Consider the following 144179-nt stretch of genomic DNA (forward strand, 5'->3'; position numbering starts at 1 on the left):
TCACTGCTGGTAAACAGAGGCGTGTGGAGTAAGGAAACTTGCCCAACATTTTGCCATTCCCGGAAATCAAATCCAGGTCCTCTGGCTTGCGAGACGAGTTCTCTAACCACTACAGGATTCCACAACAACAATTTACATTTATACACGCAGGGTAGCGTTTCGGAGCGCTGTACAGAGGTGGATCCTGAACCCAACAACAACAACAACAAACAGATTACATTTATATAGCGCCTTTCACGTCGAGAGGACGTCCCAAGGCACTGGACAGTGTACAGAATTTCAAACATGAGCTGGGTTCAGGGGGGAGAAGGGAGGGGAGGGGAAGGGGGGTGGCCGATGACATGCTCGAAGAGGAGGGTTTTGAGGGGGGACTTGAAGGAGGCTAAGGAGGGGGTGAGGCGGAGTGATTGGGGGATGGAATTCCAGAGTTTGGGGGCAGAGTGGCTGAAGGCTCTCCCGCCAATGGTGGGGCGGGTGGGTCGGGGGATGTGGAGCAGCCAGAGCCGGCTGAGCAGAGGGAGCGGGCAGGTTGGTAGGAGGTTAGGAGGTTACAGACGTAGGGTGGGGTGAGGCCGTGGAGGACTTTATAGATGAGGACCAGGATTTTGAACTGGATCCTCTGAAGGATAGAGAGCCAATGGAGTCGGGCGAGAGTGGGGGAGATGGGGTCACGGAGTTTGGTGCGGGAGAGGACACGGGCTGCAGAGTTCTGGATTATCTGCAGTCTGTGGAGGGGGGAGTTGGGAAGGTCGACACGCAGGGAGTTTGCATAGTCGAGCCTGGAGGTGATGAAAGCACGAACAAGTGTTTCAGCGCCTGAGGGGTGAGGTAGTGGTGGAGTCGGGCGATGTTACGGAGGTGAGGGAAGGCAGAGCGGGTCATGGCTTGAATGTGGGGGAGAAAAGACAGTTGAGGGTTGAACATGACACCCGGGTTCCTGACTGGCGGTGAGTTGAAGTGTGCAACCATGGAGGGTGATGGTGCCGGAGCCTGAGGTGCTGAGGGCCGATCAGGAGGGCCTCAGTCTTGTTCACATTCAACTGTAGGAAATTTGCCCTCATCCAGGACTTAATGTCCGACAGACAGTCTGTCAGTCAGCAGTGGTCCTGGAGTTGAGGGTGGGGGCAGAAAGATAGAGTTGGGTGTCATCCGCATACATGTGGAAGTTGACCCCATGTCTGCGGATGATGTCACCGAGGGGGAGAATGTAGATATTAAAGAGGAGACAAGGACAGAGCCCTGGGGGACGCCAGATGTGACAGTGCGGGGGCTGGAGGAGAAACCATTAGAGGCTACAAAGTTGAGACAGTGAGAGAAATAAGATTCGAACCAGGCAAGGGCAGATCCATGACTATTAAGTAAGGCGGATAGGCGATGTATGAAGATGGAATGGTCAACAGTGTCGAAGACGGCAGAGAGGTCGAGGAGGACAAGGAGGCAGAGGGAGCCCTGATCACAGATGTTCAGAATGTCATTAGTGACTGTGACCAGGGCTGTTTCCGTGCTGTGGGCTTCGCGGAAGCCCGATTGGAGGGGTTCAAAGAGGGAATGGCGAGAGAGAAAGGAGCGGAGCTGGGACACGATGACTCATTCCAGGACCCTGGAGAGGAATAGGAGGTTAGAGATGGGCCGGCAGCTGGAGAGGAGGGATGGATCCAAGGAAGGTTTTTTCAGGATGGGCATGATGACGGCTGTTTTTAGGGGGGTGGGAACTGTACCGGTGGACAAGGAGAGGTCGATGAAGTAGGACAGGAGAGAGACCAGAAGGTGGAGCTGGGAGATGAGGAGAGAGATGGGGATGGAATCAAGGGAGCAGGTGGTGGGTTTGAGTTTGCGAACAATGGTGGGGAGGGAGAGATAGGGTCGAAGGAGTATAGGGGGTGGATGGGTGGGGGATGGGTCATGAGGGAGAGGTGATGTGGGGGTGGTGATGGACGGGGACGGGGAAGAGGTGGCTGAACATATCCCCTCGATTTTGGATTCAAGGAAGTCCAGCATCTCCTCACAGTTGGACCGCAAGCCGAGGATATAGAGGAGGTGACCATAAATAAGCACGGTCGAAGAGGAAGGTCTCGGGTGCCATCCGAAGACAGGCAAGGCGGAGGGATTGAGGAAGAGTGTTCCAAAGTCACGTGGCATAGTGGTTGAAAGCACGGCCATCGATGATGGAACGCAGGTCACGAGGGACAAACAGGAGGCTGGATCCAGCTGTGCGGAGGCAGCGGGTAGTGGGTTGGGAGAGTAAGCAGGTCAGAGAGTTCGGGGAGTGCCAGGGCATGAGAGACTTGTGCGCAAGACTGAGAATTCGGTGACAAGCCTGTGGAGCCTGGCGAGACTGGGTGATGGGAAATGAACTGGTTGAGCTGTTACAACAATTTGGTGACGATATGGCCATTTTTCTGGCTCCAGTTCAAACGACCAACCTTTCAAATCCATTCCTTACAAAGCCGCAATGCAGAGTCAATTGGTCAACACGTCAACGCTGTGTTAGTGTGTGTGTGCCGCCTGGTGGCAGTCACAGAATCCACACCAACAACAATAATCCTTGCGCTTCAAAGTGCTTCACTGGATTTGCTGTAAAGTACAGCGACTGTGTATTTTGTGGTCAATTGCGGCAGCCAATGTGTGAATAGTATTTCTTACAGATGTTGCGTTTGATCCACAAAATACACAGTCAATTCACTTTCCAGTATATTCCGTGGAGCACTTTGAGATGTCTCAAAGACGTGATAAGGCGCTATGTCAAATGCAAGGATTATTATCAGTATTATTATAAATAGCTGTGAAAAAAATTACCAATTTTATGATATATTGAATTATGTCATATTATGTATCATCACATTATATATCCGTTCTTCAGAAGAGATGTTAAACCGAGGTCCATCTACCTGTTCAGGTGGATGTCAAAGATCCCATAGCACTATTTCAAAAGAGAAGGGAATTTCTCTCTCTGTTTCCTGACCAAATAAAATCAGTTGTTCACTCCATGGTCACAAATACATAGTGCTTTGAGTCATCCTTCCAACGTGATAAGGCGCTACACGAAATGCAATTATTTTTATTATATTAATAATATAGTGAATAGGGTGGTACGCCACATTGGATAGATGTCACTCACCTCACTCCTCCCGCCATCTGGGGACGATGTATCTCACTCACCTCACTCACACCAACAGGGGGCATTGTGATCCACTCACTCACACCATGTTTCTGGTCAGCCGGGTGTTTGACACATGCTGAAACCTCACCAAACCAAACCGAGAATGCCATGCTTCACACCTACCTGTTAGGCTGTGGCTTGCAGGGTTAACAGGAGCTGAGTGGAAAGATTCCCTAGTCCCAGGGACTGGTCTGCCTTTCCAAGTGGAGTCCTGTAGCTCAGTGGTTAGAGCACTCGCTTTGCAAGTGAGAGACCTGAGTTCAATTCCAGGCAGAGGGCGAAACCTTGGGCAAGTTTCCTTACTCCACACAGAGCCTAATAATAATCCTCCAAAACAAAACAATAATAAATTGGTCATTTTCAATCTACGACTGTTTGTGGGACATTGCTGTGCGCAATTGGCTGCCGCGTTCGCCCACAAATATACAGTCAATTCACTTTACAGTGTATTCTGTGAATCACTTTGGGACGTCCTCACAACGTGAAAAGCGCTATATCAAATGCAAGGATTATTATTATTATAAGACCTGCCAATGAATCAGGCTGCCCGGGCCCTGGAGGACTGGGCAACACAGCTCAGCATGAAACGTGTGAGACCTTTGCCAGCATGTGGCAGAGCTTAGGCACACATCCCTTCTAATTGAGCAATGGTTCCCCAGTTGGAGGTGCAGAGTTTAAGTAGAAGCTACTTGCCTCTCTGCAGCAAGGTGGATTCCTGGTGTTGGACATACAAATGTGTGTTCATGAACTTGGACTCCAGGTAATGCCTTCCAGCACCTGTCATCTGAAGCCACAGGTTTCCTCATCAGCTATCTGAGGGACATCTACCTTCAGGACAGGTTGTGACGTGCCAGCCACCTTGATGTTCTTGAGGTCCAAGTCCAATGTCGCGTACCAGGCTCACTCAGCCCCAGCTGCTTAATCCAGATCCTCACACGAGGGGCCTTGGCAAGTAGACGTGCCTCCAGGGAGCTTGGCGTCAGATCAGTGTAGGCCAGAGCCTTCCTCCCTGTAGCCACTTCCCGTGTTTACCACAAAGCTACCGCACTGCTTGATTCTAGTCTCTCCACATGGGTCGGAGGAAACCTCTCCACTGCATTCCCGGGAGCTCAGATCCACAAAGGAGGATTGTTTGGACATGGGTCTCGTATGTCACAAACTTGACCTGTACTTGGACCTTGTTCTTGAAGAGAGACGTGAATGACCAGAGTGCCCTTCGCCCCTTCGATGTGCCGTCCCTCAGGACAGTGAGCACTCTGTCTCCATCACTCATTCCCACCATCAGGAGGTGCTGTGTCTCCATCAACAACTTGCATTTACAAAGCGCCCCTTTGCAGGGTAGTGTCCCAGAGCTTGACATGCGGGCTGGTGGGGGGGGTGTGGGCTGGTGGGGGGCGGTGCGGGCTGGTGGGGGGGGGTGCGGGCTGGTGGGGGGGGTTGAGGGCTGGTGGGGGGGGGGGTGCGGGCTGGTGGGGGGGGGGTGCGGGCTGGTGGGGGGGGGTGCGGGCTGGTGGGGGGGGGGGTGCGGGCTGGTGGGGGGGGTGCGGGCTGGTGGGGGGGGTGCGGGCTGGTGGGGGGGGTGCGGGCTGGTGGGGGGCGGTGCGGGCTGGTGGGGGGGGGTGCGGGCTGGTGGGGGGGTGGGGGGGGGGGGTGCGGGCTGGTGGGGGGGGTGCGGGCTGGTGGGGGGGGGTGCGGGCTGGTGGGGGGGTGCGGGCTGGTGGGGGGGCGGTGCGGGCTGGTGGGGGGCGGTGCGGGCTGGTGGGGGGGGTGCGGGCTGGTGGGGGGGGGTGCGGGCTGGGGGTGGGGGGGGGGTGCGGTGGTGGGGGGTGCGGGCTGGTGGGGGGGGTGCGGGCTGGTGGGGGGGGGTGCGGGCTGGTGGGGGGGGGGTGCGGGCTGGTGGGGGGGGGGGTGCGGGCTGGGGGGGGGGGGTGGGGCTGGGGGGGGGGTGCGGGCTGGTGGGGGGGGGGTGCGGGCTGGTGGGGGGGGGGTGCGGGCTGGTGGGGGGGGGGTGCGGGCTGGTGGGGGGGGTGGGTGCGGGGTGGTGGGGGGTGGGTGCGGGGCTGGGGGGGTGGGTGCGGGCTGGTGGGGGGGGGGGTGCGGGCTGGTGGGGGGGGGTGCGGGCTGGTGGGGGGGGTGCGGGCTGGTGGGGGGGTGCGGGCGGGGGGGGGGTGCGGGCTGGTGGGGGGGGTGCGGGCTGGGTGGGGGGGGGTGCGGGTGGGGGGGGGTGCGGGCGGGTGGGGAGGGGGTGTGAGTGCTGTTCTGAGTTACATTATCATTAATATTTTTTAATGTCTATTTAAACCTGACTACACCGTCACGGGGGGGGGGGGGGTGGCGACCATTTGGAGGACCGGTGAGGACCATTGGAGGACCAGTGAGGATCATTGGAGGACCGGTGAGGACCATTGGAGGACCGGTGAGGACCATTGGAGGACCGGTGAGGATCATTGGAGGACCGGTGAGGACCATTGGAGGACCCGACAGCGCCAGGAGGACCCGTGGAGAGGATGTGCCCGGGAAAGAGAGGTCGCCTCTTGGCCGCGACGGCGCCTCATTGTCGCCGGTGGGGGGGGGGTGGGGGGTCGCTATTCCCGGCCATTGTTGACCGGCTTCCGGTCGGGTCGGGCGGCGCTTCCGGCGGGCGGTTGGTTGAGGGGATTTGAAGATAAACACGGGCCCAGCCATGGACGGCAAACCCGCCGCTTTCGACCGGGCTCCGGGAGCGGGCCGGGGGCGGGGCCGAGGGCTGGCCACGGGCTCGCCCGGCCTCAGGGCCCAGGGACACGGCGACAGCGCGCAGGAGAGCGGCCTGTCCGGCCCTGGAGGGGGGGGAGGAGGAGGAGTTGGAGGAGGCCCGGGCCCCGGGGCCGGCTCGGGAACAGGCTCCGGCTCGGGCGCCGCTTTCCCGGGTAATGGTGTTCATGTCAAGGGCGGAATCCAGCAGCAGGAGCCGCTCCGGCAGCCGAGGAGCAGCCCCCCACTGGCAGAGTATCAGGGTAACCTCATCATATATAGCTAAACACTGGGGTGTACCCCCCACACACACACACACACAGAGTATCAGGGTAACCGCATCATATATAGCTAAACACTGGGGTGTACCCCCCCCCCCCACACACACACAGAGTATCAGGGTAACCGCATCATATATAGCTAAACACTGGGGTGTACCCCCCCCCCCCCCACACACACACAGAGTATCAGGGTAACCTCATCATATATAGCTAAACACTGGGGTACCCCCCCCCCCCACACACACACACACAGAGTATCAGGGTAACAATATATAGCTAAACAGTGAGGTGTACCCCCCCCCCACACACACACACACACAGAGTATCAGGGTAACAATATGTAGCTGAACAGTGGGGTGTACCCCCCCCCACACAGAGTATCAGGGTAACTAATATATAGCTAAACAGTGGGGTGTACCCCCCCCCACACACACACACACACACACACACACACACACAGAGTATCAGGGCAACATCATCATATATAGCTGAACAGTGGGGTGTACCCCCCCCCCACACACACACAGAGTATCAGGGTAACAATATATAGCTAAACAGTGGGGTGTACCCCCCCCCACACACACACAGAGTATCAGGGTAACAATAATATATAGCTAAACAGTGGGGTGTAATAATAATATCATCATTAATGTTGTTAATATAATATGACTAAACAGTGAGGAGCAGCCCCCCCGCCCCCGCCCTGCCACTGGCAGAGTATTCTGGTAGCTCATCACAATCAAATATATTAATATAACCGTTAATAACATTAATATTAATTGCTCTGCACAATCGGCTGCAGTGTTTCGCCCACAAAATATACAGTCACCACACATTACGGTATATTCTGTGAAGCGCTTTTGAGACGTTGCGAAGACGTGATGAAGCATATCAAATGCACGGATTATTATTATTATACAATGTCATCAATAAAATGCAACTAGACCGTGAGGAGCAGAGTATCCTGGTAACCTCATTACAATATAATAACTAATGTATGATGTAACTAAATGTTGAGGAGCAGCCCCGCCTCTGACAGAGTATCCTGGTAACTCACAAATATATAATTAATATAATAATTAATATCATTAATATAACATCATTAATATAATAACTCCACAAATGAAGAGCAGTACAGGGGTAACTCATATGGTTAATAGCATTATGAATGTCATCATTATAATACAATAACTAAACACTGAGGAGGAGTCCGCTGCTGGCATAGTATCCGAGTAATAATATTGTTATAACTAATCTATCGTAATTAATATAACTAATCACAGGCTGAGTGTCAGTGTAACTCATATAGTTATTAATATAATAGCTAATAACATAATTAATTTCATTAATATAATGTAACTGAACCCTGAGGAACAGTCCGCCACTGGTAGATTATCTGGGTAACAATATCAAAATAATCCTTGCAATTGATAAAGCGTCTTATGTCTTCGCAATGTCTCAAGGCGCTTCGCAGAGTATACTGTGAAGCGAATTCACTATAGTTTGTGAACAAATCGTGACAGCAATTGTGCACTGCAGTGTCCCACAGATAGTCGTGGATTGAGTGGCCCATTATTATTTATTTAATTATTTGACGAAGGGAATTTTACCCTCGGAAAATGATCCACCAATCGACTAACAATCAGGTTCCCACTTACTGCTAGGTAAACAGAGGCTATGGAATAAGGAAATTTCCCTAATAATAAATAAATAGTAAAATTCCCTGCCCAGGAATCAAACCAGGTTCTCTTGCTTGCAAGGCGATTGCTCTAACCACTGAGCTACAGGACTATAACATAATTAATATAATTGCGGAGCAGCCCATCACTGGCAGAGTACCATAATTATTAATAATTTATAAGATAAAAGTATCAGCAATGTAACATCATTTCTATAATAATTCAACATTGAGGAGCAGCCCGCAACTGGCAGAGTACCAGGGTAACTCATATCATTAATGTAATAACTAATATATAATGTGTATAATATCAGGAATATAATAATTCAACACTGAGGTGCAGCCTGCCAGTGCCAGAGTTTTTGGATGATAATAATATAATTAATATAATAATTAATATAATATACAGGTAATTAGTATAATAACTCAACACTGAGGATCAGACCCCACTGGCAAAATACCCAGGTAACACCTTTATTATAATAATATCATTAATATGGTTACCAATAAACACAGTAATCAGTTTATTTATAAAATCACCCCCAAAATATAGTCGCGCCAGTTTACACATATTCTGGGAAGCATTTTGAGACATCTTGACAAGGTGATAAGGCGCAATATAAAATGCAAGGATTATTATTATATTGTTAGTGATTCGGATGAGGTGTTAAAATTAAGTCCCACCATTCTGGTTGGGCAAGCGTTAAAGATCCTGCGGTGCTATTGGTAAAGCCAAGGGAATTTCTCTCTCCCAATATCCTGGCCAATAATCCCCCTGATATAATTGGACACTCACTTCATGGCTGTGTGTCTGTGAGAGTGCAGTGCCCAGATTGGCTGCTGCGTTTGCCTATAAATACACAGTGACTACAGTAAAATCCAGAAGGACACCGTCAACATCCCAGTTTACAGTCAATGTTAAACAATTAATAATAAACCTCATGTTTGATACAACATCTGTTGTATTGAAGTGACTCAAAATGCTTGAGGCAGTTGCTGACAAGTGTAGTGACTGCAAAATCACTGCATTTGCTCACAAATAAGTCACTGCATTTGGTGAACACTCTTTCCCCCCCCCACCCCTCCTCTCTGTTTCTCTTCTCTCTCTGCCTGGTGATTTCTTTTGTCTCTGTAAAATGCTTTGTGTAAGCTGTTGTGAAGCTGCTAGACTTTCACTGCGAGAAACACTGTGTAAGAGTGAGCTGTGAGTTTTTTTTGGTCAGCCTGCCCTCAGCCCCTCTTGATCCCAACACCGAGCCGGGTCCAAATCTCTGATTATCCAGGGCCATGGGACATCCTCTTGATGTGAAAGCTGCAGTGAAAATGTAATTTATTGTTTGTTGTTACATAAGAAATGCTAGACGAAAAAAGACCAAGATCCATCCACGTAGGGTTCTGACGAAATGTTGAACCACTTTCCTTTCTCCATAGATGTTGCCTGACCTGCTGAGTGCCCAGCGATCACTGTTTTTGTTTCAGATTTCCAGCATCTGCAGTATTTTGTGTTTTATCCAAGGTCCATCTAATTCACCTTCCACACTCCTGGCAGTCGCATGCACATATAATAATAATAATAATCCTTGCATTTGATGTAGCGCTTTTCACGTCTTCTTGACGTCTCAAAGCACTTCACAGAATATACTGTAAAGTGAATTGACTGTATATTTGTGGGCGAACGCGGCAGCCAATTGCGCACAGCAATGTCCCACAAACAGTCGTAGATTGAAAATGACCAATTTATTATTGTTTTGTTTTGGAGGATTATTATTAGGCTCTGTGTGGAGTAAGGAAACTTGTCCAAGGTTTCGCCCTCTGCCTGGAATCGAACTCAGGTGTCATATACACACACACACACACACAGCCCGAACTACCTACATCCTAAATTCCATAATGTTATTTCCTAAAAGAAAACTTGTTAATCTGTTTGAAAGAATCAACATGTCCTGCTTCAGCCGTCTCCCTCGGGAGTCTGTTCCTCAGGTTCCCTATTCGCTCATTGAAATAGTGTTTGCATAGATTTGTTCTGAATTCCCCCTTCAATCGCAGGCCGTGGCCTCTGGTATTACTATTCTGGACAAGTTGAAACAGACAGTCATGATCCAGATCGTTTGGCCCCTTTAGAATCTTAGACAGCAATCATGTCGCCTCTCAATCTGCTCTTTCCCAGTGTGAACACACCCAACTTACTGAGTCGCTCCTCATAGTCCAGTCCCTCCATTCCCTCAATCATTTGGTTGCCCTCCTCTGTATCTTCTCGATTTCTCCCATATCCTTTTGTACTGCGGTGACCAGAACTGCATACAGTATCTAAGTACAATCTCACCAATGATCTATACGGTGGCAGGATTACCCCACTATTTTGGCTGCTATTGATCTTTTGATACATCCCAACATCTGGTTTGCTTTACTCACTGCCACAGAGCATTGTTGGGAGAGGTTCAATTTATTATCAATCAGGTCCTTTTCATTTTCCATACACATTATTTTCCTTCAATTCAAATAATAGTCCCTTCCAGGATTTTTTGTCCTCATGTGAAGTACTTTACATTTCTCCACATTGAATTTCATCTGCCACCAATGCGCCCAACTCAAATATGTTCAAATCCTCCTGTAACCTCTCTTGTTCAGTTGCGCAATCTACCACCTGCGTTAGCTTGGTGTCATCTGCCAACTTAGCCACTGTGCTTGTGACTCCCAGTTCCAGATCATTTATAAAAATGTTAAACAAAAGTGGTCCCAAAACAGACCCTTGTGGAACTCCACTGGTAACATTTTCCCAGTCTGATGACATTCCCTGTACCACCATCCTCCGGGTTCTTACGGTCAACCAGTTGCGTATCCATTGTAATATACCTCCACTGATTCCCGCTTTCTTGATTTTCAGTACCAGCCTCTCAAGAAGAACTGTATCAAAGGCCTTACTGAGATCCAGATATAAAGCATTCACAGCCTTACCCTTATCAAGCTCCCTTGTCACACTGTCAAAGAAAAACAGTAAATTATATTGGCAAGACCTTCCCTTCATATTGGCTATCATTTAGGATTTTTGTCCAGACGCTCCATGATTTTATCCTCAATAAGAGTCTCCTTAATTTTACTCACAATGGTCGTCAAACTTACTGGTCTATTTTCCTGGGTCACTTTTGTTACCCAAAATAGGAGTAATATCTGCCTTTCTCCAGTCCCCCAGCTCCTCTCCAGTATTCAGTGATTTCTGAAAGATTTGTGCCAGAGTTTCTGCGACTTCCTCCCTTAATTCGTTAAGGATCCTTGGATGCAATTCATCCAGCCCCTGAGATTTATTTACCTTAAGTTTGCACGTTGTTTGGTAGCCATGCTGGTAGTGAAAATGAATAGTGTTGCAACTGTCTTCTGCAACATCCATGAATTCTCTTTCCAGATCAAGTAGGTTACCCGTCTCCTCCTTGGTAAAGACTGATGCAAAAAACTTAGTTAGCACTACTGCAGCCTGTGCAGCATTATTTGTCATGTTCTCTTGCCACTTTCAGTGGCTCTATCCCGTGAAAGGTGCTTTACAAATGTAATTTTGTTGTTTTTCTTTTACTCTTAATGTAACTAACAACAAACTTTGTTATTATCATTCACATCTCTTGCCATGTTCAATTCAAAACTTTTCTTTGCCATTCTTATGCATTTTTTTTTGCAGTCCTGGCATGCCTGTTGAAGAGCACTAGGGATGCCTTCTCCATTAGCCGACCACAACTTCTGGTCCCTTTTCCAACAGAGACCCAATCACTTTCTCTAGATCCCAGGACCCCTCTCCTACTCTGCCCCCTAGCAAGGTCTCCTCTAATACATCATTTATAAAGACTTCTCTCTCCCTAATACTTTGGTGCATGGCCAGTCGCTCGCTAAGGCTGACCACTTCAGCCTTGAGTGAATCTACCAGCTCGCGGTTATCGCAGATGAATCCCTTCAAAACATGAGCCTGGAAGGCAAACATCTCACAACTTCTGTAATGCACAAAGTATTCCATTGTTATTTACAGTATTCGAGGGGGAAAAAAACTTCAGCACGAGTGAGGTTTCTCACCTGCTTCTTCTCCCTCTACACTGAATTCCCACTTTCACCAAATTCCTTAATGAAAGTCTCTCTGCTCCAGTGAGACTCTCACAAATCTCCCCTTTATGTTGTCCTCTGACACAAACAGTTTCAACTGGTCAGCAAATAATTAACTAATCCCTTATACCTGGTCTGTGACTAATTGTCCATTTGACTTCTTTGCTTGAAAAGTTCTCTCTTGCTCAAAGAATTCCCACTCTTTTGCTTAAAGAAAGAGTTCTGTCTTGCTCTCTAGTTCTCTCTTGCTCAAGTTGTGTGTGTGTGTGTGTCTCTCTCTCTCTGCGTCTCTGTGATTCCCAAGAGACTACCCTCCATGAAGGGTGCTCTATAAGTGCACATTGTTGTCTCTATGTGTCTGTCCATTCCGAAGACCTGCTACTGTTATTTACCTCATGAACGGAGGACACTCCGCCACATGCATCAAGGTCTACAGTGTGTTTAATTCTCCCCCCTGTTTCAAGCTACGGCCCATCTCCAACCTCCCCTTTCTCTCCAAGGTCTTGGAAAGAGTTGTCGCCTCCCAACTGCGCTCTTTCCTCTCCACCCATTCTCTTTTGAACCCCTTCAGTCAGGTTTCCGTGCTGCTCATAGCACAGAAACTGCCCTGGTCAAGGTCACCAATGATATCCTGACCATCTGTGACCAGGGCTCCCTCTGTCTCCTCGTCCTCCTCGACCTATCGGCAGCATTCGATACGGTCGACCACGCTATCCTACTCCACCGCTTGTCCTCCCACCTCAACCTTCAAGGCACTGTCCTTGAATGGTTTAGCTCTTACCTTTCCCACCGTCTTCACTTCGTCTCAACGAATGGCTTCTCCTCCACCCCCCGTACTGTCTCATGTGGTGTCCCTCAGGGCTCTGTCCTCGGTCCCCTCCTCTTCACCCTCTATATGCTCCCCCTGGTGACATCATCCGCAACATGGGTTAACTTCCACATGTATGCGGATGACACCCAACTCTACCTTTCCTCCTCTACTCTCAACTCCACGACCACCGATGTCCTGACAGCCTGCCTGTCCGACATCGAGTCCTGGACGAGAGACAACTTTCTTCAGCTCAACGTGCGAAAAACCGAGGCCCTCCTGATTGGCTCACGTCAGCGCCTCCGCACCTCAGGCGCTGACACCATCAGCATCCAAGGCTGCACTCTCCACCTCTCAAAGCCAGTCAGGAACCTCGGCGTTTTGTTCGACCCTGAGCTGTCCTTTCTCCCTCACATCCGCACCACAACTGGCACCGCCTTCCATCACCTCCGGAATATCGCCAGACTACGGCACTACCTCACCCCTCACGCTGCTGAAACCCTGGTTCACGCCTTTGTCACCTCAAGGCTGGACTATGGGAACTCTCTCCTCGCCGGCCTTCCCGCACCTCCCTCCACAAGCTGCAGGTCATTCAGAACTCTGCAGCTCGTGTACTGTCCCGCACCAGGCTTCGGGACCACATCACTCCCACCCTCGCTCGCCTCCACTGGCTCCCCATCCCCCAGAGGATTGATTTCAAGATCCTCATCCTCACCTACAAGGCCATTCACGGCCTTGCTCCCTCCTACCTCTCCAACCTACTATCCCCCTACCTACCTGCCCGTACCCTCCGTTCCTCTGGCTCCGGTCTGCTCCACGTCCCCCGCCCCAACCGCCCTACTATCGGTGGTCGGGCCTTCAGCCTCTCAGCCCCGAGGCTCTGGAACTCCATCCCCCAGTGCCTTCGCCTTGCTTCCTCCCTTTCCTCCTTCAAGGCCGGTCTCAAAACCTTTCTCTTTGACCGAGCCTTCAGCTCCCCTCTCGACTCTCTTCCTCCTCCTCGCTCCCTCCCTTCCCTCCCCTCACCCTGACCATTTCCCCCTCCTCTCTCCCTCCCTTCCCTCCCCTCACCCTGACCATTTCCCCCCTCCTCGCTCCCTCCCTTCCCTCCCCTCCCCCTGACCATTTCCCCCCTGCTCGGGTCATGACCCAACTGTGCAGCGCCTTGGGACGTCCTCCTGACGTGAAAGGCGCTCTATAAATGGAATCTTGTTGTTGTTGTTGTTGTTGAACCCAGCTCATGTTTGAAATTCTGTACACTGTCCAGTGCCTTGGGACGTCCTCTCGACGTGAAAGGCGCTATATAAATGTAATCTGTTTGTTGTTGTTGTTGTTGGGTTCAGGATCCACCTCTGTACAGCGCTCCGAAACGCTACCCTGCGTGTATAAATGTAAATTGTTGTTGTGGAATCCTGTAGTGGTTAGAGAACTCGTCTCGCAAGCCAGAGGACCTGGATTTGATTTCCGGGAATGGCAAAATGTTGGGTAAGTTTCCTTACTCCACACGCCTCTGTTTACCAGCAGTGGGTAGGAACCCGATTGTTAATCGCTTGGCGGATCGCTTTTCCAGGGATAATAATCCCTTCCAAAGAAATAAATTTGGTCACTTCAATCCATGACTGTTTGTGGGATGTCGCTGTGCACAATTGGCTGCCACGTTTGGCCCACAAAATATAGTCAATTCACTTTACAGTATATTCTATGAAGTGCTTTGACGTCTCGAAGACGTGTTAAGGAGCTATATCAAATGCAAGGATTATTATTATTATTATTATGTCCTTCAGGGAAGGAATCCTGCCAGTTTGACCTACATGTGACTCAGCCACACACTCCGTGGTTTCCTCTTGAAACCTTCAAGCAAGACTCTTATCACATAACCCCCGTAACTTCGCATCAGCACAAGTTATGGACCAGGAGGTTGTTTCACATTCTTACATTTGCCATTTGGATGTCAGTGTTGTGCACTCGCTCACACTCTCACCCCATGAGTTAAAACATTGTGCGTCAGCAAGGATTATTATTAAACAGCTGGGGGGGGGTTCATGTTGACAATTTAAGCTTCCCGGGATTTTATTGACACCCACTATTTTTCGACTGTTTTTGAAGAAAATTCCATTGTTGTATAAATCATCACACTGCCCCGCACACTCCTCCGCAAAAACAAAATCCAGCCTGTTCTTTCCTGATCAAACCTCAAGCGCATGCCAAAACTCACTCCCCAAAGCACCACCTCAGGCAATCAGTGAGATCTCTCGCTGGTTCTCAGTCTCACCAGGGTCAACCTTCTTGTGGATAGAACAACAACAAATTACATTTACACAGCATCTGCCTTTCACGTCGGGAGGACGGCCAAAGGCGCTGGACAGTCAGGGATTTGAACCGAGCAGGGGGTTGGGATCAGGAGGGGTGGAGGGCAGTGAGGGTGGGGGTAGGAGGGTGACCATAGGCTCAGTCGAAGAGTAGGGTCTTGAGACAGGCCTTGGAGGATGTGAGGGAGGGAGTGAGATGAAGGGATTGTGGGATTGAGTTCCAAAGGGTAGGGGCAGAGAGGCTGAAGGAACGATCGCCGCTGGAGCTTCCTGAGTGGAGGGAGCGGACAGGTCGATATGGAAACAGCCATTGCACTCTGGAACACTGCCGTGGTGTGTGCCTCAGACAGAGTCCTGTCGAGCAGAACCAGGAGGGCATCTCCAAAATGAGTTGGCGGTTCCTGGTTCTGATAATATTATTAATAATTAATAATAATATTAATCCTTGCATTTTATATAGCACTTTTCATGTCTTCGAAACATCTTAAAGCGCTTCACAGAAAAGACTGTACTGTAAAGTGAATTGACCGTATATTTGTGGGCGGCAGCCAATTGCACACAGTACTATTGCCTGGCACGAGTGATTGATATTCTGTGATTACTGCTCAAATTGAATGGTATAACTATATAAAAATGGCATGATTGGAAAACCAAATCTTTTTTAGTGGGTCTTTCGACATCGAGAATGTGCGGAGCCTTGGCAATATGGAACTGTACAGCTCTTATTTCTCCTGGAGACTCGTACAACCTGTACACCAGTCTGATCTGCAAGCGACAGCATTTGGATTAAATCTTAATCAAAATCTAATACGTTGAAGTGACCAATTTATTATTGTGTTTTTTTTAAGGATTATTACCCCCGGAAAAGTGAACCGCCTATCGACTAACAATAGGGTTCCTACTAGCTGCCTTTGCAGCATTCAAGCTTATCGCACCCTCGATCCCTCTAATCTCCCACACTACCATCCCATCTCCAACCTACCCTTCCTTGCCAAAGTCCTAGAACGCATTGTTGCAGGTCAACTTGGATCACATCTCTCCCTCCACTCCCTCCTCGAGCCCCTGCAGTCTGGTTTTTGCCCTGATACCCACAGCACAGACAGCACTTGTCAAGGTCAAAACAACGTCCTCTTTATCTGTGACCAGGGCTCCATCTGCCTCCTCGTCCTCCTGGACCTCTCTGCCGCTTTCGACACTGTCGACCATGCCATCCTCCTCCATTGGCCTCTCTTCCCTCAGCCACCTTAGTGGGACCGCACTCGCATAGTTCAAGTCCTACTTAACCAGCCACCTCCATTTCATCACAGCAAGTGGTTTCTCCTCCCGCCCCATAACAATAATAAATAATATAATAATCCTTGCATTTGATATAGTGTTTTTTATGTCTTCTGGATGTCTCAAAGCGCTTCACAGAATATGCTGCAAAGTGAATTGACCGTATATTTGTGGACGGAACACGGCAGCCAATTACGCACAGCAGTGTCTCACAAACAGTCGTGGATTGAAAATGACCAATTTATTATTATTTTGTTTGGAGGGATTATTATCAGGTGTGTGGAGTAAGGAAACTTGCCTAAGGTTTCGCCCTCTGCCTGGAATTGAACCCAGGTGTCTCGCTTGCAAGGCGAGTGCTCTAACCTCTAACCATCACTTGTGGGATACCCCAGGGACCCCATCCTTGACCCTCTTCTTTTCCTTATCTATAGGTTCCCTCTGGGGGAAACTTCCAAATGTAAGCGAATAACACACAAATCTACTTTGCCTCCTCCAGCACCAACTCCAGGTCCCTGATGTTCTATCGGCTTGTCTGGCAGACATCATTATTATTGGCAGACATCATTGGCAGACATTATTATTAGTATCAGGGCCTGCAGCTGAATATGGACAAAACAGAAGCTATACTCCTTGGCTCCCATCAAAGTCTTCACTCCTCAACCTCCCTGGGCTCTCCCTCAGACTCACTGAACCAGTGCACAACCTAGTCATTCAGAACTCTGCAGCTCGTGTACTGTCCCGCACCAGGCTTCGGGACCACATCACTCCCACCCTCGCTCGCCTCCACTGGCTCCCCATCCCCCAGAGATTGATTTCAAGATCCTCATCCTCACCTACAAGGCCATTCACGGCCTCGCTCCCTCTACCTCTCAACCTACTATCCCCCTACCTACCTGCCCGTACCCTCCGTTCCTCTGGCTCCGGTCTGCTCCACGTCCCCGCCCCAACCGCCCCTACCCATCGGTGGTCGGGCCTTCAGCCTCTCAGCCCCCAGGCTCTGGAACTCCATCCCCCCAGGCCTTCGCCGCTTCCTCCCTTTCCTCCTTCAAGGCCGGTCTCAAAACCTTTCTCTTTGACCGGCCTTCAGCTCCCCTCTCGACTCTCTTCCCCCCCTCCTCCCTCCCTTCCCTCACCCTGACCATTTCCCCCCTGCTCGGGTCATGACCCAACTGTGCAGCGCCTTGGGACGTCCTCCTGACGTGAAAGGCGCTTTATAAATGGAATCTTGTTGTTGTTGTTGTAGGCGTCCGGTTTGACCCCCAGCTGTCCTTCCTCCCCCACATTGGTCCCTGACCAGGACCGCCTTCTTCCATCTCCACCACATTGCCTGCCTCCAACCGTACCTTACCCCAGAGTCTGGCTCCGCCACTGTTAAGCGCTCTGAAATGCTACCCTGCGTGGAGGGCACTGTATAAAAGCAAGTTGTTGTTGTTGCTGCTGCTCAAGGTTTCTCTTAAAGAGAGAGAGAGCACTCACTTCGCAAACCCACACAGGATAGCGTCTCAGACATAGAGAATAAGTACAAGTGAGAAGAGACGTAAAAGAGAGATATATAAGATATATACTGTATATAATAATAATCCTCACATTGATACAGCGCCTTATCAAGTCTTTGAGACGTCTCAAAGCACTTCATAGGATATACTGTAAGTGAAGTGAATTGAATATACTGTTTGTGGGTGAAATGTGGACGAAATATACACATATAGAGAGATATAAGATATATACAGTGTATATACATATATAGAGAGAAGAGCGAGAAAGAGACAGACAGATCCCCTCAGAGTACAAGGTTGTAACTTGACATCCAAACTAAACAGACAAGCATTGACTTTTGCACTTTCACATTCAATAAATAAACACACGAGGGACCAGAGGAAAACCCATCTAGTTGCATTTATCCAGAAACGTTCACAAACAGAGGACAAGCGCAATGATTGGTTCGCAGGAAGAAGAACTTTAACCCATTAACCACATCTTCCCATTATCCCCACTGAACCTCTTCCATCACAGCACTGGACTCTTTTGGGAAATGAGTCCAATGTCCTGATGTCAACCAGTTCCAGTCAGTAAATTCCCGCTGGTTAGAGAGATGTCAAGTCTGGCTCCCGTCTGCCTGTCCAGATGGATGTTTAAAAGATCTCAGCGGCGTCATTGGAAAAGAGAAGGGAATTTCTCTTTGTTCGGCAGTATTAACACCTCTATTCCCCTGCTTTGTTGCAATCCCCCTTTGTTTTGCATCATTAACACCTCTTTAACCCATCATCCCCCGTCCTCTACCCCATTTTCTCCTCTGTCTTCCTTGCCCTGACTCCCCCCTCTCTGTTAGCTCTTAAAAGCCTCTCCCCCACAGCGTGCCCCAGTTCGGACGAAGGGTCATGGACCCGAAACGTTGACTCACTTTCCTCTCTCCATAGATGCCGCCTGACCTGCTGAGGGCTCCCAGCGACTTGGCTTTTTGAGAACATAAGAAATGCTGGACGAAAAAAGACCAAGGTCCATCTAGTTCACCTTCCACCTTCCTGGTGGTTGCATGCACATATGTCCTGAACTATCTAGGTACTAAATCCCATAATGTTATTTCTGAAAAGAATACTGTCTAATCTGTATTTGTGGGAATCAACATTTCCTGATCTCGCATTCCAAGCACAGCTATTCTGGGGGAGATAATCTCTCTCCACATCTGTTCAGCGGCTGTTGTCTCTTGGGGCAGAGAGGGGTGGCAGGGGGAGGGAATGGGGGAAAGGGGAAAGAGAGCTGGATGACTATTCGATAGACTTCGATAGATGGACAGAAACACTACTGGACTGAACTGACTGCCGGTCATGGATACTCAGTGACCTTTAGCACCAAGGTCTTGCAACATTTCCCTTGAATTGTGTTGGAATGATTTCTGAGAATCCTCAGACTCGGTTACCAATCTACAGTTACTCACAAAATCCCTTGGCCTCACTCCCTTCCCTCCCCAACCCTCCCTCCTTCCCGGAGCCTCCTGACAAACCGTCATCCCCTTCCTCCCATGCCGACCCTCTTTGCCTCCTCTCACCTTACTCTCTCAATACTCTCTCATCCACAAGATACACAAAATATAATTAAATACAGTCAATCCACTTTCCGGTATATCCTGTGAATCACTTTGAGACGCCTCAACGATGTGATAAGGCGCTATATCAAATGCAAGGATTATTATTGTTAAAAATAATAATTTGCTCACTTATTCCACGACTGTTTGTGGGACGCTGCTGTGCGCAATTGGCTGCCACGGTTCGCGCACAAAATACACAGTCAATCCACTTTACAGTATACTCTGTGAAGCGCTTTGAGACGTCTTGAAGATGTAATAAGGTTCTATATCAAATGCAAGGATTATTATTATTTATATAGCGCCTTATCACATCTCAAAGCGCCTCACAGAATATACTGAAAAGCGAATTGATTGTGTAATTTGTGCGCGAAACGCAGCAGTCAATTGTGACACAGCAGTGTCCCACAAAACGTCGTGGATTTAGTGACCTAATTATTATTTTTTTTTCTTTTTGAAGGGATTACTACTGGAAAATCGATCTGCCAATCAACTGACAACCATTTTCCTCCTAAACAGAGGCTTGTGTATAGAGTAAGGAAACTTGCTTAATGTTTTGCCCTACCCAGGAATCAAACCCAGGTCCTCTCAGTTGCGAGGCGAGCGATCTAACCAATATGCTACAAGACTTAATGACATGGTCGAGACTTCTGTGACCAGGCTCTCCGTCCGCATCTGAAACCACGCTGCAATCCCACACTGAAGGCTGCACAGTCACTCTCCTCATTGAGTTTTTCCCTTTGCTTGCCTGCTGTGAGCTGGAGTTCATCAGCCTTGAGAAACATTGTGTGACGTTCCAACGGGGCAAAGCTCGTCAACGCAGAGCTGGGGTTCGAACCAAGCTTATTCCTCTGGGAACAGACCTTTATACTTGGATATACTTTGCAAAAGGGAAGTGTTTAACTAATCTAATGTTTTGAAGATGTATCTGCAGGTTAGATGGGGGGAACCAGTAGATGTAGTATATTTAGATTTCAAAAAGGCATTTGACAAAGTGCCACAGAAAAGGCTATTGCATAAGGTTCAGGCCCACGGGATTAATGGGAACATATTATTGGATTGAATTGGATTGAATGGATTGAATTGGATTGAATGGATTGAAGAGTGGCCAACGGGTAGAAAACAGAGAGTAGAGATAAATGGGTCATTCTCGAATTGGCCAGAGGTGACTAGTGGAGTGCCACAGGATCAGTGTTTGGGCCTCAGCTATTTACAATTTACATCAATGATCCGGACGAGGACATTGAATGTAACGTATCTAAATTCGCAGATGACACTAAACTCGGTGGGAGAGTGAGCTCTGAGGATGATGCAAAAAGATTGCAGCGGGACATAGATAGGCTCGGGGAGTGGGCGAGGAGGTGGCAGATGGAATTTAATGTGGGGAAGTGTGAGGTTATTCACCCGGGTAGAAAAAATAGAAAAACAGATTATTTTTTGGAAGGGGAGAGATTAGATAGTGTTAGTGTTCAGAGGGATTTGGGTGTCCGTGTACACCGGTCTCAAAAAGTTAGTTTGCAGTGCAGCAGCAACTAAGAAGGCGAACGGCAGTTAGCGTTCATTGCAAAAGGTTTAGAATATAAGAGTAGGGAAGTCTGACTGCAACTGTATAGGGCTTTGGTGAGACCGCACCGAGAGTATTGTGTCAAGTTTTGGTCCTTATTTAAAAAAGGACATACTTGCCCTCGAGGGGGTGCAGCGTAGATTCACTCGGTTAGTTCCTGGGATGAGGGGACTGACCTATGAGGAGAGGCTGAATAAACTGGGGCTGTATTCTCTAGAGTACAGAAGAATTAGGGGAGATCTTATTGAAACATATAAGATTCTTAAAGGGCTGATAAAGTAGACACAGAGGGTCTGTTTCCCCGGGAGGAGAATCTATAACCCGGGGTCACAGTCTGAAAATTAAGGGTCAGCCTTTTAGAACAGAGTTGAGGAAACATTTCTTCACTCAGAAGGCAGTGACTTTATGGAATTCACTCCCCCAGAAGGCTGTAGATGTCAGTCCTTGAACATCTTCAAGGCTGAGACTGATAGATTCTTGAAAAACAGAGGGATTAGGGGATATGGGGAGAGGGCGGGTAATCAGAGTTAGGTCGTATGTTTTTGTGTTTCACTTTAGGGTACATCCTGTGAAGAGCTTTGAGACTATGTAGGTACTAAGGGAATAAATGTGTCGGAGACTTGAGCTCACAGCCCAGGCTGATGCTCCAGTGCAGTGCTTTGGGGAGAGAGAGAGAGTGCCACATTGTCGGAGACATCGTCCTTCCGTTCCGTTTGTGGAGTCCTGTAGCTCAGTGGTTAGAGCACTCGCTTTGCAAGTGAGAGACCTGAGTTCAATTCCAGGCAGAGGGCGAAACCTCGGGCAAGTTTCCTTACTCCACACAGAGCCTAATAATAATCCCTCCAAAACCCCAAAACAATAATAAATTGGTCATTTTCAATCCGCGACTGTTTGTGGGACATTGCTGTGCGCAATTGGCTGCCGCGTTCGCCCACAAATATACAGTCAATTCACTTTACAGTGTGTTCTGTGAAGCGCTTTGGGACGTCCTCCCGACGTGAAAAGCGCTATATCAAATGCAAGGATTATTTTATTATTATTCAGATGTTGAACCAAGGTTTTGTCTGTGCCTGTTTGGGTGGACGTTAAAGAAGAGAAGGGAGTTTCTCTTTCTTTCCCGGTGTCCAGGCCAACAATTCCCCAGATAAAATCACTCATCTCATGGCTGTTTGCAGGACGTTCCTGTGAGGAAATTTGCTGCCACATTCAGCTCGGACTCCTGTAGCTCAGTGGTTAGAGCACTCGCCTCGTAAGAAAGATGACCTGGGTTTGATTCCCGGCCAGGGGAAAACTGTGGAAAAATTCTTCACTCCACATGCCTCTGATTACCCAGCAATAAATAGAAACCCACTTGTTAGTTGATTGGCAGATTGCTTTCTGGGGATAATAGTACCTTAAAAAAAGAGGTGGTCACTCAATCCACGACTGTTTGTGGGACGCTGCTGTGCGCAATTGGCTGCTGCGTTTCGCCCACAAATATACAGTAAATTCACTTCACATTATGTTCTGTGAAGCGCTTTGAGACGTCTCAAAACTATATCAGATGCAAGGATTTTGTGGAGTCCTGTAGCTCAGTGGTTAGAGCACTCGCCTTGCAAGCGACACACCTGGGGTTCAATTCTAGGCAGGTCAGGGCGAAACCTTGGGCAAGTTTCCTTACTCCACACAGTCAATTCACTTTACAGTCTATTCTGTGAAGCGCTTTGAGACGTCGAGAAGACGTGAAAAACGCTATATTAAATGCAAAGATTATTATTATTATTACAAGGATTATTAAAACGCGGTAGCCAATTGCACACAGCAGTGTCCACAAACAGTCGTGGATTATTAGAACATAAGAAATGTTAGACGAAAAAAGACCAAGGTCATTCTAGTTTGCCTTCCACCTTCCCGGTGGTCGCTGCACATATGTCCTGAGCTCCCTATGTACTATATCCCATCATGTTATTTCCTAAAAGAAAACCATCTTTGTTTGTGTTTGAAAGAATCAACATTTGCTGCTTCAGCCGTCTCCCTCGGGAGCCTGTTCCACAGGTTCACTAATCGCTCATTGAAATAGTGTTTGCATAGATTTGTTCTGAATTTCTCCCTCTGGTTTTACTATTCTGGACAAGTTGAAACAGACAGTCATGATCCAGATTGTTTGGCCCCTTTAGAATCTTAGACAGCAATCGTGTCGCCTCTCAATCTGCTCTTTCCCAGTGTGAACACACCCAACTTACTGAGTCGCTCCTCATAGTCCAGTCCCTCCATTCCCTCAATCATTTGGTTGCCCTCCTCTGTATCTTCTCGATTTCTCCTGTAATCTTTATTGTACAGCAATGAAACGCTGCTTTGACAAAAAAGTCATAGCGACTGAATATGATGTGGGAGACTTGGTTATGGTTATGGACTTCGGGAAGAAAAGTCATCCTTTTGAAGCCCGATATAGAGGCCGCTTTCCCATAGTAGATAAAGCCAGCCCCTCTGTATATTTACTACAATACAATATAAAAAGGAGGAAGCACACGAGATGGCATCACATTAATCAGCTGAAACTGTATAAGTAACACATAATCTGCTTGATCCTTTATAGAAGCAGAACCAAGGATGAGAACGTGGTACTCATTAGCAATCTGGATCATCGTGACACCTGCTGCATCAACACCCCTTCATGCACTTGATGTCACAAGTGTTCACGATTGTCCAAATGATAGTGATGGTAGTGCTGATCGGGTCAGTGTGGTGGGCCCGCCGACCAGTTCATGAGCTACAACAATGAGCAACCCAGGCGGACCTAATATATTTAATTCGGAGGTGAGGGGTCAAGGTTTAAGCCTTTCCCCCTCAAGGTGGGGACTGTAAATAATGATTAGCTATGGATGATTATGTTATGTATGATCATGACTATAAGCGTTGATTCATATAATTATGGGTAATGTATTCCCTGTTGTTTCATAACAGATATTACAAGAGGACTATTCTAATTTGCCCAAAGCAGATATTCTTGCCCTGAGTGTGACCATCACCCTGGCTGCAGGAGTGGAAAGACTGCCTCACAATGACATGGCCTGGTATTACATCTGAAAAGGCAACCTTCCCGCAATACCTTTGCAGTTGTCACATGAATTTTATGGTCTACTGAAGTTGATGGTTCATCCAAATCCAATTGAGAGGCCTTCAGCAGCTGCCCGGACCAAACACCCCACACTTCGCAGAACAATGGGAAAATCAGCAACACAGCTCCGCAAGGAGCTCAACGTAGAATGCTTCAGGTCTGCCATGTTGGAAAGGGAACAGATGAAAGCTCGGCTGTTGCAGGCCTTCCCTCGGACAGACCTCACAGAAGTCCTCCACCCTTGGAAGAAGGACCTCCTGCCAGGGAAGAAGAACCAATGGTTGGTGGGAGGCAGAAGCAATCGGTCAGTGAGCTTCAACTGTGGTGGCTACTGAAGCCATCTCTGTGCAATGCTCTCAAGAAAGATTCGAATCTGATGAACCAGCTTACTCCAATCCCTCCAAAACAAAAAACAATAATAAATTGGTCATTTTCAATCCATGACTGTTTGTGGGACACTACTGTGTGCAATTGGCTGCTGCGTTTCGCCCACAAATATACAGTCAATTCACTTTACAGTCTATTCTGTGAAGCGCTTTGAGATGTTGAGAAGACGTGAAAAGCACTATATCAAATGCAAGGATTATTATTATTATTAATAAGGAGAATAGGCAATTGAATGACCTATAAAACCCCTGGTCAGCAGTAAATGGAACCTAGTGGCCAGCAGGCCGGTACACACTGGTTTAGAGCTATCAGAGACGTTAGACCAAGTTATATTTTCCAGAACAAAGAAACATGTCAGCAAACAGTTTCAAGGCCAGGACAGGGAGACTGGGAGGAGGAGATTAGGAGTCAGGAGAAGACTCACGAGGGGCAAAGGAATGTGGAAGAACTCATCACTGAGGGGTACCAATACAATAAAGACCATGTGTGTTGGGACTGCTGACTAGTTCGTGAGCAGATCTGAAGGAAGGTAACGGTCAAAAGGTGATGGATGTGACTGTAAGAGTCAGTACTTATAGAAACTGAGTGAAGTTGTCACTGATTGGGGAGAGAACAGAGGAGGAGGCTCTGTGGTCACCCTTGCGAAGGGCTGACCTCTCCAACCAAAACCACAGAAACTCAAGATTGAGAACGACTCCTCGGAGGACGAGCTGGAGGGCTGAAGGAGCGAGAACCACACAGACTCTGAGTCAAAACTCAGGGACCAGCAAACCGGCAGCTCTTCCAGTCGATCACGCTGATCACTGGAGAACTCCGGACTGCAGACTTCAGGGGAAAGATCGGCTAAGGCAGAATAGCACAGACACACCAGAGGGAGACGGGGCAGCCAAGCGAGAGAGTGAGAGAAAGAGAAAAGGAAGCCTTGTCACAGACTCCAGAGACCAGTCAAATTTGACCGCTGACCCAGCCTCCTTTCCCAGCAAGCGTCTTCTACCAACCGTGGTGATTGACTGCTGGTTACCAGTAGGATATTTTCGCACATCCACACATCCATGCATAACGCGCCCTCTTTCCCTTAAAACCTTTGATATTATGTGATCCAAACTTATGATTTATCGAGCCGTATTCGGGATTAGTACGCGACCATATGTGATCTGGGACTGTATGTGATCTATTTAGTTTAAAGTCTAATGTTCATTTAACCCTTAAGGTATAAACCAATCACTAACCCAGTGTTAGAAAATAAAATCTTCTTTTCGAGTTCCAATCAAACACAACCACTGTTTGCAACCAGAGTAGTGTTTATTAAACTCCAGGATCCGTCCAAGTTCCCGATGGGCGTGGGCAAGTGAGCACAATCAATAGATTCACTAACAGAACGATACTACCGCGTAATCCCTCCTCGTGGTCATCTACTTCTGCCTTCTAGCTCTCAGTCTTCCACCCACGGTAGGTACTGTCCTGGGCGCGCGATCTTGGTCTGGCACGGTGTCTTAAGCTTGTGTCCATCCAATTATGGTGGAGACATTAGGTCACCTGGCCAAAATCATGCTGGGTTCACGTGAACATCTCATGGGGTGTACGTGCCTCACACACACAAACACACTGTCCTTGAGACAGTCCGTTATCTTGTGTAAGTGCAGGGAGTTTCAGTCCAGCTGCCCACAACACACTTAACTTAAAAGTTAACCCGTTCGCAACATCTATTATGATTCTAACATTATACAAAAAGTGTAAATTCTAACACCAGTTATTTTGATTGAACTTATACTACCAAAACGGTGTTGAGATCTGTGTGTGTATCAATTCAGCCGTTGCCGCTACAGTTTACACAATCCCCCAATAAAGATGGTCACTCACTCCATGGCTATTTCTGGCATTTTGCTGAGTAGAAGATGGCTGACTCGTTCACCCACAAACTGAACACAGTCACTGCACTTTACAATATATTTTGTGAAGCGCTTTGAGATGTCTCGAGGCGCCATATCAAGTGCAAGGATTATTATTATTATAAATTGTTCAAGGCTTCTAAATGATGTGATAAGTCACCGGATGTCCTCCGGACATGAAAGGCGCTATACAAATGTAATCTTGTTGTTGTTGTATCTCAACAAGGTTATGATTGTGGTATTATGTGGGATTATGATATTATTACTATTAAAGTCCGGGATCCCAGAGCCACAAAGCCATCGTCACTTGTGTTCCTGAAAGTGGCGTCTTGCCAATAATCTGTGCTCAACCCAGGACCAAATAAGGCAGCGATGGTGATGCATGGATGAATTGAAGGATATTACACTGCGGTACACTACTGAAATCTGACAGCCAAGCCAAGGCCAATTTCCTGAAGTGATTGACACAAAAAAGTCCCTGGAGGATAGCCTGACGGTCAGGGAGAGGGGGAAGAACAGTTAGTGAGAGTACACGGTACCCCAATTACCCTAGTCCTCGCCAGGCTCCACTGGCTCCCTATCACACACACTAAACTCCGTACCCCATCACCCCAGCCCTCGAGGGTCAGTGAGGGACGTCTCGATGACGTGATGAGGCGCTATAACAAATGCAAGGATTATGATTATTATAAGTCGTTTGAGGCCTCCAAATGATGTGATAAGTTGCCGTATCCCAACAAGATTATGATTGTGATATTATGAATTATTATATATCATAATAATAATCACTCCGCCTCGCCCCCTCCTTAGCCTCCTTCAAGTCCCACCTCAAGACCCTCCTCTTCGACCATGCCATCGGCCACCCCCTTCCCCTCCCTTCTCCCCTGACCTCAGCTCGGCTATACAAAAGTAATCTTGTTGTATTATTATTATTAAAGTCCGGACAATGAGGGTCAATAAGAAGGTAAGTGAGGAGGTCAGTGAGGAGATCAATGAGGAGGTCAATGAGAAGGACAGTGAGGAGGTCAGTGAGGGACAGAGAGGAGGTCAGTGAGTGATAGTGAGGGTCAGTGAAGAGGTCAGTGAGGAGGTCAATGAGGACAGTGTGGAGGTCAGTGAGGGACAGTAAACAGATCCGTGGGGGACAGTGAGGGATAGTGAGGGGCAGTGAGAGTCTGTGAGGAGGTTAGTGAGGACGTTAGTGAGGGACAGTGAGTTCAGTGAGGGACACTGGGTCAGTGAGGAGGACAGTGAGGGTCAATAAGGGACAGTGAGGAGGACAGTGAGTGTCAGTAAGGGACAGTGAGGAGGACAGTGAGTGTGTTCTGTGAAGCGCTTTGGGATGTCCTCCTGACAGTGAGGAGGACAGTGAGGGTCAGTGAGGGACAGTGAGTGTCAGTGAAGGACAGTGAGGAGGACAGTGAGGGACAGTGAGGACAGTAAGGGTCAGTGAGTTGGTCAGTGAGGGACAGTGACGGTCTGAGGAGGACAGTGAGGGTCAGTGAGGGTCTGAGGGGGTCAGTGAGGAGGTCAGTGAAGGACAGTGAGGAGGTTAGTGAGGGACAGTGAGTGCCAGTGAGGAGGACAATGAGGGCCAGTGAGGACAGTGAGTGGGACAGTGAGGAGGACAGTGAGGGTCAGGAGGGGGACAGTGAGGGTCAGTGAGGAGGACAATGAGGGCCAGTGAGGGGGACAGTGAGGACAGTGAGTGGGACAGTGAGGGTCAGGAGGGGGACAGTGAGGGTCAGTGAGGGAGACAGTGAGGGTCAGTGAGGAGACAGTGAGGGTCAGTGAGGGAGACAGTGAGGGTCAGTGAGGGAGACAGTGAGGGTCAGTGAGGGAGACAGTGAGGGTCAGTGAGGGAGACAGTGAGGGTCAGTGAGGGAGACAGTGAGGGTCAGTGAGGGAGACAGTGAGGGGGACAGTGAGGGTCAGTGAGGGGCACAGTGAGGGTCAGTGAGGGGTGAGTGAGGGAGACAGTGGGAGACAGTGAGGGTCAGTGAGGGAGACAGTGAGGGGGACAGTGAGGGTCAGTGAGGGGCACAGTGAGGGTCAGTGAGGGGTCAGTGAGGGAGACAGTGGGAGACAGTGAGGGAGACAGTGGGAGACAGTGAGGGTCAGTGAGGGAGACAGTGAGGGTGAGTGAGGGAGACAGTGAGGGTCAGTGAGGGTCAGTGAGGGAGACAGTGAGGGTCAGTGAGGGGGACAGTGAGGGTCAGTGAGGGGGACAGTGAGGGGGACAGTGAGGGGGACAGTGAGGGGGACAGTGAGGGGGACAGTGAGGGTCAGTGAGGGGGACAGTGAGGGTCAGTGAGGGAGACAGTGAGGGTCAGTGAGCGGGGACAGTGAGGGTCAGTGAGGGACAGTGAGGGGGACAGTGAGGGGGACAGTGAGGAGGGGACAGTGAGGGGACAGTGAGGGTCAGTGAGGGGGACAGTGAGGGTCAGTGAGGGAGACAGTGAGGTGACAGTGGCAGTGAGGGGACAGTGGGGGGGACAGTGAGGGGACAGTGAGGGAGACAGTGGGGTCAGTGAGGGACAGTGAGGGGACAGTGAGGGAGGACAGTGAGGGAGACAGTGAGGGTCAGTGAGGGGGACAGTGAGGGTCAGTGAGGGAGACAGTGAGGGTCAGTGAGGGGAACAGTGAGGGGGACAGTGAGGGGACAGTGAGGGAGACAGTGAGGGTCAGTGAGGGGGACAGTGAGGGTCAGTGAGGGAGACAGTGAGGGTCAGTGAGGGGAACAGTGAGGGGGACAGTGAGGGGACAGTGAGGGAGACAGTGAGGGTCAGTGAGGGGACAGTGAGGGAGACAGTAGGAGACAGTGAGGGTCAGTGAGGGGGACAGTGAGGGTCAGTGAGGGTCAGTGACGCTGTTTGCGTGATGACGTAGGAGGGGATGACGTGGCCGCGCGCAGTGGTTTCCCTTCGATGGAAGAATCCAGAAAAAATATCGGGACAGAGAGAGTGAGAGTGAGAATAGAGAGAGAGAGTGAGAATAGAGAGAGAGAGTGAGAGTGAGAATAGAGAGAGAGAGAGACTGTGAGAATAGAGAGAGAGAGAGGATAGAGAGAGTGTGTGAATAGAGAGAGAGGAGAGAGTGAGTGTGAATAGAGAGAGAGAGAGAGTGAGTGTGAGAATAGAGAGAGAGTGAGTGTGAGAATAGAGAGAGAGAGAGAGTGAGTGTGAGAATAGAGAGAGAAGAGAGAGTGTGTGAATAGAGAGAGAGAGAGGGGAGAGTGAGTGTGAGAATAGAGAGCGATAGAGGATAGAGAGAGTGAGTGTGAGAATAGAGAGAGAGGAGAGAGAGTGTGTGAATAGAGAGAGAGAGAGGAGAGAGTGAGTGTGAGAATAGAGAGCGAGAGAGGATAGAGAGAGTGTGTGAAAAGAGAGAGAGAGGAAAGAGTGAGTGTGAGAATAGACAGAGAGGAGAGAGAGTGTGTGAATAGAGAGAGAGAGGAGAGAGTGAGTGTGAGAATAGAGAGCGAGAGAGGATAGAGAGAGTGTGTGAAAAGAGAGAGAGAGGAGAGAGTGAGTGTGAGAATAGATAGAGAGGGGGAGGATAGAGAGAGTGTGAATAGAGAGAGGAGTGGAGTGCAGTGATTTGGCGGCGGAGAGAGCGAAAGTGTGAGAATAGATATGCAGACAGAAAGAGAGAGAGAATGTGAGAATAGAGAGAAAAAGAGCGAGAGATAGAGTGAGAATTGAGAGAGATAAGTGTGAGAATAGAGTGTGGGAATAGAGAGATAGAGAAAGATAGTGTGGGAATAGAGAGAGAGAGAGAGAGAGAGAAAGGTAGAGTGTGAGAATAGAGAGAGAGTGTGAGAACAGAGAGATAGAGTGTGAGAATAGAGTGTGGGAATAGAGAGATAGAGAAAGATAGTGTGGGAATAGAGAGAGAGAGAGAGAGAGAGAGAGAAAGGTAGAGTGTGAGAATAGAGAGAGAGTGTGAGAACAGAGATATAGAGTGTGAGAAAATAGAGAGAGAGAAAGATAGAGTGTGAGAATAGAGAGAGAGAGAGAGTGTGAGAATATAGAGAAAGAGAGAGAGAGTGTGAGAATAGAGAGAGAGAGATAGAGTGTGAGAATATAGAGAAAGAGAGAGAGTGTGAGAATAGAGAGAGAGAGAGTGAGAATAGAGAGAGAGATGGTGTGAAAATAAAGAGTGAGAATATAGTGAAAGAGAGAGAGAGTGTGAGATTAGAGAAAAAAGAAGGAGAGAGTGTGAGAATAGACAGAGAGAGAGGAGTGGAGCCGCAGTGATTTGTCGGCGGAGAGGAAGAGGAAGAGGAGGAAGAGGAGGCTGTGTCCTGAGCTGCAATGTGAGTCACGCTTTACCTTCATTTATTGTGAGCTTCAGGCTCCGGGCACCGAGAGAGAGAGTGTGAGACAGAGAGAGAGAGAGGGGGGGAGTGTGACAGAGAGAGAGGGGGGGTGGAGGAGTGTGACAGAGAGAGAGAGGGGGAGTGTGACAGAGAGAGAGGGGGAGTGTGACAGAGAGAGGGAGGGGGGGGAGTGTGACAGAGAGAGAGAGAGAGGGGGGGGGGAGTGTGACAGAGAGGAGAGGGGGGGGGAGTGTGACAGAGAGAGGGGGGGGAGTGTGACAGAGAGAGAGAGGGGAGGGGGGGAGTGTGACAGAGAGAGAGAGAGAGGGGGGGGAGTGTGACAGAGAGAGGGGGGGGGAGTGTGACAGAGAGAGAGAGAGGGGGGAGTGTGACAGAGAGAGAGAGGGAGTGTGACAGAGAGAGAGAGAGGGGGGAGTGTGACAGAGAGAGAGAGAGAGGGGGAGTGTGACAGAGAGAGAGAGAGAGAGGGGGGGGGGTGACAGAGAGAGAGGGGGGGGAGTGTGACAGAGAGAGAGGGGTGGGGGGGTGTGACAGAGAGAGAGGGGGTGGGGGGGAGTGTGACAGAGAGAAAGAGAGACAGTGAGAGAGAGAGAGTGAGACAGTGAGAGAGAGTGTGAGACAGAGAGAGAGGGGGAGTGTGACAGAGAGAGTGTGAGACAGAGAGAGAGAGTGTGAGACAGAGAGAGAGTGAGAGAAAGTGTGAGACAGAGAGAGAGAGTGTGAGACAGAGAGAGAGAGAGAGTGTGACAGAGAGTGTGTGAGACAGAGAGAGAGAGTGTGAGACAGAGAGAGAGGGGGAGTGTGACAGAGAGTGTGTGAGACAGAGAGAGAGAGTGTGAGACAGAGAGAGAGGGGGAGTGTGACAGAGAGAGAGTGTGAGACAGAGAGAGGGGGAGTGTGACAGAGAGAGAGAGGGAATGTGACAGAGAGAGAGTGTGAGACTGAGAGAGAGAGTGTGAGACAGAGAGAGAGGGGGAGTGTGACAGAGAGTGTGTGAGACAGAGAAAAGAGAGTGTGAGACAGAGAGAGAGGGGGAGTGTGACAGAGAGAGTGTGAGACAGAGAGAGAGGGAGTGTGACAGAGAGATAGTGTGAGACAGTGAGAGAGAGAGTATGACAGAGAGAGAGAGGGAGTGTGACAGAGAGAGAGTGTGAGACAGACAGAGAGAATGTGAGACAGAGAGAGACTGACAGAGAGGGAGTGTGACAGAGAGAGACTGACAGAGAGGGAGTGTGACAGAGAGAGAGACTGTGACAGAGAGAGAGTGTGAGACAGAGAGAGAGAGAGTGTGACAGAGAGTGTGACAGAGAGAGAGACTGTGACAGAGAGAGGGAGTGTGACAGAGAGAGAGTGTGTGAGATAGAGAGAGAGAGAGTGTGTGAGACAGAGAGAGTGTGACAGAGAGAGTGTGTGTGAGAGAGAGAAAGTTGATAGAAGAAGACAGAGAGAGAGAGAGGGAGTGTGAGACAGAGTGTGTGAGACAGTGGGAGTGGGGGTGGCAGTGGGGAGTGGCGGTTTGGGGGTTGGTTCGTGTGGGGATGTGAACGGGTGAGGGTGGGTGACAGCGGGAGAGTGACGGTGCAGTGAGAGGGTGATGGTGAGGGGGTGACTGAGAGGGTGAGAGAGTGACAGTGTTGATGAGAGGGTGACGGTGAGAGAGTGATAGTGAGAGAGTCACAGTGAGAGAGTGACAGAGAGGGCAACAGAGTGACAGAGTTGGTGAGAGGGTGAAGGTGAGGGTGAAGGTTGAGAGAGTGACAGTGAGAGAGTGACAGTGAGAGAGTGAGAGAGTGACAGTGTTGGTGAGAGGGTGATGGTGAGAGAATGACAGTGAGAGAGTGACAGAGAGGGTGACAGAGTGACAGACTTGGTGAGAGGGTGACGGTGAGAGAGTGATAGTGAGAGAGTCACAGTGAGAGAGTGACAGAGAGGGCAACAGAGTGACAGAGTTGGTGAGAGGGTGAAGGTGAGAGGGTGAAGGTGAGAGGGTGACAGTGAGAGAGTGACAGTGAGAGAGTGAGAGAGTGACAGTGTTGGTGAGAGGGTGATGGTGAGAGAATGACAGTGAGAGAGTGACAGAGTGACAGACTTGGTGAGAGGGTGACGGTGAGAGAGTGATAGTGAGAGAGTCACAGTGAGAGAGTGACAGAGAGGGCAACAGAGTGACAGAGTTGGTGAGAGGGTGAAGGTGAGAGGGTGACAGTGAGAGAGTGACGGCGGCAGGGGAGTGAGGGTGACGGCGGCGGGGGAGTGATGGTGATGGCGGTGGGTGAGGGCGAAAGAGTGAGGGCGGGAGAGTGTGAGGGCGAGAGTGTGAAGGCGGGAGAGTGAGGGCGAGAGAGTGAGGGCGAGAGTAACAGTGTAGTGAGAGGATGACAGAGAGAGAGTGACGATGAGAGCGTGAGAAAGTGACAGTGAGAGAGTTACGGGGAGAGAGTGAGAGTGACGGTGAGAGAGTGACTGTGAGAGAGTGACAATGAGAGAGTGACGGTGAGAGAGTGACGGTGAGAGAGTGACAATGAGAGAGTGACAGTGAGAGCGTGAGAGAGTGACAGTGAGAGAGTGACAGTGAGAGTGACAGTGAGAGAGTGACAGTGTGACAGTAACAGTGATGGTGAGAGAATGACGGTGAGAGGGTAACAATGAGAGGGTGATGGTGTGACAGTGAGAGGGTGACAGTGTGAGAGAGTGAGAGTGACAATGAGAGAGTGAGAGAGCAACAGTGACAACGAGAGAGTGACAGTGGCAGAGAGAGAGTGAGAGTTTTGGAGACAGCAATGGCACATAGTCAAATAGCTTTAACCTCATCATTTTAGTAATGAAACTGAGTGATGTTGTGGTCGGCCGAGTGTCTGTCGGGCTTCATCGATACAAGTTGTTGTTGCTGTAGTTTGGTTTGGAGACTCTCAGGACCTGGTGATGGGTTTGCGCTCGTGTCAGGCAATAGGACATCCAGAGAAACGTTCAAAGGACGGTGTCGCTGACAATAATAATAATAATAATAATAATAATCCTTGCATTTGATATAGCGCTGTTCACGTCGGGAGGACGTTCCAAAGCGCTTCACAGAACACACTGTAAAGGGAAGTGACTGTATATTTGTGGGTGAACGCGGCGGCCAATGGCGCACAGCAATGCCCCACAAACAGTCGCGGATTGAAAATGACCAATTTATTATTGTTTTTGGTTTTGGAGGGATTATTATTAGGCTCTGTGTGGAGTAAGGAAACTTGCCCGAGGTTTGGCCCTGACCCCCCCGGGGATTGAACTCAGGTCTCTCGCTTGCAAAGCGAGTGCTCTAACCACTGAGCTACAGGAACTCCATGCCTGCAGTTTAGCTCGGAATCAGATTGCTGTGGGTTCAAGCCCCATGTCAGGACTTTGAGCTGATAGCCAAGTTGGCTGCTCAGCACAGAAGGACTGGGTGGGGGCAGCAGAGAGTTTGTCCGGTACAGAGGATCACTCTTTGAAAGCAAAATTGCTTCTTGCAAAACACTTCTTGGAAAAAATAATTAAACTAATTGAGTCAGTCTGGTCTATAATTACAGTGTGGTCTGCACTGGAGGGGGTGCAGAGCAGATTCACCAGAATGATACCGGGGTTTAAAGGGTTAAATTATGAGGACAGGTTGTATTAACTCGGTCTGTATTCCCTGAGGTTAGAAGGTTGAGGGCTGATCTGATTGAGGTGTTGTACCATGATAAAGGGATTCGATAGGCAGCGACAGAGAAACTATTGCCTCTGGTGAGGAATCCAGAACAAGGCATCATCTTAAAATTAGAGCCGGACATTTAGCAGTGAAATCAGAGGCCGGTTTTCACCCAAAGGCCAATGGGAATCTGGAACTCTCTCTCTCTCTCTCTCCCCCAAAAGGCTTTGGATTATAACTGGATCCTTTCACATTGTCCAGCCTGAGGTGGAGAGATGTTTGTTAGGTCGGGGATCCAGGGATATGGGGCAAAGGCGGGTAATTGGAGTCCTGTAGCTCAGTGGTTAGAGCACTCGCTTTGCAAGTGAGAGACCTGAGTTCAATTCCAGGCAGAGGGCGAAACCTCGGCAAGTTTCCTTACTCCACACAGAGCCTAATAATAATCCTCCAAAACAAAACGATAATAAATTGGTCATTTTCTGTCTACGACTGTTCGTGGGACATTGCTGTGCGCAATTGGCTGCCGCGTTCACCCACAAATATACAGTCAATTCACTTTACAGTGTGTTCTGTGAAGCCCTTTGGGACGTCCTCCCGACGTGAAAAGCGCTATATCAAATGCAAGGATTATTATTATTATTATTACCAATTGGAGTTGAGGTACAGATCGGCCATGGTCTTATGCAATGGTGGAACAGGCTGGAGGGGCTGAATGGTTTACATCTGTTCGTATGTTTCTAAGTAACACGCTACATTCTAAAGCAAATTTGGTTATGACACGGTTGCCTGCTTCTCATGATAGCTTTTAGCCGACATATGGTCATTGGATGTTGTCAATATTATGCTCTACTTTGCTAAATGTGCAGAGCAGGAGATGATGGTGAACATATTGTAATAATATTATTCCTGGCAGTTCATAGGGTGCCTTATCACATGGTCAAAATGTCTCTAAGCACTTCACAGCATTTTTACTGTGAAGTGTTAGTGACTGTGTATTTTGTAGGTGAGCGCCCTAACCAATTTGTGCACAGCAACGTCCTGCAAACAGCCATAAAGTGAATGACCAATTTGACCAATCCCTGTGTTACAATTTATGTAGCATGAGTGAGTAATAATCATAATGATCCTTGCATCTGATATAACACCTTAGCACAACTTTGAGATGTCTCAAAGCATTTTGTAATGAATAATGCATAATTTGTAAGCTCCAGGACTTCAATAAAGTGTGCAAAAATCTGCTGTTGGATAGAAATAATAATGATCCTTGCATTTGATATGGCCTCCGTTCCACCATTGGTGGCAGTACTTTCAGCCCAAACTCTGGGACACTCCTCCTCTACCCCCCTATCCCTCTGCTTTGCCTTTTCAAATCGCGCCTGAAGACCTTCCTCTTTGACCGGGCCTATGGTCACTTCAATCCTACCCCCGGCTCGGTGTCGTGCTCCGCCACTGTTCAGTGTTCTGGGACTACGGTACCCTGTGTGAAGAGCGCTATATAAATGCAAGTTGTTGAAACGATAAAACTGAGGTACAGAGAAGGAGCCATACAACAACAACAACAAAATTACATTTGTATAGCGCCTTTCATGTCGGGAGGGCTTCCCAAGGCGCTGGGCAGTGCACAGCATTTCAGACCCGAGCTGGGGTCAGGGTGCGAGAAGGGAGGGGAGTGGAGGGGCAGGGGGGTGGCCGATGGTATGGTTGAAGAGGAGGGTCTTGAGGCGGGGCTTGAAGGAGGCTAAGGAGGGTATGAGGCGGAGTGTTTCGGGGATGGAATTCCAGAGGTTGGGGCAGAGTGGCTGAAGGCTCTCCCACCAATGGTGGGGCGGGTGGGTCGGGGGACATAGAGCAGGCCAGAGCCGGCTGAGCGGAGGGAACGGGCGGGTTGGTAGGGGGTTAGGAGGTCGCAGTGGGGCGAGGCCATGGAGGGCTTTGTAGGTGAGGACCAGGATCTTGAACTGGATCCTCTGAAGGATAGAGAGCCAATGGCGTCGGGCGAGAGTGGGGGAGATGGGGTCACAGAGTTTGTTGCGGGAGAGGACACGGGCTGCAGAGTTCTGGCTTATCTGCAGCCTGTGGAGGGAGGTGTTGGGAAGGCCGACACGCAGGGCATTATAACTGCATTATAACCGGGCTGCATGGGATACTCTTTATTGCTTGCTCCAGTCAGCAGCATCTCACAGGTTAATCATATTCTTCCTTTGATTTGATGAGTTTATTCCATTTCTGTACGACTGCTAAGCACCCATTGTAACTGTACCTAATCCTATGGGATGATGGATTGAATACGTTTTCGTCCACAAGATCCCGAGCCCCTTTCCTGTTAAGTGAAATACTGCAGACACATTTCAGCTGGTAATCTAATAATGATAATCCTTGCATTTAATATAGCGCCTAATCGGGTCTTTGAGACGTCTCAAAGCGCTTCACAGAACATACTGTAAAGTGAATTGACAATATTTTTTGGGCGGCAGCCTATTGCACACAGCAGTGTCCCTCAAACAAATTTTAAAATAATTGAAGGAATTATTACCCCAGTAAAATGATTCGCCAATTGACTAACAACCGGGTCCGACTTACTGGTAGATAAACAGGCATGTGGAGTAAGGAACCTTGCTTAATCTTTCTTCTTAGCTGGGAATTGAACCCAGGTCCTCTCGCTTGCGAGATGAGTGCTCTAACCACTGAGCTGCAGGACCCCATGTCCTGAAGAATACTTTTCCACCACAAGCTCCCAAGCCACTTTCCTGTTAAGTGAAATACTGTAGTCGCATTTAAACTGCTAATATAACCCATAATTGCTAAATTAAAGTGGGTTAGACATGTCATGCAATCTTTCAAATCAGATTAAAGCCTTTTGTTCTCTTCTTACCCTCAATTTTGTTCTTTGTCATAATTTGTGCTGTGATCTCAATAAAAATAAATTGTGGCTATCATTGTACTGAAAGTGGATTATTCCTACAGACATAGTTATACGAGAGTTGAATTAGCAAATTAGCTTTTTTGTCTGAAGAACAATTGAAGGGAATTATACAATTTCAGTGGACCTTGATTTTGTAAAAAAAATCTGTTGGAAGGAAATGTTATTAGTCTTTCTATTGTAATAAAATAGTACTTCCTTCAGAGTATTGTGTTTAAATATTAGCCATTCATCTAAATAAAATAAAGTACGTCTCGGACTTAATTGTTAGTAATGGAGCAAGCGAGAGGACCTGGGTTTGATTCCCGGGCAGGAGGCGAAACGTTGGGCAAGTTTCCTTACTCCACACGCTTCTGTTTACCAACAGTGAGTAGGAACTCAGTTGTTAGTCAATTGGCAGATCGCTTTTCCAGGGATCATAATTCCTTCAACTTTTTTTTGTTCAATAAATAATAATTTGGTCACTCAATCCACGACTGTTTGTGGGACACTGCTGTGCATAATTGGCTGTCACGTTTCATCCACAAAACATACAGTTAATTCACTTTACAGTGTATCCTGTGAAGCGCTTTGAGACATCTTGAAGACGTGATAAGGCGCTATGTGAAATGCAAGGATTATTATTATTATTAATGTTTCATGTGTTGCTTAGACTGTTGCTAAGTCCTTAGCTTGCCTAAGATAATGGATATGTACTGTAGTGTGGAACTTTTACTAAAGCCCCTAAGGCTGAAATCCTCCATTGCAATTGTAATCCAAACCTTTCTGTTTGTGGCTCAAATAACTAACATACTCAGTGTGTTGGAATGTAGACTTGGTGCCTGGGGTGCTTTAAAGTAAGCCTAGGTCTTCCCTTGTGGGGATATTGATTAGAATCTATTCTCTTTCAATAGTCTATTGTGGAGTCCTGTAGCTCAGTGGTTAGAGCACTCGCCTCACAAGCGAGAGGACCCGGGTTTGATTCCAGGGCAGGACAAAACATTGGGCAAGTTTCATTATTCCACACTCTGTTTAGCAGCAGTAAGTAGGAACCCAGTTGTTAGTCGATTGGTGGATCACTTTCCCTGGTTAGTCCACAATTATTTTGGGACATTGCTGTGTGCAATCAGCTGCCGCATTTCGCCCACTAAAGAAACAGTCAATTCACTTTACAGGCTATCCTGTGAAGCACTTTGAAACGTCTCAAAGACGTGATAAGGTGCTGTACAATTGCAGACAGTGTTCCAGGTGCAGCCTGACCAGACAGTTATATAGCTTAGACATGTCTTGATGTAGCCCAGAATCCTGTTGACTTTTGTTTGGACATGGTGAGCGATGCGTCGCCTATCTCCTCTTGGCAAAGCATCATCTTAAAATTAGAGCTAGGCCATTTAGCAGTGAAATCAGGAGGAGGTTTTTCACCCAAAGGGTAGTGGAAATTGGAACTCTCTCCCCCAAAAGGCTGTGGATGCTGGATCCATACACATTTTCAAGACTGAGTTGGATAGATGTTTGTTAGGTCAGGATATCAAGGGATATGGGGCAAAGGCAGGTAATTGGAATTGAGCTACAGATCAGCCATGATCTTATAGAATGATAGAACAGACTGTAGGGGCTGAATGGCTTCCTCCTGTTTCTATGATCTATTTTTCTTTGTAAATTTTGAAATCATGGTGTTTAGGTTAAGGGAGTCCTGTAGCTCAATTCTTAGAGCACTCGCTTTGCAAGCGAGAGACCTGAGTTCAGTTCCAGACAGAGGGCGAAACCTTGGGCAAGTTTCCTTACTCCTCACAGAGCCTAATAATAATCCCTCCAAAACCAAAAACAATAATAAATTGGTCATTTTCAATCCACGACTGTTTGTGGGAAAAGGGCAGGAGTAAACATGTCAAGGCTTATGTGTGTGTTATGGCTAGATATTACAGCTGAACATCGCCGAGATGACTGGATCCCATTAGAAGAAAGAAGGTGTTATTTGCCTTCAGGAGAAGGAAATGGTGAACCTGCTTTCATTTCTACCTCCTTTCGTTTTGACTCACCTCTGAGTCAGAAGGTTATGAGTTCAGGCTTTGTGTTGAGACTTGAGCATAACCTTGGCTGACATTCTAGTACAGTACTGGGGCCAGCCCTGCACTGTTGGAGGTTGCGTCCTTCTGGTTAGATTTTAAATCGAGGTCCTGTCTGCCTGTTCAGGAGGATGTTAAAAATGCCATAACACTATTCGAAAAAGAGAAGGGAGTTTTTTTCCTGTGCTAGCCAACAACCATTCCTTCAGATTAATTGAGCATTCACCTAATGGCAGTCGTGGAACCTGGCTGTGTACAAAATTGCTTCAGTTCACTTGACGCAATTAGTGAAAAGTGCTTTGAGATGGTTTGTTATGATAAGGTGCTATAAAAACACAAGTTCTTTTAATTCCACACTCCTGCATCAACTCATTCTCAACTTGGCAGAAATGTGGCCTTGCTCCTAACTACTTCCATGACCTTCTAACCCCCACCAACCTGCCCGCTCCCTCCGCTCAGCGGACTCCGGCCTGCTTCATGTTCCCCGCCATGCTCGCCCCATCATTGGTGGGCAGTCCTTCTGCCACTCTGCCCCTACCCTCTGGAACTCCATCCAGTCCCTCCGCCTTGCCCCTCCCTTGCCTCCTTCAAGACCCATCTCAAGACTCTCCTCTTCGACGGTGCCTTCAGTCACTCCCTCCTTCGCCTCCCTGCTCTGACCCTCCACGATCCTGGACCCCCAGTTCAGGTCCGAAACACTAAATGTCCAGCGCCTTGGGACGTCCTCCCGATGTGAAAGTATCCAAAAGTAATTTTGTTGTTGTTGGGAGGATTTCCTATTATGTATACAACAAGAACACTAAATTGCATATGTACATTTCACCTGGGAGAACATCTCACAGAACTTTATGTGGATTGGATGGTGTTGTGGGACACAGCAAATGAGGGAAAAAGGGGCAGTTGGGGGAAACTGAGCAGAGGCTAATAATATATAATAATCCTTGTATTTGATATAGCGCTTTTCATGTCTTCTCGAAGTCTCAAAGCGCTTCACAGAATATACTGTAAAGGGAATTGACTATATATTTGTGGGCAAAACGCGGCGTCCCACAAACAGTCATGGATTGAGTGACCAAATTATTATTTTATTTTATTTTTTCTTGAGGGTTTATTATCTGGTGTGTGGAGTAAGAAAACTTGCCCCAGGGTTTCGCCCTGCTGGGAATCAAACCCAGGTCTCTCGCTCGCAGAGAGATTGGGGAGGGCATTCCATAGAATAGAGGTGTAGTGACTGGAATCTCAATTGCCAATGGTGGAGAAGAGGGGGTGAGGGATGTGCAGCAGCCCTGGGTTTGTGGAGCACAGGAAGTGGACGTGAGAATAGGACTGGAGGAGATAGGAGAAGGCGGATGGGGCAAAGTTGTGCAGGATCAGAAGAACCAACGTATTTCGTAAGTGAGAATTGAGAAACACAGAATATATTAAAATATATGTTTATATATTATAAAATAATACATTTACATTTATATAATACCTTGCATGTTGGGAGGATGTCTCCAAGCACTTGCATATACTATTTTTAAGAGTGTATTAAAAATGAGAGTAATATTATTTGGCTGTTATGCCAAGGATATCAATTGTACATGCCTGAACATAAACTATACTCCAAGGATTTGGAATCAATCCATAGTTTGTCTCTTCTTTAAATAACTGTACATGTGACATACGGTACAGTATGGATTATTTATTGTCATTAATAAGGCATGATATTGAAAAAGGTTGATTTGAGCAGATCTTCTTCTGATCAATGTCCTCATTGATCTAAAAAAGAGCCAGTTCTTCAGTTAGATGTCGATGAAATTAGGAAAGTGAAGAATGTTTCTTCTCTTGGTGAATAGTCCTGTAGTTTAGTGGTTAGAGCACTCGCCTCGCAAGCAAGAGGACCTGGGTTTGATTCCCGGCCAGGGCAAAACGTTAGGCAAGTTTCCTTACTCCACACGTCTCTGTTTATTTGCGTAGGTAGGAACCCTGATAGGTTAGTCGATTGGCAGATCATTTTTCCAGGGGTAACAATCCTGTCAAATAAAAAAAATGTGGTCACTCAATCCACGACTGTTCGTGGAACACTGCTGTGCACAATTGGCTGCCGAGTTTCACTCACAAAATATACAGTCATTTCACTTTACTGGAAATTCTGTGAAGCGTTTTGAGACGTCTAGAAGATGTGCTAAGGAGCTATATCAATACCAGGTTTACTATTATTATAATTTTTCAGGTAAATTAACTCTCTGGTGGTTTGTTGGATGTTGTGGGTGCAAATCTACTGCCACTTTTGCTTATAAATTTCCAGTCTCTACACTTGGTAGGAATTGCTTGTGAATAGTAATAATGATAATACTTCTTGCATTTGAAGGATGCTTGCCCAACATGGTTAGAACATTCGCCTTGCAAGCGAGAGACCTAGGTTCAATTCCAGGCAGGGCGAAACCTTGGGCAAGTTTCCTTACCCCACACGCCTAATAATAATCTCTCCAAAACAAAAAACAATAATAATTTGGTCATTTCCACGACTGTTTGTGGGACACTGCTGTGCGCAATTGGCTGCCACGTTTTGCCCACAAATAACCAGTCAATTTGCTTTACAGCAAATTTTGTGAAGTGCTTTGAGCCGTCGAGAATACGTGAAAAGCACTATATCAAATGCAAGGATTATTATTATTATTATTATTATTTTGGCCTGCTGGGAATCGAACCCAGGTCTCTCACGTGCGAGGCAAGTGCTCTAATAATAATAATAATAATCATAATCCTTGCATTTGATATAGCGCCTTATCACTTTGTTGTGACATCTCAAAGTGCTTCACAGAATATATTGTAGAGTGACTGTATATTTTGTGAGTTGAAAGCACTTTGAATGTTTTGACTTCATAGGCACTATAACAAATGCAAAGATTATTATTGTTGTATTATTCTAAACACTTAAGTAAACATTTTCAAAAGTAACTTAAGATTTTCAAATCATAAAGAAAGTTGATGAATGCTGCAAATCTGAAATAATAATAATAATTCTTACATTTGATAAAGCGCCTTATCATGTTGTTGAGACATCTCAAAGTGCTGAACAGGCAGACAGAAGCTCGGTTTAAAGTCTCATCTGAAGGACACACTTCCAACAATCCACCACCACTGCATCAAACAACAACATCAACAACTGGCACTTGTATTGACAGAGGGATTGAGGGAGAGTGTTCCAGAGTTTTGGGGCACTGGCTGAAAGCACGACCTCCGATGGTGGGGCGGAGAGTACGAGGGACGATCAGGAGGCCGGTACCAGTTGAGTGGAGGCTTGACCAAACAGTATTGGAAAATGAAAGACAGGTTAATGGGTTGGGATGATCCTTCATCAGAACAGTTACTGCCTCCAGTTATTTAACAGTAAATCAATAGTTGTAGAGGCAAAAATCCTCACTAAATTGATTTTCTTGGAAATGGATGCACGGTATTAACAGAAATACAGTCAAATCTGGAAATGGAATTGGAGAAACTGAATTTGGAGTGTTATGTGAACTACTACTACTAATAATAATCCTTGCATTTGATATAGTGCCTTATCGCATCTTCAAGACGCCTCAAAGCGCTTCACAGAAGATACTGTAAAGCGAATCGAGGTATATTTTATGGGCGAAACGGGGCAGCGAATTGTGCTCAGCAACGTCCCACAAACAGTCGTGGATTGCGTGGCCAAATTATTGTTATTTTTATTTTTGAGGGGATTATTACCCCCGGAAAAGCAATCCGCCAAACGTCTAACAACCGGGTTCCTACTCACTGCTGGTAAACAGAGGCGTGTGGAGTAAGGAAACTTGTCTAATGTTTTGCCCTGCCCGGGAAACTCAGGTACTCTCGCTTGAGAGGCGAGCGCTCTAGCCACTGCAATACAGAACTACACAGAGTATTATGGGAACCAAGAGTGGAAATGAACCAATAATGAAGGTGCCGCCCTTCGGATCAGATGATAAACTGAGTTCCTGCTTGCCCGTGGAGGTGTTAAACGTTCCTTGGCACTATTTGAACATTTTTGTGGAGTTGGCATCCACATGTGGAGCTCTGGTTTCGATACTCTTAGCTATGATGATGGGTTACTACAATGTCAGCCACCCAGCTGACAAAAAATTCCTTTTCAATAACCCTTTTGAGGAAGTGGCAAGACATTTGAGGTTTGTGGTTTTAGACAGTGTGGTATTGTGAGAAATCTGCGCTTTTCTGTGTGCTTCTGGGTACTTGTTCTGTGCTTACGTAGAATTAACATAGATTGTACGGAAACAGGCCACTTGGCCCAACCAGCCATCTCCATCTCCTCCCTCCCTCCCACACGCTTCTGTTTCGCTCTCCCTCATGTGAAAGTCTTGTTTCCTCTTGAATGTGTCTACACTGACTGATTGAATCACAGCTTCTCTCCACAAGCTGCAGGTCATTCAGAACTCTGCAGCTCGTGTACTGTCCCACACCAGGCTTCGGGACCACATCACTCCCACCCTCGCTCGCCTCCACTGGCTCCCCATCCCCCAGAGGATTGATTTCAAGATCCTCATCCTCACCTACAAGGCCATTCACGGCCTCGCTCCCTCCTACCTCTCCGACCTACTATCCCCCTACCTACCTGCCCGTACCCTCCGTTCCTCTGGCTCCGGTCTGCTCCACATCCCCCGCCCCAACCGCCCTACCATCGGTGGTCGGGCCTTCAGCCTCTCAGCCCCCAGGCTCTGGAACTCCATCCCCCAGTGCCTTCGCCGCCTCCTCCCTCTCCTCCTTCAAGGCCGGTCTCAAAACCTTTCTCTTTGACCGAGCCTTCAGCTCCCCTCTCGACTCTCTTCCCCCTCCTCGCTCCATCCCTTCCCTCCCCTCACCCTGACCATTTCCCCCTCCTCGCTCCCTCCCTTCCCTCCCCTCACCCTGACCATTTCCCCCTCCTCGCTCCCTCCCTTCCCTCCCCTCACCCTGACCATTTCCCCCCCAATGCTCGGGTCATGACCCAACTGTGCAGCGCCTTGGGACGTCCTCCTGACGTGAAAGGCGCTTTATAAATGGAATCTTGTTGTTGTTGTTGTTGTTGTTGTTGTTGTTCAGACAGCGAGTTCCACAATCTCACTGCCCTCTGTGTGATAGTTTCTCCTATATTCTCCTTTAGCTCCCTAGTCGCTAAATTATACTTGTGTTCCCGCTTACAGACTCTCCAACAAGTGGGAACAGCCACAATTTGCAAAATTCTTGTCATAACTGTCAGCAATCATCTGAGTGACCACATTTTTATTATTTTTTAAGGGATTACCCCCAGAAAGCGATCTGCCCCGGTTTTGTAGATATTTCTCCGTCGTAAGGCACAATATTAAATGCAAGATTAAGGACATTATCATAATACTATATTGTTTTCACTGTATCGGTGCTTACTCACTTTCATTTTGAACAATTCTGTTGATCCACTCTTAGTTGCCAAGTGTGTTAATTAATTCCACACTCTTAACATCCCTCTGAATGAAGTATTTCCTTTGAACCTCTCCCCTGATTCTACTGTTAACAATCCTCCTCAGCTTTACCTCCCTGGATATTTTAACAGCAAGTAGAAGATATAAAAACAAGATCAAATTGAATTTGTAAAGCGCCCTTCACGTAGGAAAGACGTCCCAGGGCGCTGGACAGTCAGTGGTTTTGGACTGAGAGTTGGGGTCAGGAGGGTTGGGGGGCAGGAAGGGTGGGGGTGGAAGGGTGGCTGAAGACACGGTCGATGAGGAAGGTCTTCAGATGGGACTGAAGGAGGCAAGAGAGGGAGTGAGGGGGAGGGATTGCGGGAGTTCCAGAGTGTGGGGGCAGAAATGTTGAATGCCTGACCGCCAATGGTGGGGCAGAAAGTCCAGGGGACCTGAAGAACCAGTGCCTGCCGAGCGGAGGGAGCGGACAGGCTGATATGGAGTTAGGAGGTCACAGAGGTAGGGGCGAGCAAGACTGTGGAGGGCTTTGAAGGTGAGAACGAGGGTTCTGTAAATCAGAATCTTTTAACGGATTTTAGAAGATTTGAAATTTAGTTTTACTATTTTGAAGCAACCCACAATATTTATGTTTGGCTAACATATTTATTTTATAAGAATAAATAGTAGGATCACTAATTAGTACAAGGATCACAGAGCAGCCGCAGGGAATTTCTTATGGAACAAATATTTACTAATAATAATTAATAATTAAATATTTACATGCTGAGTATATTACACATAGAAATCTTTGAAGATTTTCTCTTACCAAATACAGTTTGTCAAAGAGTTGTGAAAACCTAAACTATGACTGAAACAAACAGTTCACATTGAAGTATAGAAAATAAAAACTGTCATAGTTATAGGCTTGATCACTTGCACTGAAGCAGTCTAAGCTCAGAGTTAGTGCTAGTAAGGTTAGAAGTGAGATCAGGAAATGTGTTTAGTCCTGTAGCAAGAGGACCGTGCCTTCAGCTCCCCTCTCGACTCTCTTCCTCCTCCTCGCTCCCTCCCTTCCCTCCCCTCACCCTGACCATTTCCCCCCTCCTCTCTCCCTCCCTTCCCTCCCCTCACCCTGACCATTTCCCCCCTGCTCGGGTCATGACCCAACTGTACAGCGCCTTGGGACGTCCTCCTGACGTGAAAGGCGCTCTATAAATGGAATCTTGTTGTTGTTGTTGTTGTAGCGTAGTGGTTAATACGCTTGCCTTGCAAGCAAGAGGATCTAGGTACATTTCCCGGGCAGAGCGAAATATCTGCAAGTTTCCTTACTCCTTACTCTGTTTACCTAGCAGTAATTAGATAACCAGCTGTTAGTCAATTGGTGGATCGCTTTCCGGGAATAATAATCCCTCTAAAACAGTCTATTCTGTGAAGCGCTTTGAGACGTCGAGAAGACGTGAAAAGAGCTATATCAAATGCAAGGATTATTATTATTAAAAATAATAATAATTCGGTCACCCAATCCACGACTGTTTGTGGGACGCTGCCGTGCGCAATTGGCTGCGGCATTTCGCCCACAAAATGTGCAGTCACTACACTGTACAGTATATTCTATGAAGCGCTTTGTGGCATCTCGAAGATTTGATAAGATGCTATATCAAATGCAAAGATTATTAGTATTATCAAGTTCCACGTCAGCATTCAGAACCCATATAGTCTACACTGGCACTGCACTGCTGCACTGGGCATTGTTGGAGGTGTCGTCCTTTGGATGAGGTGTTGAACCGAGTTCCTGTCTGTGTGGCCACACGTAGCACTTTTGGAATAGAAGGCTGTAGATGCAGTACAGAGGAGAGCAACGAGGCTGATCCCCAGTGTTAGAGGAACCAGCTGTGAGCAACAAATAGACAACCTCAAGCTCTTCAGTCTTGAAAGAAGATGCTCAGTGGGGACCTCATAGTGAAATAGTGTAAATGGGATTGAAAAATAAAGCCAGATCATTACATCAGGAGTATCGTTGACAGTTAAACAAGAGGACATAGCTTTAAAGTGGTAAAGGGCAATTGCGGGATAGATACCAGTAAATTCTACTGGAACAAGTTGCCAGGAAAGGTGGTAGAGGTCAGAACACTAGACTCAGTTATGAAGCAGCTTGATACTATTGTTGGGGGATAATAATAATAATAAAAATCCTTGCATTTGGTACAGCACTTTATCATGTCTTCGAAATGTGTCTCAAAGCGCTTCACAGAATATACTGTAAAGTGTAGTGACTGTGGGAAGGGATGGTCGGATGGGGGTACTGGAGGGATGAGATTGGATGGGTGGAAGGGCCTTCTTCATTCAGAACAATTTGTGATCTTGTGTTGGGAGTTTCTCTCTCCCAGGATCACAATACAAAATTACAGTTTCTCAGCGCCTTTCACATCGGGAGGATGTCCCAAGGTGCTGGACAGTTAGGGATTTGGACCTGAGCTGGGGGTTGGGATCAGGGATGGAAGGCGGAGAGGGGGGGGGGTGAAGGAGGGTGGCCGAAGGCGCGGTCAAAAAGGAGGGTCTTGAGACGTGCCTTGAAGGAGGCAAGGGAGCGAGGCGAAGGGACTCTTGGTTGGAGTTTCAAAAGGTGGGGACAGAGAGGCTGAAGGTCCGACTGGCGATGGTGAGGAGGGGAAGGCCATGTAAGATCACATCGTGGAGTCCTGTAGCTCAGTGGTTAGAGCACTCGCTTTGCAAGTGAGAGACCTGAGTTCAATTCCAGGCAGAGGGTGAAACCTCGGGCAAGTTTCCTTACTCCACACAGAGCCTAATAATAATCCCTCCAAAAAACAATAATAAAAAATTGGTCATTTTCAATCTACGACTGTTTGTGGGACATTGCTGTGCGCAATTGGCTGCTGCGTTCGCCCACAAATATACAGTCAATTCACTTTACAGTATATTCTGTGAAGCGCTTTGGGACGTCCTCCCGACGTGAAAAGCGCTATATCAAATGCAAGGATTATTATTATTATTATCAAGCATTAGAAACCGAAGGATTAGTGACTGCAGAGTAAGAGTTAAAAGAACTGCTCAAATCTCAAGCAATGCTTGCTCAAGGACAAAGTGAGTGAAAAACAAATACATATTATGGGAATATAATGGTCCGCTGATCAAATGGCTAAACCACGGACGCTAAAATCTCAAAGAAACTTGTAACTTTATATGGAGTTGCTTTTCACATAAATAGATTACGAGCCAAGTAGGGTTTGTAAACATGTGGATTGGGGAACAAAAACTGAAGCGTGCAAAGTTAGGAGAGCAGGTCAACCCTTTTCCCAGAGGAGCCAGGTAATATGGTTTTTCTCTGTAACTGCTGCTTAATCTTTGTGTCTCTAAATCTCTTAATCTCTATCTGACTGTATATTAACCGTATATCCACAGAGGCATGTGGAGGACATTAAAGAAACAGGCGCTACTTTAAAACAAAACCTTTATATAGCGATGTCCGTGCACCGAACGGTGTAGCTATCAATCCGGAAACCAGGTATCTTTATTGTTTTCTTCTTTCCTCTAGAGGCTGTTTCAGTAGGAGCCAATACATATACCAATGCAGCAAAACCTTAGGCAAGTTTCCTTACTCTACATGTCTCTGTTTACCTAGCAGCAAGTAGGAACCCAGTTGTTAGTTGGTTGGTGAATCGATCGCTTTCCATGGGTAATGATCCCTTAAAAAAATAATAATATTAATTTGGTCACTCAATCCACAAGTGTCTTTGGGACACCACTGTCCACAATTGGCTGCTGAGTTTGGCCCACAAATATACAGTCAAGTCACTTTACTGTATATTCTGTGAAGCGCTTTGAGATGTCTCAATGACCTGATAAGGAGCTATATCAAATAAGAATTATTATTACTCTATGTTTTCAGCAACTGTTGGCCAGCAAACTGGGAAAAAATTGCTTATCTTTTCGAATAGTGCCATGGAATATTTAACAGCCAACCGAACAGGTACAGACATAACCGCAGGTTAACATGTCTTCTGAAGGACAGCCCTCTGACAATCCCGAGCAGTGTAGCAGAGTGCCAGTCTACATTGTGCGCTCCGACTTAGGGCTTGAACGCACAAATGGCTGACCCAAGCCCTTTTTTGACGCACAGATCTGTTAGGTTCAATGAGTCACTTGGTGGTAACCATACAAACCATGATTCATTCAGCTGTGCTGAGAATACTTACTATTGCAGAGGAAAACAACGTGGTTTGAGTAGAAGCCAATTTTATCTGCCAGAGCAAGTCTTAGCTAACAATTGTCATATTGTAGGAATGTAAATGAGCTAAGACAAGTACAAACACAACAGGATAAGGCCATGAATTGTAAATAGCAACCCATCTGGTTTCTGCCTATATTTGTCTCAGTGTTGCCAAAGCCCGAGGGCCATTTTGTACACTGTTACTAACTATGAAAAGCATGGTTTTATGTAAACAACAACAAGATTACATTTGTATAGCGCCTTTCACGTCGGGAGGACGCCCCAAGGCACTGGACAGAGTACAGCATTTCCGACCCGAGCTGGGGTTGGGGGGGAAAGGGAGTGGGGGGGAAGGGGGGTGGCTGATGGCATGGTCGAAGAGGAGGGTCTTGAGGTGGGACTTGAAGGAGGCTAAGGAGGGGGCGAGGTGGAGTGACTGGGGGATGGAATTCAGGAGGTTGGGGGCAGAGTGGCTGAAGGCTCTCCCGCCAATGGTGGGGCGAGTGGGTCGGGGGAACATAGAGCAGGCCAGAGGCAGCTGAGCGGAGGGAGCGGTCGGGGATTAGGAGGTCGCAGAGGTAGGGTGGGGCGAGACCATGGAAGGCTTTGTATATGAGGACCAGGATCTTGAACTGGATCCTCTGAAGGATAGAGAGCCAATGGAGTCGGGCGAGAGTGGGGGAAATGGGGTCATGGAGTTTGGTGCGGGAGAGGACATGGGCTGCAGAGTTCTGGATTATCTGCAGTCTGTGGATGGAGGAGTTGGGAAGGCCGACACGCAGGGAGTTTGCATAGTCGAGCCTGGAGGTGATGAAGGTACGAACAAGAGTTTCAGTGGCCTGAGGGGTGAGGTAGTGGCGGAGACGAGCGATGTTACGGAGGTGAGGGAAGGCAGAGCGGGTCATGGCTTGAATGTGGGGGAGAAAAGACAGTTGAGGGTCGAACACGACCCCCAGGTTCCTGACTGGTGAGTTGAAGTGTGAAACCATGGAGGGTGATGGTGCCAGAGCCTGAGGTGCTGAGGGCCAATCAGGAGGGCCTCAGTCTTGTTCACATTCAATTGTAGGAAATTTGCCCTCATCCAGGACTTGATGTCATCCACATACATGTCGAAGTTGACCCCATGTCTGTGGATGATGTCACTAAGGGGGAGCATGTAGATATTAAAGAGGAGACAAGGACAGAGCCCTGGGGGGCGCCAGATGTGACAGTGCGGGGGCTGGAGGAGAAACCATTAGAGGCAACAAAGTGGAGACAGTGAGAGAGATACAAATCGAACCAGGGAAGGGCAGATCCGTGAAGATTGAGTAAGGCGGAGAGGTGGTGTATGAGGATGGAGTGGTTGACAGTGTCGAAGGCGGCAGAGAGGTCGAGGAGGACAAGGAGGCAGAGGGAGCCCTGATCACAGATGTCATTAGTGACTGTGACCGGGGCTGTTTCTGTGCTGTGGGCAGCGCGGAAGCCGTATTGGAGGAGTTCAAAGAGGGAATGGCGAAAGAGAAAGGAGCGGAGCTGGTACGTGATGACTCATTCTAGGACCTTGGAGAGGAATGGGAGGTTAGAGATGGGCCGACAGCTGGAGAGGGGGGATGGGTCCAGGGAAGGTTTTTTCAGGTTGGGGGCTGTTTTTAGGGGGGTGGGAACTGTAGCGGTGGATAGGGAGAGGTTGATGACATCGGACAGGAGGGGGGCCAGAAGGTGGAGCTGGGAGATGAGGAGAGAGGTGCGGATGGGATTGAAGGAGCAGGTGGGTTTGAGTTTGCGGACAGTCGCGGTGAGGAAGGAGGGAGAGATAGAGTCGAAGGAGTATAGGGGTGTGATGGGTGGGGGGTTGGGTCGTGAGGGAGAGGTGATGCTGGGGTGGCTGTGGACAGAGCTGAGGTGGCTGAACGTATCCCCTCGATTTTGGATTCGAGGAAGTCCAACATCTCCTCACAGTTGGGTGTGTGTAAACAATGGGTTACACACATATTTTTCTGTTTAGCTCTGCAATTAGCCCCCAAGAGTTTAAAAGGTTGAGGGTTGATCTGATTGAGGTGTTTACCATGAAAAAGAGATTCGATAGGGCAGCTACAGAGAAACTATTTCCTCTAATGCGAGAATCCAGAACAAGGGGCTTCATCTTAAAATCAGAGCCAGGCCATTTAGCAGTGAAATCAGAGGCAGTTTTTCGCACAAAGGGTCGTGAAAATCTGGAACTCTCTCCCAGAAAAGGCTGTGGATTGTGGCTAGAGTAGGAGGAGGGGGCACGAGGATATTTACTGTGCTTTTGAAGCCAAAAGCGACAGCCATTTTACACTCAGCAAGTTCCCATACAATGACAATCATCACCAGATTGGTCTGGGTGAAAAAGTCCCTTTGCCCCATCTGATCCCAAACAATGATCACTTTAGCTGTCCTGGACACCGGGAGAAAGTCCGTTTTGTTTTTGAATAGTGCTATCTTTAATGTCTGCTTAGAACAGGCAGACGTTTCAAGTGCAGTCCGGCACTCCCAACAAGGCTGCGCTGGGGTGTCAGATGGAAAGTGAGTTCAAAGTCCGAATATGGGGTTTGAACCTTCTGGCTCAGAGATGAGAACACGACCTGAGGTTTATACATACAACTGATCCACCAGCAGCTGAGCCGTTGTTGAACATCACTGGATTAACATCCGAATTACACAAGATAATATGATTATTTAGACCGTCAGATCCTAGCCCTATTCCACAGGGTGTTCAGAAAGTCCTCTTAACCTCATGTTATTTTACCTCGTGCACTGACCAACAACTGAAACATGTGGAAGAATGATGATAATTGTATTTAATTCTATTCAGTACAGGTGTTTAAGTGTATTTAAATTTCCAGTGGATGGGTGTAAGTGTGAGCGTGTGAATGAGTGTGTGTGTGTGAGTGTGTATCTGTGTGTGAGTGAGTGAGCGATAATTTTCAAGGTGGATAATGATCCATCACCATGTTTAGTACCACGTGGATGAAGTGACAGACGAGAAAATTACTGGTATCAGACATTGTTACACTCCACTTGATCTGCAACACAAAAAAAACATTCATTTGAAGAAAAACATGGGGGGACAACAACAAATTACTTTGTATAGAGCCTTTCACGTCAGGGAGGATGTCCCAAACAGGACTTTGTGAACAACCTGTACCTTTCATTTTTCCCACCCTGATTGGTCAGTCGCTGAGCCTTCAGCCACTACATCTTTCTGGAATTCTCTCCCCAAATCCCTTTGCTTCTTCTCTCCTAGCTTGAAACCCTCTGAGAAACATATCTCTTAGATCAACAGCCTTGCATTGTCATTCCTCTCTTCCTGCTAGATAATCCCCGTCAACATTCGGAATTGCTTCGAGACATTCATCCAACATGAAAAGCACTGTATAAGTGCAAGTTGTTGCTCTTGTACACCATACTTTACAATGTAATTTGTATTTATCTAGTTCCTTTTGTGCAGTCCCGTAGCATATTGGTTAGTGCACTCACCTAGCAAGTGTTCGAGTCCCAGGCAGGGCAAGTTTCCTTACTCCACGCGCCTGTTTGCCTAGCAGTAAGGAGGAACCTGGTTGTTAATAGGTTGGTGGACCAATTTTCTGGGAGTAATAATTCCTTCAAAATAAATAAACATGATTTGGTTACTCAATCCACAATTGGTAGAACGCTCTCTGTGGGTAATAATCTCTCTCTCCCCCACCCCTCCCCCACCATAACAATAATTATAACATGGGCACTCAATCCACGACTGTTTGTGGGACACTGCTGTGCAAGTTGATCTGCTTCAAAGTATATATTCTGTGAAGCGCTTTGAGATGTCTCGAAGAAGTGATAAGCTGCTATATCAAATAAAAATAATGTTCCTTGCATTTGGTGCAAGTGCAAGGATTATTATTATTATTACTTGAGTGATTCAGCAGTCAGTATTGGCTGGCAGTGTTCCCATGCATGTAAAATATCTGCTTGTTCCTCAGAAGCTTTTAAATTCCTTCTGAACTTGATGTTTAGTTAGTTTGTGCCCAGTAAGATCCTACAGACATTCTGAAATGAATGAATAATGTATTTGGGGAATTCTGGCCAGGATAAGCGAGGAAATTCCCTTCTCTTAAGAAATAATAAGGAATTCGAGGAAACAGATGGAAAATGGGAATTAGCAAAGAAGAGTGACTTAAAAATGTTAGAGATAATAGTCTATGGAAGCATTACTTCAGTGGGCGAGTAGTAAACGTATGGAACAGGCACCCTAGGAAGACAGACGAAGCAGAACATTTTGTTTGTTTCAAGAACAAATTAGATAGATTTCTGCTAGAAAATAATGCCTGGGGACACAGTGTAGAGTTTGAGACACGACATTTCAAGCGACTGCCAGGATAGTGGAAGGAGAACTAGGTGGACCTTGGTCTTCTTTTACCAATAAATTCTTATGTTCTTATGTTCACAGTGGTGTGGAGACGATGGATAAATTACCCCTTTCTGTGCTGTCGATAATTATGTTTGTGTGATTGGATAAATTTCTTCTCTCGAAATACTTTTGCTAATTATATGTTAATGTAAAATTTCTGGTTGCATTACTCACAAGAATTAATTGTTTCCTGGGAAACTGTAACCTTACAAACATGTAGAAATATGATTAATAGTTTTATATAGTTTTCTTGGTTAGTTAGACACATCTGGAGCCTAACTAGCTAAAACCACATAGCTTATGGTTGATATTGCTGTCTGGTAAGCTTTCTCACTGGTTGTCGAGCGAGGACCATCCTACATATTAGAGTTTTGCACAGCAGTTGCTGTGGAGTACTCCTGGAGAATCTGCCGAGCTCAATGACAGAACAACAACAACTTGCATTTATATCGCGCCCTTCACGCCTGGTAGCATCTCGGGACGCTGAACAGTAGTGGAGCCTAACGTTGAGCTGGAAGGAGTTGAGAGGTGACCGTAGGCACGGTTGAAGAAGAAGGCCTTGAGCTCTGAAGATGGGGAAAGAGGGGGCAAGGCAGAGGGATAGAGGGAGAGAGTTCCAGAGCTTTGGAGCATAATGGCTGAAAGCACACCCAGACGGTGATGGAACGCAAGGGTTGAGGGACATGCAGGAGGCCGGAGCCAACTGAGCGGAAGTGGCCAGTGGGCCCATGGGGGAATAAGCAGCCACCCAGACGAGGGGGAGATGCCAGGGTGTGAAAGCATTCGTAGAAGAGTGTGAGATCCAGAAATCGATCCATTCTGTGATAGGAAGTCAGTGGAGCTTCCTAGATTTCTGCGTCATCCCTTCACTCTCTGCTACCTCCCTACCTCTCCGACTTCCTCATTCCCCAATCCACCACCTGGCGCTCGACTACCGGCTCCTGCTCGATCCTCGCACCCTTCCCTCTCCCCATCATCAGAGGTCACGCTTTCAGCCACTATGCCCCAAAACTCTGGAACTCTCTCCTTCAATCCCACCTGAAAACCTTCCTCTTCGACCGTGCTTATGGCCATCTCCCCCATCTCCCCCTGGCTCGGAGTCAGGCTCTGCCACTGTTAGATGCTACACTGCGTGGAGGGCGTATTATAAGTGCAAGTTGTTGTGTTGGAGCCTGGCGAGGGCTGGTGTGATGGGGGTACAGTGTGGTGAGTACACTAGTGAGAGGGGAATTGGAATAGTTGGGTTGGGTGCGAGTTAAGGTCGGAGGCGGGCGATGTGACGGAGATGGAGGAAGGTGGTCCCGGTCAGGGTTTAAATCTGCGGGAGGAAGGACAGCTGGGGTTGAACCTGACATCTAGATTACGAACAGATTCAGTAAGTCTTATGGAAGGGCCAGGGAGGTTGAGGAGGTCAGAATGCAAGAGAGAAGATGTTGACGGGAGCCAAGGTGTATGACTTCCATCTTGTCAACATTCAGTTGGAGGAAACGTTCACTCACCCAGGCCCTGATGTTTGACAGACAAGCTGACAGAACATCAGTGGACTGGGAATCGCAGCTGGAGGAGGCAAGTAGATTTGTGTGTCATCTGATTACATCCCGTGTCTGTGGATGACATGGCCAAGAGGGAGCATATAGATGAGAAAGAGGAGGGGGCCAAGGATGGAACTCTAGGTACAGCACAGGTGACCGGGCGGGAGCAGGAGGAGAAACTGTTTGAGGAGATAAAGTGATGGTGGTTCGTTAAGTAGGACTCGAACCATGTGAGTGTGATACCACTGAGGTGGATGAGGGAGGAGAGGCAGTGGAGGAGGATGGTGTGGTCTTCTGTGTTGAAGGCAGTGGATAGGTCCAGGACGACGACGAGGCAGAGGGAGCCCTGGTCACAGAGAGAGAGGATGTTGTTTATGGGCTCGAGCAGGGAGTGGAGGGAGAGGTGTGAGCAAAGCTGATTTGTTTTGAAGCGTTGCAAAACTTTGGCAAGGAAGGGCAAGTTGGAAATAGGATGGTAATTAGAGAAGTTCGAGGGATCGAGGCTGGATTTCAACATTCTGTTGCCAAACATGTCACCTTTTGTAAAAGGATTTGTTTTCTTTGATGTTTTGTGTGAATATGCAGCAGAGTATTGTGTAGGGAGGCTCATTGACAAGTATAATACTATAATTATCCTTGCATTTGATTTAGTGCCTTATTACATTGGGGCATCTCAACGCTCTTCTCAGAATTTACCGTAGAGTACATTGATTGCACTTCATAGAATCATAGAATGTTACGGCACAGAAGGAGGCCATTCGGCCCATCAAGTCTGTGCGGCTCTTTGACAGAGCAACTGACTTTTATTAAAAGTCTTGTAATCAATTTGCGCACAGCATTTATTTCCATAAATAGTCATGAAATGAAAGACTAATTTTTTATTTTTTATCTGGGGAATTGTTGCCCAAAGGACCAGGAGAAACACCCACCTCTTTTCAAATGGTGCTGTGAGATCTTTAATGTCCACCTGAACAGACAGACGGGGATATGGTTTAATGTTTCATCTTAAAGGAGTCCTGTAGCTCAGTGGTTAGAGCACTCGCCTCGCAAGCGAGAGGATCTGGGATTGATTCCCAGGCAGAGCGAAATGTTAGCCAAGTTTCCTTCTGGTTTCCTTCTGGTTACCTGGCAGGAAGAAGGAACCCGGTTGCAGTCCTGTAGCTCAGTGGCTGGAGCACTTGTCTCACAAGCGAGAAACCTGGGTTCAATTCCGGGCAGGGTGAAACCTTGGGCAAGTTTCCTTATTCCACATGACTAATAATAATCCCTCCAAAACAAAAAAAATAATAAATTGGTGATTTTCAATTCACGACTGTTTGTGGGACACTGCTGTGCGCAATTGGCTGCTGCGTTTCGCCCACAAATATACAGTCAATGCTTAGCTGGATCTCTGCTTTGCCCTCGCCTTCTCACATTTAAATCCTGCTTTAAGACCTTTATATTTGACTGCACTTTTGTTCACCATTCCTCCCCAGCTTCCCCCCACCTCCCCCGGCCACCACCTCCAGCTCAAGCTCCCAATTGGCTCTGTAAAGCGCTTTGAGACATCTTCCCAATGCAATATAAGTGTAAATCATTATAGTAATTACTGTAAAAGTGCACTGAGATACGTTGATGTAATAATCAGGTGCCATAAAAATGTGAGTTCTTGCACAGGAGCATCCGAAGGAGTGAGATTTTATTTAAATAATTTATATACATTTATTTCTCATGTTTTAGTTCCATTATTTTTTTGTGGTTACAATCCTCAATTTCTGACTCAGATTGTTTCCACCCACTTCAAGGAATTGAACTAGAAATTCTCAATTCTGGTTAACTGTGATGTGTACAAGGAGGGGCAGAAAGCCAGACTGTGTGCGCAAGTTATTCAAGCGCCAGTCGGGACTTTGAGCTTATTGACTCAGCTAACATTCAAGTGCAGTGCTAGGGGAGTGCTGAATTGTTGGAGTTGCCGTGATAATAATATAATAATCCTTGCATTTGATATAGCGCTTTTCACGTCTGGACGTCTCAAAGCGCTTCATAAAATATTCTGTAAAGTGAATTGACATCGAGTCCTGGACGAGAGACAACTTTCTTCAGCTCAACGTGTGTAAAACTGAGGCCCTCCTGATTGGCTCACGTCAGCGCCTCCGCACCTCAGGCGCTGACAGCCTCAGCATCCAAGGCCGCACTCTCCACCTCTCAAAGCCATCAGGAACCTCGGGGTTCTGTCCGACCCTGAGCTGTCCTTTCTCCCTCATATCCGCACCACAACTGGCACCGCCTTCCATCACCTCCGGAACATCGCCAGACTACGGCACTACCTCACCCCTCACGCGGCTGAGACTCTGGTCCACACCTTTATCACCTCAAGGCTGGACTATGGGAACTCTCTCCTCGCCGGCCTTCCCGCCACCTCCCTCCACACTGCAGGTCATTCAGAACTCTGCAGCTCGTGTACTGTCCCACACCAGACACCGCGACCACATCACTCCCACCCTCGCCCTCACCCTCGCCCTCGCCCTCACCCTCGCTCGCCTCCACTGGCTCCCCATCCCCCAGAGGATTGAATTCAAGATCCTCATCCTCACCTACAAGGCCATTCACGGCCTCGCTCCCTCCTACCTCTCTGACCTACTATCCCCCTCCCTACCTGCCCGTACCCTCCGTTCCTCTGGCTCCGGTCTGCTCCACATCCCCCGCCCCAACCGCCCGACCATCGGTGGCCTTCAGCCTCTCAGCCCCGAGGCTCTGGAACTCTATCCCCTATCCAGTGCCTTCGCCGCTTCCTCCCTTTCCTCCTTCAAGGCCGGTCTCAAGACCTTTCTCTTTGACCTTCAGCCTTCAGCTCCCCTCTCGACTCTCTACCCCCTCCTCGCTCCCTCCCTTCCCTCCCCTCACCCTGACCATTTCCCCCCTGCTCGGGTCATGACCCAACTGTACAGCGCCTTGGGACGTCCTCCCGACGTGAAAGGCGCTCTATAAATGGAATCTTGTTGTATATTTGTGGTCGAAACGCGGCAGCCAATTGCGCACAGCAGCGTCCCCACAAACAGTTGTGGATTGAAAATGCCCAATTTATTATTGTTTTGTTTTGGAGGGATTATTATTATGTGTGTGGGGTAAGGAAACTTGCCCAAGGTTTCGCCCTGTCTGGAATTGAACCCAGGTCTCTCGCTTGTAAGGCGAGTGCTCTAACCACTGAGCTACAGGACTCCACTGATTCTTTGAATCAGCATTAAAATCGAGGTCCCATCAATCTGTTTAAGTTAAAGATCCCACGGCGCTATTCGAAAAGAGAAGGGAATTTATCCTGGAGTCCTGGCCGACAATACCCCAGATAATATGAATCATTCACGTCGGATTTTCCTACAAGCACACAGTCAATACACGGCATATTGTGATTAGTAATAATAATAATCCTTGCATTTGATATAGCTACAAGTGAGACGATTTAGGTTTGAATCCCGGGCGGGACGAAACATTAGGCAAGTTTATTTACTCCACACGCCTCTGTTTACCAGCAGTAAGTAGGAACCCGGTTGTTAGTTGATTGGCAGATCACTTTTCCGGGGGTAATAATCCCTTCAAAAAAAAATGTGGTCACACAGTCCATGACTGTTTGTGGGACACTGCTGTGCGCAATTGGCTGCCGCAGTCAATTCACTTTACAGTATATTCTGTGAAGCACATTGAGACTTCTTGAAGGTATAATAAGGTGCTACATCAAATGCAAAGATCATTATTGTTATTTTATTATTGTTCAACTAATTCAGAACTCCGCCACCCAGATTCTCACCCGCACAAAAGTTTGTAACCCCATCACACCACTCCTTGTCAGGCTCCACTTGCTCCCAATCATTGAATGGATTGATTCCAAGATTTTCTCACTCGTTTTCAAATCCCTTCTCGCCCTGGCACCTCCCTACCTCTCTGACCTGCTCACCCCCCCATCCCCGCACTCATTGCCTCTGCTCGGCTGACTCCGGCCTCCTCTTTGCCCCTCGGTGGCCGTGCATTCAACCACTACGCCTCGAAACTCTAGAACTCTCTCCCTCAATCCCTCCGCCCTCCCTCCTCACCTTCAACTCCCGCCTAAAGACTTTCCTTTTTGATTGTGCTCACAGTCACCTCCCCCCTCCTTCTCCCCGTGGGGTCAGACTTCGCCACTGTTAAGCGCTCCGGGACGCTACCCTGTGTGAAGGGCGCTATATAAAAGTTGTGTTATTATATGTGTGCATTCGACTTCCAAACAAGAGGAAATTTTTGTTTACATAGGACTCTCAGTCCTGTTTGAAGACTCTCAAACATGGCCATGGGTTTCCACAGGATGTGAGTTTTATTCTATTTAACAGTGAGCAGCCTCAGAGGAATAGGAGAATAAGCAGAGCCAGGCCTTGCATTTATGAATTTGTGTGAGGTTTAAGACATGCTAATTGGTATTTGAATGATCATAGAATCATAGAATCATAGAACTATACAGCACAGAAGGAGGCCATTCGGCTCATTGTGTCTATGCCAGCTCTTTGAAAAGAACTTCCAAATCAACCCCACTCCCCCGCTCTCTCCACATAGCCCTGAACTCCCCCGCGCTCTCCCCATAGCCCTGCAAACTTGTCCTCCCCAAATAATTATCTGCTCTCTTAAAAGTTGTTATGGAATCGGCTTCCCTCAGCCTTTCAGGCAATGCATTCCAGATCCCAACAACTCGCTGAGTGTAAACATTTCTCCTCCCCTCCCCTCTGTTTCTTTTAACAACTATTTTAAACTGGTGCCCTCGGGTTAGCGACCCACCGCCAGTGGGAATAGTCTGTCCGGTTCACCCTATCGAATCCCCTCATAATGTTGAAAACTTCTATTAAGTTTCCTCTTAACCCTCTCTGCTCCCAGGAGAATAATCCTTGTGTCTCCGGCCTCTCCTGATCACTGAAGGCCCTCATTCCTGGTACCATTCTGGTCAATCTCCTTCGCAACCTCTCCAATGCCTTGACTTCCTTCCTAAAGTGTGGGGCCCAGAACTGAACCCAGTCTCTCGCTGAGGCCTAACCAGTGTTTTATATAAAGGTTCATCATGACTTCCTGACTTGTGTATTCTATGCCCTATTTATAAAGCCTCATGTCCCGGATGCTTTTTTAACAGCTGTATCTACCTGTCCGGCCACCTTCAAAGAGTTACTTATATGACCCCCAGGTCTCTCTGCTCCTTCACCCCCTTTAAGATTGTACCATCATATACCATTATATTGCCTCTCCTCATTCTTCCTCACAAACTCCATCACTTCGCATTTCTCCTCTAAACTTCATCTGCCCCGTGTCGGCCCATGTTACCAGTCTGTCTATGTCCATTCACAGTCTGCTACTGTCCTCCTCACTGTTCACTACTTTTCCAGCTTAGTATCATCTGCATACTTGGAAATGTCCAGGTCATTTATAGAGATCAAAAACAGCTGTGGTCCCAATATCAATCCCTGGGGACGCCACTGCACCTTCCCTCCAGTCAGAAAAACAACCGTTCACCACCACTCTCTGATTTCTGTCTCCCAGCCAATTCTGTATCCACTGCCACGGTCCCTTTAATACCATGGGCTTCTATTTTGCTTACAAGTCTATTTTGCTTTCAATGATGTTGGCACTTGGTAGTTCAGTCTGACTTAATCACCTATCCATTGGTTGACTCAGGCATACTTTCTTCTTACTGGTTGCCAAGGAAGAGAAAATGAGAGCAGGAGGCTCATCAGTAGGACCTGGAAGGCCAGACCAGTCACTGGGGCCGGGAATCCTCCCACTCAGCTCCTGTTAACCCTGCAGCCAAAGACCCTAACGTATAGGGTGGTCCTAGCTGGACAAGCAGCGGGAAAGTTTGCCAGACAGGGCTCTCAATGGCAAGCTATGTAGGTTTAGCTGGTTAGACTCCAGCAGTTACGCGAATGCACACTCTGAGTTCCCCAAACCTTGGCTCTGCATCTAAAACTCTGGAATAGGTCAGCAGGATGCATCCCTCTAAACAGTATTCATTCCATTCCAGACATAGAGAAATTTCCATGTTAGGTGATACACATAGGTGTAGCTCTCTGTCTTGAATTCTCTGAAGCATTATGGGTTTGCACATGCATCAAATTAAAGTGATTAACTGAATTCCAAGTAGTCTGTTCAGTGCCTTGGGACATTCTCCTGACATGAAAGGCGTTATACAAATATAGTTTGTAGATGTTTTCATGATCCACATGAGCCTCCACATCTCCTATTACTCTGTCCCCTTCCTCTATGAATCATATTTCTTCTTTTAAACATTGATGTATCAACCACAGCTTCGAGTGGTCCAGGCGCTTGCTGATTTGAATCCCGGTCGAGGCTGAGTTTGCTGGCCTCAAATTGGCCCCAGCTTTGCTCCAGTAAAGAAGGGGAAAACCAGCCAGGGTTCCTGCTCCTGGACCCTCTACTGGTTAATAATAATAATAATAATCCTTGCATTTGATATAGCGCCTCATCACGTCATTGAGACGTCTCAAAGAGCTTCACAGAATATATTGTAAAGTGGATTAACTGTGTATTTTGTGGGCGAAATGCGGCAGCCAATTGGGCACAGCAGCGTCCCACACACAGTCGTGGATTGAGTGACCACATTTTAACATTTGTTGGAGGGATTATTACCCTCGGAAAGCGATTCGCCAATCGACTAACAACCGTGTTCCTACCTGGTTCTGGTAAACAGAGACGTGTGGAGTAAGGAAACTTCCCTGCCCGGGAATCAAATCCAAGTCCTCTCGCTTGTGAGGCGAGTGCCCTAACCACTGAGCTGCAGGACTCCACTGGTCGTGTGCGTGAGTGTGGCAGTCGACTGTGGAGATGGTCAGACTTGGCTGTGGGGCCCTCTACAGTCAGTTGACCTGCTGACAGGCACAGCCAAGGCTCACACAAGTACAATGGGCACTTGGACAGGGTATCAGAGGGTAACCGGCACCCCTGGACCTGCCTCCAGCACGAGGTGGCCAGATGGGTTTACACAGAGAGGAGGAGGTCAGTGGGAGAAAATTAGAGAAAAAAGTATAAGACGTTTGTACAATGCCTTTCATTTCAGGATGATATCCCAAGGTGCTGCACAGTCAAGGATTTGGTCCTGAACTGGGAGTTGGGATCAGGTGGGGCGGAGGGCAGAGAGGGTAAGCTTAGGAGGGTGGTCAAAGGCACAGTCGAAGAGGAGGGTCTTGAGGTGGGCCTTGAAGGAGGCAAAGGAGGTGAAGGGACTGTGAGATGGAGTTCCAAAGGGTACAGAATTTTGTCGAAACATTTCACAATGTTTCGCAGTGACTGTATTTATAGGTGAATTGGCAGCCAATTTGCTTACAGCTATGTCCCACAAACAGCCATGAAGTGAAAGATGAATTGTTTTAGCCGAGGGATTGTGGCTAATAAACTGGTGGAATTGGCTCGGTGGGCTGAATGGATTTCGTAGAATCATAGAAATGCAGAAGGAGGCCATTCGGCCCACCCAGCCTGCTCTGGCTCTCAGAGCAAACTGTCCATTTAATTACACTGCCCCCTCCTATCCTTGCAAACCTTTCTCTTTCTTCAATTCTTCTCCTGTTCCCATGTTACTATTGAAACAACGACAACAAATTTACATTTGTATAGCGTTATCATGTCAGGAGGACCTGAAATAGTATAGGAGTATAGTATGCTCCTGTACTCTTAGAGCAGGGTGGTCCAATCGATTTCATCTGCACCATCCCCACTCCCTCCATAATCTATAAAGGTTAGGTTTCTGGAAAGGAAACACAAAAATGTTTGCTTATGTGCCCTGTGGACATTTCTTAAATAGAGCATCCGGCCCTCGGCAAAAGGTTGGACACACCCTGTCTTAGAGGATCTAAACCACAGAGCTTCAAAACCATCTGCCCTTTGTGAGGTGAATGAACAGTGCACTATGTTTCCTCTCAGCTTTATATGAAATATGTTTTCAAATTGCTTCCGGAAATTGGGGAATACAAAGCTTGCCAAAATCTCCTCTAGCTCGGCTAGTTTCCCTTCTGCCATGGCTTTGACCACTTCAAAATAGGAAAACGTAATGAGAGTTGGGCAGGAAGATCCCTTTGCTGTGCCATTTATTTGTGCTTTGTTCTCTGCTGATGATGCATTTGAACAAATTGCCATTAATGCATTTAGGAGTCCTGGAGCACATTGATTAGCGCACTCGCCTCGCAAGCAAGAGGACCTGGATTTGATTCCTGTGAATATCCTGTGAAGCGCGTTGAGCCATCTCAAAGACGTGATAAGGCGCTATATCAAATGCAAGGATTATTATTATTATTGCAGTGATAGGTTATGTTCCTAGTTCAGGTTGACACACCAGTGCGGTACTTGGGAACGTTGTATTGTCAGAGATGATATCTTTCGAGGTCCTGCCTATGTCTGTTTAGGTGGATGTTCAAGATCCTGTAGCTTAGCACTTGCCTCGCAAGCAAGAGACTGGGTTCGATTCCCGGGCAGGGCGAAACATTAAGCAAACTTCCTTATTCCAAACGCCTGTTTACCCAGCAGTAAGTAGGAACCCGGTTGTTAGTCGGTTGGTGGATCAATTTTCTGGGAGTAATAATTCCTTTAAAATAAACATGATTTGGTCACTCAATCCACGACTGTTTGTGGGACACTGCTGTGCGCAATTGGCTGCTGCGTTTCGCCCACAATATACAGTCAATTCACTTTACAGTACATTCTGTGAAGTGCTTTGAGACGTCTCGAAGACGTAATAAGGAGGCTAAATCAAGGGCAAGGATTATTATTATTATCAATTACAACCCTGGGTTTTTCTAAACTGCCTTGGTTGCCAGTGTAACCTCATCAAGGTTTGGAGACAGCCTCCTGTTCTGATATTCCAATGCAGAAAAACTGGATGTAATAATAATGGGATGTGTGCGGGTATCAGCCTTGGAGCCAATAGCAGACCGTGGTTTAGGAGCATTATTGTTTTCCTTTACCGCACTGCTGAGTCCTGACCACTTCTAGGCTGTTAATGGACTGTAATGGATTTTAAATCCCTAATTTTGAACAGGTTCAACTGATGAATAAAACCACTTTTGCCACAACCTTCTACGCAGTTGTCACTTCAGTTAATGTATCCGGCTCAGCCTGGCTTGGACTCGCAGTCAGTTGTGTGAAGAAGTGTTTTGAGACATCCTATTGACGTGAATATAATAATAGTGATAATAATCCTTGCATTTGATATCGGCCTTATCAGGTCTTCGAGACGTCTCAATACACTGTAAAGAGAATTGACTGTATATTATAGGTGAAACGCGGAGGCAATTTCGTATGGCAGTGTCCCACAAACAGTCGTGGATTGAGTGACCAAATTATTATTAGCCGTGGAAAGCGGTCCACCAAACGACTAACAAAACAAAACAAAATATACAGTCAATTCAGTTTACAGTCTATTCTGTGAAGCGTTTTGAGACGTCTCGAAGATGTGATAAGGCACTATATCAAATGCAAGGATTATTATTATCATAACTTACTGCTAGGTAAACAGAGGCGTGTGGAGGAAGGAAACTTGCCTGAGGTTTCACACCCCACCAGGAATCGAACCCGGGTCCTCTGGTGTGCGAGGTGGGCACGCTAACCTCTGAGCTACAGGACTCCACTTGATGGGTTAAATGGCTGCCTTCTTTGCTATAATTTGAATGACTTGTAGAGATTTGCAGTGAGGATACGGCTCCCATGGACAGACATGTGCCATCAATAAGGGGAAGTGAATCCCAGGAGGGAACTGGCTAGACTATATCATGAACCATCTTACTGTAGGCAAGTAAAGGCAGTAATTCAACACCAAATAGCTTTTATATAATGCCTTTTACGTCTTGAAGCACTTTACAAAAACGAAGAAGATGAGAGCATTGAAGAAAGACAAGAAGGGGAATGTGAGGGTGTTGAACAAAAACAGAGTGGACTCCTGTAATAATAATAATAATAATCCTTGCATTTGATATAGCGCTTTTCACGTCGGGAGGACGTCCCAAAGCGCTTCGCAGAACACACTGTAAAGTGAATTGACTGTATATTTGTGGGCGAACGCGGCAGCCAATTGCGCACAGCAATGTCCCACAAACAGTTGTAGATTGAAAATGACCAATTTATTATTGTTTTGTTTTGGAGGATTATTATTAGGCTCTGTGTGGAGTAAGGAAACTTGCCCAAGGTTTCGCCCTCTGCCTGGAATTGAACTCAGGTCTCTCACTTGCAGAGCGAGTGCTCTAACCACTGAGCTACAGGTCTCCAAAGTAGCTCAGTGGTTAGAGCACTCGCCTCGCAAGCGAGAGACCTGGGTTTGATTCCCGGCAAGGTGAAATGTTAACACGCCTCTATTTACCCTGCAGTAAGCAGGAACCCGGTTGTTAGTCGGTTGGCGGATTGCTTTCCTGGGTTTCATAATTCCTTAATACAATAATAATAATAAATTGGTCACTCCAGTCCACGACTGTTTGTGGGACACTGCTGTCGCAATTGGCTGCTGCGTTTTGCCCACAAAATATAGTCAATCCCTTTATAGTCTATTCTGTGATGCGCTTTGAGAGGTCTCGAAGATGTGATAAGGCGCTATATCAAATGCAAAGCTTATTATTATTATAGTCAAAGAGGTTTTGAAGCCAGGGAGAGAAAGGGGAAGGTGGAGGGATTTTAGGGGATGGTTCTAGAGTGGCTGTAAGTTCTCACACTCGACTTTAAATTCCTTCATGCCCAGGTACTTCCCTACCTCTCCCACCTGCTTACTCTACTCCACTACACATCACCTCCGCTGAACTGGCTCCAACCTCCTGCTTGTCCCTCGTGCCCTCCATTCCACCATCGGTGACCCTGCGTTCAGCTACTACACCCAAAACTCTGGAACACTCTCCCTCTATCCTCCGCCTTGTCCCCTCCTTCCCCATCTTCAGGTCCCCCTTGAAGACCTTCCTCTTTGACCGTGTTAAGTCACGATGACCCTGAAGGACTCTGTCTACTCTTATCAAAACCCCTCATTAAATTTGAACACCTCTATTAAATGTCCCTTCAACTTTCTTTGCTGTAAGGAGAACGATCCCAGCCTGTCTAGTCTTATCTGGCTAACTCTCAGAAGTCAGCCATTTTTTAACATGTGGAATGGTGGACAGTCTGTGCACCAAAGCTCTCCGCCTTATAAGCAAACCCAGTTTGTACCAGGCACCCTTTAAGGGGATTGTACTTTATCCCAATATGACGTTAATCTATTGAAGTCCATAATTGCTTGCAAAGAGACAGTAACATGAAGGAAAAGTATTAAATATTAAATGCTGCAGCTGTTTATTGCTTGGGCGACACAATGCTATGTGCCGTGTAGCATAATAGATGGTTGGAAATGAAATTAATTCAATTCAGTAGCAGAGTGAGATCAGAAACCACAAGAGTGAAGCTTTAGCTTGAGTGCTTTATAATAATGGACCTTATGGACTGAACTGTCCCCATCCTCACTAGGCTCCACAGGCTCCCTCAACAACAACTAACGTCTACAAATTGCATTTACACAGCGCTTTCAATGTCAGGTCTCAAGCGGATCCACTTCAAGATCTTTGTCTTGGCCGTCAAAATCCCTTAATGGTCTCTACCCATAACGTGACTGCTCTAATTCTGGTCCACGGCTTTGTTCCTCATCCCCTCAGTCCCACCATGAATGTCCATCCTAGTTTTCAGCCACAATTCCCTTGTTCTCGGTTACTTGCTACCCCAAATTCCCTTTTCTTTTTGTCGTTTTTCACTGCCTTCAAAGCCCCCTTTAAAAGTGTAACTTTTGATTGTACATTTGGCCAACACACATATCTCTCTGTCCAATGATCCCCACCATTCGTTTACAAAATACACAGTAACTACACTTTACAGTGAATCCCATGAGGCGCTTTGAGTCACCTTCCTGTTGTGCCAAAAAAAATCCTTAATTCTTACATTTGGTGGGTATATTGGACATGAAAAGTACTAAATCAAATGCAATATATTTACATTTAAAGCCTACATGTGTGCTCTGACCCGCTCAGTTTCCCCCACCTACATAAGAACATAAGAATTTGCTGGCGAAAGAAACAAAGGTCCATCTAGTTTGCCTTCCACCATTCTGGCAGTCGCTTGACATGTCATGTCCCAAACTATGCACTGCATCCCGAGATACTATTTTCTCAGACCGTGGTGTCTGGTTCTACTGTTCAGTACAAAATAAAACAGCTTATCATGATCAACATTATCTATTAATCTTAAAGAGTGTAACCATATTGCATCTCAACCTTCTCTTCTCCAGTGTGAACATGCCCAGTTTATCTGATCGCTAACATAACATGGCCCGCCTACCCTATTATCCCGCTGAGACTTTGATCCACATATTCAGCCATCCAGGCTTGACTGCGCTAACTATCTGCTCACTGACTGATCAGCTCTTCCCTTCACAAGCTGCAAACCACCCAGAACTTCGCACTGGGCTCCTCAAGCCTATCACCCCCATCCTCGTCAGCTTCACTAGCTCCCCATTCCACAGCGGATCAAGTTCCTTGTTTTAAATCCCTCTGTGGTCTTGTTCCACCCTACATCTGCAGCCTCCTCAAACCCTACATATCCAGCTATTCCTTCCACATAGGGGTGCTGGCTTGCTTAATGACCTCCTTCCCTGCCAGCCCCCCGGGGTCGAGCTTTCAGTGCATCTTCAGTTGAGGGATCTGTCCTGTGAGATGGCTCCCTGGTTTTTGTGAGTGGCGAGTGGTATCTGACACATGCGAAACCTATCACCATACTTAAGAATATCCAAACCAAGAATAAGATTTCCATGTATTCCACCTATAAGTGGAAATCCTAGAGATAGATTGTTGGAAAGGAATGCGCTCTCTCTCCCGGGAGGGACGTGTCCTGTTAGACTATTAGGCGAAGGTTGGCAAAAGCCAAGGCTTGGGGTGACCCCAGAGTGTGTGCTAGGATAACTGCTGGAGTTTAACCAGTTAAAGCAGCATAACTTGCCAGGAAGTAGTCACCCGGTTGTTAGTCAATTGGCGGATCGCTTTCTGGGGGTAATAATCCCTTAAAAAATAATAATAATTTGGTCACTCAATCCACGATGTTTGTGGGTCACTGCGGTGGGCAGTTGCTGCCACATTTCGCCCATAAAATATACATTCCCTACACTTTACACTATATTCTGTGAAGCGCCTTGGGACGTCATCCTGACATAAACAGCGCTATAAAAATGTAATTTTGTATTGTATTATAATTATACGGCAGCAAAGATCACTTCAGCAAAGGTCTTATAGAAATCTAATTCCTCAACATCAACTGCATTTTCATTGTCTACTTTCAAAGAATTCAGCAAGGTCGGTGAAGCATAACTTTCCTTTCATAAATCCAGGTTGACTGCTTTGAATTATACTCTCCTTGATCTGACAAGTTAATCTTTTACTTGGATTCCAGTACCTTGATGAACAAGGGATTAGAAGACTGGTTCTAAGCAAAATTCTCCTGCAATCCCGACGTTCGTAGTTACTCTTCTGAAGCTATGAAATCCTTGACTGTCCAGCACCTTGGGACATCCTCCCATCGCGAGTGGCGCTATACAAATATAATTTGTTGTTATTGAAATTCTTTAATAATAATAATAATCCTTACATTTGATAGAGTGCCAGTTCCCTTCAAAAATAAATTTACAGCTCCACCTCAATCATGGTTTGTGACAGAGAATTGCACATTCCCCCCACACACTGTAACCTCGTCTATCATTCTTTTCGACATTATCTTAAGCGTGTACCCAGTGAAGATTGCATAGAGATTATGGAGAAATGGCAGTTCCCTTACACTTAGTGGCAGAGAAGGTTTCAAGGTTTTTTCTCCGTCCTTCCACCTTAGTTTTTTTAGTTTCTGATAGACAGCAGGGGTGAAGGTATCAAGTGGAATATAAAAATTGGTATGGATTAATTGGGTCAAATTGCCTGTTTTCAATGTCGTTTTATAGAATTCTGGGCACGTGTGGAATCCTGTAGAATAGTGGTTAGATCACTCGCTTCGCAAGTGAGAGGACCCAAGTTCGATTCCTGGGCAGGTTTAAACCTTAGGTAAGTTTGCTTACTCCACACGCCTCTGTTTCTCAAGCAGTATGTAGGAAATCGGTTGTTAGTCGATTGGCGGATCACTTTTCCGGGATAATAATCCCTTCAAAAAAAAAATTTAGTCACTCAATCCACGACTCTTTGTGTAACACTGTTGTGTTCACTTGGCTGCCACATTTCGCTCCCTCCCTTCCCTCCCCTCACCCTGACCATTTCCCCCTGACCCAACTGTCCAGCACCTTGGGACGTCCTCCCGACGTGAAATGCGCTCTATAAATGGAATCTTGTTGTTGTTGTTGTTTAGAGGGTTGTAATTTTATCAGGTCTGGGGTGATATTGGAAATTCGTGGCTTGAAAGTTGAGCAGTTTTTCTGGTTTGTTCAGCTACTTGTGAAATTGGACCTTTGCCATCCTTCCCACCTTATAATAATAAAATTCATGGATGATAGGTTTTGTGGTTGTTCGCTCACCTCTGATGCTATCTCATCTCATGCCCTTCGATACATTATGAGGCTATCACGAACAGATATGTGATGTCAATCTCTGTGATATTAGCAGCAAACCAATTAGCAACCAAGCGATTAGACATTGTGGCTATCTCTGCCTCTGCCCACAGCACAGAGACAGCGCTTATCAAAGTCACAAACAATGTCCTATCTGTGACCAGGGCTCCCTCTGCCTTCTCGTCCTCCTGGATCTCTTTGCCACGTTCGACACAATCGACCTCAGCATCCTCCTCCACCAACTCTTCTCCCTCATCCACCTTAGTTAGATCGCACTCGCATGGTTCGAATCCTACTTAATCAACGCCTCCACTTCATCTCGGCAAATGTTTTTTCCTCCCGCTCCTGACCCGTCACCAGAGGGGTGCCCTAGGGCTCTCCACCCTTGGTCCTCTTCCAAAATCAACTTTGCCTCCTCCGCATCGACTCCAAGTCCACCGATGTTCTATTAACTTGTCTGACAGACACCAGGGCCTGGATGAGTGTAAATTTCCTGCAGTTGAATGTGGACAAGATGGAAGTCATATTCCTTGGCTTCTGTCAACATTTTCACTCCTGCGGATCTGAATTCCTCAACCGCCCTGGGCTCTCCCTCAGACTCACCGAACCAGTGCGCAATCTAGGCATCGGTTCAACCCCCAGCTGTCCTTCCTTCCCCACATTGTTCCCCGACCAGGACGGCATTCCTCCCTATCCGCCACATTGCTCATCTCTGTCCGTACCTTAACCCAAATGCAGCTGAAACCCTCATGCATGCGTTTGTCACCTCCCACCTGGATTACTCCCAACTCATTCCTCGCCGGTCTCCCCAGCTCCACCATTCACAAGATCAGTTCATTCAGACTCTGCCGCTCGTTTACTGACCTGGACCAAACTCCGTACCCACATCTCACCAGTTGTAGCCCTTGCTCCACTGGCTCCCAAACACCGGACGGATTGACTTCCAAGATCCTCACACTCGTGTTCAAATCCCTTCACTCTCTGGCACCTCCCTATCTCTCCGATATCCTCACTCCCCAATCCAGCATCTGGCGCCTCCACTCGACTGGCACCGGCTCCTGCTTATCCCTCGCACCTTCCGACCCACCATTAGAGGTTGCGCTTTCAGCCACTATGCCCTGAAACTCTGGAACACTCTCCCTCAATTCCTCCGCCTTGCCCTTCTCTTCCCGTTTCCAAGTCCCGCCTAAAAACCTTTCTTTTCAACTGTGTTTACGGTCACCTCCCCAGCTCGGAGTCAGGCTCTGCTACTGTTAAGCGCTCCGAGACTCTACCCTTTATGGAGGGCATTATATAAATGCAAGTTGTTGTTAACTGCCTTAAATGGGGTGCAGTGCAGCTTCGCAATAACACATTTCACTGTGGTGTGGATTTACTTATAACATGGTTACACTGTGGAACCCACTCCTTGTGTAAGAGCACAGCTTGCTGCCCACATGTCAGCTGTTTTTTTTGAGCTTGAAGGACTGAAGTTACCAGCTTACACAGCAAGGTCCCAGATACTGCAGGAAATGGATGATCAAATTATCATGTGATTAAGGCCAGGACATTGACCGGGAGAAATGTGCTCTTTTACAGGACCAGGAAGAGGCCATTCAGCCTCTCAAGCCTGTTCCACCATTCTATAAGATCACGGCTGATCTGTACCTCAACTCCAATTGCCCGCCTTTGCTTGTCGGCCTCCCCAACTCCTCCCTCCATAGGCTGCAGATCATCCAGAACTTTGCAGCCCATGTCCTCTCCCGCACCAGGCTCGGTGACCCCATCTCCTCCATCCTCGCCCGACTCCACTGGCTTCCCATCACACAGAGGATACAGTTCAAGAACCTTCAAAGCCCTCCATGGTCTTGCTCCCCACGACCTCTCTGACCTCCTAACCCCCAACCATCCTGTTCGCTCCCTCCGCTCAGGGGGCTCCAGCCTGCTTCACGTTCCCCTCCTCGCTCACCCCACTATCGGCGGGTTGGCCTTCCGTCACTCTGCCCCCACCCTCTGGAACTCCATCCCGCAGTTCATCCGTGTTACCCCCTCCCTCGCCACCTTCAAGACCCACTCAAGACCCTCCTCTTCGACTGTTCTTTCGATCTCCCTGTTTCCACCCCTGCTTTCCATCCTCCCTGACCCCGACCCCCAGCTCGGGTCTGTAACTCTTGTCTGTCCAGCACCTTGGGATGTCCTCCTGACGTGAAAGGCACTACAAATGTAATTTTGTTGTGGTTGTTGTCGTTTGCCCCATAATCCCTTGATCCTCTGACCTAACAAACATCGGAGTCCTGTAGCTCAGTGGTTAGAGCACTCGCTTTGCAAGTGAGAGACCTGAGTTCAATTCCAGGCAGAGGGCGAAACCTTGGGCAAGTTTCCTTACTCCACACAGAGCCTAATAATAATCCCTCCAAAACCCAAAACAATAATAAATTGGTCATTTTCAATCTACGACTGTTTGTGGGACATTGCTGTGCGCAATTGGCTGCCGCGTTCGCCCACAAATATACAGTCAATTCACTTTACAGTATATTCTGTGAAGCGCTTTGGAACGTCCTCTTCTACATTGGATTATTATTATTATTATTATCCACCTTAGTCTGGACAATGTGAATGGATACAGTCATAATCCACAGTCTTGTGGCGGAGAGAGAGAGAGAGAGACTTCCAGATTTCCACTACCTTTGGGTGAAAAATTGGCTCTGATTTCAGTCCAAAATGGCCTGGCTCTAATTTTAAGATGATGCCCCCACCCTGTTCTGGATTTCCTTGCCAGAGGAAATAGTTTCTCTGTAGCCGCCCTATCGAATCCCTTTAGCATTTAAAAAAAACTCAATTAGATCACAATTTCCAATAATATCATGGAATCTACAGTGATCACCTGCATAGGCACTGGCAGCACCTTGGTTTAAACTCTGGAACACTCTTCCTCTATCCCTCCGCCTTGCCCCGTCCTTCCCCATCTTCAGATTGCGCCTGAAGACCTTGCTATTTGACCGTGCCTGCGGTCACCTCTCCTGGCTTGGCATCGTGTTCCGCCACTGTCAAGCGCTCTGGGATGCTACCCTGCGTGAGGGGCACTGTGTAAATGCAAGTTGTTGTTGTAATGCCTCATCTGAAGGACAGTTCATTCAGCAACGTTGTGCCATCACTGTACTGTGTGATGGAGTGTTAGCCTAACCTGGGAGCTTTAGTCTTGGAAGTATGGCTTGAATTCACAACCTTTTGAGCCGATGCATGCAACAGCTTGGTTGTAGTGAACCAGAGTGGAATAAATGTTTTAAATGGTGCTCTGTTTTATTGGGTTCATGAAGTAAACAGATGGATCACATTGTCGACATCTCTCTGTAATATCCTGAACCACCTTCGCTCAATGAGTAAATAAATTATAGATTTGATTGTGGTAACATGTTTATTGTTTTATAATATGCTGGAGGGCTGAGTGAGAAACTCAAATCTATAATAATGTGTCTGGTCAAAAACAACTTGCTCTTATGTAATGTCTTTCACTCAGAGTTAATGCCTTGATGCTTCACAGAGACACAGGAACAGGAGGAGGCCATTCAGCCCCTCAGACCTATTCAACCCTTCTATGAGACCATGGCTGATCTGTATCTCAACTCCATTTATCTGATTTTGCTCCATATCTCTTGATACCCTGACCTAACAAATATGTATTCACCTCAGTCTTAAATCAGCCTTTTTGGGGGAGAGAGAGAGTTCCAGATTCCCACTACCTTTGGGTGAAAAACTGCCTCCTGATTTCACTCCTAAATGGCCCGGCTGTAATTTTAAGATGATGCCCCTTATTCTGGATTCACCATCGGAGGCAATAGTTTCTCTGTATCTACCCTATTGATTCCCTTTATCACGGTAAACATCTCAATCAGATCACTTCTAAACTCAGGGAATACAGACCAAGTTAATGCAACATTGTCCTCATAATTTAACCTTTTAAACCCTGGTATCATTCTATAAGTCCTGTAGCTCAGTGGTTAGAGCACTCGCCTCGCAAACGAGAGGACCTGGGTTTGATTCCCGGGCAGCGCAATATGTTGGGCAAGTTTCCTTACTCCAACGCCTCTGTTTATTGAACAGCAAGTAGGAACCTGGTTGTTAATCAATTGTCAGATTGCTTTTCCGGGGTAATAATGCCTTAAAAAAAATTAGCTGCTGCGTTTCGCCCACAAAATACACAGCAACTACACTTTACAGTGTATTCTGTGAAGCGCTTCAAGACGTCTCAAAGACGTGAAAAGGCTCTGTATCAAATGCAAGGATTATTATTAAAATAATAATTTTATTATTAATCTGGTAAAACTGCGCTGCATCCCCTCCACAGCCAATATATCTTTCCTGAATTTGGTATAAAGCTCTCTCTTCCTTCTTCTAAGTCATTTATATAGACGGTGAAAAGCTGAGGCCCCAGCAATAATAATAATAATCCTTGCATTTGATATAGCGCTTTTCACGTCTTCCAGACAGAATATGCTATAAAGTGAATTGACAGTATATTTTGTGGACGAAACGCGACAGCCAATTGCACACAGCAGTACAGACCCCTGGGGGGACACCACTATCTCGCCAATCAGAGAACGTTCCCCCTATCCCTACTCTTTTGTTTCCTGCCTCCCAACCAATTACCAAGCCACGTTGCGAGGTTACCTCCGATTCCACGGGCTTTTATCCATTTTTGCTCATAACCTCCTGTGCGGAACCTTATCAAATGCCTCTGAAAGTCCATGTAGACGACATCCGTAGACACTCTCTTATCCACCGTGTTAGTGACCTCAAAAAATTCAATTAGATTCGTCAGACATGACCTAACCTTCATAAATCCACGCTGACTCTCTTTGATTAGCTCATACTTGTCCAAGTGCTCAGTCACTCTGTCCCTGATAAGCGATTCCAACAACTTCCCAACAATGGAAGTGAAGCTGACAGGTCTGTACTTACCTGGTTTCTCCTTCCCTTCATTTTTATTTTTATAATGGAGTGATATTTGCAGTTCCCCCTAAGGGCACAATTCCTGAATGTAGAGCTTTAGAAAATTATCACTAACACATCTGCAATTTCCTCCCCTATTTCTTTTAATGCCCTGGGGTGGAAATTATCAGGTCCTGGAGATTTGTCTATCTTTAGCTCCATTATTTTCTCCAATGCCATTTTTTAAATACATATTAAATCCATTAAGTACTTCTCTTTGACTTATTTTAGGATTCCCTTGTACCGCTGGTAATTTGGTCTCTTACTCTGTGTGAAAACGGATGTAAGACCACCATTCCCTTATTATAATAACAATAATCCTTGCCTTTTATATAGCGCCTTATCACATCATTGAGACATCTGGAAGATGTGATAAAGCGCTACATCAAACGCAAAGATTATTATTATTATTATTATTATTCTGTAAAGTGCTTCCATAGATTTCTTACATGCGCCTACCTTGTGTAGAAAGTACTGAGGAGAAGCAAATGTGCTATTTTGTTTATTTGACTGCTGGAAATGTTTTGCTGTCAAATTTGCAGCTGGGTTGCAGAAGGGGAAGGAAGAGGGAGGGAAGAGGGAGGGAGGGAGGGGTTTAGACATCGAGTGACTTTGATAAAAGTCTGCTTCTCATAAGTGGATCAGCAGCTCTGCTCGGAAACAGGGAATAGTGCGTGTCAGCCTCTGCTCCACTTAACTCCCACTCTGCTCCAACATGTGAGTGTGCCTTTCTAGTGCGGATTTGTAGCCCGAGAATGAGAGAGAGAGGGATCGGTCGACTCTGAAACCATAGGAATTCCAGGTACGGTATGAACAACAGGCTGGATTTAACAAGTAAGGAAGCAACTATAGCGAGCGGTGAATAATGGTAGATTTATTAGGGAAGTCGTCATGGTGTGTTAGTGTGGACTTGTTATTGTGGATTTGCGTAAGTGACTTTAATGCCATCTGGGATATTCTCTGTCCCTGTCCTGGCATCACAAACAGAAGTAGAATTATAACTGCATTGGAAGAGCAAAACAAATGGGATACAGTTAATACAGTTAGCGTTATTATTATATAACTTAAAAGACATCCTCTTGACATGAAAGGCGCGATATCAATTGAAAAGATTAATAATATGCCTTGCGTTTGATATAGCACCAGGTCATGTTGTTGAGACGTGAGTTGCACACAGCAATTTCTCACAAATAGCCATGTAGTGAGTGACCAGTTTTATCTGGGGGATTGGTGGGCTGGGCACCAAGGGAGAGAGAGAGAAACTCCCCTCTCTTTTTGAGTAGTGTTGAGCTCCGGGAAGCGAACCTCAAAAGGCAGGTGGGAGCTTGGATTAACATCTTATCTGAAAGCACCCCAGACAATTTAGTGCTCCTCTCGGTTTACACTGGAGCCTGGTCTGTAACAACAACAACAAGATTCCATTTATTGAGCGCCTTTCACGTCGGGAGGACGTCCCAAGGCGCTGTACAGTTGGGTCAGGACCCGAGGAGGGGGGAAATGGTCAGGGTGAGGGGAGGGAAGGGAGGGAGCGAGGAGGGGGTAGAGAGTCGAGAGCGGCGCTGAAGGCTGAAGGTCAAAGAGAAAGGTCTTGAGACCGGCCTTGAAGGAGGAAAGGGAGGAAGCGGCGAAGGCACTGGGGGATAGAGTTCCAGAGCCTCGGGGCTGAGAGGCTGAAGGCCACCGATGGTAGGGCGGTTGGGGCGGGGGATGTGGAGCAGACCGGAGCCGGAGGAACGGAGGGTAGTAATGTCAAAGTCAAAGTGCCCACGTGGGGCTTGAACTCACAATCAAGAAACATTTGTGTATGTGTTTGTGGAGTCCTGTAACGTATTGGTTAAGAGCGCTCGCCTCGCAAGTGAGAGGACCTGGGTTTGTTTCCTGGGCAGGGCAAGGTTCCTACCCCACACGCCTTTGTTTACCTAGCAGTAAGTAGAAACCCGGTTGTTAGTCGATTGGAGGATCGCTTTCCCAGGGGTAATAACCCCTTCAAAAAATATAAATAACAAAAATAATTTGGTCACTCAATCCAAGACTTGTTTGTGGGACACTGCAGTGCGCAATTGGCAGCTGCGTTTCACCCACAAAATATACAGTCAATTCCCTTTACAGTATATTCTGTGAAGTGCTTTGAGACGTCTCGAAGACGTGATATCAAATGCAAGGATTATTATTATTATTGTTGTGTGTGTGCTGGGGAGGGGAAACACTTCTGTTTACATGTCTATTGGGTGAAGTGACCCTGTGATACATTCCCTCGTGTTGGTTTGACTGTTGAGGGCAATCTGTTTGACACACATGCGGACGAGATTTGACATTCTGTCGAAATATCTCAATTGTTCTGTTGTCATGTAACTCTTTCCTCATCAGAGCTGTGCTGCTGTCACTGAGCCTGTAAAAGGCAGCCCACCTTCAGCATGTTTCGCCGGTCTCCCTCGCCGGTCTCCCATCCACTACCATCCATAAAATCCAACTCATTCAAAACTCTGCCGCCCGCATTCTCACCCGCACGAAACTCTGCTCCCCGATCCCCCCAGTCCTGGCCAGACTGCACCGGCTGCCTGTCCCAGGGAGAATCGACTTCAAGATCCTCACCCTCGTATTCAAGTCTCTGCACTCCTCTGCACCCCCCGACCTCTCTGACCTCCTTCTTCAGCACAGTACCTGTTGCCTTCGTTCCTCCGGGTCTGGCCTCCTCCTCATCCCCCGATTCCTCCGCTCAACCCTCGGCGGCAGTGGCTTCAGTCACTACGCCCCGAAGCTCTGGAACTGCCTTCCTCACTCCCTTCACCTCGCTCCCTCCCTTCCCATTTTCAGGTCTCTGCTGAAGACCTTGCTTTTCGACCGCGCCTTCGGTCGCCTTCCCACCCCTCCCCCTGGCTCGATCCCGGGATCCTAAACTGTAAAGCGGTCTGAGACGCCGTCCGACGTGGAGGGCGATATATAAATCCAAGTTATAGATTAATAGAATGTTATGACACAGAAGGAGGCCATTCGGCCCATCGAGTCTGTGCGGCTCTTTGACAGAGCGTCACTTTCATTAACCCCAAATCACCAGCTTTCTCCCCATAACCTGCAAACCCGTCTTCCCCGATACCTGTCCAGTCCTCTCTTAAAAGCTGTTATCGAATCGGACTTCACTGCCCTTTCGGGCGGATCATTCCAAATTCTAACAACTCGCTGAGTGAAAAATTTCTTCTAACCTCCCCTCTGCTTCTTTTGGTAGATATCTTAAGACTGTGACCACGGGTCACAGACACACCTACCAGCGGAAATAGCTTTTCCCTAACTCGCCTGTCAAAACCTTTCATGATCTTGAAGACCTCTATCAGGTCCCCGCGTAACCTTCTCTGCTCTAATGGGAAAGGTCCTAACTTCTCCACTGTCCTCATAGCTAAGGTTCCCCATTCCTGGTATCATTCTCGTGAATCTCCTCTGCACCCTTTCCAGTGCCTTAATGTCCTTCCTGAGGTAAGGTGCCCAGAACTGGACGCAGTACTCCAGCTGAGGCCTAACCAGTGTTTTGTACAGATTAACCATAACCCCTACTCTTATACTCTATGCCCTACTAATAAAGCTCAGTACACCAAATGCCTTTTTTACTGCCCTATCTACCTGCCCCACTACCTTTAATGATTCGCTTACTTGAACACCCAGATCTCTCTGTACGTTCACCCCCTTAAGATTGAGCTCCAAGTCTATATTGCCTCCTATCATTTTTCCTACCTAAGTGTATCACCTCACACTTATCCACATTGAAATCCATCTGCCACATGTCAGCCCATTCCACCATTCTGTGTATGTCTGCCTGCAGTTGGTTACAGTCCTCCTCACTATTTACTGCCTGACCTAACTATATCATCTGCAAACTTGGAAATAGTGCTCCCTATGTCCAGATCATTAATATATATTAGAAAGAGCAGTGGTCCCAATACCGATCCCTGGGGGACACCGCTGCACACCTCCTTCCATTGCGAGAAACACCCATTAACCACCACCCTCTGCTCTCTGTCACTCAGCCAGTTCCTAATCCAAACTGCCACTGTCCCCTTAATACCGTGGGCCTCTAATTTTTTATTAATCTCTTATGCGGTACTGTGTCAAAAGCCTTTTTGAAATCCATGTAAATAACGTCCACCGCATTTCCCTCATCAACCCTCGCAGTCACCTCTTCAAAAAATTCTATTAGATTTGTTAGGCAAGATTTGCCTTTAACAAATCCATGTTGGCTGTCTCTAATTACCTCGTGTTCCTCTAAGTAGAGATTTATTCTGTCCCGGATTATGGTCTCCAGTAGTTTTCCTATTACCGAAGTTAGGCTGACTGGCCTGTAATTTCCGGGTTTGTCTTTCTGCCCCTTTTTGTAGAGGGGGTAACATTAGCCACTCTCCAGTCTCTTGGCACCACTCCTGTGTCCAATGACGATTGAAATATAATGGCCAAAGCCTCCGCTATTTGAACCCGTATCTCCCACAGCAACCTTGGGTGAAACCCATCTGGTCCTGGTGACTTATCAATTTTGAGCCCAGTCAATCTTTTCAGAACTTCCTCTCTGTCTATAGTAATCTGATCTATTTCCTCTACCCTCTCATCCAATACTGCGGCATTTGGGGCATCCATTTCCGTTGTGAAGACAGATGCAAAGTACTCGTTCAGTACATCAGCCATCCTCTGCCTCCACAACAAGATTGCCGTCATTGTCTTTGATTGGCCCCACCCTACCTTTAACTAACCTTTTTTCCTTTATGTGCTTGTAAAATATTTTAGGATTCCCCTTTATGTTACCCGCTAACCTCTTCTCATGCGATCTTTTAGCCTGTCTTATCACTCTTTTAAGATCACTCCTGCATTCTCTATAATGCGCTTTGCTATCCTCAGTGTCTTGCGTCTTCCAATTGTCGTACGCCGTCTTCTTCTTTTTCATCCTAGACAGAATATCCCTGGTCATCCAGGCTGGCTTGGTTCTCGCACATTTCCCTTTTGTGGGAATATATCTATTTAGACCTTGAGCTATCATATCTTTGAAGATCTCCCATTGCTCATGAGTCGTTTTATCTGCTCGTCTCACTTGCCAGTCCACCAACTCTAGGTCCCTTTTTAGCCCATCAAAATTAGCCCTTTTCCAGTCAAGCATTTTCACCCTTGACTGTACTTTGTCCCTGTTCATGAGTAATCTAAATCTAATAATATTATGGTCACTGTTACTTAGATGATCCCCTACCGAAACCTGTTCAACCTGACCTATTTCATTCCCCAGAACTAAATCCAGCAATGCTTCCTTCCTCGTAGGATTGGAGACATACTGCTTAAGAAAATTTTCCTGTACACAGTCTATGAATCTTTCTCCTGCCTTGCCCTTAGCGCTACTAAGGAGTCCTGTAGCTCAGTGGTTGGAATCCTGTAGCTCAGTGGTTATAGCACTCGCTTTGCAAGTGAGAGACCTGAGTTCAATTCCAGACAGGGCCAAACCTTGGGCAAGTTTCCTTACTCCACACAGAGCCTAATAATAATCCCTCCAAAAAACAGTAATAAATTGGTCATTTTCAATCTACGACTGTTTGTGGGACATTGCTGCGCGCAATTGGCTGCCGCGTTCGCCCACAAATATACAGTCAATTCACTTTACAGTGTTCTGTGAAGCGCTTTGGGACGTCCTCCCGACGAGAAAAGCGCTATATCAAATGCAAGGATTATTATTATTATTATTACTATTTTGCCAGTCTATATTGGGATAATTGAAATCCCCCATTATCACAACTCTGTTCGCCTATCTACATCTATCCGTGATCTGGTTGCAGATCTGCTCCTCTATCTCCTTCCCGCTGTCTGGTGGTCTATAGTAAACCCCCATCAGTGTAACCACTCCTTTCTTATTTCTTATCTCTAACCAGATGGATTCTGTTGTCGGGCCCTCCAGAGCCTCGTTCCTTTCTACAGCTATAATTGTATCCTTAACTAATATTGCCACCCCTCCTCCTTTTCTTCCTTCTCTATCCTTCCTGAACACCTGGAATATATCCGGAATATTTAACTCCCATTCCTGTTCTGGCTTGAGCCATGTCTCGGTTACTGCCACCACATCGTAACCCCCTACGGCCAGTTGAACCTTCAGCTCATCAACCTTATTCCCTAAGCTACGTGCATTCAGGTGCATGCATTTGAGGAAATTGTCCGCTTGTACCTGCTCTACACTTCCCACTTGTCTTTTTCCTCTAATCTCTTAATTGTTGTTGTTGAATTTGTTGTTGTTTCAAAGAATATTCTTCAATTCCTGACATAAATATTACTGGTGCATTGCCTTTGTTTCAGGATATTGTAGTTCCGCTTCCTGGATTAGGGGAAATAAAAGCAATAATCCTTGCATTTGGTATAGTACCTTGTCACGTCTTCGAGATGTCTCAAAGCGCTTCACAAAATATAGTGTAATGTGAATTGACTGTATATTTATGGACAAAACGCGACAGCCAATTGCGCACAGCAGTGTCCCACAAACAGTCGTGGATTGAGTGACCAAATTATTATTATTATTTTCTTTTGAAAGGATTATTATCCCCGGAAAGCGATCCGCCATTGACTAACAACCAGGTTCCTACTCACTGCTAGGTAACCAGAGGCTTACGGAGTAAGGAAACTTGCCCAAAGTTACGCCCTGCCTGGGAGTCCAGCCCAAGTCCTCTCGCTTGCGAGGCAAGTGCTAAGTTACAGAACTCCACAAATGACTGTGTGTGGTTAAGGTACATTGATTGACTTTCTCTCTCACCCCAAACCTTTTCTACTTTTCCCCAATTAGGAATAATGTGTGGCTCATAGAACTTACTAGGGAGGCAATTTGCCTGTGCTGGCTCTCTGAAAGTCTTCTCAGTTTAGTCCCACTCTCCTGCTCTTTTCTCAAACCCTACCATATTTTTCCCATCACTTTTGCTTTCACTTTTGTGTCGACTGGTTGCAATGTGGTGCCGGGAGAGCACAGCATTGTTGGAGGATTATGTGCCATCCTTCAGATAAGACGTTAAACTGAGGTCCCATCTGTGCCTGTTGAGGTCAAAAGTAACAAAAGGTCTTTCCTTCAACAACAACAAGATTACATTTATATAGCGTCTTTCACGTCAGGAGGACGTCCCAAGTGTACAGCATTTCAGACCCAAGCTGGGGTCAGGGGGGGAGAAGGGAGGGGAAGGGGGGTGACCGATGACATGCTCGAAGAGGAGGGTTTTGAGGCGGGACTTGAAGGAGGCTAAGGAGTGGGTGAGGCAGAGTGACTGGGGGATGGAACTCCAGAGGTTGGGGGCAGAGTGGTTGAAGGCCCTCCCGCCAATGGTGGGGCGGGTGGGTCGGGGAACATGGAGCAGGTCGGAGCCGACTGAGTGGAGGGAGCGGGCGGGTTGGTAGGGGGTTTGGAGGTTGCAGAGGTAGGGTGGGGCGAGGCCATGGAGGGCTTTATTGGTGAGGATCAGGATCTTGAACTGGATCCTCTGAAGGGTAGAGAGCCAATGGAGTCGGGCGAGAGTGGGGGAGATGGGGTCACGGAGTTTGGTGCGGGAGAGGACACGGGCTGCAGAGTTCTGGATTATCTGCAGTCTGTGGAGGGAGGAGTTAGGAAGGCCGACACGCAGGGGGTTTGCATAGTTGAGCCTCGAGGTGATGACGGCATAAACAAGAGTTTCAGCGCCTGAGGGGTGAGATAGTGGCGGAGTCGGGCGATGTTACGGAGGTGAGGGAAGGCACCTATTCGAAATGAGTTTCTTCTGGGATCCTAGCCAACAATCCTTCAGATAAAATAGGTCTCCCACTTCATTTCTGTAGTTGGACGTTGCTTTGCAAAAATTGACGGCCGTATTCACCACCTAGTCCTGTAGTTCAGTGGTTAGAGCACATGCCTCGCAAGCGAGAGGACTGGGTTCAATACCCAGGCAGGGCGAAACGTTACCAAGTTTCCTTACTCCACACACCTCTGTTTACCTAGCAGTAAGTAGGAATCCTGTTGTTAATAAAAATAATGTTTTTTTATTACGACATACTACGACTGTTTGTGGGACGCTGCTGTGCCCAATTGGCTGCCGCATTTCACCAACAAAATATACAGTCAATTCACTTTATAGTATATTCTGTGAAGCGCTTTGAGAAGTTTTGAAGACATGATAAGGCAATATATCAAATGCAAGGATTGTTATATTATTATTATCCCTGTGTTATCCAGTGTCCCCTAAAGGGCTAGGAAAGATTTCAGCCAAGTGTGATTCTCTCTGTCAGCGCAGTAAAGCAGAGACGGGGACCGCAAATAGTTTTAGCTTTTAATCGACAGATACTTTGGTTTTAAAACACTCTCCTCCTTCTAATCGCTGTTCTGATGATTTGATCTCACATTTAATGCAGAACTGAGCTAAGCCTGATCATTAGGTAGGTGTGGCCTTCAGCACCCAGACCTCTCCTTCAGTTTCCTTAAACAACCATGTTGATCCTCAAAGTAATTTAAGAAATGAAAAATGTGGCCAGGCTGGTCTTGGGAATAAAGGCAGATTTATTCGCAGATTATTGTTTTTGTAAGAGAAAGCTCCAGGGCAAGCTTCCAAAACAACTGGCACTTCCTACCACCTTTCACATAGGGGGGGAACATCTCAAAGCGCTTTACAGACACAGTGGACGCCTATCAGAGCGGAGGTCTTATTAAAGAATTCAGGAGCCTATAAGCTTTATCGTGGAGTTCCTGTAGAATTTTGATTAGAGCGAACGAGAGAATCCGGTTTCGATTCCCAGGCAGGATGAACCCGTAGGCAAGTTTCCTTACTCCGCACACCTCTGTTTACCAGCAGTAAACAGGGGTAATAATTTTTCACTTTTTTTTAAAATAATACTAATTTAGTCATTGAATCCACAACTGTTTGTGGGACGCCTCTGTGCACAATTGGCTGCCACATTTCACCAACAAAATATACAGTCAACTCACTTTACAGTATACTCTGTGAAGTGCTTTGAGATGTCTTGAAGACGTGATAAGCCGCTATATCAAATGTAAGGATTATTATATATTATACAATTACTATAGAAGTACTATGTAAATGCAAATTGTGAAATGTACAGAAAACCAATTTCAAAATTAAGGCTGTATTAAAGAATTTGCCAAATTGTGTTTGTGTTTAAGGGGATTTTTATTCTTAGGAGATTTTAAACCGAGACCTCATGCGTGTCTTTTCAGGTGTATGTTAAAGATCCCACAACACTATTGGAAAAGAGAAGGATATTTCTCCCTTAGCTGGCAATCCTCCACATGAAATGATCACTAACTTCATAGCTGTCTGCAAATTTGCTGACACGCTTGCTTACAAATACACAAGCGACTGCACTTGACAGTAATAGCCTATGAAATGCTTTGAGACAGTTTAACATTGCGGACAGTGTAATTACACATGCAGTCAAGCAACAACAGCAACAACTTCGATTAATATAGCGCCCTCCACGCCGGACGGCGTCTCGGAGCTTCATGTCTGGTTGTTCAGTGTTATTTCACAGTCCATTGAGAACCTTGATCTACAGATTAATCTGTCATCAGATTATGTCATTTATGGAGTCCTGTAGCTCAGTGGTTAGAGCACTCGCTTTGCAAGTGAGAGACCTGAGTTCAATGCCAGGCAGAGGGCGAAACCTTGGGCAAGTTTCCTTACTCCACACGTCTAATAATAATCCCTCCAAAAACAATAATAAATTGGTCATTTTCAATCTACGACTGTTTGTGGGACATTGCTGTGCGCAATTGGCTGCCGCGTTCGCCCACAAATATACAGTCAATTCACTTTACAGTGTGTTCTGTGAAGCGCTTTAGGACGTCCTCTCGACGTGAAAAGCGCTATATCAAATGCAAGGATTATTATTATTATTATTATCAATTCTGGTTCCAATGGACCATTACTTCTCATGTGTCTGCATAACAACTTTTTCTTTCTATCAGTACTGGATCCTATTTTTAGATCCTTATTTGTCTAATTTATGGAGTCAGACACATGTTTGAAAGGAAGGCCTGTCTTAGGACCGAGCCTTCGGTCACCTTCCTACCCCAAATAATAATAACCCTTGCATTTGATATAGCGCCTTATCACATCTTCGAGACTTTTCACAGAATATACAGAAAATACTGTGAATTGACTGTATATTTTGTGACCGAAATGCGGCAGACAATTGTGCACAGCAGTGTCCCACAAACAGTCGTGGATTGAGTGAACAAATTATTATTTTTTTCAAGGGATTATTACCCCGGGAAAAGCGATGCACCTTTTTACTAACAATCGAGTTCTGACTTGCTGCTGGTAAACAGAGGCGTGTGGCGTAAGGGAATGCCTAACGTCTTGCCCTGCCTGGAAAATGAACCCAGGTGCTGTCACTGGTGAGGCGAGTGCTCTAACCACTACGCTGCAGGACTCCTACCCTCCACCGCTCCTGATCCCAACTCCGGCTCGGGTCCAAATTGTTGACTGTCCAGAGCCTTGGGACGTCCCCCCACCGAGAAAGGTGCTGTGTAATGTGTTGTTATTATGTGCTCAGTTTCTTAAGCATTCATGATTTGTAAGCTTGCATGTGTGCGCGTGTGCACTTGTTGCACAAGTGTATATCTTTAGGAGGGGCTAATTTTGTGGTCCAGTTGGTTTAAATCCCCATGTTGAGGGCTTTGAGCCCACAGTCCAAGCTGATACTCCAGGGAAGCGCTGTGTTGCTGGAGGTACCAACCTTCTCATGAGGGGTTAAACCAGTCCAGTTCTGATGAAGGGTCGTGGACCCGAAACGTTGACTCACTTTCCTTTCTAAGCAACCTGTCCTCATAATTTAACCCTTTTATCCGTGGCATTATTCTGGTGAACTCACCCCATTGTGAGCAAAATGGCTTGTCTACACCATATAGTTGCTGCATTTGAACATTTATGTAAAAAAAATTAATAGTGGAAAAAATCTTTTTGTTTCAGTGAATTCCATGGTGAAGGATTCTGTCGTTTATTTCCTCTGGAACCGATCGACAGCAACAACAACAAGTTGCATTTATATAGCGCCTTTCAAGTCAGAAAGATGTCCCAAAGCACTGGAACAACGACCGAGGGTGGAACAATGAAGTTGTTTGTGTTTTTAGTACTTTTTTTATTTGAGTCACATTTGGCAAGTGGACAGAATGGAGGTAAGTATAATAATAATAATCTTTGCATTTGACATCTCAAAGCACTTCACAGAATACACTGTAAAGTGAATTGACTATGTATTTTGTGGGTGAAACACGACACCCAGTTGTGAATGGCAGTGTCCCACAAACAGTCGTGGATTGAATGACTAAATTATTAGTTCATGAATTATCCAAAATTACACCCCATCTTAAAATTTAATACCTTGATCTTAAGCCACAGAATACTAAATAATAATCCTTTTTTTGATATAGAGCCTATAATGCCAAAACATTTCCAAATGAGTCACAGGTCATTGCTCTAAGGCATAGTGATATTTTGTTTATAGGAAGGTCAGCCAATTTATGCACAGAAACTTCCCCCAATCATGATGTGGATGATTGATTTATCTGGAGGATCGTTGGGCATGATACCAGGAGAAACATGTCTTTTCCAATTGTGTTGCCAGATCTGTAAAGTTGCCCTGAACAGCTCACTTCACTCCTCCCAACACAGCATCCCTTCCCTCATTACCGCATTGGAGGGTCAGGCCTGGCTGGGTTGTGAGCTCAAGTCCTCACATGGGCCTTCACAATCTTCATAATAATAACAGTAATAATCCTTGCATTTGATATAGCCCCTTATCATGTCTTTGAGACGTCTTAAAGGGCTTTACAGAATATAGTGTAAAGTAAATTGGCTGTGTATTCTGTGGGCCAAACGCAGCAGTCAATTGCCCACAGCAGTGTCCCACAAACAGTCGTGGATTGAGTGACCAAATTTTTTTAAAATTATAATTTTTGAAAAGATTAGTATCCCTGGAATGGTGATCTACTAATCAACTAACAACTGGGTTCCTACTCACTGCTGGTAAACAGAGGCATGTGGAATAAGGAAACTTGCCCAGTGTTTTGCCCTACTGGGAATCGAACCCAGATCCTCTCGCTTGTGAGGCGAGCGCTCTAACCACTGAGCTACAGGACTCCACTGCATTGAGGACAGATGCCTAGGAATTTGCAGTTGGTGGAATAGTTGGTTTGTCAACAAACACACATTTCTGACAGTAAAATACAGACTATTGTTTCCATGTGTTAAGTGTGGAGAAAGCAAAATAAACTGTTTTCATAACCAATCAGTCCACCCAAGTCAGTTTGAAGCCTGCTAAGCCAGGCTATAAGGCTATAATACGTACGGGATAGATTGTCTTTGTATCTTTGCAGCCTGTGTCCTCTCCCACACAGGCTCTGTAGCCTGACATCACACACATCCTCACTCAGATCCATTGGCTCCCCAACCCACAGCGGATCAAGTTCAAGATCCTCTTTCGCACCTTATAAATCCCTTCAATGTCTCACCCCACAGTATATAGTCTGGGATGTGACATGTGCAACCTCCTTCAACCCTACCAACCTGGCCACTCCCTTCGCTCAGCGAACACCAACCTGCTGCACCAGGATCTGGCCTGCTTCACGTCCCCTGCCTCACTCGCCCCACTATCAATGGGCAGGCCTTCCGCCACTCTGCACCTATCCTCTGGAACTCCATCCCACAGTCCCTCCGTCTCGCCTCCTCCCTCGCCACCTAAAGACCCACCTCGAGACCCTCCTCTTCGACCGTGCTTTCGATCTATCTGCGCCCCCCCCACCCCTAGCCCCCCCCCTTCCCCATCCCGACCCTCAGCTCGGTTCCGTAACTCTGTCTGTCCAGGGCCTTGGGACGTCCTTCCAACGTGAAAGGTGCTATACACATGTAATTTTGTTGTTGTTGTTGCTGCATGCCTTCTACCCTCCCTGCCCACATTGGCTGGGAGTCATTCTGCCTCCACTCTCTGGAATTGCATCCCAAAGACCCTCCAACTCGCTCCCTCGTCTCTTTCAAGACACACCTCAAAACCTACATCTTTGACCGTGCTTTCGGTCACCGTGTTGCATTTGGAACAGGAAAAGAGCTGGGACATGTAACAGCCAATCTGACACCTGAGGCAGGACGCTGTGACTTTCCAAATTGTTTCTACCCAAGCAGCTTGTATTTCAAGCTGGGATGTCTTTCTGGCGGGATGGATGTGTCATTTGTTGTGGTTGTTGTTGTACTGGCCTGAACTTATTAATTGCACCAGAGATAGAACCACATTGCTTTCTGTCCACCTTGGCTTTTCAAGTCACTAACCAGTAGATCACTAGCTCACTGTCCAGCGCTTTGGGACGTCCTCCCGACTTGAAAGGCGCTCTATAAATGGAATCTTGTTGTTGTTGTTGTAGAGCGATTGGCCCATTGGGAGGACATCTCAAAGTGCTTAAATATCAATGAGATATGTAGGGGGAGAAATAATTAATAATAATAATCCCTGTATTTGATACAGCGCTTTATCATGTCGCCAAGACGTCCCCAAGGGCTTCACAGGATATATACTGTAAGTGGATTCACTTTGTATTTTGTGGGCAAAACTCGGCAGCTATGTTACAAACAGCCATGGAGTGAGCGATCAATTTTATTTGGAGAGAGAAACTCCCTTCTCTTTTTAAATCTTGCCGCGGGATCTTTAACATCCACCTGAACAGGTGGACGGGATCTCGGTTTAACGTCTTGTCCAAAGGACGGCAAACCCACAATTCAATTCCCCCCCACCCCACCCAGCACTGCATTGGAGCATCAGCATAGACTGTAATTCAAGTCCAGACGTGGGGCTTGAGCCAACAACCTTCTGACTCAGAGGCGATAGAGAGAGCGTTACCACTGAGCCAGACTGATGCAGCTTCAAGTTATTGAATAGAAGAGGCTTTGAGTTTATTGCAAGTATAAACAGGACTTTGGCTCCTATCACAAATCATAGTTGATTTATTTTAGGTGATTTACTTGGCACCAGAATAGCACAATAGAGTGGTGTGGTGGTTTCCATAGTGCAATGTGTAAGCCAGGTCATTGCTGAGTATTCCAGGGCTCTGCTGGTGATGGACCAGCCAGCCTGGTTCATCGGCAGGACCTGGAGAGGTAGACTCAGCTCTTGTCAATACTGTGAGTCAAAGCCCTAACGGGGAGGGTGGTCCTAGCTGGACAAGCAACGGGAAGCCAGGCAGTGCTCTCAATGGCCAAGCTGTGTGGGTTTAGCTGGTTAGACTCCAGCAGTTATCCCAACACGCACTCTGGGCACTCTGGGCTCCCCCAAGCCTTAGCTTTCACCAACCTGCGCCTAGTACTCTCCAGACTTAGATAAGCAGGATGTGTCTCTCCAGAGAGAAAGTGCGCATTCCATTCCAGACACAGAGAAATTTCATGCGTAGGTGGGAAACATATGTAGAATTCTCATGTTTGGCATTGGATACTTGTCACCATGATGAAGGGTTCCTATATACCCACACCTGGAATGTAATAATAATCCTTGCATTTGATATAGCGCTTTTCATGTCTTCGAGACGTCCCAAAGCGCTTCACAGAATATACTGTAAAGTGAATTGACTGTATATTTGTGGGCGAACGCAGCAGCCAATTGTGCACAGCAGCGTCCCACAAACAGTCATGAATTGAAAATGACCAATTTATTATTGTTTTGTTGTTTTGGAGGGATTATTATTAGGCTCTGTGTGGAATAAGTGGGACACTGTTGTGCGCAATTGGCTCCCACATTCCGTCCACAAAATGTGCAATTTTACAGCATCCAATTCACTTTACAGGATAATCTGTGAAGCACTTTGAGACGTCTCAACGACGATGTAATGCGCTGTATCAAATGCAAGGATTCAGTCAATTCACCTTACAATATATATGCCAAGAGAAAGCAAGTTACGTCAGGACAAGTAACCATTTCTGGAGGCTGATGCTTTATGTATTTAGCGCCGTCTACTGTCAGATTGATATAATGCATAAGAAGGGCACACAGACAGAGGCTCGTAATGCCACCTTGTGCAGAATAGTGGAAAATTCTTAGTCAGGAACTGGGAGCTGCTGTGAAATTTCAGGCCTTGGGCATCAAACATCCCTTAACAACAGCAGCAGCAAAATTACATTTATATAATCCTGTAATCCTGTAATTTAGTGGTTAGAGCACTCGCGAGCGAGGGGACCTGGGTTCGATACGTTGGGCAAGTTTCCTTACTCCACACACCTCTGGTTATCTAGCAGCAGTAAGTAGGAACCCGGTTGTTAGTCGATTGGCAGATCACTTTCTGGGGGTAATAATCCCTTCAAAAAAATAATAAATTGGTCACTCAATTTATGACTGTTTGTGGGACACTGCTGTATGCAATTGGCTGCCGCGTTTCACCCACAAAATACACAAAGTCAATTCACTTTACGGTGTATCCTGTGAAACGCTTTGAGACATCTCAACGACATGACTAACAATCAGATTCCTACTTACTGCTAAGTATCCAGAGGAGTGTGGAGTAAGGAAACTTGCCCAACATTTCGACCTGCCTGGGAATCAAACCCAGGTCCTTTCTCTTGCGATACACATTACAATGCATTACTGTTGTATTATTGTACTAACTGTGTGTTTCTGTAGATCCTCCAGAAGCACCTACTGATCTACGTTGCCTATCCCAGAGCCTCGCCACTATCGTCTGTTCATGGAACCCAAACACAAGCCTCGATACTACCTACACTGTCTGCCAGGAGTGAGTCTTTATTACTTTCCAATGGGGCAGTTCGGAAGCCCTCGAACAACAAACATGTGCCTCTTACCATCCGCTCACTGCTGGGAAGAACAGCCCATGACTTCTCTCAATTCATTGTGAAAGCGCCAATTCGATTTCAAGATCCTCATCTTTGCCTTCAAATCCCTTCATGTCCTGGCACCTCCCTATCTCTCCGACCTGCTTGTTCCCCAACCCACTATCCGCTTCCTCCCCTTGACTGGCTCAGGCCTCCTGCATGTCCCTTGTCCCCTCCGTTGCACCATTGTTAGCAGCGCTTTCAGCCACTAAGCCCAGAAACTTTGGAACACTCTTCCCCTATCCCTCCGCCTTGCCCTCTCCTCCCCCATCTTCAGATCACGCCTGAAGACCTTCCCCTTCGACCGTGCCTAAGGTCATTTCCCCTCCCCCTGGCTTGGTATCAAGCTCTAGGACGCTGCCCTGTGTGAGGGGCGCTGTGTAAATGCAAGTTATTGTTGTCGTTTTCTTTTGGCGTGTGTGTTTCTCAGACTATAGCATTCAGGTAATTATCAAAAAAAAGATCAAAATAGCCTCTCTGCCCCCACCCTTTGAAACTTCATCCCACAGTCTCTTTGCCTCGCCTTCTTCTCCTCCTTCAGGCATGTCTCAAGACCCTCCTCTTCGACCGCGCCTTCAGCCACCCTCCTACCCCTCCCCTCCCTCCCCTCCACACCTCCTTCGAGGTTGTCCAGCATCTTGGGACGTCCTCCCAATGTGAAAGGCTCCGTGTAAATGTAATGTGTTGTTGTTGAATGAGATATGTTTAGTGTTTACAAGCTGTATTGTGTTTTACTCTTCGTAGCAGTTCAAGAAAATGCACCTCAGTGGGAAGAAACACCTCTGTTGAATTACAGTTTTCTCTGTTCAAGACTTTGCAAATAAGAATCATTGCTAATAATTCCCTGGGCACACAGGAGTCGGATATATTTACAGTGAACGAAAGCAATATCGGTAAGTATTCTTAGTCTCTAAGAAACCAGTCGAAGTCTGAAGGGATGTGTGGAAAGTGGGATCCTGTAGTGTAGTGGTTAGCGTGCTCATCTCGCAAGAGGGAGGACCAGCGTTCAATTCCCAGGGCAGGGCAAGACCTTAGGCAACTCCCTTGGCTCGGCCTCGGGCTCCGCCACTGTTAATCGCTCCGAGACGCCTTCCAGCATGAAGGGCGCTATGTAAATGCGAGTTGTTGTTGTTGTAACTTGCTTGGCTGTTTATCTTGGATCTTGTGTTTCAGTGTTTCAGCCTCACACACCGCGTATGGTCAGGGTGTTCAGAGAGGAATCAGACCTGGAGCTGCTGGTGGAGTGGAGCGATGGTGCTGATATGTACAGCTTTGATTTAAATCTCCTGTTCCAGATCCAGGTCATCCAAACACAGAGCCTGAAGGAGGTCGGGACAGTAAGTCACATTACACCTCAAGAAAATTTAAGCACGACTTTCATCGTCCATGTTTATTAGCAAATATTATTGTAGTCCTGTAGCTCAGTGGTTAGAGCACGTGCCTCGCAAGCGAGAGGACCCGGGTTCGATTCCGGGCAGCGTGAAATGTTCGGCAAGTTTCCTTACTCCACACAACTCTGTTTACCAGCAGTGAGTAGGAAGCCAATTGATTTGTGGGGGTAATAATCCCTCCAAAAATATAAAAATAAAAAAAACATGTGGCCACTTAACTCACAATCTGCTTAATCTTATGAAATGGTGAATCACTTCATGGGCCAAATGGTCTCCTCCGTTCTATTCCGATATTACGATTGTGTTTCCGTGGGATAAAACGCAGTATGTAGTTTGGGACACGGCATGTCAAACAACTGCAGGATGGTGGAAGGCGAACTGCATGAACCTTGGTCTTCTTTTGCCAATAAAATTCTTAAGTTCTGCCCCAAAAGGCTGTGGATTATGGCTGGATCCATTCACATTGTCCAGAATGAGGTGGAGAGATGTTTGTTAGGTCAGGGGATCCAGGGATATGGGCAAGGGCGGGTAATTGGAGATGAGGTACAGATCAGCCATGGTCTTATCAAATGGTGGAACAGGCTCGAAGGGCTGAATGGCCTCCTCCTGTTCTTATATATATATGCATCCAGTTCCTGTTTGGATTTTAGGGACTTCTGATAAAAAAAAGTCTGAGAGCATTTGTCAATAGCCTCTAGTGTACAGAGGCTGCTGCCTTGAGAATTGAATCACCAGTTCCTGGGTTTGTTACTGCAGTTTCCAACAGCTTTGGTTGGTTCTTGCAGGGGAATCGCAGTGTGACTCTGAACCCTGGACATAACCGAATACTGCAGTGGAGCTGGCTGACAGAGATGCCGTTACAATGCACGTCTCACTCTGTGAGAGTCCGCTGTATCAGCAATGAACCTCAGTACCTGTTTGCTGGGATCAAAGCTTGGAGTGACTGGAGCCCGTGGTCAACATTGGATGGTAAACTGCTCATTCACCTTCATCTCCATCTCTATCCTGCGGACTGGGGGTGGGAGGGGTGGAAATGGGCTGTGGAATCTTGTAGTCAGTGGTTAGAGCACTTGCTCGCAAGTAAGAGGACCTTGGTTCGATTCCGGGCAGGGCAAAACGTTAGGCAAGTTTCCTTACTTCGCAAGCCTCTGTTTACCTAACAGTAAATAGGAACCCTGTTGTTAGTCGATTGGCAGATCGCTTTCCGGGAGTAATAGTCCCTTCAAAAAAAAAAGAAGAATTTGGTCACTCAATCCACGACTGTCTGTGGGACGCTGCTGTGCACAATTGGCTGCCGCGTTTCGCCCACAATATATACAGTCAATTCAGGTTACAGTATACCCTGTGAAGCGCTTTGAGACGTCTCAAAGACATGATAAGGCGCAATATCAAATGCAAGGATTATTATTATTAATCGTGAGTCCATAGAAATAGAGAGGGGTGGGGGGAAGGGGGAGGGGAGATTATAGAGTTGACACCGTTGTTGTTATTCTTTCTGCAGGAGAGGATGTGTCCAATCAAACCAGTAACCATATCTACCCTAAAGACGCGATCGTCCTGGAAGCAGGAACCAATATGACATTTTGCTGCATCGCTGGTGTGGGAAGTTTTGTTAAAAGACTCACTTATCACAACTATCTGATACCACTGATTAAACTGAGCAACAGGAGCACTGCCATCGAAGTGAAGAATCTGACATTCCTCTTAGAAGCCGGAGGCAATGTGTTTTGTGAGCTATCTTCAGATATCACGGGAGCAGTTATATTTGTTGGAAGTACGTATGTCAGTGAGGGGCCTGAACTTATAGAAACTCTCAGAAAGCCACTCAGGGCTTGAGTAGAATCATAGAGTCTTATAACACAGAAAAAGGCTGTTTGGCCCATTGTGGCTGTGTTGGCTCTTTGAAAGAGCTACCATCTAGTCCCATTCCCCCACTCTTACCCCATCTAGTCCCACTCCCCCGCTCTTACCCCATCTAGTCCCACTCCCCCGCTCTTACCCCATCTAGTCCCACTCCCCCGCTCTTACCCCATCTAGTCCCACTCCCCCGCTCTTACCCCATCTAGTCTCACTCCCCCGCTCTTACCCCATCTAGTCCCACTCCCCCGTCTTACCCCATCTAGTCCCACTCCCCCGCTCTTACCCCATCTAGTCCCACTCCCCCGCTCTTACCCCAACTAGTCCCACTCCCCGCTCTTACCCATCTAGTCCCACTCCCCCGCTCTTACCCCATCTAGTCCCACTCCCCCGCTCTTACCCCATCTAGTCCCACTCCCCTGCTCTTACCCCAACTAGTCCTACTCCCCCGCTCTTACCCACAGCCCTGCACATGAGATGGCAGAAGGTAGTTTCCTCCAATGTTCTGGCCAATAATCCCTCAGATACATTGGTCACTTTGGGGCTGATGGTGGGAAATTGCTCTGTGCAAAATCTCTGCTTTGATTGTCTTCAAACACACTCTCTACACTTACAGCAATGACACAAGACTTTCTTTGAAACATATTGATATCTTTAGATTTGATATAGTGCCCTTCACATCAGGTACATGTATCAAAGGGCTTCATTAGATTTACTTCTAAACCATATAGGTCTCTCCGCTCCATGTAACCTGCTCGGCCCTTCCCGCCATCGGTGGTCAGGCCTTCAGCTTCTCTGCTTTTGGGACCATATCTCACAGTCCTTTCGCCTCGCCACCTCCCTTGCCTCTTTCAAAGCTTGCCTCAGGACCCTTCTCTTCGACTGTGCCTTTGGTCACTCTCCTACCCCTACCCTTCCTGCCCTCCACCCCTCCTGATCCCAACCTCCAGCTCGGGTCCAATCCCTGACTATCCAGGGCCTTGGGATGTCCTCGCAACATGAAAGACGCAATACTAATGTGATTTGTTGTTGTCGTTAAGTGTAGTGACTGTAATTTGTAGGTAATTTGGGTGGAGAGCTCCAGTGTAAAAAGAGCAGGGAATGGAGCTAACTCCAGATAGAGAGCCTGCGATGACTGTCAAACCCCAGTGATTGTAGGGGAAGAAGACCTGACAAGCCTCTCATTGCAATTGCTCACACACACAGCTCTGTCCCTTTGTGGACTATTTCCCCTTTTCTAAACCACACGTACCAGGCCCGTCTCAAACTTGCCAACTTACTTTCATCTCCAAAGTCCTGGAATGTATTGTTGCCAACCAACTTTGCTCACACTTTGCTCCAGTGCCTACTCGAGCCCTTCCTGTCTGGTGTCCACCCTGTCCACTGTACGGAGACAGTGATTTTGTCAAAATCACACCCACAACCACACTAACACAGCTGAAACCCTTATCCATGCAGTTGTCACCTCACTCCTCGATTTTTCCCCTCCTTCCTCACCAATCTCTCCAGCTCCACCATTTAATGCAAAATTCCGACATCCAGCAAACTACAGCAAACTCCATCCCCCCATTATCCCAATCCTTGTCAGGCTCCACTGGCTCCCTATTGCAGAATGGATCGATTTGATCCTCACACTTGCATATAAATCACTAGATGCCCTGCCACCTCCCTAACTCTCTGGCCTGCTTACTCACCAACCCACTACCCGCCCCCCTCTGCCTCAATCCCTCTGCATGGTCCGACTACAGATCGCCTCTGAAGACCTTCCTCTTTGGCCGTGCTTATGGGCAGCTCCCCTCTCTCCCAAGCTCAATGTCAGGCTCTTCCACTGTTAAGCCCTCCAACACACTACCCCTCATGAAGGTAGCTATATAAAACCAAGTTGTTTGTTCCAGGGTCGGTAAAGTTCCCCTCCTCGTTTTATCAAATTGTCCGCTCCCTCCACTCAACAGGCTCCAGCCTGCTCCATGTCCCCTCCTGGCTCGCCCCACCATCGGCGGTCAGGCTTTCAATCTCTCTGCCCCCACCCTCTGGAACTCCATCCCCCATTCCCTATGCCTCGCTCCCTCCCTCGCCTCCTTCAAGACCCTCCTCTTCGACCGTGCCTTTGGCCACCCTCCTACCCTCTCTGCCTTCCACCCTCCTTGATCCTGATCCCCATCTCGGGTCCTAATCCCTGACTGTTCAGCACCTTGGGACATCCTCCCGACATGATACGCGCTTTAAAAATATAATTCTGTATTGTACTGTGTCTGAGTTTGTGTCTAGAGGGAGAGGGACAAGAGTAGAGACAAACTGGTTGTTGGCTGGTTAAAGACACACTTTAATCTTAAAGCAAATACTGCAGTTTGGAAATCTGAACTAAAAACAGAAATCGCTGGGAACACTCAGCAGGTCAGGCAGCATCTATGGAAAGTTCTGACAAAAGGTCAACAACCTGAAAACGTTACCTCACTTTCCTCTCTCCATAGATGCTGCCTGACCTGCTGAGTATTCTCAGCAACTTCTATTTTTATTACACTTTAACGTTAACTGGCCGAAGGGAAAAAGCACAGTCATTGATGGCAAATATTCTCTTCCACAGGTCACCCCGACGTCCCACAGAATCTGACCTGTGAAACACGGGACTTGAAGACTCTGAATTGTACCTGGGACCCGGGAAGATTTACGGGACTGACTGCAGAACGCAATACAATCTACACTCTCAGTCACGGGTATGATTCTCTCTCAGCATCTTCTTCAGCTTTCCATTTTCTCCTCTCCCCTCTCGTCCCTGAGGTTTGAGCTAACTTTCTTCAGTTGAACGTCAACAAGACCGAGGCTCCTGATTGTCTCCGGTCAGCGCCTTCTCACCTCAGGCGCTGACAGCATCACTATCCATGGGGCTCACTCCCCCTCACTGAGCCAGTCCAGGAACCTTGGGGTCTTGTTTGATCCTCAACTATCCTTTCTACCCCACATCTGCACCATGACCCGCTCTGCCTTCCCCACCTCCGCAACATCCCCCGGCTCCCCCACTGTCTCACACCGCAGCCCCAGAGACCCTCACACACGCCTTCATTACATCTAGGCTCCACTATGAAAACTCCCTCCACAGGCTGCAAATCATCCAGAACTAACTCTGCAGCCCGTGTCCTCACCCCCACCAGCTCCGTGATCCCATCACACTCATCCTCAACCCCACCAGGCTCCGTGACCCCATCACCCCCATCCTCGCCCGACTCCACTGGCTTCCCATCACACAGAGGATACAGTTCAAGATCCTGGTCCTCACCTTCAAAGCCCTCCATGGTCTTGCTCCTCCCTACCTCCAACTTCCTAAACCCTACCATCCTGCTCGTTCTTTCTGGACAGTTTCGCTTCCCCCGCCTCGCCCACCCCACCATTGGCGGGAGGGCCTTCCGCCACTCTGCCCCGCCCTTTGGAACGCCATCACGCAGTCCCTTCACCTTGCCCCCTCCCTCGCCACCTTCAAGACCCATCTCAAGACCCTCTTCTTCGACCGTGCTTTTGATCACCCTCCTTCCCCCTGCCCTCCACCCTCCCCAACCCGACCCCCAGCTCGGGTCCGAAACACTGACTGTCCAGTACCTTGGGACGTCCTCCTGACTTGAAACATGCTTTACAAATGTAACTTTATTGTTGTTTACAAAAAAAATAAATAATTTGGTCATTTAATCCACGACTGTTTGTGGGACGCTGTTCTGCGCAATTGGCTACCGCATTTCGCCCACAAAATATACGACCGATTCACTTTACAGTATATTCTACGAAGCCCTTTGAGATGTCTCAGTGACATGTTAAGGTACTATATCAAATGCAAGGATTATTATTAGTAGTTATTTAAGGACTCTTCTCTAAAATAATTTGTGGCTCTGCTTCTACTGCGGTTTGTGGCTGAGAAATGTGTCTTGTCACTACCAGCCTCCTACACAGCGCTCCCGTTTCTAACGTACGTCTCTCATTCCTCAGATCAACATCTCTCACATGTGATAAAGCTTCGCAGACCTCAGCATATTACTGGTGTGCTTATACACTCTCCAATACAAGTCAATATAATATCTCACTGACTGCTGAAAACCCACTGGGGAAAACACAAGCCAGCATCTCAGTCAATGTCACCCGAGTAGGTGAGTGCAAAAAGACGGGTTGAAATAAAACCTATAACAATTATTAAAAGGGAATTAGAAAAATATTTTAAACTTAAAGGGCAAGAGTAGTGGCCTGAAAAGATCGCTGTTTCAGAGTACCAGCACAGGCACGATGGGCTGAACGGCCTCTGTCTGTGCTGTAAACCTCTATGATTCTTGGATCAATTCAATGATTGAAATCTCTAACCTGTGTTTTTTTACTCTTCCTAGTTCACCCCTTTGCTCCTGATAATCTAAGGCAAGGACTCGTCACTGCAGACACAATCACTCTGTTGTGGTTGGACCCAGTGAATTACAAAGGCATTTGGCTGATGTGTGAGATTGTGATCAGCGAAGAGGGGGGTAAAAGCACGTTGGTAAGTTACCATCCACAGGGTAGATACTGTAACCTTTAAATAATAATAATACTTGCATTTGATATATTTAAGCACTTTTACACATTAGGACAATATTTCCAGGTATGATATAAAATGCTTGGATGAATGTTTAATACCGATATAAAATCAGCTTTTAAATTAAGACAATTCAAGACTGTTTTCCTAAATTTCGTACAACCTGACAGTTTTAAATGGGGTTCAGGAGCAGAGAGACCTGGGGGTTCACCTACACAGGTGTTTGAAGGTGGCAGAACAGGTTGATCGAGCTGTTAAAAACATATGGGATCCTTGGCTTTATAAATAGAGGCATCGAATACAAAAGCAAGAAAGTTCTGCTAAACCTTTACAAGTCACTGGTTAAGCCTCAGCTGGAATATTGTGTCCAATTCTGGGCATCGCACTGTAGGAAGGATATCAAGGCCTTGGAGAGGGTGCAGAGGAGATTTACCAGAATGGTACCAGGGATGACGGACTTCAGTTATATGGAGAGACAAGAGAAGCTGAGATTGTTCTCCTTAGAGCAGAGAAGGTTAAGGAGAGATTCAATACAGGTGTTCAAAATTATGAAGGGTTTTGAATAGGGAGAAACTGTTTCCACTGGCGGTAACCAGAGGACACAGATTTAAGATTATTGGCAAAAGAACCAGGGGAGGGACTAGTTGGGGTAAGAGCGGGGGAGTGGGACTAGTTGGGGTAAGAGTGGGGCAGTGGGACTAGTTGGGGTAAGAGTGGGGCAGTGGGACTAGTTGGGGTAAGAGTGGGAGAGTGGGACTAGTTGGGAAAAGAGCGGGGGAGTGGGACCAGTTGGGGTAAGAGTGGGGGAGTGGGACTAGTTGGCAACTCTTCCAAAGAGCCGGCACAGGCTCGATGGGCTAAATGGCCTCCTTCTATGTTGTAAAATTCTGTGATTCTATGACCTTAAATTTTCAAGCCTGAGAGCCTGAGAAACTTTGGGGCCTTTGTGCCCTAACTGTTGGCTAACATAGCACTGTCAGTTATCAGTTTGTAATAACGTTACGTTTCAGCTCAACTACTCGGTACGTGGAGAATCGCCGTATAAAAGCCACGTGGTACAGATAGACCGATTGCGAGCCAACACATTGTACACCATCAGAGCCCGCTACACGTCTCAGCACTTCTGGAAGTGGAGTGAATGGAGTAACACAGTGACTGTGCGAACCCAGCAAGCTGGTGAGTGACGAGCGGTCGCTAAACATGTCAGCATTCTCCCACAGAGGGTCCGCAGGACGAGGGTGAGAGAGGCTTGAGAAAGGTGAGAGGACGCTGGGATTATGGGGTCCTGTAGCTCAGTGGTTAGAGCCCTCGCCTCGCAAGCGAGAGGACCCGGGTTTGATTCCCGGGCAGGAGGCGAAACATTGGGCAAGTTTCCTTACTCCACACGCCTCTGTTTACCAGCAGTGAGTAGGATCCTGGTCGTTAGTCAATTAGTGGATCGCTTTCTGTGGGGTAATAATCCCTTCAAAATAAAATTGTTCACTCAATCCACGACTGTTTGTGGGCCGCTGCTGTGTGTAATTGGCTTCCACGTTTCGCCCACAAAATATACAGTTAATCCACTTTACAGTATATTCTGTGAAGCACTTGGCGTTGTCTCAACGACGTGATGAGGCGCTGTATCAAATGCGAGGATTATTATTATTATTAGATTGACGCTTGTCAAAGAGGAAGAAGAAGGGGAGGGAGAAGGATGAGCTTAGGTCAAAAACTAACAGTTTCTCTGCTCCAGCCAAAAAAGCCCTGACTTCTGCCGTCTCTCTTCTCATTGTGACTGAATCTTTGCGTGAGATTCTACCCGAAGGACATTGTGTAAACCGTGTTGTTGTTTCAATCCTAGCTCCATCAGTGGGTGTGGACGTCTGGAGAGACATTAGTGTGAATGGTTCCAGACGGATGGTCACGCTTTTCTGGAAGGTAAGGATTATACTACAGGGTGTCCACAAAGTTCCTGTTATCCTTTGTTTTGTTTTTGCCTAACAGTGCACTGAGTAACAACTGAAATATAATAATAATAATCCTTGCATTTGATATAGCGCCTTATCACATTAAGACTTCTTAAAGGGCTTCACAGGATATACTATAAAATGTAGTGACTGTATATTTTGTGGGTGAAACGCTGCAGCCAATTGCGCACAGCAGTGTCCCACTTTATTGTAGCTTCTCAATTTTTCAGCACTAGTATTTCTCAGTGGCCGTGCCTTCGGTCCCTACACTCCGAAACTCTGGAACTCTCTCCCTCAATCCCTCCGCCTTGCTCCCTCCCTCCTCACCTCCAAATCGTGCTTAAAGACGTTCCTTTTTGATCGTGCCGACGGTCACCTCCTCCTTGCCTCTCCCCCTGGCTCAGGGTCAGACCCCCCCCCCCACCGTCGAGCACTCCAGGACGCTAGCCTGTGTGAAAGGCTCTACATAAATGCAAGTTGCTGTCATCGTTCTCTTGAGGCTAAGGCCATGAGGAATCTGCTGCTCTAACCTCTGTGTCCTGCTCACAGTCCCTGTCAGACGCTGAGGCTAATGGGCCAATCGAGTCCTACACAGTGACATGGAAGAAGGTGGGAGATGGTGCTGTGAGCAGTGAGGAGGCCGTGAGCACCAGCACAGAGCTGGAGCTGGACACAGCTGCCTACAGCGTCAGTGTGGTCGCCAGGAACAGTGCTGGACTCTCTCCTCGCTCCACTATCACCATCCCTCCTCACAGAGGTAAGTGGGTCACTTCGGGGCTCAGCTGCCTCCAAAGTGTCCAACGTGTAATAATAATAATCCTGGCATTTCACACAGCGGCTTTTTAAGGACGGAGAGAGAGAGAGATACGCGCACACTCATGGAAACAGAGAGATACACACACACACACACACACAGGGAAACAGAGAGACACACACACTCATGGAAACAGACACACACACACACACTCATGGAAACAGACACACACACACACACTCATGGAAAAAGAGAGACACACACTCATGGAAACAGAGAGAGGGACACACACACACACACATTCAGGGACAGAGAGAGAGAGACACACACACACACACAGGGAAACAGACACACACACACTCAGAGACAGAGAGAGAGAGACACATATACACAGGGAAACAGAGAGACACACACACACACACACAATCAGAGACAGACAGAGAGAGATACACACACTCACACACACTCAGAGACAGAGAGACACACACACACTCGGACATAGAGAGAAAGACACACTCAGGGACAGAGACAGACACACACACATGCTCAGAGACAGAGAGAGAGACACATACACGCAGGGAAACAGAGAGACACACACACCCACACTCGGACATAGAGATAAAGACACACTCAGGGACAGAGAGAGAGAGAGACACACACACACAATCAGAGACAGACAGAGAGAGATACACACACACACACACAGGGAAACAGAGAGAGTCACACATACACTCACACTCGGAATAGAGAGAAAGACACATTCAGGGACAGAGAGAGACACACACACACACACACAATCAGAGACAGACAGAGATACACACACACACAGGGAAACAGAGAGACACACATACACCCACACTCGGACATAGAGAGAAAGACACATTCAGGGACAGAGAGAGAGAGAGACACACATACACTCAGAGACAGAGAAAAAGAGACACACACACACAGGGAAACAGAGAGAGACACACACACACACACAGAAAGAGTGAGAGAGACACACACCCATACAGATACACAGGGAAATAGAGAGACACACATACACACACACTCAGGGAAACAGAGAGAGAGAGACACCCACACATGCAGTTAGAGAGATACACAGAGACAGACAGACAGAGACAGACAGACAGAGACAGACAGACAGAGAAGCGTAGGAGAGACACAGAGAGTATGCTGTTTCCATGACCACACCTCTGCCGGTTTCTCTGCTTCTCCAGGTGATGTAGATGTGGAGGTGGAGAGAGTGACTGGTTCGGAAGGTGGATTCAACTTAAGTTGGGAGAGCAGACACCACAGGAGCTGTGGCTACACTGTGCAGTGGTGCAGACCCCCTGACTGCCAGCCAGAGTGGCTCAAATTACCCTCCAACCTCCGGCACGCCGTCATCCGATCAGGTAAAGTGTTTGGAGCATTTTTTGGCATTTAAAAATGCGGTCACTCAATCCACGGCTGTTTGTGGGGACGCTGCTGTGCACAATTGGCTGCCGAGTTTCACTCACAAAATATAGTCAATTCACTTTACAATATATCCTGTGAAGCGCTTTGAGACGTCTCGAAGACGTGATAAGGCGCTATATCAAATGCAAGGAATATTATTATTTTCTGCCCGTCTCTGGCATCTGTTACCACACGTTCGACAACAACAACCACTGCGCCCGTCACACAGGCAGCGTCCCAGAGCGCTTGACAGTGGAGGAGCACGACACAGAGCCGGGGGAGGGGGGAGGTGACCATAGGCACGGTTGAAGCGGAAGCGCGACCTGAAGATGGGGAAGGAGGCGGAGGGAGGGACAGAGGGAGAGTGTTCCAGAGTTAAAGCCAGTGACAAAGATTAGTTTGATCTCAGTAGAGCGTTTAGATCACAGATGGTTTGGATGTAGAGGGTAATCTGCTCTATTTGATCTCATGTCTCCCGACTGGCCTCCCGCCTTCCCATCAAAGTATCGAGCTGTTTTGCAATGAACCTAGAGCCTTTCACGTCAGGAAGATGTCTCAAAGCGCTTCACAGGATATACTGTAAAATGTAGTGACTGTGTATTTCATAGTGAGCAAATGTTTGCACAGCGACAACCTGCAAACAGCCAGGAAGTTAATAATAATAAGACCAATTTTATCTGGGGAATTGTTGGCCAGGACAACGAGAGAGAAAGAGAAAGAGAGAAAGATTAACTCTCTTTTCGAATAGTATCGCAAGATCTTTAATGTCCACCTGAACAGATAACGACACCTTGCATTTATATAGCATCCCTCACATGAGTAATGTCAAGGAGCGTGGTATAGCAGTGTGGGTTGTTGCTCAGCTGGATAAAGAGAGGAGGTGACTGAAGGCACAGTCGAAGAGGAAACACTTTAAACACTTTGAGACGACCACTCAGATGTCCTTGGTTTTATGTCTCAGGGCTCCTCCCAGCTATGTCAACCTGGACTGTGAGCTCAAACGCCCAACCCACAACCTCCTGACTCAGGTGAGAGTTTCACCACCTGAGCCAGGCTGACATAAAGGCATGATATAAATGTAAGTTGTTGTTGATGCATGTTAAGCTGCCCCCCCCCCCCCCACCCCCAGGGCTTGTTGTAATCTGCTCTGCGCAGGACAGTTTTCATTTGATTTTCTTATTCTCCCACAGATGTCTTTAAACCTGGAGTGCGCTACAACTTCTCAGTGTATGAGTGCAGGCCGGACGGTGATTACTTACTGGAGGAACAGGTTGGCTACACAAAAGAACTAGGTGAGCATCAGGTACATGGGACTGAGGGAGACTGAGGCAGAGATTGAGACAGACAGAGAGAGACTGAGACAGACAGAGACTGAGACAGACAGAGACTGAGAGAGACTGAGACAGAGAGAGACTGAGACAGAGAGACTGAGACAGAAACTGAGGCAGAGAGAGAGACTGAGACAGAGAGAGAGACTGAAACAGAGAGAGACTGAGACAGAAAGAGAGACTGGGGCAGAGAGAAACTGTGAGAGAATGTCTGACAGAGAGTATGTTTGAAACAGACAGGCAGACAGAAACTGTATTTGTGAGAGAGAAAGATAGAGTGACAGAGACTGAGAGAGAGAGAGTTTATGAGAGAGATTGAGACTGTGTGGGACAGATAGACAGAGTGTGTGAGCTGGAGAGAGACAGAGCTACCAGTAAAAGTCTCTTCATTGTCTGGTGGTGTTTAGCGCCCACTGATGGGCCTGAGGTGACAGTGAGGGAGACGGCGGGGGATTGGATTTGGCTGCAGTGGGAGGACATCCCCCAGGACAAGCTACGAGGGTTTATTGAGGGATTTAACATCTATTATATCAAGAGCAACGCCTCGTCCCCAGCCTGGCTCAGCCAGCCCGCAAGTACGTCTGGTCTCTGTTATCTTAGCTTAGTAACACAGCATGTGTGAGATACACACACACCCATGCGCACACACACACGTGCACACACACACACATGCACTCACGCGCACGCAAGGGGGGTGGGGGGAGAGGGTGGTCATTTCAAATAGATGGAAGGGAGGGTGGGTATCTGGAGGGAAGAAGAGGGTGATGAGGGTGTCTGGAGGTGATGTGAAGATGCTGTATGCCCCTTCAGCGTTCCCACATTTCTGACTCTCCTTTCTCTTTCCTCTTCACCCGTTACCCCAGAGACGATACGAGCCTCGGAGAAGAAGATCTTTAAGATCAATGGCCTGAATCCTGGCACAACGTACAACATCGCTGTGAGCGCCTTCACTGGAGGAGGGGAGGGTCCGGTCAAACTGACCATGGTCACTACCCTGAACAGCCGTGAGTTACCCAGCACCCTTCCCCCACTCCCCCACTAGCCTTCAGTTACCCTCACACTACCCCCTCCCCCTCAGTTACCCCACTGCCCCCCCCAGCCCTCAGTTCCCCCACACATTGTCCCCCAGGTAGTCTGGTTCCTGAGCCAGTTCAGTGTGCAGTATTCCATGGCACTGCTGATGACAGCACAGCTCAGCCTCGCTCAACGGGGAGAGTGGTCCTCGCTGGACAAGTAGCAGGAAAGCTTGTCAGACAGAGATATCAATGACCAACTGGTTTAACTGGTTGGACTCCAGCAGTTACCCCAACACACTCTCTGGGCTCCCCCCAAGCCTTGGCTCTTGCCAACCTGTGCCTAATACTCTCCGGAATTAGGTAAACAGGATGCCTCCCTCCAGGGAGAGAGAGAAAGAGAGAGAGAGAGAGCGCATTCCATCCCAACAATCTATCTCTGGGATTCCCATGTGTAGGTGGAAGGCAGGGAATTCTCAGTTTGGTTTAGAGACTCTTAAGCAACAGTGATGGGTTTGTGTGTGTGTCAGATACCCGGCTGGGCAAAAAAAAAGCTCCCGGCTTTGCTTAGTCACATGCACTCTCACCACGGGATCAGGAGGATGTGGATTCAAGCCCCCCCCCCCACCCCTTACATCAGGGTCTCTGAGCTCACAGTCCAGGCTGACGTTCCAGCACAGCGATGGGGGGGGGGAACGAGAGGGAGATGCATTTTCAGAGACTCCGTCCTTTGGATGAGACATTAAACCAAGTCTGTGTGTACTCATGTGGAGTCCTATAGCTTAGTGGTTAGACACTGGGGTTTAATAATCCCTTCAAAAAGAGAAGGCAGTTTCTCTCTCCTGATGACCTGGCAGCTTGGGAATCAAACCCGTGACCTCTCACTTGCGAAGGAATCTAACCACGGAACTACAGGACTCCACTGTGTTGTGTGGTGTGGATCAGTGTCTGACTGTACTGACTGTTCTCTCCTCTCCCCTCAGCCCTCACCCTGATCCTGGGCATCACTGTACCTCTCCTCCTGGCCCTAATACTGGGACTGATGCTCAGTGTCTTCTGCTATCGCAAACAGGAATGGTAAGTTCCTCTCCACCTTCCCTTCCCCCCCCCGCTCCCCCCCCACCGCCTCTCTCTGTCCCCTTCACCAGATATGTCCACAGGTCTGAAATACCTCCTAGTTTTATCCTCCAACACCATATTGTCCCACTCGTCGTCACACTCTTCTACAAATCCCTTCACGTCCTGGCACCTCCCGACCTCTCTGACCTACTTACTCCCCAACCCACAACCCGCTGCCTCCACTCGACTGGCTCCGGCCTCTCTCTTTGTGGAGTCCTGTAGCTCAGTGGTTAGAGCACTCGCTTTGCCAGTGAGAGACCTGAGTTCAATTCCAGGCAGAGGGCGAAACCTTGGGCAAGTTTCCTTACTCCACACAGAGCCTAATAATAATCCCTCCAAAACCAAAAACAATAATAAATTGGTCATTTTCAATCTACGACTGTTTGTGGGACATTGCTGTGCGCAATTGGCTGCCGCGTTCGCCCACAAATATACAGTCAATTCACTTTACAGTGTGTTCTGTGAAGCGCTTTGGGACGTCCTCCCGACATGAAAAGCGCTATATCAAATGCAAGGATTATTATTATTATTATTATTGTGCTCGTCCCTCTGTTCCACCATTGGTGGCTGCGCTTTCAGCCACTACGCCCGGAAACTCCCTCTATCCCTCCCTCCGGCTTGTCGCCTCCTTCCCCATCTCAGATCGCGCTGACCATCTTCCTCTTCGACCGTGCCTACCATGACCTCCCCTCCCCCGGCTCGGTGTCGTGCTCCACCGCTGTCAGGCTCTGGGACGGTGCCCTGCGTGGGGGACGCTGTGTAAACGCAAATTGTTGTCTTGAAATGTAAGTAACGGCGAGGTGTTTGTGTGATGTAGTGTGTAGTGTGTGTGTAGAGTGACTGCCTGTGCGCAGTTCGCTTCTGTGACCCTCTGATCACTGAACAACACTTTCTGTCTTATCCCCGTCTGCTTATAGGATCAAAGAGAGCTTTTATCCTGACATTCCCGACCCCAATAACAGCAAAGTTCTGCAGGATGGAAATTTCTTTCAGGTATGGCCCATTTTGCATGTATGTGCATACGTGTGTCTGAGTGTGTGTGGTGGTGTGCCTGTGTGCGCACATGTGCATATCTGTGTGTATGTGCGCGTGTGCCTTTGTGTGCATCGTGTGTGTGTGCATGTGTGCCTGTGTTCGCACATGTGCGTCTGTGCGTGTGCCTGTGTGTGTGTGTGTGCGTGTGTATGTGTGCGCGTGTGTGTATGTTCGCATATGTGCATGTGTGTGTGGTGCCGGTGGTGTGGTGTGTGTGAAACCTACCTATCTGCAAAATGGATTGCAATGGCAGAATTTGGAGTCCTGTGGTGTACTGGTTCGAGAGAGCGAGAGGACCCGGGTTTGATTCCCGGGCAGAGCAAAACACTGAGCAAGTTTCCTTACTCCACACACCTCTGATTACCAGCAGTGAGTAGGGACCCGGTTGTTAGTCAATTGGCAGATCACTTTCCAGGGTAATAATCCCTTCAAGAAAATAATAATAATAATTTGGTCACTTCAATCCACGACTGTTTGTGGGGACACTGCTGTGTACAATTGGCTGCCGCGTTTCACCCGCAAAATACACAGTCATTACACTTTACAGTATATTCTGTGAAGCGCTTTGAGACGTCTCGAAGATGTGATGAGGCGCTTTATCAAATGCAAGGATTATTGTTATTATTACACTACTTACTGGCTGCTTTGTTCTCCCACAAAATACAGTCATTACACTTGATAACAAGTAGCTGAAGGGCTGTGAGACACATTGACCTGATGGCTGCTGTATGGAGCGTGAGGATGATGGCATTGGGGCCCTTACTTGTCCTGTTGTTGGTTTGTTCCCTCCAGGGAGTCTCCACCTGTAGTACGCTGGAGCCCAGGGACTGCATCCCCAACGAGGTGCAGGTGGTGGAGGGCAGACAGCTGGCGATGGAGGGCAGGAAGGGCAGCCTGTACGAGTCAATCCCTGACGACACATCCAACCAGGAGAGCCAGAGCCAAGGCGTGCTGTCCTACACCCACAGCGGGTATCAACCGATACCAACCTGCCCTCCAACACCTCGGGCCGCACAAACCTAGCCTTCGACGTCTCCTCTCTGCCGCCCCTCGCCTCCGTGCCCGAGCCAGGTCACCTACTCCACTATCCAGAGCTCTGGGTACCAGCGGCAGGGCAGGCCGGGGCCCGAGCAACCACAGGCGCAGACAGATATCGTTGTGAAGTCTGGTTACCAGCCCCAGATCCACTCCCACACCCCCCCAAGTGCTGCCCTCAGGACCTCTCCTCCCCAGAGGTATCCCTGCCCACACACTGCGGTACAAGCCCCAGATGCAGCCTGACAGCCTGGGCATCGCTGACCAGCAGCCCCCATCACCACCCCCATCGGCAGCCCCCATCCGTCAATTCCCAAACATTCCTGCTCGCAGAGCAAGAGAGCGCTGAGCTCCCAGCCGGGAACAGGAGCTGGCCTCTCTCCTCCTTCTTCAACACATGAACAGCTCCAAGTCCTTCTTGCAGCTCCTCCCTCCTCCCCCACCCCCGAACTGTCACTGGGAAGCCAGGGGCAGAGGCCAGGATTATACCCTGAGGGGAGCCCAGGCCAAACCTTCCTGGTCCTCTCAGCTCTCCTGTGTGTCCTCAGCGTAAAAATCCCACAACACGATCGCAACACAGAAGGACGTTTCTCCCGGTGTCTAGGCCGACAATTCCGCACATAAACCGTCCGTTCACGTCCTGGCCGGCAGCTTTGGGACCTCACTGTGTGTATTGGCTGCTGCTTCTCCCTGTCTGACAGTCAGTCTGACAGTCAGTCTGATAGTCTGATAGTCTGCACCCGACAGGGATTGTGTTCTTTGAGATGTTCCCACGTGACCCAAGTGCTGCATAAACACAAGTTCTTTCTCTTTTATACCAGTTAATATATTCCTCCCCACCCCCCAACCACACCCCCCCCCAACACCACCCCCCCCAACCACCATCCCCCCCCAACCACCATCCCCCCAACCACCATCCTCCCCCACCCCCCTCAACCACCATCCTCCCCACACCCCCTCAACCACTATTCCCCCCTCAACCACCATTCCCCCCTCAACCACCATTCCCCCCCTCAACCACCATTCCCCCCCTCAACCACCATTCCCCCCCCTCAACCACCACCCCCCAACCACCATCCTCCCACCCCCCTCAACCACCACCCCCCCTCAACCACCACCTCCCGCTTAACCCACCATCTCCCCCCACCCCCTTCAACCACCATTCCCCCCCTCAACCACCATCACCCCTCAACCATCATCCTCCCTCCCCTCAACCACCATCTCCCGCCCTCCACCACCATCCCCTCCCCTCAACCTTGACCTCCATCAGCTCATGTCAGGCTGACAATACCCAAATTCCGTTCAGTTACAGGCATTGTCTCACTGCGGGAGGGCGGGGGAGGAGGAGAGGACGTTTGGTTGTTGGAGTGGGAGCTGGTTTGTTATCGATGTGTTCCTCGTCCCTCACTCTCCCCCTCATTCCACTGGTGGCTGAGCTTTGAGTCCCTGCTCTTGAGGCCCTTTGCTTTGCGCCCACTCTTCCTGCTTTGGGATGTGTGTATGTGTGAACTTGTGCTGTGAGGGTTTCAGTTAGTGGCAGAGCGAGTGTTTGAGGCTAATGAGCTGCCCTTGTCCTGGGCCCAGGGTCACCATTCCACAGCCCTAGAGCCCTACAGCCTCAGCATCTCCATTATTGTTCCATCTATTTATTCCAACTTAATTCATCTTAAAACATCATTTAATCAGCAGCACGACACTGTGTACAGGGCCCACAGAGCTGGAGATTAGAGACCTTTCCCCAATCATCAGTAATCCACCACCTAAATTGGTCATTCACCTCAGGGGGACACCAACGGATGCAGTTTTTGCCCAAAAGACACTGTCAGGGAATCAGCTGTGAAGCTGAGGTGTTTTGATAAGATGATACAAAGAGAAAACTAATAATAATCCTTGCATTTGATATCGCGCCTTTGAGACGTCTCAAAGCGCTTCACAGAATATACTGTAAAGCACTTAGAGACTGTATATTTTGTGGGCAAAATCAGGACTGTCGTGTCAGGCTCTGTGCAACCCTCAACTGAGTGAGATTACTGTCGACCTCATCCACCACAGGCAGTTCTACCCATTGTTTATGGCAGTTCTTAATGTGATTCCATAAGAAATTTGTTCTCCATGTTGTAAATCGCCACTGACTCCCTATCGCCAAATGAATTGATTTTAAGATCCTCATTTTCAAATCCTTCACACCCTGACACCCCCCACCTCTCCAACCTGCTTACTCCCCAACCCACCACCATTGGGTTGCCTCCAGGTCGTGCCTGAAGGCCTTCCTCTTTGACCGTTCCTATTGATCACCTCCCCCGCCCCCCGTGCTCTGCCACTAACACGGACGCTGCCCGGTATGATGGCCGCTATGTAAATGTAATGCGTTCTGGTCTCCTGGTAAACCCTGAGCCCAGTGGGCAAATGGGTCCATTGAGCTGCTGGTGTTACTGGGATTTCAGTGGCCACCAATGAGCAGTCAATGGCACAAACCCTGAGCACTGGGAGCAGCACCGACACCCCAGGACAAGTTCCAGGTGTCATTATTCATGGTCAAGAGGTTGATATCAGTGTTAATTAGCACATCACAAAGTCTCTCTGGTTGGATGTATCACGTTTACACTGAGAGAGTCTGAGTTAGCTTCAGCCTCAGAAAACTTAACACACTTTGATGTATTTCCATTCTAAGAATTTGACCATTTCCCCAAAGGCAATGCCCCATTGATATTATACTGTACTGAGAGAAAGTGTATGTAATCATCTGCTTTATGTGTAACTATATATAGTCATTGTTACAAAACAATGTAAAGGGAATATCTGATGATGAGCCTCTGATTGAACACAACCGGACAAACTCTGGGATCAAACCATCTGTAAAACACAACACTGTCCTTTGTGATCACAAGAGCAGTTCAGATGAAGAAATACTATATTGAAAATTATGCACAAAAGGAGAATATTCAGCCCATGGTGTCTGTGCTGGTGCTCACTCCCCCACTGGAGCTCTCTACTCTAACCCCATTCCCTGCTCTCTCCCCATCGTGTCTGTGCTGGTGCTCACTCCCCCACTGGAGCTCTGTACTCTAACCCCATTCCCTGCTCTCTCTCTCTCCCCATCGTGTCTGTGCTGGTGCTCACTCCCCCACTGGAGCTCTCTACTCTAACCCCATTCCCTGCTCTCTCTCCCCATGGTGTCTGTGCTGGTGCTCGCTCCCCCACTGGAGCTCTCTACTCTAACCCCATTCCCTGCTCTCCCCCATCGTGTCTGTGCTGGTGCTCACTCCCCCACTGGAGCTCTCTACTCTAACCCCATTCCCTGCTCTCTCTCTCCCCATGGTGTCTGTGCTGGTGCTCACTCCCCCACTGGAGCTCTCTACTCTAACCCCATTCCCTGCTCTTCCCCATCGTGTCTGTGTGGTGCTCGCTCCCCCACTGGAGCTCTGTACTCTAACCCCATTCCCTGCTCTCTCTCTCTTCCCCATCGCTTCTGTGCTGGTGCTCACTCCCCACTGGAGCTCTCTACTCTAACCCCATTCCCTGCTCTCTCTCTCCCCATGGTGTCTGTGCTGGTGCTCACTCCCCACTGGAGCTCTCCACTCCAATCCCATTCCCTGCTCTCCCCCCATCGTGTCTGTGCTGGTGCTCACTCCCCCACTGGAGCTCTCTACTCTAACCCCATTCTACTGAATGTCTGTGATTGTCCTGTTCCGTCACTGGAGCTCTGTATTCTAACCAAAAGGTGGTTGGAAGAGATGGGATAAATATTTGAGAGGAAAATAATTCCATTTATTCTTGTCCAATTCCAATTTTGATATTGGTTTCAGATTACCCACCGAACATCTTCCCAGTGTCGTGGCTCCTCTCCCTGCCTCGTAACCTGTCCCAAAGATAACTGAAATGAGTAACCGTCTACATCTGCTCTCTGCTCCTTCCGCCTCTTTGCGCCCATCCTTTGGGATTCCATCCCAGTCCCTTCCCCTCGCCCCGTTGCCTCGTTTCAAGGCACGTCTCAGAATCCTCTTCAGTTCCGCCTTTGACCACCCCCCAACCTCTGCCCTCCACCCTCCCTGATCCCAACCCCCAGCTCACATACAAATCCCTGGGATGACCTCCCGATGGGAAAGGCGCTGTTCAATTGTCATTTTGTATTGTATCCAAACCTCTTGTCAACAGATTGGTTTCTGCCTTTTAGCTGAACACGGTATGAAATCAAATGTCCAACACTACACAGGTATTATACCACTACATAGGCTTCGCAGCAAAGAAATGTTTACTGCTGCATTTTGTTTTTGTAGATCTATAAATGTTGAATTAATGTCATTTTATTTTTAATAAAACAAGTTACTCGAAGATTGGTTTCTGTTGTGTTGTAGTTTACTTTGCAATGTTGGGATAATATATTTAAATCAAAAAATAATTTGGTCATTCAATCCATGACTGTCTGTTCGCTGCCGAGTTTCGCCCACAAAATAGTCAATTCACTTTACAGTATACAACAACAACAACATTCCACGTGTAAAGCCTTTCACGTCGGGAGGACATCCCAGAGCCGAGTTACAGACCCGAGCTGCTGAGGGCGGGGGGGGGGGGGGGAAGCACGGAGATCGAAAGCGCGGTCAAAGAGGTGAGTCTTGAGATGAATCTTGAAGGTGGCGAGGGAGGGGGGTGAGGGAGGGGGTGAGGGAGGGGGGTGAGGGAGGGGGTGAGGGAGGTGGGTGAGAGAGGGGGCGAGGGAGGGAGGCGAGGGAGGGGGACGAGGGAGGGGGTGAGGGAGGGGGGCGAGATGGAAGGACTGGTATGGAGGTCCAGAGGGTGGGGGCAGAGTGGTGGAAGGCTCACCCTTTGCAGGCAATTGAGGCAGTCAATTTGCACAGTATTAGTAATAATAATCCTTGCATATATTCTGTCTATCGTTGTGTATATTCTGTGAAGCTTTGAGATATCTCAAAGACATGATAAGGCGCAATAACAAATGCAAGAATTATTATTTATTTTCATTAAGTCTCAGTTGTACTGTTGTAGTTTCAGGATGTGGGTTTGAGCCACTGAGTCAGTACTGATGGCTGTAGTGATGCTCTGGTGCAGTGCTGAAGGGAAGCACTACAATATGAGCGGTGCTGAATATCCATCTTCCTGTTCAGGTGGATATTAATGATCCAATATTACTAATGCAGAAGGAGTTTTTCTCCCGGTGTTTTGGCCAAAATTCCCCACAAACAATTGCTCATTCACTTTAATGGCTGTTTGTGGGACAATACAATATTTCACCTACAAAATATAGTCAATTCACTTTACAGTATATTCTGTGAAGCGCTTTGAGACGTCTCAGACCTGAGAGCTATATCCAATACAAGGATTATTATTATTACTGTGTGCAAATTGCCTGACTCATTTGCCTACAGTCACTTCACTTGACAATAATAATAACACCATTCAGTTTCTCCTGTTGTGGGATGAGAGAAAGGCGAATACCCACATCATCACTTTCTTATTGTAAAATGATTGTGGAGTCCTGTAGTTTTGTAGTTACAGCATTCACCTCACAAGCGCGAGGACCCGGGTGTGATTCCTGGCAGAGCGAAACATTGGGCAAGTTTCCTAACTCCACACGTCTGTTTACCTAACAATAAGCAGGAACCCGGGTGTTAGTCAATCAGGGGATTGCTTTTCTGGGAGGAAATAATGCCTTCAAAAATATATAATCTGGTCACTCAATCCACGACTGTTTGTGGGGACACTGCTGTGCACAATTGGCTGTCGCATTTCACCCACAAAATTTAGTCAATTCACTTTACAGTATATTCTGTGAAGCGCTTTGATACGTCTCAAGGATTTGATAAGGAGATATATCAAATTCAAGGATTAATAACCTGTTACAGGCCCCGCCCACATACAGCCCCACTGTAGTTAATCTGTAATTAACACATAAAATAAACCCTCTGACATGTTTTGATGGGGGATAATAATAATTGCTTCACAGAATATACTGTAAATTGACTCTATAACTTTGTGGACGAAACACAGGAGCCAATTGCACGCAGCAGTGTCCCACAAACAGTCGTGGAAATACGTACAAACAGATAAGGCAGTATATAACACACACGGATTATTATAATAACCAGACTGACAGTAAATAAGGACTGGACGCCAGGAAAGTGCGTTTCAGTACTTTTATTAACGCACCCCTTTGATCAGAGTGAATGTTCAGAAGAGAGATGCCCAGAAACACAAACTGTACACACTATACAGAGGAACCACAATTGGGCAAAAAAAACCCTGACACTGCCTTCGCTTTGCATTTTATTTAAATTATACACAGCTTCATGAAATATTCTCTTATGGAAAATATAAATAATTTCTTCTTTCTTCTGTTGAATTCTCTATGTTACAGGTATACAATATAAATCCCGTGTGGTGTTCAGTGACCTATAAACACTGGACATCCGAGTAACGTAGCAGCTTATCAGAAACAAACAGACAGATCCACAAATGCTGGGTCGATGGGTGTGAATGTGTTGGTCATTGCTGTCAGATTTCCCCCCCGTTTCTCTCTGTCCCCCACGTAACACAGCACAACGCTGGGTCAAACCTCTCACCTGTGAGCAAACCTTGGCCTATGTCTCCCTTCATTTTCCAATCTAATTAGCCCTCGACTTTAAATTCCTTCATGCCCAGGTACTTCCCTACCTCTCCCACCTGCTTACTCTACTCCACTACACATCACCTCCGCTGAACTGGCTCCAACCTCCTGCTTGTCCCTCGTGCCCTCCATTCCACCATCGGTGACCCTGCGTTCAGCTACTACACCCAAAACTCTGGAACACTCTCCCTCTATCCTCCGCCTTGTCCCCTCCTTCCCCATCTTCAGGTCCCCCTTGAAGACCTTCCTCTTTGACCGTGTTAAGTCACGATGACCCTGAAGGACTCTGTCTACTCTTATCAAAACCCCTCATTAAATTTGAACACCTCTATTAAATGTCCCTTCAACTTTCTTTGCTGTAAGGAGAACGATCCCAGCCTGTCTAGTCTTATCTGGCTAACTCTCAGAAGTCAGCCATTTTTTAACATGTGGAATGGTGGACAGTCTGTGCACCAAAGCTCTCCGCCTTATAAGCAAACCCAGTTTGTACCAGGCACCCTTTAAGGGGATTGTACTTTATCCCAATATGACGTTAATCTATTGAAGTCCATAATTGCTTGCAAAGAGACAGTAACATGAAGGAAAAGTATTAAAATATTAAATGCTGCAGCTGTTTATTGCTTGGGCGACACAATGCTATGTGCCGTGTAGCATAATAGATGGTTGGAAATGAAATTAATTCAATTCAGTAGCAGAGTGAGATCAGAAACCACAAGAGTGAAGCTTTAGCTTGAGTGCTTTATAATAATGGACCTTATGGACTGAACTGTCCCCATCCTCACTAGGCTCCACAGGCTCCCTCAACAACAACTAACGTCTACAAATTGCATTTACACAGCGCTTTCAATGTCAGGTCTCAAGCGGATCCACTTCAAGATCTTTGTCTTGGCCGTCAAAATCCCTTAATGGTCTCTACCCATAACGTGACTGCTCTAATTCTGGTCCACGGCTTTGTTCCTCATCCCCTCAGTCCCACCATGAATGTCCATCCTAGTTTTCAGCCACAATTCCCTTGTTCTCGGTTACTTGCTACCCCAAATTCCCTTTTCTTTTTGTCGTTTTTCACTGCCTTCAAAGCCCCCTTTAAAAGTGTAACTTTTGATTGTACATTTGGCCAACACACATATCTCTCTGTCCAATGATCCCCACCATTCGTTTACAAAATACACAGTAACTACACTTTACAGTGAATCCCATGAGGCGCTTTGAGTCACCTTCCTGTTGTGCCAAAAAAAATCCTTAATTCTTACATTTGGTGGGTATATTGGACATGAAAAGTACTAAATCAAATGCAATATATTTACATTTAAAGCCTACATGTGTGCTCTGACCCGCTCAGTTTCCCCCACCTACATAAGAACATAAGAATTTGCTGGCGAAAGAAACAAAGGTCCATCTAGTTTGCCTTCCACCATTCTGGCAGTCGCTTGACATGTCATGTCCCAAACTATGCACTGCATCCCGAGATACTATTTTCTCAGACCGTGGTGTCTGGTTCTACTGTTCAGTACAAAATAAAACAGCTTATCATGATCAACATTATCTATTAATCTTAAAGAGTGTAACCATATTGCATCTCAACCTTCTCTTCTCCAGTGTGAACATGCCCAGTTTATCTGATCGCTAACATAACATGGCCCGCCTACCCTATTATCCCGCTGAGACTTTGATCCACATATTCAGCCATCCAGGCTTGACTGCGCTAACTATCTGCTCACTGACTGATCAGCTCTTCCCTTCACAAGCTGCAAACCACCCAGAACTTCGCACTGGGCTCCTCCAAGCCTATCACCCCCATCCTCGTCAGCTTCACTAGCTCCCCATTCCACAGCGGATCAAGTTCCTTGTTTTAAATCCCTCTGTGGTCTTGTTCCACCCTACATCTGCAGCCTCCTCAAACCCTACATATCCAGCTATTCCTTCCACATAGGGGTGCTGGCTTGCTTAATGACCTCCTTCCCTGCCAGCCCCCCTGGGGTCGAGCTTTCAGTGCATCTTCAGTTGAGGGATCTGTCCTGTGAGATGGCTCCCTGGTTTTTGTGAGTGGCGAGTGGTATCTGACACATGCGAAACCTATCACCATACTTAAGAATATCCAAACCAAGAATAAGATTTCCATGTATTCCACCTATAAGTGGAAATCCTAGAGATAGATTGTTGGAAAGGAATGCGCTCTCTCTCCCGGGAGGGACGTGTCCTGTTAGACTATAGGCGAAGGTTGGCAAAAGCCAAGGCTTGGGGTGACCCCAGAGTGTGTGCTAGGATAACTGCTGGAGTTTAACCAGTTAAAGCAGCATAACTTGCCAGGAAGTAGTCACCCGGTTGTTAGTCAATTGGCGGATCGCTTTCTGGGGGTAATAATCCCTTAAAAAATAATAATAATTTGGTCACTCAATCCACGATGTTTGTGGGTCACTGCGGTGGGCAGTTGGCTGCCACGATTCGCCCATAAAATATACATTCCCTACACTTTACACTATATTCTGTGAAGCGCCTTGGGACGTCATCCTGACATAAACAGCGCTATAAAAATGTAATTTTGTATTGTATTATAATTATACGGCAGCAAAGATCACTTCAGCAAAGGTCTTATAGAAATCTAATTCCTCAACATCAACTGCATTTTCATTGTCTACTTTCAAAGAATTCAGCAAGGTCGGTGAAGCATAACTTTCCTTTCATAAATCCAGGTTGACTGCTTTGAATTATACTCTCCTTGATCTGACAAGTTAATCTTTTACTTGGATTCCAGTACCTTGATGAACAAGGGATTAGAAGACTGGTTCTAAGCAAAATTCTCCTGCAATCCCGACGTTCGTAGTTACTCTTCTGAAGCTATGAAATCCTTGACTGTCCAGCACCTTGGGACATCCTCCCATCGCGAGTGGCGCTATACAAATATAATTTGTTGTTATTGAAATTCTTTAATAATAATAATAATCCTTACATTTGATAGAGTGCCAGTTCCCTTCAAAAATAAATTTACAGCTCCACCTCAATCATGGTTTGTGACAGAGAATTGCACATTCCCCCCACACACTGTAACCTCGTCTATCATTCTTTTCGACATTATCTTAAGCGTGTACCCAGTGAAGATTGCATAGAGATTATGGAGAAATGGCAGTTCCCTTACACTTAGTGGCAGAGAAGGTTTCAAGGTTTTTTCTCCGTCCTTCCACCTTAGTTCTTTTAGTTTTTGATAGACAGCAGGGGTGAAGGTATCAAGTGGAATATAAAAATTGGTATGGATTAATTGGGTCAAATTGCCTGTTTTCAATGTCGTTTTATAGAATTCTGGGCACGTGTGGAATCCTGTAGAATAGTGGTTAGATCACTCGCTTCGCAAGTGAGAGGACCCAAGTTCGATTCCTGGGCAGGTTTAAACCTTAGGTAAGTTTGCTTACTCCACACGCCTCTGTTTCTCAAGCAGTATGTAGGAAATCGGTTGTTAGTCGATTGGCGGATCACTTTTCCGGGATAATAATCCCTTCAAAAAAAAATTTAGTCACTCAATCCACGACTCTTTGTGTAACACTGTTGTGTTCACTTGGCTGCCACATTTCGCTCCCTCCCTTCCCTCCCCTCACCCTGACCATTTCCCCCTGACCCAACTGTCCAGCACCTTGGGACGTCCTCCCGACGTGAAATGCGCTCTATAAATGGAATCTTGTTGTTGTTGTTGTTTAGAGGGTTGTAATTTTATCAGGTCTGGGGTGATATTGGAAATTCGTGGCTTGAAAGTTGAGCAGTTTTTCTGGTTTGTTCAGCTACTTGTGAAATTGGACCTTTGCCATCCTTCCCACCTTATAATAATAAAATTCATGGATGATAGGTTTTGTGGTTGTTCGCTCACCTCTGATGCTATCTCATCTCATGCCCTTCGATACATTATGAGGCTATCACGAACAGATATGTGATGTCAATCTCTGTGATATTAGCAGCAAACCAATTAGCAACCAAGCGATTAGACATTGTGGCTATCTCTGCCTCTGCCCACAGCACAGAGACAGCGCTTATCAAAGTCACAAACAATGTCCTATCTGTGACCAGGGCTCCCTCTGCCTTCTCGTCCTCCTGGATCTCTTTGCCACGTTCGACACAATCGACCTCAGCATCCTCCTCCACCAACTCTTCTCCCTCATCCACCTTAGTTAGATCGCACTCGCATGGTTCGAATCCTACTTAATCAACGCCTCCACTTCATCTCGGCAAATGTTTTTTCCTCCCGCTCCTGACCCGTCACCAGAGGGGTGCCCTAGGGCTCTCCACCCTTGGTCCTCTTCCAAAATCAACTTTGCCTCCTCCGCATCGACTCCCAAGTCCACCGATGTTCTATTAACTTGTCTGACAGACACCAGGGCCTGGATGAGTGTAAATTTCCTGCAGTTGAATGTGGACAAGATGGAAGTCATATTCCTTGGCTCCTGTCAACATTTTCACTCCTGCGGATCTGAATTCCTCAACCGCCCTGGGCTCTCCCTCAGACTCACCAAACCAGTGCGCAATCTAGGCATCGGTTCAACCCCCAGCTGTCCTTCCTTCCCCACATTGTTCCCCGACCAGGACGGCATTCCTCCCTATCCGCCACATTGCTCATCTCTGTCCGTACCTTAACCCAAATGCAGCTGAAACCCTCATGCATGCGTTTGTCACCTCCCACCTGGATTACTCCCAACTCATTCCTCGCCGGTCTCCCCAGCTCCACCATTCACAAGATCAGTTCATTCAGACTCTGCCGCTCGTTTACTGACCTGGACCAAACTCCGTACCCACATCTCACCAGTTGTAGCCCTTGCTCCACTGGCTCCCAAACACCGGACGGATTGACTTCCAAGATCCTCACACTCGTGTTCAAATCCCTTCACTCTCTGGCACCTCCCTATCTCTCCGATATCCTCACTCCCCAATCCAGCATCTGGCGCCTCCACTCGACTGGCACCGGCTCCTGCTTATCCCTCGCACCTTCCGACCCACCATTAGAGGTTGCGCTTTCAGCCACTATGCCCTGAAACTCTGGAACACTCTCCCTCAATTCCTCCGCCTTGCCCTTCTCTTCCCGTTTCCAAGTCCCGCCTAAAAACCTTTCTTTTCAACTGTGTTTACGGTCACCTCCCCAGCTCGGAGTCAGGCTCTGCTACTGTTAAGCGCTCCGAGACTCTACCCTTTATGGAGGGCATTATATAAATGCAAGTTGTTGTTAACTGCCTTAAATGGGGTGCAGTGCAGCTTCGCAATAACACATTTCACTGTGGTGTGGATTTACTTATAACATGGTTACACTGTGGAACCCACTCCTTGTGTAAGAGCACAGCTTGCTGCCCACATGTCAGCTGTTTTTTTTGAGCTTGAAGGACTGAAGTTACCAGCTTACACAGCAAGGTCCCAGATACTGCAGGAAATGGATGATCAAATTATCATGTGATTAAGGCCAGGACATTGACCGGGAGAAATGTGCTCTTTTACAGGACCAGGAAGAGGCCATTCAGCCTCTCAAGCCTGTTCCACCATTCTATAAGATCACGGCTGATCTGTACCTCAACTCCAATTGCCCGCCTTTGCTTGTCGGCCTCCCCAACTCCTCCCTCCATAGGCTGCAGATCATCCAGAACTTTGCAGCCCATGTCCTCTCCCGCACCAGGCTCGGTGACCCCATCTCCTCCATCCTCGCCCGACTCCACTGGCTTCCCATCACACAGAGGATACAGTTCAAGAACCTTCAAAGCCCTCCATGGTCTTGCTCCCCACGACCTCTCTGACCTCCTAACCCCCAACCATCCTGTTCGCTCCCTCCGCTCAGGGGGCTCCAGCCTGCTTCACGTTCCCCTCCTCGCTCACCCCACTATCGGCGGGTTGGCCTTCCGTCACTCTGCCCCCACCCTCTGGAACTCCATCCCGCAGTTCATCCGTGTTACCCCCTCCCTCGCCACCTTCAAGACCCACTCAAGACCCTCCTCTTCGACTGTTCTTTCGATCTCCCTGTTTCCACCCCTGCTTTCCATCCTCCCTGACCCCGACCCCCAGCTCGGGTCTGTAACTCTTGTCTGTCCAGCACCTTGGGATGTCCTCCTGACGTGAAAGGCACTACAAATGTAATTTTGTTGTGGTTGTTGTCGTTTGCCCCATAATCCCTTGATCCTCTGACCTAACAAACATCGGAGTCCTGTAGCTCAGTGGTTAGAGCACTCGCTTTGCAAGTGAGAGACCTGAGTTCAATTCCAGGCAGAGGGCGAAACCTTGGGCAAGTTTCCTTACTCCACACAGAGCCTAATAATAATCCCTCCAAAACCCAAAACAATAATAAATTGGTCATTTTCAATCTACGACTGTTTGTGGGACATTGCTGTGCGCAATTGGCTGCCGCGTTCGCCCACAAATATACAGTCAATTCACTTTACAGTATATTCTGTGAAGCGCTTTGGAACGTCCTCTTCTACATTGGATTATTATTATTATTATTATTATTATCCACCTTAGTCTGGACAATGTGAATGGATACAGTCATAATCCACAGTCTTGTGGCGGAGAGAGAGAGAGAGAGACTTCCAGATTTCCACTACCTTTGGGTGAAAAATTGGCTCTGATTTCAGTCCAAAATGGCCTGGCTCTAATTTTAAGATGATGCCCCCACCCTGTTCTGGATTTCCTTGCCAGAGGAAATAGTTTCTCTGTAGCCGCCCTATCGAATCCCTTTAGCATTTAAAAAAAACTCAATTAGATCACAATTTCCAATAATATCATGGAATCTACAGTGATCACCTGCATAGGCACTGGCAGCACCTTGGTTTAAACTCTGGAACACTCTTCCTCTATCCCTCCGCCTTGCCCCGTCCTTCCCCATCTTCAGATTGCGCCTGAAGACCTTGCTATTTGACCGTGCCTGCGGTCACCTCTCCTGGCTTGGCATCGTGTTCCGCCACTGTCAAGCGCTCTGGGATGCTACCCTGCGTGAGGGGCACTGTGTAAATGCAAGTTGTTGTTGTAATGCCTCATCTGAAGGACAGTTCATTCAGCAACGTTGTGCCATCACTGTACTGTGTGATGGAGTGTTAGCCTAACCTGGGAGCTTTAGTCTTGGAAGTATGGCTTGAATTCACAACCTTTTGAGCCGATGCATGCAACAGCTTGGTTGTAGTGAACCAGAGTGGAATAAATGTTTTAAATGGTGCTCTGTTTTATTGGGTTCATGAAGTAAACAGATGGATCACATTGTCGACATCTCTCTGTAATATCCTGAACCACCTTCGCTCAATGAGTAAATAAATTATAGATTTGATTGTGGTAACATGTTTATTGTTTTATAATATGCTGGAGGGCTGAGTGAGAAACTCAAATCTATAATAATGTGTCTGGTCAAAAACAACTTGCTCTTATGTAATGTCTTTCACTCAGAGTTAATGCCTTGATGCTTCACAGAGACACAGGAACAGGAGGAGGCCATTCAGCCCCTCAGACCTATTCAACCCTTCTATGAGACCATGGCTGATCTGTATCTCAACTCCATTTATCTGATTTTGCTCCATATCTCTTGATACCCTGACCTAACAAATATGTATTCACCTCAGTCTTAAATCAGCCTTTTTGGGGGAGAGAGAGAGTTCCAGATTCCCACTACCTTTGGGTGAAAAACTGCCTCCTGATTTCACTCCTAAATGGCCCGGCTGTAATTTTAAGATGATGCCCCTTATTCTGGATTCACCATCGGAGGCAATAGTTTCTCTGTATCTACCCTATTGATTCCCTTTATCACGGTAAACATCTCAATCAGATCACTTCTAAACTCAGGGAATACAGACCAAGTTAATGCAACATTGTCCTCATAATTTAACCTTTTAAACCCTGGTATCATTCTATAAGTCCTGTAGCTCAGTGGTTAGAGCACTCGCCTCGCAAACGAGAGGACCTGGGTTTGATTCCCGGGCAGCGCAATATGTTGGGCAAGTTTCCTTACTCCAACGCCTCTGTTTATTGAACAGCAAGTAGGAACCTGGTTGTTAATCAATTGTCAGATTGCTTTTCCGGGGTAATAATGCCTTAAAAAAAATTAGCTGCTGCGTTTCGCCCACAAAATACACAGCAACTACACTTTACAGTGTATTCTGTGAAGCGCTTCAAGACATCTCAAAGACGTGAAAAGGCTCTGTATCAAATGCAAGGATTATTATTAAAATAATAATTTTATTATTAATCTGGTGAAACTGCGCTGCATCCCCTCCACAGCCAATATATCTTTCCTGAATTTGGTATAAAGCTCTCTCTTCCTTCTTCTAAGTCATTTATATAGACGGTGAAAAGCTGAGGCCCCAGCAATAATAATAATAATCCTTGCATTTGATATAGCGCTTTTCACGTCTTCCAGACAGAATATGCTATAAAGTGAATTGACAGTATATTTTGTGGACGAAACGCGACAGCCAATTGCACACAGCAGTACAGACCCCTGGGGGGACACCACTATCTCGCCAATCAGAGAACGTTCCCCCTATCCCTACTCTTTTGTTTCCTGCCTCCCAACCAATTACCAAGCCACGTTGCGAGGTTACCTCCGATTCCACGGGCTTTTATCCATTTTTGCTCATAACCTCCTGTGCGGAACCTTATCAAATGCCTCTGAAAGTCCATGTAGACGACATCCGTAGACACTCTCTTATCCACCGTGTTAGTGACCTCAAAAAATTCAATTAGATTCGTCAGACATGACCTAACCTTCATAAATCCACGCTGACTCTCTTTGATTAGCTCATACTTGTCCAAGTGCTCAGTCACTCTGTCCCTGATAAGCGATTCCAACAACTTCCCAACAATGGAAGTGAAGCTGACAGGTCTGTACTTACCTGGTTTCTCCTTCCCTTCATTTTTATTTTTATAATGGAGTGATATTTGCAGTTCCCCCCCAAGGGCACAATTCCTGAATGTAGAGCTTTAGAAAATTATCACTAACACATCTGCAATTTCCTCCCCTATTTCTTTTAATGCCCTGGGGTGGAAATTATCAGGTCCTGGAGATTTGTCTATCTTTAGCTCCATTATTTTCTCCAATGCCATTTTTTAAATACATATTAAATCCATTAAGTACTTCTCTTTGACTTATTTTAGGATTCCCTTGTACCGCTGGTAATTTGGTCTCTTACTCTGTGTGAAAACGGATGTAAGACCACCATTCCCTTATTATAATAACAATAATCCTTGCCTTTTATATAGCGCCTTATCACATCATTGAGACATCTGGAAGATGTGATAAAGCGCTGCATCAAACGCAAAGATTATTATTATTATTATTATTATTCTGTAAAGTGCTTCCATAGATTTCTTACATGCGCCTGCCTTGTGTAGAAAGTACTGAGGAGAAGCAAATGTGCTATTTTGTTTATTTGACTGCTGGAAATGTTTTGCTGTCAAATTTGCAGCTGGGTTGCAGAAGGGGAAGGAAGAGGGAGGGAAGAGGGAGGGAGGGAGGGGTTTAGACATCGAGTGGCTTTGATAAAAGTCTGCTTCTCATAAGTGGATCAGCAGCTCTGCTCGGAAACAGGGAATAGTGCGTGTCAGCCTCTGCTCCACTTAACTCCCACTCTGCTCCAACATGTGAGTGTGCCTTTCTAGTGCGGATTTGTAGCCCGAGAATGAGAGAGAGAGGGATCGGTCGACTCTGAAACCATAGGAATTCCAGGTACGGTATGAACAACAGGCTAGATTTAACAAGTAAGGAAGCAACTATAGCGAGCGGTGAATAATGGTAGATTTATTAGGGAAGTCGTCATGGTGTGTTAGTGTGGACTTGTTATTGTGGATTTGCGTAAGTGACTTTAATGCCATCTGGGATATTCTCTGTCCCTGTCCTGGCATCACAAACAGAAGTAGAATTATAACTGCATTGGAGGAGCAAAACAAATGGGATACAGTTAATACAGTTAGCGTTATTATTATATAACTTAAAAGACATCCTCTTGACATGAAAGGCGCGATATCAATTGAAAAGATTAATAATATGCCTTGCGTTTGATATAGCACCAGGTCATGTTGTTGAGACGTGAGTTGCACACAGCAATTTCTCACAAATAGCCATGTAGTGAGTGACCAGTTTTATCTGGGGGATTGTTGGGCTGGGCACCAAGGGAGAGAGAGAGAAACTCCCCTCTCTTTTCGAGTAGTGTTGAGCTCCGGGAAGCGAACCTCAAAAGGCAGGTGGGAGCTTGGATTAACATCTTATCTGAAAGCACCCCAGACAATTTAGTGTTCCTCTTGGTTTACACTGGAGCCTGGTCTGTAACAACAACAACAAGATTCCATTTATTGAGCGCCTTTCACGCCGGGAGGACGTCCCAAGGCGCTGTACAGTTGGGTCAGGACCCGAGCAAGGGGGAAATGGTCAGGGTGAGGGGAGGGAAGGGAGGGAGCGAGGAGGGGGAAGAGAGTTGAGAGCGGAGCTGAAGGCACGGTCAAAGAGAAAGGTCTTGAGACCGGCCTTGAAGGAGGAAAGGGAGGAAGCGGCGAAGGCACTGGGGGATAGAGTTCCAGAGCCTCGGGGCTGAGAGGCTGAAGGCCACCGATGGTAGGGCGGTTGGGGCGGGGGATGTGGAGCAGACCGGAGCCGGAGGAACGGAGGGTAGTAATGTCAAAGTCAAAGTGCCCACGTGGGGCTTGAACTCACAATCAAGAAACATTTGTGTATGTGTTTGTGGAGTCCTGTAACGTATTGGTTAAGAGCGCTCGCCTCGCAAGTGAGAGGACCTGGGTTTGTTTCCTGGGCAGGGCAAGGTTCCTACCCCACACGCCTTTGTTTACCTAGCAGTAAGTAGAAACCCGGTTGTTAGTCGATTGGAGGATCGCTTTCCCAGGGGTAATAACCCCTTCAAAAAATATAAATAACAAAAATAATTTGGTCACTCAATCCAAGACTTGTTTGTGGGACACTGCAGTGCGCAATTGGCAGCTGCGTTTCACCCACAAAATATACAGTCAATTCCCTTTACAGTATATTCTGTGAAGTGCTTTGAGACGTCTCGAAGACGTGATATCAAATGCAAGGATTATTATTATTATTGTTGTGTGTGTGCTGGGGAGGGGAAACACTTCTGTTTACATGTCTATTGGGTGAAGTGACCCTGTGATACATTCCCTCGTGTTGGTTTGACTGTTGAGGGCAATCTGTTTGACACACATGCGGACGAGATTTGACATTCTGTCAAAATATCTCAATTGTTCTGTTGTCATGTAACTCTTTCCTCATCAGAGCTGTGCTGCTGTCACTGAGCCTGTAAAAGGCAGCCCACCTTCAGCATGTTTCGCCGGTCTCCCTCGCCGGTCTCCCATCCACTACCATCCATAAAATCCAACTCATTCAAAACTCTGCCGCCCGCATTCTCACCCGCACGAAACTCTGCTCCCCGATCCCCCCAGTCCTGGCCAGACTGCACCGGCTGCCTGTCCCAGGGAGGATCGACTTCAAGATCCTCACCCTCGTATTCAAGTCTCTGCACTCCTCTGCACCCCCCGACCTCTCTGACCTCCTTCTTCAGCACAGTACCTGTTGCCTTCGTTCCTCCGGGTCTGGCCTCCTCCTCATCCCCCGATTCCTCCGCTCAACCCTCGGCGGCAGTGGCTTCAGTCACTACGCCCCGAAGCTCTGGAACTGCCTTCCTCACTCCCTTCACCTCGCTCCCTCCCTTCCCATTTTCAGGTCTCTGCTGAAGACCTTGCTTTTCGACCGCGCCTTCGGTCGCCTTCCCACCCCTCCCCCTGGCTCGATCCCGGGATCCTAAACTGTAAAGCGGTCTGAGACGCCGTCCGACGTGGAGGGCGATATATAAATCCAAGTTATAGATTAATAGAATGTTATGACACAGAAGGAGGCCATTCGGCCCATCGAGTCTGTGCGGCTCTTTGACAGAGCGTCACTTTCATTAACCCCAATCACCAGCTTTCTCCCCATAACCTGCAAACCCGTCTTCCCCGATACCTGTCCAGTCCTCTCTTAAAAGCTGTTATCGAATCGGACTTCACTGCCCTTTCGGGCGGATCATTCCAAATTCTAACAACTCGCTGAGTGAAAAATTTCTTCTAACCTCCCCTCTGCTTCTTTTGGTAGATATCTTAAGACTGTGACCACGGGTCACAGACACACCTACCAGCGGAAACAGCTTTTCCCTATCTCGCCTGTCAAAACCTTTCATGATCTTGAAGACCTCTATCAGGTCCCCGTGTAACCTTCTCTGCTCTAATGGGAAAAGTCCTAACTTCTCCACTGTCCTCATAGCTAAGGTTCCCCATTCCTGGTATCATTCTCGTGAATCTCCTCTGCACCCTTTCCAGTGCCTTAATGTCCTTCCTGAAGTAAGGTGCCCAGAACTGGACGCAGTACTCCAGCTGAGGCCTAACCAGTGTTTTGTACAGATTAACCATAACCCCTACTCTTATACTCTATGCCCTACTAATAAAGCTCAGTACACCAAATGCCTTTTTTACTGCCCTATCTACCTGCCCCACTACCTTTAATGATTCGCTTACTTGAACACCCAGATCTCTCTGTACGTTCACCCCCCTTAAGATTGAGCTCCAAGTCTATATTGCCTCCTATCATTTTTCCTACCTAAGTGTATCACCTCACACTTATCCACATTGAAATCCATCTGCCACATGTCAGCCCATTCCACCATTCTGTGTATGTCTGCCTGCAGTTGGTTACAGTCCTCCTCACTATTTACTACCCTACCTAACTTTATATCATCTGCAAACTTGGAAATAGTGCTCCCTATGCCCAAGTCCAGATCATTAATATATATTAGAAAGAGCAGTGGTCCCAATACCGATCCCTGGGGGACACCGCTGCACACCTCCTTCCATTGCGAGAAACACCCATTAACCACCACCCTCTGCTTTCTGTCACTCAGCCAGTTCCTAATCCAAACTGCCACTGTCCCCTTAATACCGTGGGCCTCTAATTTTTTTATTAATCTCTTATGCGGTACTGTGTCAAAAGCCTTTTTGAAATCCATGTAAATAACGTCCACCGCATTTCCCTCATCAACCCTCGCAGTCACCTCTTCAAAAAATTCTATTAGATTTGTTAGGCAAGATTTGCCTTTAACAAATCCATGTTGGCTGTCTCTAATTACCTCGTGTTCCTCTAAGTAGAGATTTATTCTGTCCCGGATTATGGTCTCCAGTAGTTTTCCTATTACCGAAGTTAGGCTGACTGGCCTGTAATTTCCGGGTTTGTCTTTCTGCCCCTTTTTGTAGAGAGGGGTAACATTAGCCTCTCTCCAGTCTCTTGGCACCACTCCTGTGTCCAATGACGATTGAAATATAATGGCCAAAGCCTCCGCTATTTGAACCCGTATCTCCCACAGCAACCTTGGGTGAAACCCATCTGGTCCTGGTGACTTATCAATTTTGAGCCCAGTCAATCTTTTCAGAACTTCCTCTCTGTCTATAGTAATCTGATCTATTTCCTCTACCTTCTCATCCAATACTGCGGCATTTGGGGCATCCATTTCTGCTGTGAAGACAGATGCAAAGTACTCGTTCAGTACATCAGCCATTCCTCTGCCGCCACAACAAGATTGCCGTCATTGCCTTTGATTGGCCCCACCCTACCTTTAACTAACCTTTTTTCCTTTATGTGCTTGTAAAATATTTTAGGATTCCCCTTTATGTTACCCGCTAACCTCTTCTCATGCGATCTTTTAGCCTGTCTTATCACTCTTTTAAGATCACTCCTGCATTCTCTATAATGCGCTTTGCTATCCTCAGTGTCTTGCGTCTTCCAATTGTCGTACGCCGTCTTCTTCTTTTTCATCCTAGACAGAATATCCCTGGTCATCCAGGCTGGCTTGGTTCTCGCACATTTCCCTTTTGTGGGAATATATCTATTTAGACCTTGAGCTATCATATCTTTGAAGATCTCCCATTGCTCATGAGTCGTTTTATCTGCTCGTCTCACTTGCCAGTCCACCAACTCTAGGTCCCTTTTTAGCCCATCAAAATTAGCCCTTTTCCAGTCAAGCATTTTCACCCTTGACTGTACTTTGTCCCTGTTCATGAGTAATCTAAATCTAATAATATTATGGTCACTGTTACTTAGATGCTCCCCTACCGAAACCTGTTCAATCTGACCTATTTCATTCCCCAGAACTAAATCCAGCAATGCTTCCTTCCTCGTAGGATTGGAGACATACTGCTTAAGAAAATTTTCCTGTACACAGTCTATGAATCTTTCTCCTGCCTTGCCCTTAGCGCTACTAAGGAGTCCTGTAGCTCAGTGGTTGGAATCCTGTAGCTCAGTGGTTATAGCACTCGCTTTGCAAGTGAGAGACCTGAGTTCAATTCCAGACAGGGCCAAACCTTGGGCAAGTTTCCTTACTCCACACAGAGCCTAATAATAATCCCTCCAAAAAACAATAATAAATTGGTCATTTTCAATCTACGACTGTTTGTGGGACATTGCTGCGCGCAATTGGCTGCCGCGTTCGTCCACAAATATACAGTCAATTCACTTTACAGTGTTCTGTGAAGCGCTTTGGGACGTCCTCCCGACGAGAAAAGCGCTATATCAAATGCAAGGATTATTATTATTATTATTACTATTTTGCCAGTCTATATTGGGATAATTGAAATCCCCATTATCACAACTCTGTTCGCCTATCTACATCTATCCGTGATCTGGTTGCAGATCTGCTCCTCTATCTCCTTCCCGCTGTCTGGTGGTCTATAGTAAACCCCCATCAGTGTAACCACTCCTTTCTTATTTCTTATCTCTAACCAGATGGATTCTGTTGTCGGGCCCTCCAGAGCCTCGTTCCTTTCTACAGCTATAATTGTATCCTTAACTAATATTGCCACCCCTCCTCCTTTTCTTCCTTCTCTATCCTTCCTGAACACCTGGAATATATCCGGAATATTTAACTCCCATTCCTGTTCTGGCTTGAGCCATGTCTCGGTTACTGCCACCACATCGTAACCCCCTACGGCCAGTTGAACCTTCAGCTCATCAACCTTATTCCCTAAGCTACGTGCATTCAGGTGCATGCATTTGAGGAAATTGTCCGCTTGTACCTGCTCTACACTTCCCACTTGTCTTTTTCCTCTAATCTCTTAATTGTTGTTGTTGAATTTGTTGTTGTTTCAAAGAATATTCTTCAATTCCTGACATAAATATTACTGGTGCATTGCCTTTGTTTCAGGATATTGGAGTTTCGCTTCCTGGATTAGGGGAAATAAAAGCAATAATCCTTGCATTTGATATAGTACCTTGTCACGTCTTCGAGATGTCTCAAAGCGCTTCACAAAATATAGTGTAATGTGAATTGACTGTATATTTATGGACAAAACGCGACAGCCAATTGCGCACAGCAGTGTCCCACAAACAGTCGTGGATTGAGTGACCAAATTATTATTATTATTTTCTTTTGAAAGGATTATTATCCCCGGAAAGCGATCCGCCATTGACTAACAACCAGGTTCCTACTCACTGCTAGGTGAGGTCAGCTCAACGTGCAAAAAACCGAGGCCCTCCTGATTGGCTCACGTCAGCGCCTCCGCACCTCAGGCGCTGACACCATCAGCATCCAAGGCTGCACTCTCCACCTCTCAAAGCCAGTCAGGAACCTCGGCATTTTGTTCGACCCTGAGCTGTCCTTTCTCCCTCACATCCGCACCACAACTGGCACCGCCTTCCATCACCTCCGGAATATCGCCAGACTACGGCATTACCTCACCCCTCACGCTGCTGAAACCCTGGTTCACGCCTTTGTCACCTCAAGGCTGGACTATGGGAACTCTCTCCTCGCCGGCCTTCCCGCCACCTCCTCCACAAGCTGCAGGTCATTCAGAACTCTGCAGCTCGTGTACTGTCCTGCACCAGGCTTCGGGACCACATCACTCCCACCCTCGCTCGCCTCCACTGGCTCCCCATCCCCCAGAGGATTGATTTCAAGATCCTCATCCTCACCTACAAGGCTATTCACGGCCTTGCTCCCTCCTACCTCTCCAACCTACTATCCCCTACCTACCTGCCCGTACCCTCCGTTCCTCTGGCTCCGGTCTGCTCCACGTCCCCCGCCCCAACCGCCCTACTATCGGTGGTCGGGCCTTCAGCCTCTCAGCCCCGAGGCTCTGGAACTCCATCCCCAGTGCCTTCGCCTTGCTTCCTCCCTTTCCTCCTTCAAGGCCGGTCTCAAAACCTTTCTCTTTGACCGTGCCTTCAGCTCTCGACTCTCTTCCTCCTCCTCGCTCCCTCCCTTCCCTCCCTCACCCTGACATTTCCCCCTCCTCTCTCTCTCCCTCCCTTCCCTCCCCTCACCCTGACCATTTCCCCCCTGCTCGGGTCATGACCCAACTGTGCAGCGCCTTGGGACGTCCTCCTGACGTGAAAGGCGCTCTATAAATGGAATCTTGTTGTTGTTGTTGTAGGTAACCAGAGGCTTACGGAGTAAGGAAACTTGCCCAAAGTTACGCCCTGCCTGGGAGTCCAGCCCAAGTCCTCTCGCTTGCGAGGCAAGTGCTAAGTTACAGAACTCCACAAATGACTGTGTGTGGTTAAGGTACATTGATTGACTTTCTCTCTCACCCCAAACCTTTTCTACTTTTCCCCAATTAGGAATAATGTGTGGCTCATAGAACTTACTAGGGAGGCAATTTGCCTGTGCTGGCTCTCTGAAAGTCTTCTCAGTTTAGTCCCACTCTCCTGCTCTTTTCTCAAACCCTACCATATTTTTCCCATCACTTTTGCTTTCACTTTTGTGTCGACTGGTTGCAATGTGGTGCCGGGAGAGCACAGCATTGTTGGAGGATTATGTGCCATCCTTCAGATAAGACGTTAAACTGAGGTCCCATCTGTGCCTGTTGAGGTCAAAAGTAACAAAAGGTCTTTCCTTCAACAACAACAAGATTACATTTATATAGCGCCTTTCACGTCAGGAGGACGTCCCAAGTGTACAGCATTTCAGACCCAAGCTGGGGTCAGGGGGGGAGAAGGGAGGGGAAGGGGGGTGACCGATGACATGCTCGAAGAGGAGGGTTTTGAGGCGGGACTTGAAGGAGGCTAAGGAGTGGGTGAGGCAGAGTGACTGGGGGATGGAACTCCAGAGGTTGGGGGCAGAGTGGTTGAAGGCCCTCCCGCCAATGGTGGGGCGGGTGGGTCGGGGAACATGGAGCAGGTCGCAGCCGACTGAGTGGAGGGAGCGGGCGGGTTGGTAGGGGGTTTGGAGGTTGCAGAGGTAGGCTGGGGCGAGGCCGTGGAGGGCTTTATTGGTGAGGATCAGGATCTTGAACTGGATCCTCTGAAGGGTAGAGAGCCAATGGAGTCGGGCGAGAGTGGGGGAGATGGGGTCACGGAGTTTGGTGCGGGAGAGGACACGGGCTGCAGAGTTCTGGATTATCTGCAGTCTGTGGAGGGAGGAGTTAGGAAGGCCGACACGCAGGGAGTTTGCATAGTTGAGCCTCGAGGTGATGACGGCATAAACAAGAGTTTCAGCGCCTGAGGGGTGAGATAGTGGCGGAGTCGGGCGATGTTACGGAGGTGAGGGAAGGCACCTATTCGAAATGAGTTTCTTCTGGGATCCTAGCCAACAATCCTTCAGATAAAATAGGTCTCCCACTTCATTTCTGTAGTTGGACGTTGCTTTGCAAAAATTGACGGCCGTATTCACCACCTAGTCCTGTAGTTCAGTGGTTAGAGCACATGCCTCGCAAGCGAGAGGACTGGGTTCAATACCCAGGCAGGGCGAAACGTTACCAAGTTTCCTTACTCCACACACCTCTGTTTACCTAGCAGTAAGTAGGAATCCTGTTGTTAATAAAAATAATGTTTTTTATTACGACATACTACGACTGTTTGTGGGACGCTGCTGTGCCCAATTGGCTGCCGCATTTCACCAACAAAATATACAGTCAATTCACTTTATAGTATATTCTGTGAAGCGCTTTGAGAAGTTTTGAAGACATGATAAGGCAATATATCAAATGCAAGGATTGTTATATTATTATTATCCCTGTGTTATCCAGTGTCCCCTAAAGGGCTAGGAAAGATTTCAGCCAAGTGTGATTCTCTCTGTCAGCGCAGTAAAGCAGAGACGGGGACCGCAAATAGTTTTAGCTTTTAATCGACAGATACTTTGGTTTTAAAACACTCTCCTCCTTCTAATCGCTGTTCTGATGATTTGATCTCACATTTAATGCAGAACTGAGCTAAGCCTGATCATTAGGTAGGTGTGGCCTTCAGCACCCAGACCTCTCCTTCAGTTTCCTTAAACAACCATGTTGATCCTCAAAGTAATTTAAGAAATGAAAAATGTGGCCAGGCTGGTCTTGGGAATAAAGGCAGATTTATTCGCAGATTATTGTTTTTGTAAGAGAAAGCTCCAGGGCAAGCTTCCAAAACAACTGGCACTTCCTACCACCTTTCACATAGGGGGGGAACATCTCAAAGCGCTTTACAGACACAGTGGACGCCTATCAGAGCGGAGGTCTTATTAAAGAATTCAGGAGCCTATAAGCTTTATCGTGGAGTTCCTGTAGAATTTTGATTAGAGCGAACGAGAGAATCCGGTTTCGATTCCCAGGCAGGATGAACCCGTAGGCAAGTTTCCTTACTCCGCACACCTCTGTTTACCAGCAGTAAACAGGGGTAATAATTTTTCACTTTTTTTAAAAATAATACTAATTTAGTCATTGAATCCACAACTGTTTGTGGGACACCTCTGTGCACAATTGGCTGCCACATTTCACCAACAAAATATACAGTCAACTCACTTTACAGTATACTCTGTGAAGTGCTTTGAGATGTCTTGAAGACGTGATAAGCCGCTATATCAAATGTAAGGATTATTATATATTATACAATTACTATAGAAGTACTATGTAAATGCAAATTGTGAAATGTACAGAAAACCAATTTCAAAATTAAGGCTGTATTAAAGAATTTGCCAAATTGTGTTTGTGTTTAAGGGGATTTTTATTCTTAGGAGATTTTAAACCGAGACCTCATGCGTGTCTTTTCAGGTGTATGTTAAAGATCCCACAACACTATTGGAAAAGAGAAGGATATTTCTCCCTTAGCTGGCAATCCTCCACATGAAATGATCACTAACTTCATAGCTGTCTGCAAATTTGCTGACACGCTTGCTTACAAATACACAAGCGACTGCACTTGACAGTAATAGCCTATGAAATGCTTTGAGACAGTTTAACATTGCGGACAGTGTAATTACACATGCAGTCAAGCAACAACAGCAACAACTTCGATTAATATAGCGCCCTCCACGCCGGACGGCGTCTCGGAGCTTCATGTCTGGTTGTTCAGTGTTATTTCACAGTCCATTGAGAACCTTGATCTACAGATTAATCTGTCATCAGATTATGTCATTTATGGAGTCCTGTAGCTCAGTGGTTAGAGCACTCGCTTTGCAAGTGAGAGACCTGAGTTCAATGCCAGGCAGAGGGCGAAACCTTGGGCAAGTTTCCTTACTCCACACGTCTAATAATAATCCCTCCAAAAACAATAATAAATTGGTCATTTTCAATCTACGACTGTTTGTGGGACATTGCTGTGCGCAATTGGCTGCCGCGTTCGCCCACAAATATACAGTCAATTCACTTTACAGTGTGTTCTGTGAAGCGCTTTAGGACGTCCTCTCGACGTGAAAAGCGCTATATCAAATGCAAGGATTATTATTATTATTATTATCAATTCTGGTTCCAATGGACCATTACTTCTCATGTGTCTGCATAACAACTTTTTCTTTCTATCAGTACTGGATCCTATTTTTAGATCCTTATTTGTCTAATTTATGGAGTCAGACACATGTTTGAAAGGAAGGCCTGTCTTAGGACCGAGCCTTCGGTCACCTTCCTACCCCAAATAATAATAACCCTTGCATTTGATATAGCGCCTTATCACATCTTCGAGACTTTTCACAGAATATACAGAAAATACTGTGAATTGACTGTATATTTTGTGACCGAAATGCGGCAGACAATTGTGCACAGCAGTGTCCCACAAACAGTCGTGGATTGAGTGAACAAATTATTATTTTTTTCAAGGGATTATTACCCCGGGAAAAGCGATGCACCTTTTTACTAACAATCGAGTTCTGACTTGCTGCTGGTAAACAGAGGCGTGTGGCGTAAGGGAATGCCTAACGTCTTGCCCTGCCTGGAAAATGAACCCAGGTGCTGTCACTGGTGAGGCGAGTGCTCTAACCACTACGCTGCAGGACTCCTACCCTCCACCGCTCCTGATCCCAACCCCGGCTCGGGTCCAAATTGTTGACTGTCCAGAGCCTTGGGACGTCCCCCCACCGAGAAAGGTGCTGTGTAATGTGTTGTTATTATGTGCTCAGTTTCTTAAGCATTCATGATTTGTAAGCTTGCATGTGTGCGCGTGTGCACTTGTTGCACAAGTGTATATCTTTAGGAGGGGCTAATTTTGTGGTCCAGTTGGTTTAAATCCCCATGTTGAGGGCTTTGAGCCCACAGTCCAAGCTGATACTCCAGGGAAGCGCTGTGTTGCTGGAGGTACCAACCTTCTCATGAGGGGTTAAACCAGTCCAGTTCTGATGAAGGGTCGTGGACCCGAAACGTTGACTCACTTTCCTTTCTAAGCAACCTGTCCTCATAATTTAACCCTTTTATCCGTGGCATTATTCTGGTGAACTCACCCCATTGTGAGCAAAATGGCTTGTCTACACCATATAGTTGCTGCATTTGAACATTTATGTAAAAAAAATTAATAGTGGAAAAAATCTTTTTGTTTCAGTGAATTCCATGGTGAAGGATTCTGTCGTTTATTTCCTCTGGAACCGATCGACAGCAACAACAACAAGTTGCATTTATATAGCGCCTTTCAAGTCAGAAAGATGTCCCAAAGCACTGGAACAACGACCGAGGGTGGAACAATGAAGTTGTTTGTGTTTTTAGTACTTTTTTTATTTGAGTCACATTTGGCAAGTGGACAGAATGGAGGTAAGTATAATAATAATAATCTTTGCATTTGACATCTCAAAGCACTTCACAGAATACACTGTAAAGTGAATTGACTATGTATTTTGTGGGTGAAACACGACACCCAGTTGTGAATGGCAGTGTCCCACAAACAGTCGTGGATTGAATGACTAAATTATTAGTTCATGAATTATCCAAAATTACACCCCATCTTAAAATTTAATACCTTGATCTTAAGCCACAGAATACTAAATAATAATCCTTTTTTTGATATAGAGCCTATAATGCCAAAACATTTCCAAATGAGTCACAGGTCATTGCTCTAAGGCATAGTGATATTTTGTTTATAGGAAGGTCAGCCAATTTATGCACAGAAACTTCCCCCAATCATGATGTGGATGATTGATTTATCTGGAGGATCGTTGGGCATGATACCAGGAGAAACATGTCTTTTCCAATTGTGTTGCCAGATCTGTAAAGTTGCCCTGAACAGCTCACTTCACTCCTCCCAACACAGCATCCCTTCCCTCATTACCGCATTGGAGGGTCAGGCCTGGCTGGGTTGTGAGCTCAAGTCCTCACATGGGCCTTCACAATCTTCATAATAATAACAGTAATAATCCTTGCATTTGATATAGCCCCTTATCATGTCTTTGAGACGTCTTAAAGGGCTTTACAGAATATAGTGTAAAGTAAATTGGCTGTGTATTCTGTGGGCCAAACGCAGCAGTCAATTGCCCACAGCAGTGTCCCACAAACAGTCGTGGATTGAGTGACCAAATTTTTTTAAAATTATAATTTTTGAAAAGATTAGTATCCCTGGAATGGTGATCTACTAATCAACTAACAACTGGGTTCCTACTCACTGCTGGTAAACAGAGGCATGTGGAATAAGGAAACTTGCCCAGTGTTTTGCCCTACTGGGAATCGAACCCAGATCCTCTCGCTTGTGAGGCGAGCGCTCTAACCACTGAGCTACAGGACTCCACTGCATTGAGGACAGATGCCTAGGAATTTGCAGTTGGTGGAATAGTTGGTTTGTCAACAAACACACATTTCTGACAGTAAAATACAGACTATTGTTTCCATGTGTTAAGTGTGGAGAAAGCAAAATAAACTGTTTTCATAACCAATCAGTCCACCCAAGTCAGTTTGAAGCCTGCTAAGCCAGGCTATAAGGCTATAATACGTACGGGATAGATTGTCTTTGTATCTTTGCAGCCTGTGTCCTCTCCCACACAGGCTCTGTAGCCTGACATCACACACATCCTCACTCAGATCCATTGGCTCCCCAACCCACAGCGGATCAAGTTCAAGATCCTCTTTCGCACCTTATAAATCCCTTCAATGTCTCACCCCACAGTATATAGTCTGGGATGTGACATGTGCAACCTCCTTCAACCCTACCAACCTGGCCACTCCCTTCGCTCAGCGAACACCAACCTGCTGCACCAGGATCTGGCCTGCTTCACGTCCCCTGCCTCACTCGCCCCACTATCAATGGGCAGGCCTTCCGCCACTCTGCACCTATCCTCTGGAACTCCATCCCACAGTCCCTCCGTCTCGCCTCCTCCCTCGCCACCTTCAAGACCCACCTCGAGACCCTCCTCTTCGACCGTGCTTTCGATCTATCTGCGCCACCCCTAGCCCCCTCCCCTTCCCCATCCCGACCCTCAGCTCGGTTCCGTAACTCTGTCTGTCCAGGGCCTTGGGACGTCCTTCCAACGTGAAAGGTGCTATACACATGTAATTTTGTTGTTGTTGTTGCTGCATGCCTTCTACCCTCCCTGCCCACATTGGCTGGGAGTCATTCTGCCTCCACTCTCTGGAATTGCATCCCAAAGACCCTCCAACTCGCTCCCTCGTCTCTTTCAAGACACACCTCAAAACCTACATCTTTGACCGTGCTTTCGGTCACCGTGTTGCATTTGGAACAGGAAAAGAGCTGGGACATGTAACAGCCAATCTGACACCTGAGGCAGGACGCTGTGACTTTCCAAATTGTTTCTACCCAAGCAGCTTGTATTTCAAGCTGGGATGTCTTTCTGGCGGGATGGATGTGTCATTTGTTGTGGTTGTTGTTGTACTGGCCTGAACTTATTAATTGCACCAGAGATAGAACCACATTGCTTTCTGTCCACCTTGGCTTTTCAAGTCACTAACCAGTAGATCACTAGCTCACTGTCCAGCGCTTTGGGACGTCCTCCCGACTTGAAAGGCGCTCTATAAATGGAATCTTGTTGTTGTTGTTGTAGAGCGATTGGCCCATTGGGAGGACATCTCAAAGTGCTTAAATATCAATGAGATATGTAGGGGGAGAAATAATTAATAATAATAATCCCTGTATTTGATACAGCGCTTTATCATGTCGCCAAGACGTCCCCAAGGGCTTCACAGGATATATACTATAAGTGGATTCACTTTGTATTTTGTGGGCAAAACTCGGCAGCTATGTTACAAACAGCCATGGAGTGAGCGAACAATTTTATTTGGAGAGAGAAACTCCTTCTCTTTTTAAATCTTGCCGCGGGATCTTTAACATCCACCTGAACAGGTGGACGGGATCTCGGTTTAACGTCTTGTCCAAAGGACGGCAAACCCACAATTCAATTCCCCCCCACCCCACCCAGCACTGCATTGGAGCATCAGCATAGACTGTAATTCAAGTCCAGACGTGGGGCTTGAGCCAACAACCTTCTGACTCAGAGGCGATAGAGAGAGCGTTACCACTGAGCCAGACTGATGCAGCTTCAAGTTATTGAATAGAAGAGGCTTTGAGTTTATTGCAAGTATAAACAGGACTTTGGCTCCTATCACAAATCATAGTTGATTTATTTTAGGTGATTTACTTGGCACCAGAATAGCACAATAGAGTGGTGTGGTGGTTTCCATAGTGCAATGTGTAAGCCAGGTCATTGCTGAGTATTCCAGGGCTCTGCTGGTGATGGACCAGCCAGCCTGGTTCATCGGCAGGACCTGGAGAGGTAGACTCAGCTCTTGTCAATACTGTGAGTCAAAGCCCTAACGGGGAGGGTGGTCCTAGCTGGACAAGCAACGGGAAGCCAGGCAGTGCTCTCAATGGCCAAGCTGTGTGGGTTTAGCTGGTTAGACTCCAGCAGTTATCCCAACACGCACTCTGGGCACTCTGGGCTCCCCCAAGCCTTAGCTTTCACCAACCTGCGCCTAGTACTCTCCAGACTTAGATAAGCAGGATGTGTCTCTCCAGAGAGAAAGTGCGCATTCCATTCCAGACACAGAGAAATTTCATGCGTAGGTGGGAAACATATGTAGAATTCTCATGTTTGGCATTGGATACTTGTCACCATGATGAAGGGTTCCTATATACCCACACCTGGAATGTAATAATAATCCTTGCATTTGATATAGCGCTTTTCATGTCTTCGAGACGTCCCAAAGCGCTTCACAGAATATACTGTAAAGTGAATTGACTGTATATTTGTGGGCGAACGCAGCAGCCAATTGTGCACAGCAGCGTCCCACAAACAGTCATGAATTGAAAATGACCAATTTATTATTGTTTTGTTGTTTTGGAGGGATTATTATTAGGCTCTGTGTGGAATAAGTGGGACACTGTTGTGCGCAATTGGCTCCCACATTCCGTCCACAAAATGTGCAATTTTACAGCATCCAATTCACTTTACAGGATAATCTGTGAAGCACTTTGAGACGTCTCAACGACGATGTAATGCGCTGTATCAAATGCAAGGATTCAGTCAATTCACCTTACAATATATATGCCAAGAGAAAGCAAGTTACGTCAAGACAAGTAACCATTTCTGGAGGCTGATGCTTTATGTATTTAGCGCCGTCTACTGTCAGATTGATATAATGCATAAGAAGGGCACACAGACAGAGGCTCGTAATGCCACCTTGTGCAGAATAGTGGAAAATTCTTAGTCAGGAACTGGGAGCTGCTGTGAAATTTCAGGCCTTGGGCATCAAACATCCCTTAACAACAGCAGCAGCAAAATTACATTTATATAATCCTGTAATCCTGTAATTTAGTGGTTAGAGCACTCGCGAGCGAGGGGACCTGGGTTCGATACGTTGGGCAAGTTTCCTTACTCCACACACCTCTGGTTATCTAGCAGCAGTAAGTAGGAACCCGGTTGTTAGTCGATTGGCAGATCACTTTCTGGGGGTAATAATCCCTTCAAAAAAATAATAAATTGGTCACTCAATTTATGACTGTTTGTGGTACACTGCTGTATGCAATTGGCTGCCGCGTTTCACCCACAAAATACACAAAGTCAATTCACTTTACGGTGTATCCTGTGAAACGCTTTGAGACATCTCAACGACATGACTAACAATCAGATTCCTACTTACTGCTAAGTATCCAGAGGAGTGTGGAGTAAGGAAACTTGCCCAACATTTCGACCTGCCTGGGAATCAAACCCAGGTCCTTTCTCTTGCGATACACATTACAATGCATTACTGTTGTATTATTGTACTAACTGTGTGTTTCTGTAGATCCTCCAGAAGCACCTACTGATCTACGTTGCCTATCCCAGAGCCTCGCCACTATCGTCTGTTCATGGAACCCAAACACAAGCCTCGATACCACCTACACTGTCTGCCAGGAGTGAGTCTTTATTACTTTCCAATGGGGCAGTTCGGAAGCCCTCGAACAACAAACATGTGCCTCTTACCATCCGCTCACTGCTGGGAAGAACAGCCCATGACTTCTCTCAATTCATTGTGAAAGCGCCAATTCGATTTCAAGATCCTCATCTTTGCCTTCAAATCCCTTCATGTCCTGGCACCTCCCTATCTCTCCGACCTGCTTGTTCCCCAACCCACTATCCGCTTCCTCCCCTTGACTGGCTCAGGCCTCCTGCATGTCCCTTGTCCCCTCCGTTGCACCATTGTTAGCAGCGCTTTCAGCCACTAAGCCCAGAAACTTTGGAACACTCTTCCCCTATCCCTCCGCCTTGCCCTCTCCTCCCCCATCTTCAGATCACGCCTGAAGACCTTCCCTCGACCGTGCCTAAGGTCATTTCCCCTCCCCCTGGCTTGGTGTCAAGCTCTAGGACGCTGCCCTGTGTGAGGGGCGCTGTGTAAATGCAAGTTATTGTTGTCGTTTTCTTTTGGCGTGTGTGTTTCTCAGACTATAGCATTCAAGTAATTATCAAAAAAAAGATCAAAATAGCCTCTCTGCCCCCACCCTTTGAAACTTCATCCCACAGTCTCTTTGCCTCGCCTTCTTCTCCTTCAGGCATGTCTCAAGACCCTCCTCTTCGACCGCGCCTTCAGCCACCCTCCTACCCCTCCCCTCCCTCCCCTCCACACCTCCTTCGAGGTTGTCCAGCATCTTGGGACGTCCTCCCAATGTGAAAGGCTCCGTGTAAATGTAATGTGTTGTTGTTGAATGAGATATGTTTAGTGTTTACAAGCTGTATTGTGTTTTACTCTTCGTAGCAGTTCAAGAAAATGCACCTCAGTGGGAAGAAACACCTCTGTTGAATTACAGTTTTCTCTGTTCAAGACTTTGCAAATAAGAATCATTGCTAATAATTCCCTGGGCACACAGGAGTCGGATATATTTACAGTGAACGAAAGCAATATCGGTAAGTATTCTTAGTCTCTAAGAAACCAGTCGAAGTCTGAAGGGATGTGTGGAAAGTGGGATCCTGTAGTGTAGTGGTTAGCGTGCTCATCTCGCAAGAGGGAGGACCAGCGTTCAATTCCCAGGGCAGGGCAAGACCTTAGGCAACTCCCTTGGCTCGGCCTCGGGCTCCGCCACTGTTAATCGCTCCGAGACGCCTTCCAGCATGAAGGGCGCTATGTAAATGCGAGTTGTTGTTGTTGTAACTTGCTTGGCTGTTTATCTTGGATCTTGTGTTTCAGTGTTTCAGCCTCACACACCGCGTATGGTCAGGGTGTTCAGAGAGGAATCAGACCTGGAGCTGCTGGTGGAGTGGAGCGATGGTGCTGATATGTACAGCTTTGATTTAAATCTCCTGTTCCAGATCCAGGTCATCCAAACACAGAGCCTGAAGGAGGTCGGGACAGTAAGTCACATTACACCTCAAGAAAATTTAAGCACGACTTTCATCGTCCATGTTTATTAGCAAATATTATTGTAGTCCTGTAGCTCAGTGGTTAGAGCACGTGCCTCGCAAGCGAGAGGACCCGGGTTCGATTCCGGGGCAGCGTGAAATGTTCGGCAAGTTTCCTTACTCCACACAACTCTGTTTACCAGCAGTGAGTAGGAAGCCAATTGATTTGTGGGGGTAATAATCCCTCCAAAAATATAAAAATAAAAAAAACATGTGGCCACTTAACTCACAATCTGCTTAATCTTATGAAATGGTGAATCACTTCATGGGCCAAATGGTCTCCTCCGTTCTATTCCGATATTACGATTGTGTTTCCGTGGGATAAAACGCAGTATGTAGTTTGGGACACGGCATGTCAAACAACTGCAGGATGGTGGAAGGCGAACTGCATGAACCTTGGTCTTCTTTTGCCAATAAAATTCTTAAGTTCTGCCCCAAAAGGCTGTGGATTATGGCTGGATCCATTCACATTGTCCAGAATGAGGTGGAGAGATGTTTGTTAGGTCAGGGATCCAGGGATATGGGCAAGGGCGGGTAATTGGAGATGAGGTACAGATCAGCCATGGTCTTATCAAATGGTGGAACAGGCTCGAAGGGCTGAATGGCCTCCTCCTGTTCTTATATATATATGCATCCAGTTCCTGTTTGGATTTTAGGGACTTCTGATAAAAAAAAGTCTGAGAGCATTTGTCAATAGCCTCTAGTGTACAGAGGCTGCTGCCTTGAGAATTGAATCACCAGTTCCTGGGTTTGTTACTGCAGTTTCCAACAGCTTTGGTTGGTTCTTGCAGGGGAATCGCAGTGTGACTCTGAACCCTGGACATAACCGAATACTGCAGTGGAGCTGGCTGACAGAGATGCGTTACAATGCACGTCTCACTCTGTGAGAGTCCGCTGTATCAGCAATGAACCTCAGTACCTGTTTGCTGGGATCAAAGCTTGGAGTGACTGGAGCCCGTGGTCAACATTGGATGGTAAACTGCTCATTCACCTTCATCTCCATCTCTATCCTGCGGACTGGGGGGTGGGAGGGGTGGAAATGGGCTGTGGAATCTTGTAGTCAGTGGTTAGAGCACTTGCTCGCAAGTAAGAGGACCTTGGTTCGATTCCGGGCAGGGCAAAACGTTAGGCAAGTTTCCTTACTTCGCAAGCCTCTGTTTACCTAACAGTAAATAGGAACCCTGTGTTAGTCGATTGGCAGATCGCTTTCCGGGAGTAATAGTCCCTTCAAAAAAAAAAGAATAATTTGGTCACTCAATCCACGACTGTCTGTGGGACGCTGCTGTGCACAATTGGCTGCCGGCGTTTCGCCCCACAATATATACAGTCAATTCAGGTTACAGTATACCCTGTGAAGCGCTTTGAGACGTCTCAAAGACATGATAAGGCGCAATATCAAATGCAAGGATTATTATTATTAATCGTGAGTCCATAGAAATAGAGAGGGGTGGGGGGGGAAGGGGGAGGGGAGATTATAGAGTTGACACCGTTGTTGTTATTCTTTCTGCAGGAGAGGATGTGTCCAATCAAACCAGTAACCATATCTACCCTAAAGACGCGATCGTCCTGGAAGCAGGAACCAATATGACATTTTGCTGCATCGCTGGTGTGGGAAGTTTTGTTAAAAGACTCACTTATCAAACTATCTGATACCACTGATTAAACTGAGCAACAGGAGCACTGCCATCGAAGTGAAGAATCTGACATTCCTCTTAGAAGCCGGAGGCAATGTGTTTTGTGAGCTATCTTCAGATATCACGGGAGCAGTTATATTTGTTGAAGTACGTATGTCAGTGAGGGGCCTGAACTTATAGAAACTCTCAGAAAGCCACTCAGGGCTTGAGTAGAATCATAGAGTCTTATAACACAGAAAAAGGCTGTTTGGCCCATTGTGGCTGTGTTGGCTCTTTGAAAGAGCTACCATCTAGTCCCACTCCCCCGCTCTTACCCCATCTAGTCCCATTCCCCCACTCTTACCCCATCTAGTCCCACTCCCCCGCTCTTACCCCATCTAGTCCCACTCCCCCGCTCTTACCCCATCTAGTCTCACTCCCCCGCGTCTTACCCCATCTAGTCCCACTCCCCCGTCTTACCCCATCTAGTCCCACTCCCCCGCTCTTACCCCATCTAGTCCCCACTCCCCCGCTCTTACCCAAGTGGTCCCACTCCCCCGCTCTTACCCCATCTAGTCCCACTCCCCCCGCTCTTACCCCATCTAGTCCCACTCCCCCGCTCTTACCCCATCTAGTCCCACTCCCCTGCTCTTACCCCAACTAGTCCTACTCCCCCGCTCTTACCCCACAGCCCTGCACATGAGATGGCAGAAGGTAGTTTCCTCCAATGTTCTGGCCAATAATCCCTCAGATACATTGGTCACTTTGGGGCTGATGGTGGGAAATTGCTCTGTGCAAAATCTCGCAACATGAAAGACGCAATACTAATGTGATTTGTTGTTGTCGTTAAGTGTAGTGACTGTAATTTGTAGGTAATTTGGGTGGAGAGCTCCAGTGTAAAAAGAGCAGGGAATGGAGCTAACTCCAGATAGAGAGCCTGCGATGACTGTCAAACCCCAGTGATTGTAGGGGAAGAAGACCTGACAAGCCTCTCATTGCAATTGCTCACACACACAGCTCTGTCCCCTTTGTGGACTATTTCCCCTTTTCTAAACCACACGTACCAGGCCCGTCTCAAACTTGCCAACTTACTTTCATCTCCAAAGTCCTGGAATGTATTGTTGCCAACCAACTTTGCTCACACTTTGCTCCAGTGCCTACTCGAGCCCTTCCTGTCTGGTGTCCACCCTGTCCACTGTACGGAGACAGTGATTTTGTCAAAATCACACCCACAACCAC

The 144179-nt window shown here is 47.2% G+C and overlaps 2 protein-coding genes and 3 non-coding genes across 5 annotated transcripts in view; 2 read left to right on the forward strand and 3 right to left on the reverse strand.

Moving 5' to 3' along the window:
- Positions 1 to 30440: 30440 nt before the first annotated feature.
- LOC121848114 (leukemia inhibitory factor receptor-like) lies at positions 30441 to 107676 on the forward strand. The gene is made up of 20 exons (XM_042332064.1): positions 30441 to 30661; positions 85335 to 85540; positions 90019 to 90130; positions 90972 to 91120; positions 91401 to 91564; positions 92404 to 92587; positions 93120 to 93392; positions 96060 to 96189; positions 97448 to 97605; positions 97837 to 97982; positions 99029 to 99194; positions 99859 to 99935; positions 100514 to 100721; positions 101939 to 102115; positions 103349 to 103450; positions 103894 to 104061; positions 104350 to 104490; positions 105483 to 105576; positions 106536 to 106611; positions 107446 to 107676. Exons 2-20 carry the CDS (start codon positions 85435 to 85437, stop codon positions 107674 to 107676), a joined length of 2862 nt encoding a protein of 953 aa, XP_042187998.1. The 5' UTR covers positions 30441 to 30661; positions 85335 to 85434.
- On the reverse strand, positions 57981 to 58052 carry trnav-uac. The gene has a single exon. It is a non-coding gene; the product is annotated as a tRNA-Val (tRNA).
- Positions 86432 to 86504, reverse strand: trnav-cac. The gene has a single exon. It is a non-coding gene; the product is annotated as a tRNA-Val (tRNA).
- A 27383-nt stretch (positions 107677 to 135059) lies between the features above and the next one.
- LOC103190030 (leukemia inhibitory factor receptor) overlaps positions 135060 to 144179 on the forward strand; it is a 22629-nt gene continuing 13509 nt past the window's right edge. The window contains 7 exon segments of the mRNA XM_042332069.1: positions 135060 to 135265; positions 139739 to 139850; positions 140687 to 140835; positions 141116 to 141279; positions 142119 to 142190; positions 142193 to 142301; positions 142838 to 142963. Coding sequence (XP_042188003.1) covers positions 135199 to 135265; positions 139739 to 139850; positions 140687 to 140835; positions 141116 to 141279; positions 142119 to 142190; positions 142193 to 142301; positions 142838 to 142963 — 799 coding nt within the window. The 5' untranslated portion in view covers positions 135060 to 135198.
- On the reverse strand, positions 136157 to 136229 carry trnav-cac. Its single transcript has one exon. It is a non-coding gene; the product is annotated as a tRNA-Val (tRNA).

Source organism: Callorhinchus milii, unplaced genomic scaffold (assembly GCF_018977255.1).
Source record: "Callorhinchus milii isolate IMCB2004 unplaced genomic scaffold, IMCB_Cmil_1.0 Scaffold1, whole genome shotgun sequence".
NCBI classification, from domain to species: domain Eukaryota; kingdom Metazoa; phylum Chordata; class Chondrichthyes; order Chimaeriformes; family Callorhinchidae; genus Callorhinchus; species Callorhinchus milii.

Bases quoted from the DNA above. Each gene is read 5' to 3' on its own strand.
- LOC121848114 (XM_042332064.1), top strand. From the start codon at position 85,435: ATGTCCCAAAGCACTGGAACAACGACCGAGGGTGGAACAATGAAGTTG. The intron at 99,195-99,858 runs GTGAGTGACGAG...TTTCAATCCTAG, and splicing joins TGTGCGAACCCAGCAAGCTG to CTCCATCAGTGGGTGTGGAC. The intron at 104,491-105,482 runs GTGAGTTACCCA...CTCTCCCCTCAG, and splicing joins GGTCACTACCCTGAACAGCC to CCCTCACCCTGATCCTGGGC.